The sequence below is a fragment of the Vigna angularis genome, chromosome 9 (genome assembly GCF_016808095.1).
Source record: "Vigna angularis cultivar LongXiaoDou No.4 chromosome 9, ASM1680809v1, whole genome shotgun sequence".
NCBI lineage: Eukaryota > Viridiplantae > Streptophyta > Magnoliopsida > Fabales > Fabaceae > Vigna > Vigna angularis.
This window is the reverse complement of record NC_068978.1, coordinates 1,599,914-1,738,567: the sequence shown is the minus strand read 5'-3', so window position 1 is coordinate 1,738,567 and position 138,654 is coordinate 1,599,914. Positions and strand designations below refer to the sequence as shown.

The 138,654-nt window shown below is 31.0% G+C and overlaps 13 protein-coding genes, 1 long non-coding RNA gene and 1 other non-coding gene across 22 annotated transcripts; 9 read left to right on the top strand and 6 right to left on the bottom strand.

Moving 5' to 3' along the window:
* The first annotated feature begins 8,249 nt into the window (after window positions 1–8,249).
* On the top strand, window positions 8,250–9,510 carry LOC108320513 (stem 28 kDa glycoprotein). Its single transcript, XM_017551954.2, has 3 exons — window positions 8,250–8,689; window positions 8,806–9,018; window positions 9,121–9,510. The coding sequence occupies exons 1-3, from the start codon at window positions 8,313–8,315 to the stop codon at window positions 9,293–9,295; spliced, it is 765 nt and encodes a 254-aa protein (XP_017407443.1). The 5' UTR covers window positions 8,250–8,312; the 3' UTR covers window positions 9,296–9,510.
* Window positions 9,511–17,346: 7,836 nt separating this feature from the next.
* Window positions 17,347–18,577, top strand: LOC108320552 (stem 28 kDa glycoprotein). The gene is made up of 3 exons (XM_017551999.2): window positions 17,347–17,770; window positions 17,887–18,099; window positions 18,202–18,577. Exons 1-3 carry the CDS (start codon window positions 17,394–17,396, stop codon window positions 18,374–18,376), a joined length of 765 nt encoding a protein of 254 aa, XP_017407488.1. The 5' UTR covers window positions 17,347–17,393; the 3' UTR covers window positions 18,377–18,577.
* An 11,227-nt stretch (window positions 18,578–29,804) lies between these two features.
* Window positions 29,805–32,161, top strand: LOC108320554 (stem 28 kDa glycoprotein). Its single transcript, XM_017552001.2, has 3 exons — window positions 29,805–30,239; window positions 30,862–31,071; window positions 31,859–32,161. Exons 1-3 carry the CDS (start codon window positions 29,839–29,841, stop codon window positions 32,037–32,039), a joined length of 792 nt encoding a protein of 263 aa, XP_017407490.1. The 5' UTR covers window positions 29,805–29,838; the 3' UTR covers window positions 32,040–32,161.
* Window positions 32,162–35,930: 3,769 nt separating this feature from the next.
* On the top strand, window positions 35,931–42,960 carry LOC108320516 (stem 28 kDa glycoprotein). Its single transcript, XM_017551956.2, has 4 exons — window positions 35,931–35,973; window positions 41,769–42,248; window positions 42,317–42,526; window positions 42,647–42,960. Exons 1-4 carry the CDS (start codon window positions 35,951–35,953, stop codon window positions 42,822–42,824), a joined length of 891 nt encoding a protein of 296 aa, XP_017407445.2. The 5' UTR covers window positions 35,931–35,950; the 3' UTR covers window positions 42,825–42,960.
* An 11,923-nt stretch (window positions 42,961–54,883) lies between these two features.
* Window positions 54,884–57,853, bottom strand: LOC108320491 (protein IQ-domain 26). Its single transcript, XM_017551914.2, has 5 exons — window positions 57,256–57,853; window positions 57,080–57,164; window positions 56,341–56,761; window positions 55,736–55,942; window positions 54,884–55,637 (listed from the first exon to the last, which is right to left on the bottom strand). The coding sequence occupies exons 3-5, from the start codon at window positions 56,725–56,727 to the stop codon at window positions 55,044–55,046; spliced, it is 1,188 nt and encodes a 395-aa protein (XP_017407403.1). The 5' UTR covers window positions 56,728–56,761; window positions 57,080–57,164; window positions 57,256–57,853; the 3' UTR covers window positions 54,884–55,043.
* Window positions 57,854–65,632: 7,779 nt separating this feature from the next.
* LOC108320639 (nuclear poly(A) polymerase 4) lies at window positions 65,633–70,592 on the top strand. 3 transcript variants are annotated; one of them, XM_052868507.1, is made up of 12 exons: window positions 65,633–66,140; window positions 66,231–66,308; window positions 66,721–66,828; window positions 67,075–67,137; window positions 67,221–67,382; window positions 67,511–67,624; window positions 67,734–67,796; window positions 67,914–68,243; window positions 68,358–68,522; window positions 68,641–69,399; window positions 69,826–69,902; window positions 69,999–70,592. In XM_052868507.1, exons 1-12 carry the CDS (start codon window positions 66,027–66,029, stop codon window positions 70,024–70,026), a joined length of 2,061 nt encoding a protein of 686 aa, XP_052724467.1. In that variant the 5' UTR covers window positions 65,633–66,026; the 3' UTR covers window positions 70,027–70,592. The 3 variants fall into 3 exon arrangements, with proteins under 3 accessions (XP_052724467.1, XP_017407614.1, XP_052724468.1); XM_017552125.2 differs by having other exon boundaries at window positions 65,642–66,140; window positions 68,641–69,411; XM_052868508.1 differs by lacking the exon at window positions 67,734–67,796 and having other exon boundaries at window positions 65,642–66,140; window positions 68,641–69,411.
* Window positions 70,593–71,427: 835 nt separating this feature from the next.
* LOC108320452 (hexokinase-1) lies at window positions 71,428–76,947 on the top strand. Its single transcript, XM_017551870.2, has 9 exons — window positions 71,428–71,715; window positions 72,216–72,366; window positions 72,506–72,688; window positions 73,171–73,245; window positions 73,402–73,557; window positions 73,682–73,780; window positions 73,859–73,989; window positions 75,782–75,863; window positions 76,398–76,947. Exons 1-9 carry the CDS (start codon window positions 71,444–71,446, stop codon window positions 76,725–76,727), a joined length of 1,479 nt encoding a protein of 492 aa, XP_017407359.2. The 5' UTR covers window positions 71,428–71,443; the 3' UTR covers window positions 76,728–76,947.
* Window positions 76,948–80,213: 3,266 nt separating this feature from the next.
* Window positions 80,214–83,655, top strand: LOC108320524 (auxin-responsive protein IAA2). Of its 5 annotated transcripts, XM_017551969.2 has the most exons (7): window positions 80,214–80,596; window positions 80,787–81,062; window positions 81,202–81,677; window positions 82,027–82,313; window positions 82,797–82,992; window positions 83,257–83,321; window positions 83,415–83,655. In XM_017551969.2, exons 3-7 carry the CDS (start codon window positions 81,310–81,312, stop codon window positions 83,438–83,440), a joined length of 942 nt encoding a protein of 313 aa, XP_017407458.1. In that variant the 5' UTR covers window positions 80,214–80,596; window positions 80,787–81,062; window positions 81,202–81,309; the 3' UTR covers window positions 83,441–83,655. The 5 variants fall into 5 exon arrangements, with proteins under 5 accessions (XP_017407458.1, XP_017407459.1, XP_052723999.1 ...); XM_017551970.2 differs by lacking the exon at window positions 80,787–81,062; XM_052868039.1 differs by having other exon boundaries at window positions 80,218–80,596; window positions 80,787–81,677; window positions 83,411–83,655.
* Window positions 83,656–84,758: 1,103 nt separating this feature from the next.
* Window positions 84,759–84,831, bottom strand: TRNAK-CUU (transfer RNA lysine (anticodon CUU)). Its single transcript has one exon. It is a non-coding gene; the product is annotated as a tRNA-Lys (tRNA).
* A 5,546-nt stretch (window positions 84,832–90,377) lies between these two features.
* On the top strand, window positions 90,378–97,474 carry LOC108320631 (lysM domain receptor-like kinase 3). 2 transcript variants are annotated; one of them, XM_017552109.2, is made up of 11 exons: window positions 90,378–91,535; window positions 93,111–93,188; window positions 93,313–93,618; window positions 93,986–94,131; window positions 94,222–94,311; window positions 94,423–94,522; window positions 95,342–95,493; window positions 95,590–95,687; window positions 95,772–95,919; window positions 96,721–96,828; window positions 97,009–97,474. In XM_017552109.2, the coding sequence occupies exons 1-11, from the start codon at window positions 90,938–90,940 to the stop codon at window positions 97,171–97,173; spliced, it is 1,989 nt and encodes a 662-aa protein (XP_017407598.1). In that variant the 5' UTR covers window positions 90,378–90,937; the 3' UTR covers window positions 97,174–97,474. The 2 variants fall into 2 exon arrangements, with proteins under 2 accessions (XP_017407598.1, XP_017407597.1); XM_017552108.2 differs by having other exon boundaries at window positions 90,380–91,535; window positions 94,423–94,528.
* Window positions 97,475–97,796: 322 nt separating this feature from the next.
* Window positions 97,797–100,051, top strand: LOC108320510 (uncharacterized). The gene is made up of 4 exons (XM_017551951.2): window positions 97,797–98,137; window positions 98,320–98,460; window positions 98,543–99,299; window positions 99,604–100,051. Exons 1-4 carry the CDS (start codon window positions 98,054–98,056, stop codon window positions 99,822–99,824), a joined length of 1,203 nt encoding a protein of 400 aa, XP_017407440.1. The 5' UTR covers window positions 97,797–98,053; the 3' UTR covers window positions 99,825–100,051.
* An 831-nt stretch (window positions 100,052–100,882) lies between these two features.
* On the bottom strand, window positions 100,883–105,047 carry LOC108320664 (protein PAF1 homolog). Its single transcript, XM_052868573.1, has 13 exons — window positions 104,832–105,047; window positions 103,890–104,754; window positions 103,640–103,708; window positions 103,443–103,550; window positions 103,178–103,358; window positions 103,029–103,105; window positions 102,810–102,929; window positions 102,522–102,627; window positions 102,088–102,174; window positions 101,919–101,987; window positions 101,696–101,767; window positions 101,447–101,590; window positions 100,883–101,371 (listed from the first exon to the last, which is right to left on the bottom strand). The coding sequence occupies exons 2-13, from the start codon at window positions 104,699–104,701 to the stop codon at window positions 101,234–101,236; spliced, it is 1,983 nt and encodes a 660-aa protein (XP_052724533.1). The 5' UTR covers window positions 104,702–104,754; window positions 104,832–105,047; the 3' UTR covers window positions 100,883–101,233.
* Window positions 105,048–108,530: 3,483 nt separating this feature from the next.
* Window positions 108,531–110,054, bottom strand: LOC108318724 (histidine-containing phosphotransfer protein 4). The gene is made up of 6 exons (XM_017556278.2): window positions 109,941–110,054; window positions 109,618–109,748; window positions 109,453–109,524; window positions 109,234–109,305; window positions 108,872–108,944; window positions 108,531–108,782 (listed from the first exon to the last, which is right to left on the bottom strand). The coding sequence occupies exons 1-6, from the start codon at window positions 109,998–110,000 to the stop codon at window positions 108,735–108,737; spliced, it is 456 nt and encodes a 151-aa protein (XP_017411767.1). The 5' UTR covers window positions 110,001–110,054; the 3' UTR covers window positions 108,531–108,734.
* Window positions 110,055–116,878: 6,824 nt separating this feature from the next.
* LOC108320572 (uncharacterized) lies at window positions 116,879–118,165 on the bottom strand. The gene is made up of 2 exons (XR_008245320.1): window positions 117,941–118,165; window positions 116,879–117,815 (listed from the first exon to the last, which is right to left on the bottom strand). It is a non-coding gene; the product is annotated as an uncharacterized LOC108320572 (long non-coding RNA).
* A 2,188-nt stretch (window positions 118,166–120,353) lies between these two features.
* On the bottom strand, window positions 120,354–125,662 carry LOC108320470 (NADP-dependent malic enzyme). The gene is made up of 20 exons (XM_017551886.2): window positions 125,436–125,662; window positions 124,949–125,217; window positions 124,728–124,848; window positions 124,224–124,298; window positions 123,907–124,058; window positions 123,676–123,781; window positions 123,536–123,601; window positions 123,183–123,278; window positions 123,003–123,074; window positions 122,808–122,891; window positions 122,635–122,733; window positions 122,462–122,509; window positions 122,338–122,391; window positions 122,153–122,251; window positions 121,982–122,071; window positions 121,817–121,894; window positions 121,646–121,720; window positions 121,463–121,553; window positions 121,245–121,373; window positions 120,354–120,683 (listed from the first exon to the last, which is right to left on the bottom strand). Exons 1-20 carry the CDS (start codon window positions 125,463–125,465, stop codon window positions 120,595–120,597), a joined length of 1,923 nt encoding a protein of 640 aa, XP_017407375.1. The 5' UTR covers window positions 125,466–125,662; the 3' UTR covers window positions 120,354–120,594.
* Between the last annotated feature and the right edge of the window lie 12,992 nt (window positions 125,663–138,654).

Sequence of the window (138,654 nt, the reverse complement as noted above, 5' to 3'; positions counted from 1 at the left end):
AACGTACGTTTCGTTCGTTTCTTAATATGATCACGTGTACACTGTCAAACTCTGAAAACCTTTTTGCTTTTTATTACATTTGTAGCAGTAATATTTATATAGAATAAACAAATAACAGGATAAGTAGCAAACTTTTATACGAATATAAATATATATGATGATATTATTTGCTGTATTTATTAAATAATTTTATCTTATTTTATTAAAACTATTACTTTTATAAAGTTTTTGAATTTATTTTTATTTGTTTTAGAGTTTGAAAGCACATTTTAAAACTCATATTTGATCTTATAATTATTTAATGTTTAAATGATGAATATGGAGGATACAATATCTTTTTACAACATTTTAATATTATTTACATGTCATTTTATGATTGGTCCAAAATTACTCCACAACCAATAATAATAATAATAATCATAAATACCAATATGGACTAATCACAAATGCACGTAGATAATATTAAGATGAAAAATGTTGTCAAAGTATCATTATTTTATATTAAAAATAATGACATGTTTTTAAAAAAAAAAAACCACGTAGTGAAAGAAATAAAAAATATATATGAAAAAGTAAGAAATATTAGTAAAGGAAAACAATGATATATTTTCTAATAATTTATATGGATGGAAAAACTTATTTACAATTATTATGAAAAATGAAAAAAACAATAAATTATCAAGTTGAATAAAAGTAATACTAAACGATGAAGTTAAATAAAGAAATAAAAAAAAACCTGTGAGCTTCGCATAAAAAGATAAAACATCACATGGGTGTAAATATTAATTTTAGTGGATCAAATTTAATCATAAAATTAAATTTAAATACATTTTTTTTATTTTTTCTATTTTTAAAGAAAAGATTCCCTATTTATCCTAAATATAATCGTACAACTGAAATATATATATATATATATATATATATATATATATATATATATATATATATATATTAAAAATGAAATGAAAAAGTGATAGGATAATGTTGTTGATAGGGTTGGTGTGAGAAAGTAAAGGCACCACACCTAAGAGATATTATTAGTTCAAATTGACACGTGATTTTTATGCCTTTCAAACTTTGCGGTCTAAAATTTTTCCTTACAATCTATTCTCCTCTTTACTCTTTAGTCCTTCTTATGATAAAGTGAAAATAATTAGTATACGAATAACTTTTATCTCTTTTATTTTCTTATACATAGGATGTAAAATATTATATAAGAATAAAATTAAATTTGAAAAAAAATCATAACGACCCAATTGAAATGAAAAAGAAAACACAAATAAGAAATTAAAAAAAAAAATAAAATCAGTTTAGTTTTTTCATAACCCTAACAATATTATTATTTCAAAAAAATTCTAGCAAATATTTATTTATAAATTTTTAAATTCATTATTATTGATGTAATTTTGTTATCTTGTAAAAGGTTAACAAAAATTTAAATTCAAATTTTACAAAATTAGTTTGATTTGTACTTGTATATACCGTAGTATATTAATATTTATAATTGATGATCTTCGACACATATTCTTTACAGACGAAATTAAAATAAATTATATTATACTTTAATATAATTTTAACTATAATTTAATTTTAAAAATTTAATTATATAAAGTGAAATTTTATATTGATTTATATATTACAATTTAATTATATTTTCTCATTAATGTCGTGTTTCCAATAAAATATTGTATAATATTTTTAAAACTTTTAAAATTATATATAAATTAAGTATAACATAAAGACATTCTTAATATTAAAAATTTGATGAATTATAAAGAAGAAAAAAAAGAGTAAAGAAAATGGGTTGAATTGTCAACCTAAATAATTGAATTATATGAACGGTGAAGAAAAGAAGAAATAATTGAATTATATGAACGGTGAAGAAAAGAAGAAAATGACGTAAAGCAAAAGCTCCTGAGAACGTCTAATTTCCGCTTCTCGACATTATTGTATAAACAAAAATTTGAGGTCTTGTTTGAACCACCTAGTTTCTCCAATGTTCTCCACCAAAGGACATGAACATGAAAACATAAGTGTCATGTGATTGTGGGACATTTCTTAAATACAAACTTTACCCTACTCTCAACTAAATGTCATGTCAATTTAATGTCTAAAATTTCAAATACAAAAACAAAACATTGAATTGTGTAAGATTTGTTTAGGTTTTGCATACAATATAAAGACAATTCACCTATGCTTTATGATCATATTTATTTTGCATTCAATATAAAGATAATGTTTAAAATATCCGAAAAGATAATTTAAAAATTAAAAAGAAAATGTACATTTTTCCATTACTAAAATAAATTCTTATAATATAAAGTAGGGTTAAATATGTTTTTCGTCCCTTAAGTATCATATGATTTTGGGTTTAATCTCTACTCGAAACTTTGATGACTTTTAGTCCTCATAGTTTAAAAACTCTTACTATTAGTTCTTAACATTGGACGACGTTAACTTTTACAGTGGAAACAGAATTTGAGTTATCCACTCTGTGAATAAAGCAAATAGCAAACAACTTTTTCACTCTACTCTTAGGCGGCGATTGACGGAGGAACGAGAGAGCTTTTCTCTCGTGTGGAGAGAAGGCAAGGAGGGAGAAATCGACGCCACGGCCGACAACGGTCCCAGTGACGATTGGTGTCGCCGACGACGCCTTGGAATGAGCGGAAGGTCCGGTACGACGGCTGGTTCGATGGAGGCTAGGCTCTGCGGGAGAAGACGAACGTGGTAGAGAGTGAAGATGCAAGCTGACATAAGACGTGGTTTCGTCGTTTGCCACATATACTAAAAATTAACGCCGTCCAATTTTAAGGACTAATAGAAAGAGTTTTAAAACTATGAAGACTAAAAACCATCAAAGTTTCGAGTAGGAACTAAACCCAAAATTGTGTGATACTTAAGGGACGAAAAACATATTTAATCCTATAAAATATATTATTACTTTTTGTATAGTATAACCACTTGATCAAACTAAATAAAACGAATTATTATTAATATTAGACAATTAAGAAAATAAATTGATCAATTTATTAATTAAAATAATTAATTTTAATATTGACTAACTTTGAAATAAAATATAATTATGTAAATAAGTTGATATTAATAAAAATTTATTCTAAAATCTATAAATTTATACTGGAGATAAAAAGGTAGATAATATGAATTCATTACCAACAGTTAACTTTGAATTGATTTTAGTATTACAAATATTCTTCGAATAGTTTAAACGAACAAATTTTAAGATCACTTAGATTTTATAATAACTTTTTGATCTTAGACAACTTATTTTATGTTGTATTATTGTACTATTGATCTTGAGTTTACGTCCTGAAATAACTTTTTTTATCACTTTTACTATTTGTTAATAATTTGAATAGTATTAAATTGGTTAATTTTTATCTCCATACAATTGATAATAAACAAGAAGTTCCACTGGGTTCACAAATTTCCAATCATTAAGAGAGGTATTTATAGATGCCAAGAAAAGATGCCGATGGTTAAGAAGATTACGGATATCTTCACAAATTTCTTTATAAATATTTCTATAAACCATAATACAAGTTAAAATTAACGTATATATTATTTACTATATCAAAATTTTCTTATATATTTTATCTAAATTATTATTTTATATTTTATTAAAAAAAGTTATATTTTATAAGATATATAGGCTCAAATTGATTTAGGTTTCCACGTGTTAAAATTGAAAACTGAACCTAGCTCAGTTTTTCTCTTTGGTTCAGGTTGATCAAATTATGACATACCTCTAATAATAATTCTTACTGTTTCAATCACTGCTTTCATATATATTTCATCTGGATTTTCCTTTTGTCTATAATAAGATATTTTTAGAGCAAATATAAATCTGGACAACTTTAGACATAGTAGGTGAAGGCGTGTATCACGTGTTTTAATATTCTCCGCATATATTAATATCATGGCACCTGAGTGGGGCCCAAAATATTGTATTTATTAATTTCAAACAATTATAATTATTCTGATATAATATAGATAGTATAATATACATATAACAATAAATTATATTTAATCTATAATTTAATACTAGATAAATTTTCAATTATATTTTTATGATGTAATTTGATATTTTTTGAAAATATATTATTAAATATGTTCTCTTATATATTAATATTTAATTTATCAGAAATATATTCTTGATAATTTAACGTCATCTTCTTCTGATAGTGATAGGATGTTTTCTTTTTTATTTTCTTAGATCTATTATATATAGTATGAATGGTAATCTATCTCATTTATAGTTTATTCTTTGACGAATTCATGTATTTCAGACCATAATGCTTTTAGTATAGATAGTATTATTTTATGTGTTAATCTGTTCTCAGTAACATCATATCCTTCACAATAAAGACTCTGCAAATCACCTGAACTTAATGCTATAAATATCATAATGAACTTAGTTTCCACTTCCATTTATATACAACAATTTAATACATTTTTTTTACTATTGAATAGACCAATAAAACCAGTGTTAGCATATAAAGCAATTGGTTCATTTTATCAACAAAAATACTGCAGATAAAAAAAATCAACAAAATTACTATTTTAAATTCATATAAATATTAATTAAACTCCACAATGTTCAATTCGATATTATAATTCTTCTGATTAAAATAATTTACCAGGTGTAAGTTGTTAACTCACTTTAACCGGATATTGTTTTGCAAGAAAAACTATTGAAATATTACTGAGATATTATATTATTGTTATTTATTTTATTTTCAATTAGAAGATATATTCTTAGTGTTTTTTTATGGATGTAATTATGAATATTATTTTATGGATGTAATTATAAATAATATTTGATATTTTAACATTTATTTAGTTAAATTAATGTATATGTATATCAGGAAAGAATTGTAACATCGGTTATTTTGGACATTAAATTTCGATTCTATAAAAAAAATGGTAATTTTTTTGGCTTCAATTATCAATTAAAGCATAGTCTTTATTATGCTTCCCTCACATCAAAATCGAAACATGAAATACCATTAATGAATAACAAAAAATATAAAATATAATATGGATTAGTTTTCGGTTCAAATAATAACGAAAATCTAACTTTTTATTGTTTAAAAAGTATATTTAATTTTAAGGATAGTTGGCTTTAGTTTTTATGAGAACCCTAACCAAATTCCCTTAAAATTAAATTAAATTTTAAATCAAAGAAGGTAATGGACTTTGATTTTTATTATAATTGAAACTTAAGGTAAGCATTTTTTTTAAATAGTTTTTTAGTTTTATTTTTTCTACGTATTAAACCTAGAGAAAAGACTACATAACCAACAGATTATATTTATCAAATAAGTCAGAATTTAGATATAAGAATGTGTTTACCATAAATAAATGTACTAAATACTAATACAATATATATTGTTTCGGTAGGGATTTTTAAGACTGAGAGACTAACATTTTCTGACGTGCGGTTTTATGAACTGTTTATCAAAGTTTAATATTTTAAGTCCTGATCGGACGTAAGTAGAATATAAGTGGAACGTAACTGGCTTTCTGCCTTGACCTTATATTTATAAGTGTTTCATGCATCCACAGATCCAATAAAATAAAAGCAAACTTACCTTTGGATTCGGTTGGTTACTGATAAACAACTTATCAATATCTTTAATCAGTTATCAATATCTTTAATTAGATATCTTTTCTGGACTATTGACTCAATAATAACTTAAACGTTGACCCAATTATGGACCAACATTTGTTGTAGCGGTTGGACCGAGCGAACAACTTTGAGTGGATGGATCCAACGGTAGGTATTATATATCATACATATATCAAACATGAAAAAAATACATTAAATACAAAAATACATACTTCAATATAAATATGAAAAAATATATAAAAGTACATATTAATAAAACTTACATTTTTTTAATGAACTTGGGAGCACAAAAAAGTTGCGTTAGCCATTTAAATAAAAAAAAGAAAAAATAAAATAAGCAGACCTCTCTCGTGGTTTCGAAACAGAAGCAAATTGGAAGTTGTGGAGTTGAGGGCATGGAAGGAAAAGTAAAAAAGGATAATGGAATAGTGATAGGAGGAGCGAAACAACGATGTGATAGCGTTTAACGAAGAAGATAGTGAAGGATGACGACAAAACTATTTTTGCATAAAACCAGAACAATAGAAGATAAAAAGTAATGATGCTTTCGTACGAATTTTGTTAAAAATAATCCTAAAGAATTCTTTAAACTTTAGTTACAATAAAAACCAAAGTCAAATCCTCTTATTCAAATAAAATAATTAAAGGAAACGAGTATTTCGAAAAATTCTATTTTTTTTTTCATGATCTCAATCATTAAGAAATCGAAATAGAAAAATATATGTATAATTTCAGCTTTTTTTACTATCAAAATCTATAAAGTCACAAAATTTTTAAAATTCACACTGCATCTTTATGTTTTATTCTCTTAAAAATCAAAACATATCATGCAACTTAAAAATCCGTTTTTCATATTAATAAAAGAAATAGAGTTTTCTAATTCTAAAACTTATAAAAACAATTCCACCAGTCACATACTGCTAATTAAAATAGACAGAACTCCAAAATTTCAATATATAATGAACATTTTTACTTGTTCCCATTATAAAAATGGAATAATGTACATATACACTTATATTTACTAATGTAGTTATTAAACAGTTATCTTTTCTTCTTTCATCACAATATATATTATAAAGTTAAAACATTAATCTTCTTTCAAAGTATATATCAAGTTGATGAATATTTAAAAATTATATGAATCATTTTCCTATAAAAAAATTTACATTTATCAGTTGATTCAAACATATAAAATATAAAACCGACACATATTTGAAAAAACGAAAAAAAAAGAAGATAATTACAATGGTAAGAAACTGACAAACTCACTTTATGTATTCTCATCTTTTGACAAACTGACAAAGAAGATATATAAAATAATAAACGATTGATAAGAGTATATAGAAAATTTGAAAAATAAAATTTTAAAAAAGTTGAAAAGTAATTTATTTTAAACCTACTTGTAAAATTTAAAAAACATCCATTTTATATTAACACTGCCTTATAAGCTAAAAAACAAAATAATGTTTTTTTGGATAACCTTTATTTGATATATAAATACTTGATAATTAAAATATTATAAATATCTAAATTAATACAATAATTTTTAAATATACAGTATTATACTTTTTTATTAGAACTATAAATGGTATGTAAAATAAATTTGTAGAAAATACAATTAGTAAGAAAACACAAACTTCAAATTTTGTCATTTAATCAGATAAATCTTATCCAATCACAAAATTTTTTGAATTATAATATATTAATAACTTTTTAACAACTGTAAATTATGTATCATTATTTTATTTTATTGGTCGTATATTTTAAACGGAGAGGTTATAAATAAAAACTGTTTTAAAAGCATTTTGCAAATATTTTAGTCTCCTTTGTCTCTTGACATCCGTACACTGCTATTGTAGGCTTCTCAGTGTTTTACAGTTACTTTGTTTCCTTATTGTTTGGCATGAATAAACCACTCTAGAGATAAAATGATATTAACAGTTAATTTTTGTATTTATAAAAAGAAAGAAAAAACTAAAAATAGTAAAAAGTAATATTAAATGAATGTAAAAATTGTTTTAGTGTCAAAGTATTATATATTGTCCTGTCCTTTTAGCAAAACATTTTGACGTTGCAATATAAAATTGAGGAAAATATAATGTTCATTAATTAATATCATATATATATATATATATATATATAATATAATATAATATAATATAAATTGCATTAAAATAACTAAAAGTAGTTTCTGTAGTAAATTTTTACATTTTTTAATGGAATTTTATTATTATCCACAAATTTATTCCAGTAACTTAAAATTTTATTCTACAATATTCTTCCTATGTTGTAATTCTTCTAATATTTAATGAAAAAGAAAGTAGTGCTATAGTCAAAGTCTTTATTACCATACCTCGAATATTCAAAAGTCCAGCAGATTTAAGTGATGTTATTTATTAGAGATTCGTTATTATCGTACACAGGCAAATATTCTCAGCTAGCAAATAAATAAGTTACTTTAATAATAAAAGATAACAGAGAATTACAGAATAGTTGTATTTATTATTTTGAAAAGTAAAGTAAAATAGGTTAAAGTTGAGAGAAAATTTGTGGTGGAGGTAGCGAGGTATGGTCTATATAAGGAAGCAAAGGCTGGAGGAAGAAGATGCAAGAGTTAGCTGAAAGATAAGAAGAGAAGCAGTGAGATACAGAGATCAGTATGAAGTTCGTGGTGTTCTTTGTTGCTACAGTTTTGGTGGCATCTCAATGCCATGGCGCTTCTTTCCGAAGCTTCCCTCTCCAAATGCCAACCGGTTATGGCGCTGGTGCGAGTTACGACGACGTAAGATGCGCCAGTTGGAGACTCGCTGTGGAAGCACAAAACATCTTTGGCTTTCAAACAATTCCCGAACGGTGCGTAGAGTCTACAGCAGCCTACATCGAAGGAGGACAATACCAATCAGACTCCAAAACCGTTAACCAACAAGTTTTCTTTTACGCCAGTGATCTCAAAATCCAAGACAACGATGTAGTTATCTTCAACGTCGATGGAACCGTACTCTCCAATGTCCCATACTATTCTCAGCATGGATATGGGTACACTCTTTTCCTTTCTTTTCATACCATGTTTTCCGTTTTCATTCATCGAGCTTCTGTTTGTTTTGTCATGCATGACTTGTAACTCTTTCACGATCTTCTTCTATGTGATATAGATCGGAGAAATTCAATTCTACACGTTATGACGAAGAGTTTGTTAACAAGGGTGATGCTCCAGCATTGCCTGAGACTCTTATCAATTACAACAAACTTCTGGGTCTTGGAGTCAAGATTGTCTTCTTGACTGGAAGACTGACTGATAAAAAGGCTGTAACTGAAGCCAACTTGAGGAAAGCTGGTTTCCACACATGGGAGAAGTTGATTCTCAAGTGAGTTTAAATCATTTTTATACGTTTAAACGGTTAAGTTTAACAGTGTCTTTTGATATAATCCAAGTGCATGAGATTTAAACGATTGGGTTTTGGTTGCAGGGAGCCATCAAACAATCAAAATTCAGTTGAATACAAATCAACAGAGAGAGGGAGGCTGGTGCAGCAGGGTTACAGAATCATTGCAAATGTTGCGGACCAGTGGAGCAGTTTGAAAGGAAGAAACCAAGGCCTCAGGAGCTTTAAGCTGCCTAATCCCATGTACTACATTCAGTAGTTGACCTTTCAGGGCTCTAGCTTGCTCCTATATATGAAATAAGATAGGTCATGCAGAGATGAAATGAGCTTGAAATAGGAGCGTTAATGGCTGTGTATGGGTTTTCTTTATGCTGTTTGTGATGTACGTGAACAAGTCACAGTAGAGACTCGACTACGTTGTTTTCTCTTTGTGGCTTTAATAATAATAATAAACTATGAATCTTTTTAACGTTACGAGTGGTCCCTTTCAAGCTACTGTTCGTACATTTTCTTTCTTTTTTTCAAGGTAAAGTATTATACAAAGTAATAATTAAAAGGAAATTGGCTAAGTTTTAAAAAATAACTATTGGAAAAAGAAAATATGTCTTGTGGAGGCATGCCGTACAATGAATCCATTTAAAAAAACATTTGTAAACTAAAACCAAAAAAATAGATTATCATTTGGATTGAAATTTAAAAATTCACTCAACACTATCTCCACTGCATACAAGAATTTAACTGGTGGAAAATGTAACATCATCATGACACGGAAATAAGATAAATTATACCTCACTTTACAAATCAGTCTGTAAAGTTGAGTTAAACATTTTATAGTTTATATATAAATTTGGTTTTGGTATTGTTTTAAATATATATTTATTAGTTGAATTTTAATGCAAAATTAAATTTTTTTTATTTAAAATTTTGATATATTTTAGTTTTTAAACTTTAAAAGTAATTGCATACAATTTTTTGATCAAATTAGGTTAAATTATTTTAGGTGTCATGTTTATAAGTTGACATTAAAGTGATAACATTTTAAACTAGTAAGATTTACTTATAATAAATAATAATAATAATAATAATAATAATAAAAGAATAAATAATAATCAATATGTAAAATTATTGAGATTTATTTATAATATATTAAATAATTTTTTATAGAATAAAATTATATTATTTTTTTATGACTTTTACTATTTGTTTAATATTTTCAATAGTATAAAATTGACTAATGGTCTCCACCATGATAATAAACAAGTGGTTCAACTAGGTTCACATATTTCCAATCATTAAGAAGAGGTAGTAATCAACTGAGAGTTATAGTGCCAGTAAGAAAGAAGGAGATGATTGCAGGCGATGAAGAAGATTATGGACATCTTCACAAATTTCTGTATAAATATTTCTATAAAATATAATAAAAGTTCAAATTAACTTTGTATATTATTTGCCTTATAAAATTCTTCTTATATATTTTATCTAAATTATTACTTTTAAATTAAATTTAAAATTATCTAAGATATATAAACTCAAATTGGTTTTGGTTCCACGTGTTAAAATTCAAACTGAACAGCTCACTTTTTCCTGGTTCAGGGATCAAATTATGACATGCCTTTTAATAATAAGGTCTTATTGTTTCATACACCGATCAATTATTTATCAATTCACATATTTGATGTAGATTTTTCTCTTTTATTTGAAATAAAATAAAATACTAGAAAGTGAAGTTTAAATAATATTTTAAAAACTTTTCATAAATAAAAATTATTCAAAGATAAAAATAGTAAAACGCTCTTTGTTTTTTTGTATTAGTTTATTTCAAACTAAACAATGTCTAATTCTATAGGATAACTAGAAGTTATGTTGCGTTTTGATAGCGAAACTGTGCTGTCTATAGATGAGATAAGAAGTTATGTTGCGTCCTGATAGCGAAACTGTATTATCTATAGATGAGATAAACAGAAAACATGTAGAAAATATTTCTTAAATATTTTTATGTTTTTAAACGTTTGTCTGATATAAGTATACTTTGAAATAAAATTAATAATTTATATAAAAAAATAAAAATAACACAACAAACAGTACTAGAATGTATCTGCATTAAAGCTTTAAATGACTTAAGTCTTTAAGCCAAATAAGTGTACTTTTTTTAGCCCTTGTCTTTTTTAACTAACTTAAAGTGTTGATGATATATAACGTTTAACAATGGTTACATATATCCTAGATGATTTAACTTTTTATCAGAGGTTGATGCAATTAAACGTCATGCTATATAAGCCTTATAACATTTATTACTTATAAACATAAGTTAAATATTCTTATAACATTAGACGTTCTTGTATGGTTTAGATACTTAAAAGAAGAATAAAGTTTAACCATTCTAACACATTGTACTAAACAATTAAGTATTATTTCATTTTAAATGTTATATTAAATTTCAAAATAAAGTTTTCTTAAACATTTTTTTAATAGTTTTTCTTTTTATGTATAATAAAAATATTTTTAGTACAAATACAGATAGAAATCTTGACAACTTTACACGTAGTAGATGAAAGCGTGTATCACGTATCTTAATATTCTCCGCATATAATAAGATTCATGGCACATGATATAAATATAATATTTTTAGTGTAAAATACTCTTGTCAATTTAACTTTGTCTCATTTGATAGACCGTTTTCTTTTTCCGTACATCTATTATATATAGTATGTACGGTAGTCTATTTCATTTATATTTTATTTCTTTGACGAAGTCATGGAGTTTATACCATAAAGAATCACAATAAAGAATGTACAAATCATCCAAACAATATATTTTGATGCATATAACAAGTCTTAAAATATCATAATGAACTTAGTTTCAACTTATATATATATATATATATATATATATTAATTTAATAGAACTTTTAGCTATTACATAGACCAATGTTAGCATATAAAGCAATTGGTTCATATAAATAATTTGAAATTCATATAAATATTAATTAAACTCCACAATGTTGAATACGATATTATAAGACTTCTGAATTAAAATAATTTATCATGTGCAAGTTTTTAACTCACTTTAACTGGAGTATACTTTGCAAGGAAAAACAACAACACCCATAAACTTTACCAGGGATTGGGAAACCCCATTATGCGTTATTCTTAATTACGAGAGTAATTATAACTCCGTTAAAAAAAATCCGTAAATCCCTGTTAAAATACACTCTTGTTTTTTAGTGTACATGAACATTTTTACGTGTTCAAATCACAAAAGGGAATAATGTACATATGGTCTTAATAATATATTTATTAAACAACCAGTTTTTCTTCTTATTTTTCTTCTTTTATCGCATCATATATATAATAAACTTTCGACATTTATCTTCTTTCATATTATATATCAAGTGTTGATGAATATTTTAAAAATATATGAATCCTTTTCCTATAAAAAACACTTTCACATTTATCAGTTGATTCAAACATTTAAAATATAAAACCGGCACATATTTAGAAAAAGGAAAAAAAAGTATAGTTACAATTGTAAGAAAGTAAACAAACTCACTTAAATCAAGATTTTGATTAATTTGTTTTTATATATTCTTATATTTTAAAGAAGTAGTTTAATTACGAAAATAATAGAAGATTACTACTATAGAAAGAGTATATAGAAAATTTGAAAAATAAAATTCATAAATAAATGAAAAATTTTATTTTAAACTATCTGTAAATTTTAAAAAACATCCATTTTGTATTAACGATATCTTATAAACTAAAATGCAATAATAAATCCACTATCACAAAAACAGACATGCATATCAAACAATATCATAACAACACAGATTCAACACAATAGTCAATATTTACATCACATAATGTAAAAAGTCTAATAACTATAAATCAACATGTTCTAATGTATTTTAAATCTAATAACTATGAACTATTATATAATCTAACTAAATGTTTTGCAATTGCCTTCCTCAAGAATGTAAGTGGCTTCTCAGGAATTGAAGTATGAGTCTTGAATCTCTGTACAAGACAATTGATATTAATTACTGTAAATGAATTCCAAATGTTGTAGAAAATCAAGATTCATTAAATTTAAATATTACCGTTTCCCAGCCTCTTGTCATATGGGCACGAATAATGTAGGTCATCCAATACATTACATAGTATTCGCACTCATATGACCCGCTCTGTCTGTTTCACTAGAATATATCATCAAAATTGTAAATAGTTAGTGAAAATCATTATAACAAAACAACTATAAGAAATTATGTCTTTATCATACGTCAAACATTGAGAGCAATCCATGCAAGCTTTCTACTGTTAGCAAATGATCTCCCAACCAACATCATACTTGCTGAAATAGAACTATATATATAAAAAAGGTTTTAGCATTCATTTATATAACAAAGAAAGTCCAAACATTGAGGTTCTTACCAATCAACTGCTTGTCTAAGATGTTTGGGAGGATAATTGTGCAATGAGCAGAACCACAAAGTATAGCTCTCTGGTATGGAAATAACAAGTAGTTGCCAATGGTGCCTGAAATTGATAATAACTTAATTCTTATATATTAAAATCACATATGGAACTTTATTAAGTTAACAAACTTTACTTAGCCAGATATATAAGGAATAAAATGTATGTCCTTCCCGCTTGCAAATCTACTTGTGAGATATGTTGTGATCTCATCAAAATCATTTGCTTCGTGAATGACTTGGGGATCAATGAACCCATAGATATCATTGTACCCCAAGTTGTTACTGACACCAAACATATACCTGAAATAAAACTTTACCTTTGATATAAGTATACTTGATATATAAATCAATTTTATATAAATAATTGCTCATAGACTTACATCATCCATAGCTGAACTAATGTAATATTCAACTCTTCTCTTCCCGACGCAAGCTCTCTTCTCTTCGATCCATACGTAAATATTTTGAAGTATTCTACAAAATTATAATACAATAATTAATTTTGTAGTGAACATTTAACGACAAATTAAGGTTAATTCAATTCAATCATATAATCATACAATTAATAAGCATTGATATAATCACATATTCAACATAACAAATTTTAAAATAACATTGTAAAATTAAAAAAATAAACTTTAAAATCATATCATCATATAAAATTATATGACCATACAAAATTTTTCAATTCTAAATATTATACACATATTATATGATCATCCAATCACATATTCAATCACACAATCATACAAAATTATATAATCTTATTACAAAGTAAACTTTAAAAATTAATATAAGAACTTGATAGTGTGAAAAGCCAATAACAAAGAACAACCTGCGATCCAAAAGGTAGAAAATTGAACTCTGCAAAATTCAAACATACAACAATATACAAAAAAATATTAGTTTTAGAAACAAAATCAAACATCAAAACGCAAAAAAAAAAAATCGAAAATTTACCTCTAAGGGGGAGAATCGAAAAAACCAAATCAAAACGACATTTAGAACGATTTTGATCGGTTAAAAAGCTTCCTAAACGTTGATGATGGCAACGACAACAACCAAAATCAAGATTAAAAGGTGAAAAACGCAAGAAAATGGCAAAGAAGGCGCGGAGCAGAGTGGTCTCGAGAGGGAACGCAGAGAAATTGTTTCTCGCGAGGAAGACGACATTGTTCGTCTCCTGTTTTCTTTATTTTAACCTACAAAAGGATATTACCTTGGTTACCAACACGACTGAGGCCTATTCTCTTAAAAAAATCAAAATCAATCTGAAATGACAATTTTAAAATTTTTTTAAATCTTTTTGTCACGGTTTCCCGCCAAACCGAGGTCAAATCCTCATTTAAAAATTAAATTTTACTTAAATGTTTAGATTTTGTTCAGATCAGGGTCTATGGCCGCATTTCGGAGGGGAACCGAGGCCATATCCTTGACGGTCTAACTACTATTAATTAATGTATGACTGCAAATGTCGAATGTCAGAATTTTGGCAAGGGTCTATGACCGCGGTTCTGGGGGGAACCGCGACCATATCTCCTGCACAGGGATTTTCAATAACCAGCAGACTGGACTGTCAAATTCTTGCAGGGGTTTATTGTCGCGGTTCTGCGGACAACCGCGGCCATATCTCCTGCACAAGGATTTTCAATAACCAGAAGACTGGACTGTCAGATTCTTGCAGGGGTATTTGGTCGCGGGTGTCTGCAGAACCGCGGCCGTATACCCTCTTTGGCATCCGTTCAATTGCAACCGAGGCCTATGCTGTCAAAAAAATTTCAAAAATGCCACCGCGCCATTTTATGCTTCGGTTTTTTGTGAACCGATGCATAACGTGTGCGGTAATATCCTATTTTTTTACTAATGAATATTACTGAGAAAACAAAAACTTTCCAATTTTCTTATTCAATCAGACAACTGTTATATCCAAATACAACCACAAAACATTTTAGTCTCCTTTTTTTCCCTTGACACCCGTACACTACCACTATAGGCTTATGAATGTTTGACACGAATAATCCACTGTAGACAAAATGATGTAAAAAGTAAATATTTTGTAGTTGTAAACAAAAATAGAAAGTGAAAGATGGATATAAAAATTGTTTCAGTATTATTATTGTCCTGTCCTTTTAGCAAAACAGTTTTTTACGTTGCAATATAAAAGTCGAGGAAAATATGATGTTTCATAGTATATATATATTTAAGAACTATTACAGCTTATAATAATTAATTTACATTACTACCAATAGGGTCAGATCATTAGGAAGGAAGCCTGTTTCAAAATATATAAATATAGGTTTGGAATAAAAAAAAGTAAGTAATTATATTTATATATTAAATTATTATCAAGTTTGTCAATTAAATATTTTCTGCAAATAATCTCTCAATTTGACCAAACAGGATTAAAGTCGAACAGTAACGAAAACATGCACCCGAACACTCAAGACATAGTGAATAGATAACCTTAACCCATAAATGAACCGTGAGATTAAGGAATCAGAATACAATCTAATGGTGACTACAAAAACATGAGCACAACTACACTAAGAGAGTTTGGCATTCAACAAGATCTTATGGTGCTTATTAGGGAGATGCATGGAGGAGATGCAGAAGAGACACGAGGAAGAGTTAGCTTGACGACCAAGAACGCACTCACTCGCCAAGAATAAACAACCTAGCATTTCGTCGGGTCGAGGGAATGATCATGATGGGTGTTGGTTGGGGGATAGCAGGAGTAGAAGGTTGAGTTGTTGTTGGTCATGTTGCACAGGAGCCCTTTCATTTGCCTTCTCCGTAGCAGGAAGACGCCTGGACATTGGGCCTGTTTGGAGGATAGACGAGCACCATATGTACCCTCCCCAAAAGTTGTGCCTACAATCGTGCATCGGGAGGTAGTCTTCGCGAAGGCATCGATTTTTGGATTCAAGGATGACATTATTTATAAAATCCTCCGTAGATTTAACCAAGGTCACCCTAACAACAAAATCCTCCAGAAAGCGTCCGATATTGAAATAGAATATGTACTCCTAATTTCATGACAAGTCCAACTCTACCTTGGAACGGTGGCATAGGCACACACAACCCATCCCACTTCCCAATGGTATCCACTTCTATCCTAATTGTAGATTTCACATTATCTCGAACCACGACCTTATTCCTATTGACATAAGTCACCTCATCTTGACTCTATATCTCGCTTAATTGATCCTAAAATGGAGAATCAACCGACGACACTAACGATGATGACGATGCATCATTCAGATACCTTTAGTTATGACTTAAAAAATAACCTTAATCACATTATTATAAGAATATATATATATATATATATATATATATATATATATATATATATATATATATATATATATATATATATATATATATATATATTAAAATTCTTCATTTTTTTTAATGGTCTTCTTTATTATCGAGAAATTTGTGCAAGTAACTTAATATATTATTCTACATTGTTCATTTCATGTGATAATACTTAAGTAGATATCCCTATATTCACTGAAAAAAAAAGTAGTACTATGGCTTAAAGTCTTTAATACCATACCTACAATATTCAAAAGTCAAGATTATTTATTAGAGATTCGTTATTATCGTACACACCAGCAAATTTTCTATGCTAGCAAATAAATAACTTATTTAAACTATAAAAAATAATAAAGAGAATTCAAGAATAGATGTATTTATTATTTTGAAAGGATTTTGAAAATTACAGTAAATTATCGGAGGTAAAAACTAGGTTAAAGTTGAGAGAAAATTTGTGGTTGAGGTAGCGAGGTATGGTCTATTTAAGGAAGCAAAGGCCGGAGGAGGAAGATGCAGCAAGAGTTAGTTGAGAGATAAGAAGAAGCAGTGAGATACAGATATCAGTATGAAGTTCGTGGTGTTCTTCGTTGCTACATTTTTGGTGGCATCTCAATGCTATGGCGCTTCTTTCCGAAGCTTCCCTCTCCAAATGCCAACCGGCTATGGCGATGGTGCTAGTCACGACGACGTAAGATGCGCCAGTTGGAGACTCGCTGTGGAATCATTAAACATCCAAAGCTTTGAAACAATTCCTGAAGAGTGCGTGGCGTATATAGCCAACTACATCGAAGGAGGACAGTACCAATCAGACTCCAAAACCGCTAACCAACAAGTTTTCTTTTACGCTAGAGAACTCCAAGTCCAAGACAACGATGTAGTTATCTTCAACGTCGATGGAACCGCACTCTCCAATATCCCATACTATTCTCAGCATGGATATGGGTACACTCTTTTCCTTTCCTTTCATACCATGTTTTCCGTTTTCATTCATCGAGCTTCTGTTTGTTTTGTCATGCATGACGTGTAACTCTTTCACCATCTTCTTCTGTCTGATATAGATCGGAGAAATTCAATTCCACACGTTATGACGAAGAGTTTGTTAACAAGAGTGATGCACCGGCATTGCCTGAGACTCTTAAGAATTACAACAAACTTCTGGATCTTGGATTCAAGATTATCTTCTTGACTGGAAGACTGACTGACAAAAAGGCTGTAACCGAAGCCAACTTGAGGAAAGCTGGTTTCCACACATGGGAGAAGTTGATTCTCAAGTGAGTTTAAATCATTTTTGTACGTTTAAATGGTTAAGTTTAACAGTGTCTTTTGATATAATCCAAATGCATGAGATTTAAACGATTGGGTTTCGGTTGCAGGGACCCATCAAACAATCAAAAAGCACAAGAATACAAAGTAGCTGAGAGAAAGAAGCTGATGCAGCAGGGTTACAGAATCGTTGCAAATGTTGCAGACCAGTGGACCAGTTTGAGGGGAGCCAACAAAGCCATCAGAACCTTTAAGCTGCCTAATCCCATGTACTCCATTCAGTAGTTGACCTTTCATTGCTATAGCTTGCTCCTATATATGAAATAAGATAGGTCATGCAGAAATGGAATGAGCTTGAAATAGGAGCGTTAATGGCTGTGTATGGGTTTGCTTTATGCTTATGATGTACGTGAACAAGTCACAGCAGAGACTCCACTACGTTGTTTTCTCTGTGGCTTTAATAAACTATGAATCTTTTTAACGTTACGAATGCTCTCCACTCAAGCTACTGTACGTACATTTTCTTTCTTTTTTTTTCAACGTATATAATTATATAAAGTAATAAATGTAAAAAGATATACAAGTTATAAATAGCCAAGTTTTAAAAAAAACTTTGGAGAAAGAAAATCCTGATGTCTAGAATATTTAATATAATATATATATATATATATATATATATATATATTACTCTTGTAGAATATTTTATTTATTTATTTATTATTATAAAAAAACATATTTAATATCTTACAATTTGAAATGTATTTTTAAATAAAATAATATATTGAAGGGTAGTTTTAACATTTCTGGAAGCTTATAGTAATGGAGGACGAAACTCTGGAAGCTTATAGTTCAAATACGATCTTTGGTACATATATTTTTCAAAACAAATAATTATATATTTTACAATATGCCGTTATAAGTATGTGTATATATATTATCTAAAGTTAAATCACCACATGTAATGCTTCTTTTAATGGATTCCATAAATTCGATTTCTTCATGCATTATTATCTGCCTACATGTCAACAAATAGATCATCTCAATTTAAATAAAACATGCAAGAGTAAACCAATATTGATCGAACCTATAAATTGTCAATTGTATACATTCTATATTTCAATAAGCTGTCTAATATCATAATTTAAGTCTCACCAATTATTATTACATCTCTAAACTCATTTTTATTATACCCATCTTATGAAATAAATTCTAAATCTAATAAGATATTGAAGTATTTGAAGACAAACATTAAATTAAGAGTATATGTCAGAACCATTAAAACGCACCCAAAACCCCTCTGAACGGACGCTAGGTGTCAAGCTGAGAGGAGTCAGAAGTCAGATAGTGGAATGCAGATGTCAACAGAAGAGCGGACGTTCGTTTTAAGCAAAATTAAGTTTTTAGAAAATCACGTCTCACTCTCTGCATGCATCTTCTTCTCCAAAAACTCTGAGTTTCTCAAATTCTCCTACTTCTCTCTAAAAAGCTCTCCCTTCTCTCTACAGAAACTCACTCTTTCTCTTCTCCGATCACTGTTCAGGCACCGTAGAAACACTACCGGCGTCCAGAGCTTCAGATTGAACCGAACAGTTTCGGATTTTGAACTGGTAAGTTTCCTGGTCTTTAGCCGTTCGTTCTCTGGTACATGCAAATCAAGTTCTGGTTGCATGTGGTCATCTTGTCTGAACCATTTTTGGTTTTCAGTGGTTTGATTTAGTTCGAAGAGTTGTTAAGCGTTGAGAGTAGAAATAATTGTAGACAGACGAACCATACTTCTGCCTCAAGGACGATCGTTCACGCTAGAGGTAAGGGAAACTTATTTAATTTAAGTTGTATGTTGTTGTACTGTATGAACATTTGTTAGTTGACTGAATGACTTTGATGCATGATGGTTGATATGATTGGATTGCATGAACGTTCGTTTATTTAATGAGTGGAAATGAAATATGGCTGAGTTATGTTATGATGTATGAAATATATGAAATCTCTATGTTTGGATGGTATGAAATATGAAAGCGATTATAATATGAATGTATAAAGTTATGAACTATATGTTAAGAAATGAGTTGGAATATAAATGACCCTGATATGAAATTCTCCTAAGAAAGAGTACGTTCATTACTGAACGGTCCTTGACCGTTCGATAATTCTAGTAAACTCGGTCAGAAGTGGATTCTTTCATTTGGGAAGAATCCTAATTGAGGACGAGCGTCTGCATTTCGAATCACTATGCTTGAGCGTTCGGCCAAGTATAGCTGTGTCTTGGTGTCTCGTTATAAATTTAAGTATCTATATATATATATATATATATATATATATATATATATATATATATATATATATATATATATATATATTGGTATATATATATTGGTATATTGTAGTTATTCTTAAACACTATTCCCAATAGTCTCTAGGTGTAATTATCAAGCCTTTTTCTTTTAAGTTTAGTAGCATTTGGTCTCATACCAAGTATTCGTCTTGAACAAGTGTTTGGTCTTACACCAAACACTCGTTCTATCTTCTTAAGTTAAACTTCCTAATACGAGCGTCCGTTCAAGCCCTCTAGGGTTCGCTCATTATAATGTTCAGTCTTTGACTGACAATTGGATTTCTTGGTACTAAACTCAATTAAACTAAATATTCACAAGTGTTAGGTTTCTTCATGTGAATCATTCTAAGTATTTGTTTTGAATGCCTTGAAATATCCTTATTCATTTATTTCATTCTGGAGTCTTCGTTCTTAGTCTGGTCTTTTTGATGATCAATTGGAGTTCTCAAGAGTCAGTTCATTTAATTGGCTCAATGTTGTAACTGACGTTCGTTCCATTTGTTTCTGGTGTTATAAGATTGTACTCGTTATCTTTCTTAAACCCGATATCAACCCCTTGGTCTTAATCTATTCTCAAATTTGAGGTCTCTCGGTCTCGCTCTACGTGTTCGGTCTAGTTCTGAGTTCGGGTTGAACGTTCGTTATTTGGAATCCTCATGAATCTTTGTACGAGGTGATTATATGAGATGTTTATTAATGAAAGATGAAGAAAATGTGATATGGAAATGTTGTGGATTATGGATGAGCGTTCCGGGGAGGAATGACTCATGTATGAATATTGGAATTTGTAAAGTATGATTGTGGGCAATGCTAAGCTGGCTGTTCATCCTGATGTTCCGTGAGTACTCGTCTTCACGTAGAGAAGGGTAGGTCATGTGTGGGAACGACAGGAGGTCCTAGTCCTTAGGGGTACTTTGGACAGATAGGGCTAACCTCGGGTGGCAGCTGTTGAGGGCATCCCAGTTACTACATCACCCGGGTGCACGAACGCCTGTAGCTACACAGATTTCATACAGTCCGGACAGTCAGTCTAGTATTAAGTTTTGTATGAAACGTATAATGAATTATCTTGTTTGATTGATTGTATGAAATTCATGTTTATACACGAATTAAATTACATAAGCTTACCTTGTGTTTTCCTGTTCAATCTTGTTTTGTATGTTCGTCTTGTCGTTGCAATGATCATCCGTGTGGATGTGAGCAGAAGGGGACGCGATGTTGGAAGATACGCTGGAAGAAGAAAATTTGTCGAGGTCGAAGTTAAGACCGAACAGTAGAATGTTCGGTTAGTAGATTAGTTTTTGTAGTGAGGTGGTCGTTCGATCACCTTCCTGCTTGGATTAGTAGAACCGATCGGTATTTGGTTTTTGGTAAACCGTTCGGTCATACTTGTACTGCTGTATAGTCTAAATTTGTAACTCTTTCTGTAAGGCCGTTCGACTATAAGCATACGTTTTCTTATTGTAAGACTGAACTGAAATATTATTAAATGTAATTATTCTATTATATAGTTTATTGCTGTATTTTTGGGATGTTACAGTATAAGATTAAAGTTTAACAATATTTTTTATTTTTATATTTGTAACTTGGATTAAATGTATTTTTTCTCTGTTTATTTTTTATTCAATATAATTCATATATTTTTTAAAACAATTCAATAGTTTTTTTTTGGTTAAATCAACAATAATATTTTTTTAAGAAATATCATTATTATAAAAGAGACTTTTTTTTGTATAATGATTTTTTATGTTTATTAATAGTCCGATGTATATGCAAATAACATAAATTTATTTATGACAAATTTTTTAATATAAATTTATCGACCTTTACAAAAATAATAAACTTTGTTTTAAAATATGAAATAAAATATATATCAAATTTCGTGTGAAAACTTAGAGAAAGTTCTTTCAAAGTGTTGCTTTTAATAAATTTGTTAAATAAAACAGTGCCTCTTGTTTTTTAAAATTCTTATGACCTCCAATTATTCTAAAATTATATCGTATAAATTTTATATTTCCCAAAAAAATTTTCATTTCCTTAACCAAAACGTTAAAAACTCCCTCAGGATACAACATAAACTTCTCATAAATTTTTAAGAATCTCAAAAATAGTAAATATCTCTAAAAAAATATAAAATAAATCCATAATACTTCTAGAAAAGAAAAAGAGAAAAATATGAAAATTAAGAAAAAAGGAGAATGAGAAAAAATTAATTTTGATGTGTTTTCACAATGGAAAAATACCTTTATTTATAGAGTTAGAACCCAAGAATAAAATAATAAAAATTTTGAACGTTACAAGCATTTAATGAAATTTTTGAACATTGTAGTGAACCTTAAAAAATTAAAGTTCTTTTGCAATAAAAAAAATTGATATTTTACAACAATATTTTAATGTGTTACTAAAAATAAGAAAGCTATTGTGTATAATTTACAAAATCTATAGATGATGAGGTTTTTACGTGTTCTAGTGTTAGTAACTTTATAAATACTTTATTCACAATTTAAAAAAACAAATTTGGAAAATTATATTATAAATTAACTTTTAAATAAATTGTTTTATATATAAACTAGTTTTAATTTCCAGATACGTTAATTATATGTATATACTTCTTAAATGTATATTTTGAAACATATTTTCAAATATTAAAATATGCTTTATAATGTATATTTCATAATGCATGCAAAAAATTGTGACATTTCTCTTTTATTATTTTCTTTACTATAATTTTAATAAAAAACAAATTGATATTTATAGATTTTATAAGAGTACAGACAGAAAGAGGAGATGTTCAAAAAGGTGAAAACCTCAATTTACTTGACCCAAATAAATAAACACATCCCAAATTAAGAATTATATATAGGCCTTTAGGCCAATATAAACACATCCCAAACAAACATGTGGGTGTACAGAAAGAAGAAATTTTCTTGGTTGATCCCTTTTAATGAAACACTCGTTCGTTCCGATGACTCACTTCCAAAGTATTAAGCGAACGTCTTCCATGTTGCATATTATGTGTGACCGATCGGCATGTCTTGTCGAAATAATAACAGAAAGACGAACAAAATACGAAAAAATGTTAACCACCACCTTTCAATTTAAGACATGGAAAAATTAAATATATAAAAGTAATGTAATTTTTTTAAATGTGTATATTCTAGAAAAATAATAATAATAAGAGGAAATTATTAGAAAAAACAAAAACATCATTTTAAAAATTTTAGCCTCACAAAAATCGACCTGGCAATAAAAAATTAGATATGATTACAATATTTTTTAAATTAGACTTCTTTTTAACTTGTTCTTAATGGTAGCATTAGATGGTTAACTACGATAACAATTATTATTTAGTCTTAATTTTCTTTGTAAAATTATAATTTTGTACTGTCCTAATGTTTTAATTTATATGCAGAGTTATCAATACTGATTAGGACTCTTGCAAATTAACCTGTAACTTTTTGTATTGTACATTAAAATTGTTAAAGTCTCCTACAGAAAATAAAATGATAACATTTGAAATGCGGAACCCAGAAAATCATAAGAAAACACTATCTTTTGAAAGGGTAAAGACCTAACTTTGATAATTACTTTCGATCATTCAAAACCAAAACTACCAAATATTAATTTCTTTTTTTGTTTGAGTATTATTGTATAATTGCAAATTTATAATATTTTTTTTCTCATAATAAAAGAAGTTTCTCTCACCTAAATTCACTAGGAATATCTTTTTTAAGTAGTCATAAACAGCTGTATTACAAATTCCTATTGATAATAATTTTTCTGTTTTTAGAAAAAATTATAATCATAAATCAAAAACATTAATTGTGCCATAAAATATGCAACAGAAGTCATCTTCAAAAGTCAGAGTGGTGGAAAACATACAACAGCTCATTGAAGTGACATCTTTTTGTTTTGGATTATAAAATGTGACTTTTGTTTCTTTGTTAGGTCATCTGTTCATTCTGTAATCTCTTTTGTTATTATTGCTCATGAAACTAAAACGAGAAGCATCCCAATACTGGTGTGCTTTTTAAACATAAGCTTGAAGCGACAACAAGTTAAAAAAAAAAACCTAATAAAACTGAGAGGTCCCTTCACAAAAATTTTGACAGAACCAGCTTGAGGTTTGAATCATCTTATAAACTATGAATTGTCGGGAACTTCCAACACATCAGATTTTACACTTTTATTGTGCCACCGAACAAGGATAACCTGGTTCAAGGAACTGAAGTGCAGTAATCGGTAACCTGCAACGTTTCACAACAGAGGACATTCATTCAATCACAAAACACATTCAGACAAACAGATATATATGAACATATCTATCTATCTCACCTTTCTCTTTTTCCCAATTCACTTTCCATTCAGTTCCATTTGGTAAGCCACCTCCATATTTCGCAGTGAATGCATTTGGTATTTTCTACAAAAGTAAATCGGTGGTAAGTGTGAAATAATGCTCATAAATGTCTATTAGTTACACATATAGATATAAGCCATAAAAATGCTTACCGTGCTTTGAAGGTTGCTTTTGAGAATAATTTTGAAGAAACTGATGGGCAAGTTAGCATCTCCTTCCATGCGTGTAGTTGGAATAAAACAGTATAAACTAATAACGTATTGAAAAGAACAAAACCTATGATTTATTCTTCTCACATTAAATAAAGATTTATTCTTCTCACATTAAAATGGTACCACCAAATTAAAAAAAACAGTATATATGTTAGTCGCAAGAGTATGTAACACTGCTATTTATGATCACCTAAAAAAGTTACTCGTGCATAAATGAATAAATGAATGTTTATGAGAGAAACTTCTTTTATTATGAAAATAAAAAATATTATAAATCTTGCAATTATACAAGAATACTCAAGTAAAAAAAATAATAATCACACTATATTACTTAAAAAATATCATGATCTATACATTAATGTGTTATTATAAATTAAAAAGATTATTGTGTACAGTTTATAAAATCTACGTAGAGGATGACTTTTTTACATGTTCTAGTGTTAGTAACTTTATTACAATAATTACAGTAGAAACTAATAGAGTATTAAAAAGAACAAAACGTATGAATGAGGAAGGAGAATGTATTGCATAGAACTTATATAAAAGAAAAAATGGAGAAATCTTACTTGAGAAACTGAAACAGAATCATCCTTTCTCCTCCTCTCAGCAGCTGTGGTGTGGTTGTGTTCTTATGTTCTCCTTTAGCTTCTTTTATAAGAAGAAAAAACCAGTAGGCTGATATTTGAAAATTACTTCTCCTCCCTCTTTAATGTTACAATTAATATTCTTGGTATATGAGTATGACTTTTTAAAAATACTTCTACTATTTTCATGAATAATTATGATTTTTTCCAAACATAGTAAAAATACTAGCAGCCTAAAAAAAAGGTACTGGTGCTTTTATCCGTGTGAGAGAAACTTCTAACATTTTTAATTAATAAGTGCTTGGAAAACTCCTAACATTCTTCAAAGCAGCACTATGATTTTTTTCCAAACATAGTAAAAATAGAATAAGTTACTTGTACTGATTAATTTTATAATAAAATAGAAATAAAAAGTTATTCGAATTGATTGTTCATGCTTTTTTTTTATCTTAAACATAATTAATGAAAAAAAAAATTAAAACACGAAAACAAGTCCTTAATTTAAAATTAATATGAAAATAATAGTTGAAAAATTAAAATTTTGTCGTGAGCATTTTACAATAATTTATTGATTTGAGTCTAAATAAAAATAAAAATAAAAATGTAAAATATATGCAATGTCTAAATTTAATTTAGTGTAATTTTAAAAGTAAATATAGTTTAAGTAGACAACTTATAAGTTATGAAGTATAAAATATTTAACTAGGCGTTCTAAAATTAACATGTCCAAATTTATACTATAAAGATATACTATAAAGAGTAATTCATCCCTTTGTAGACTAGTCCCATGTCCAAAAGTAATAAAAGAAAAAGGTATAAATGACTAATTATAATTCATTTTACTGCTACTAGCATCTTCACTCTTTTTAGAAAAAATCACAATTATGGACCAAAAACATTAATTATATCATAAGATGTGCAGCAGAAAACAAAATATCATAATAATACACCAAGAGCATTAATTAATATAAAATCAATTTAAGATCAAGTTTATAACTTATATATTTTAAATTAGTTTTATTTATAATTAACGTGACACTTAAAAAAAAAGTCATTGATTAATTAGGACAAGATAGAAGACGAACTTCAAGATAAAAGCAGAACATAAAGGAAGACAAAAATAAATTACACGCATATAAAGTATTCAAAAAATTAGAAAAGGAAAACATCCATAATTGCTTGAAGGATGAAAAGTAGTTTGTTTACATTTGAAAATTTAACACCAACTGAAACCATTTTGTTTCATGCACATTTTATTTATATAAATAAATCAGCAAGCAATATAATGCATATGTGAACGTTTAAAAAAATAATAAAATATGTGTTTTAGTAGTAAAAATAAGAATGAAGCAAAGAAGTGCAAAAGTTGCAGAGTAAGCATTAAAAGTGTCATAATTACTACATTAGTATTTATAGAAAATTGGTTCCGAACTTGCACGATGAGCACAGGAGCCCAAACAAGATTCATTCTTTGTTTCCTTATTATATTTATATTTAGGATAATGATATTTTGAAAACATATTTTTTACAATATTTTAACATCATATACGTATCATTCTGTGATTGATTTATGTTGGTGTTTATGATTATTATTATTGATTGTGGAGTAATTTTGGACCAATCACAAAATGACACGTAAATGAAATTAAAATATTATCAAAAAAATATTGTCAAAATATCATTATCCTTATACTTATGTTAATGATGTATGCTAGCGAGACCAAGCATGTCATCTCATAGATTTCAAGAACATGTTGTTGACCGGTTTAGGTTTTGAATTGCATTCCACATGTCAAAGAACTTCATCTTTTAATGAAATATAGCTTTCCATTACATGATTTATGATCAGTGTTATTTAAAATATTTTAAGAAATAATTAAGGTAAGAATATGTTTAGGGTGTGTTCTCCATTTATCATCACCCTGTACAAAAGATGGCATGAACGTGAAGGTGAGCTTGAGCTAGAGCAATTGATTGATGAATGGTTGCGTAGCTGTTGTCATTATCATCATTCAAACTCTGACTTGCTGCCATGGTTGATGTGAAGGTGGCTAGGTTTACCAAATCCATTGGTTTTGCAAGTCTTTTCAATAGAGAAATTATTGCATCTGTTATACCATTATTCAAAGAAAGTTACATGAGAGGGGTGAAAAAGTTTATCCAAAGTTTAAAAAAAAAATGATTGATAGGATAAAAAAACTTAAACTAATAAGATAATATAATATAATACATTATAAAAGTACTTTTAAAAAATTGATTGTAGTAAAACAAGTACAAATTCAAATTCAAATATAATTAATTATTAAATAACTAGTTTATAAAATTAAAAATTAATATTTAAATTCTTTGTTAGTAATATTTCACAAAATTATAAAATTTTAAAATAATTAAAATTAAAGTAAAATATAATTATTTCCGTTCAATCAATGTCTTTTACTCTGTGTTCGCTTGCGCTGAATTTACTGTTTATGCAAATTGGCGAGCAATATTTTAAAAATTTATGTGTTCACTTGAAGCGAATTGTGCGGATAGAATTGAAGAGAATTGCGGGATTCGTTTACTGTTCACTCACCCACATATGTGAGACGATTTGGAAGAATGAAATACACTTTCTCTGAAATGCCTCTGTTGTTAAAAATAATTTCCAGATGAATTCACGTGCTTAAAATAAGTATCCAATTATACTGCATATTTAAAATATACAACGTTCATTGTTGTGTTTATTGAGCCAGAAGGAGACAATTTTGTTCTGTGCATGCGTTAAGTGCGGAAGAGGAGAAAGAAGAGAAGGAATGTCTTTTTCATAAAAGAAACTTTTTATTTATAAGTTTTTTCTAAAAAATTTTATGTCTATTAATAATCCAATATATATTACAAATAACATAAATTTACGTATGAAAAATAATTAACATAAATTTACGTTGAATCTTATAATATTTGATATAAAGTTAGCTATCCTTATAATATCTAACATAAATTTCTATTTTTTTTATAAAGTAATTGACTTTGTTTTAAAATCTGAAATAAAAAAATCCGTGAAAACTCAGATAATAAAACTCTTACAAAATTTCGCTTTTAATAAATTTCTTAAATAAAACATAACTACTTTCAAGAGTGGCTTTGCGTTTTTTAAAATTCTTATACCCTCCAATTATTATAAAATCAAATCATATAAATTTTAAATTTCCCAAAACTTTTTTCATTTCCATAAACAAAACGTTAAAAAGCGGGTCACATACAACTATCATCCATACCCACTCCCACTTAAAAAGTATATTAATTAATGTAATAATTGAAATCTAATAACGATGACAACCATCCCTGGCTTCAAAATCGAAACGAATTAGTTACAGTGAATTATGCCACTTGCGATTTTTATATTACATTCAATATATTGAAATTTTAATCTAAACTTTTATATTATGTCAATGAAAGATACGGGTTTTTTAAAATATTTTAATTAAAAAAAAAACTATAGACGATACGTTACATATACATACGACATATAAAAAGATTTTATATGAATTAAAAAAAAATGGAAAGGTTAAACTCTTCCACGTTTAAAACGAAGATATAATTTTAAAACATGGAGACGTATCTTTTGAGGATGAAAAGAACAATGTAATTAAAAAATTCAAACCATTGGGTTATCCTAAATTAGTATTTAAGTTTTGTTTGAGTTCAAAGTAAAATAAAAAAACAAAGGACATCAAATAAATACACAATTAATGCATGTATTTTTCAAATAAATAGTATAAAAAATGAATTTTAAATCTAACATAATTCTATAAAATTAATTTATAAGATAAGGTTTTGATTTATATATATATATATCATATGATTGATATCAAGTTGAAAATCATGTCAATCATAATTCCTTTAGCAATAAAATATTTGCTATCACAAAGCACGATGTTAAGGAGAATATAGAATTAATAACATTTGAACTTTTTCACTTATCAAGAACTTTTGAGTAAATAAAGTATGAATGGGGCATACTGAACTAATAAAAAAATCATCCATGATATATAACTTTCAATATAGTATAATGAAAACGGAAAGTTTATCAGGTTTTATAATTAAAAAATGTAAAACATGATATTCATTTCGTTCACTGTTTATTTAATTACTGAAAATAATAAATCACGTGGATCATAAAAAAATAACTCTAGTATATTCACAAATATTTTAGGCAGCAAAAGGTTTTATATATAAAGAAGAAAACCCTAAGCCATGAAGCTACAACTGTAAGGTGTGATAGAATGAATAACGAGAGAATGAAGGTGTTTGGTTTTGTTGTTGCTATAGCTGTAGCAGCATGGCAGTGTGATGGTTCAGAGCATGGTGCAAGCTACGAAATTTTCCCTCTGAGAATGAAAACTGGGCATGGTGGCCGATACATTCCAGAGGTTTCGTGCCAAAGTTGGAGGGTTGGTGTGGAAGCACACAACGTGATTGACTGGAAAACTGTTCCTTTGGATTGTGAGGGTTACATTGGAAACTATATGCTTGCTGACCAATATAGATCAGACTCCAAAACTGTCTGTCGTGAAGCTTACTTTTATGCAAAAACCCTAAATTTCACTGCCAAAGACATATGGGTCTTTGATGTAGACGAGACCACACTATCTAATCTCCCTTATTATGCTCAACATGGATTTGGGTATGTTTTGTTTTCTTTTTTTTTTTCTGTTACTAATCATAATTCATTTCTTCTTATATATAGATTTTTTAAATTATACATAATAATCTTCTTATTTTATAGTACACACATGATGATGATAATTTTAAGTAATATAATGTGATTATTTTTTTTTATTTTGTTTAAATATTCTTGAATAGTTACAAGATTCATAATATTTTTGGTTTTTCTTAGTAAAGGAAGTTCTTTCTCACACACACTCATTTATATAAGAGTAACTTTTTTAAGTGTTTACTGTTTTTTTTTAATTTGGTGGTACCATTTTAATGTGAGAAGAATAAATTTTTATTAGATAATGATATAAATGATAAGATATTTAATGCTATGTCACCATCTAAGACATTAGATATTTCATTCGGATAAACCAAAGATTTGATCGAAACTAAAAGAAATAATAATAATTACATCCATTTAGAGAACAGTTAGGTTTTGAATTAAACAACCTAATATCTCACTAATTGATTGATTTTAGGATGGAATGAAACGCTTTCATATAATTAATATATGTGTAAATTGATATTATTTATGATTATGTGATTTTTGATTTTTTGTACCTGGTGTAATTTGAACTGGTGATGCATAGGGTGGAACCATATAATTCGACATTGTTTAATGAATGGGTTGATATCGGTGAGGCACCAGCACTGCCTGAGAGTCTCAAACTGTACAAGAAATTGTTGTCGCTTGGCATCAAGATTGTGTTCTTGACAGGAAGACCACTGGAACAGAAGGCTGTCACAGTTACCAACTTAAAGATTGCAGGATACCACAAATGGGAGAAGATTATCGTAAAGTGTGCTTCTTTTCACAATAAAATTTCCATAACCATGCATCCATATTTCACTCCAAATAATTTTCTTCTAATTTTTATGTCTTAAAAATTTTACATTCAACAAAGATAACATGACTTTCCAACTTATAAGCCATTATAAAATTATTATAAATTTAAAATCCATCTCTTCACAGTATCGAATTTTTATTTTTTGAAACTTATTGATGTTTAGTCCGTGAAATATATGTTTATTGATTTGATGACTCTTTGATGTCATGAATTTTCATTATTATTATATAACTAAAAGATCAACCGGCATGTGTTCTGAAATAAAAATGTATGGCGTGAATAGATAAGCAACAATTAGTGACGTGTAGAAAACATTAAGTACGTTTTAAATATATTTGTAGTATTTGTTGTGCATCAAAGAAAGAACATGCTGAGTATCTTTCATTTTAAACATATTAATTAATACTAACTTCTTTGTATAATATTTTCTTAAAAATCGTTTGAGAAATAATGTTACAAAAGGCCATAGTGATAAGTCTGGTAATTATTGATGATGGCGTTGGCAAGCAAAAGGAGTAGAGGACAAAGTTAGGGTAGGGTAGGGTGGTGGTAAAGGAAGTTGGTAGGGCAAGGAAAACAACGAATCTTGAAAAGAAACACATACATAGGTCAGTTAAGATTTTTTTCATCATCTTGTTTGTCCACAACTTGGCATGTTTCGGCATCAGAATTTGCAGACTTTTGTGCAGAAGAATAATTAGAAAAGAACGTGATATAACTGTCTTTTTTTTTGTTATAGGGATACATCTATATACGATGGTAAAACAGCAGTTACATACAAATCAAGTGAGAGAAAAAAGCTGGAGGAACAGGGATATAACATCATCGGAAACATTGGAGATCAATGGAGTGATATTTTGGGAACCAACACCGGCGACAGGACCTTTAAGCTTCCCGATCCTATGTACTATATTAGTTGACACTCTAACTAGCAACTGCCTTGCTCCTATGAACGGAATAAGATGCATACATGTAACAGTAATTGCTGTGTATGTGACCTTGTCTCTTTTCTATCAACTAAACGCACCAATTGCTGAAGTCACGAATTTCTATGAGTATTTATTTTTAACCAATAATATAAATATATATATATATATATATATATATATATATATATATATATATATATATATATATATATATATATATATGATGAGAGATAAAACAAACAATGCAAATATCAATTTACAAAAGATAATTTTTTTAAAATTGAATTAAACTTAAAATTCAAATCATAGTTATGAATTTAAATCTATCCTAAAAATATTTTGTTATTTGGTCGGTCTATTATATTATTAATTATCGAAAGATTTGTTATTTTTTGAATTTATAGTTCAATAGCTAAATGACTATCAATTGAATTAAAATTATCTTAACAAATTTACTTTTTTCTTTAGCTCGATATATTTCATTCTTTTGAAAGTTTATTTGTATTTATAAAAAAGTTTAATTTATTTTTATATTTTATTCTCTCTTTTCTATATGTAAGTATATATATGTCTTGTTGCAACTCATTCTTGAGCTACAGAGGATATTAAGAATATTTTGAGAGTTGAGATATTATACTTTTTTAGTGAGAGAAAATGGGAGGAGATAAATGAGAGAAAGCATTGAGGTGAAGAGCACACTGCTCTTGTCGTCATCGCACCATTTTGCTATTAGTTTTAGGTTGTTTAGCTGGAATATTTAAAATTAAGTACAAAGATATCTATGTTTTATAAGTTCTAATTATTTATTATATTATCAGAATTTTAATTAATACTATTTACTTTTTAAAGTTTTATTTTCTTCGATTAATTTCAAGTAAGTAAATATTTTTATCAAAAAAATTTGAAGTTTTAATTGAATACCAGGCTGACTACTCATATAAGTGATCTAGACCACCAATAGTTGTATCCAAGGACCACCCTAATAACTAGTAAAATTACACTTAGCCAAACGTGATCTTTTAGCATTGATCATAAAATAATTTAGATATAACTATATACTCAATATTACAACTTTCTTTTTATTTATGTTTTCATTGTTATATGTTCTTGTTCTTGATTATAATAATTTGATAAATATGAGTAGAGAGTGATGAGATTTCAGTCAAACAAGTTTTGGAAAAAGAATCAACATAGGTGTAATTTTCCTTATTGTTAATAAATGTGTATAGTTTTTGTTTCGGATGTGAGGGGCTGCGTCGTCCAATGTCTCCACGTCCTTCTCTGCTCGTACTCCGTATGTCCGGCTCTCCGTCCTCGCTCCTCAATTTCCTTCTCTGCGCGCGGGTGCGAGACCTGCGAAAGATTCTCCGATGCCAAAGTCAGTTTGAGAGCAGTGGTTTTTTCTATCGAACAGTAATAAATGTGCAGTAAATGCAACCTATCTACCACTCACCTTTGATCTGTATTTATAGTTTTCGCTATGGGCTTGGGATTAGTGAAAAGTTAATCACGGCCCAAATTCAGCCAATAGCTTTTAATTACTACTTACCTTAAACTTAGTTAATTAGCGATATGACCGGCCGGTCTCGCGAGGCTTGGCCTTATGACCGGCCGGCCCATACAGGCAACCTGGCTGGTTAGCGGTACGATCGGCCGGCTTCATATGAGTTGCTTTTCCCACAGGTGGCAAGCGGTAAGGTTGCGTGATCGTGGACGTACGTGCGTCTGGCCTGCCATACCCAACCCTTCCTGATGGTAAGCAGAAGGGTAGTTTCTTGGGTCCAATGTGGTTATGTGGACGTTCGTGTTGGAAGTCCCACATCGACTAGAGATAAGGCCAAATGATAATATATAATTGAGGTGCAAACCTCACCTTAAAAGCCGGTTTTGTGGGGATGAGTTAGGCATAAACTCACTTTCTAATATGGTATCAGAGCCATGGTTAGAGCCTATCCTAGCGAGTTCTAAGTGGGCATTCTATTCTTCTCTTCCACCCGCAATCGGGCCGCTATCGGACCACCCAATTTCTACTATCACGCACGAGATGTCTATACCTCGGCGTGAAGGGGGTGTGTTGGAAGTCCCACATCGACTAGAGATAAGGCCAAATGATAATATATAATTGAGGTGCAAACCTCACCTTAAAAGCCGGTTTTGTGGGGATGAGTTAGGCATAAACTCACTTTCTAATAGTTCGGCCTGTTTGGCGTCCGGTCTCTACTGGTACAGTTTTGTTTAGTTGATTTGTATATAAAATTTCTTTTATAATTACTGTAAATAATTTAATATTTCTGTTTATCTATATTATATTGTAGAATATTATAGTGAAAATCTAAATCATTGCATAGTGTTAATCAATGACTAAATTCGGATGCGATCCTCCATCACATCTGATATTTTATTTAGAAACTTTGGTTGTTAAAATTAGTTTGAAACACGGGTTATTTATATGTTTTTATATTGGTTAAGCTAAAAAACCTATTTAAGTTATATTCAATAGGTATTGAAAATTGAGATTAAAATTAATTTAGATAATTTTTTAAAAATTTTGAAAAAAAAGTGATAAAATTATGAAATCTTATGTCAATAATATCTTAAATCAAAACAATATTTTTCATATTTGTATGAATTTATTGTCCCAGAAATATGCCACCGAATGAAAAAGAGTGGTGCCAATTGTTTTTTCATAAAAGTATATGTATAATCAACTTTCGGAAATCGTGGTTGCCAGTTATTTATGATCAATTATAGCATAAAAAAATAAGTTAAATCTAAAATATATATTTCTCCAATAATTATATGCATATAACTTAAGCAGATCAATTTTATTTTATATATATTTATTTGTTTATTAGTTTCAAATTTTAAAAAGATATCAGTTTTAAATTTAATGGCTGATTTAAAATTTTCAATCCCTTACAATTTTCATTTAAATTGAAATAAGTTAACTTTAATTGAACGTTAACATAGTATTGTTTACTTTTTCATTGTAAAATAAATATTAATAAAATAAATTAAAAATTTATAAAGTATGAATTTACATTAAAATTTAATTATACAAAAATTTTATAATTTTGTGAAATATTATTGACAAAGAATTCAAATATTAATTTTATATTTTATAAACTGGTTATTTAATAATATATTATATTTGAATTTTAATTTGTATTCGTTTTACTAAAATCAAATTTTTAAAAATACGTATTATATTGTATTATCTTTTAATTTTCTTTGATTAGAAAAATCTTTCCGAAATTTATATCTCCTTTTACTCTCTTTTTGTATTATATTGTATTATATTGTTTTTTCTTCTCATATCCTACTCCAAGAAGAAGAGTACATATTTGTGACATTTGAAAATTTCTACTGTGTGACATTTGAAAATTTCTGCTCCATCATTTATGACACAATTAATAATCTTGGTGTATCATTATGATTTTTTTTGTTTTCGATTACACATTTTATGGTATAATTAATGTTTTTGTCTATGATTATGATTTTTACTGAAAGAAGTGAAGATGCTAGTAGCAGGAAGATGAATTATAATTAGTCATTTATACCTTCTCTTTTAATTACTTTTGAATATGGGATTAGTCTACAAAGGATGAATTACTCTTTATACTCTTTATAGTATATATTCGGACATGATAATTTTAGAATGCCCATTTAAATATTTTATACTTCAAAATTTATAAGTTTTCTACTATGTACTTTTAAAATTACACTAAATTAAATTTAAACATTGCATTTTTTATTCTTAAAAATTTTAATTTTAAATTTTATTTAGACTCAAATGAATATAATATTATAAAATGCGCACGGATGAATATAATATTATAAAAGAAGCTAAAGGAGAACATAAGAACACAACCACACCACAGCTGCTGAGAGGAGGAGAAAGGATGATTCTGTTTCAGTTTCTCAAGTAAGATTTCTCTATTTTTTCTTTCATATAAGTTCTATGCAATACATTCTCCTTCCTCATTCATACGTTTTGTTCTTTTTAATACTCTATTAGTTTCTACTGTAATTATTGTAATAAAGTTACTAACACTAGAACATGTAAAAAAGTCATCCTCTACGTAGATTTTATAAACTGTACACAATAATCTTTTTAATTTATAATAACACATTAATGTATAGATCATGATATTTTTTAAGTAATATAGTGTGATTATTATTTTTTTTACTTGAGTATTCTTGTATAATTGCAAGATTTATAATATTTTTTATTTTCATAATAAAAGAAGTTTCTCTCATAAACATTCATTTATTCATTTATGCACGAGTAACTTTTTTAGGTGATCATAAATAGCAGTGTTACATACTCTTGCGACTAACATATATACTGTTTTTTTTTAATTTGGTGGTACCATTTTAATGTGAGAAGAATAAATCTTTATTTAATAATGATATATATAATGATAAAATATATATTTAATGCTATGTAACCATTTAAGACATTAGATATTTCATTTGGATAAACCAAAGATTTGATCAAAACCAAAAGAAATAATAATAATTTAACCTTAAGTTCTTAATTACATCCATTTAGAGAAACAACTTTATAATATTAGTATGAAAGAGTGTGTTCATGCCGATAAACAAGTTTATAATTTATAAATAATAATACAATTATCATCCTATAATCAATATGTTAACAAATTTAATTTTGTCTTTAGCTCGATGTCTTTCATTCTTTTCAAAGTTTATTTTTATTTATGAAAATTTTAATTTATTTTTTTCTTTTTGGTCTCTCTTTTCTATCTGTAAGTACAATATTATATATTCTTTTGAAGTTTTAATTGAAGATCTACTAATCGAGTTTCTGTGATTTTTTGATGGCATATGCCCTAGCCATGGTAAAATTGTGTGTATTTTAGACCTTGTATTAAGGGTCAAATAGTATAGTATTTAATTTTAGGCCTTGTATTAAGGGCTAAGTATTGTATGGTTTGTAATCTTATTTTTAAAGAGTGTGTCCCACCATGGGACATGATGGCCACATGGCAAGCTCTTAGTGAAGACACTTCTTAAAAAGGAAGTGGCCATGTGTCACTTTCCAAGTGGAGAAACTCTTCCTAAAGTGGATTGCCACATGTCACTCTAAGAGTGGAAAGCTCTTGCAAAAGTGGATTGTCACATGGCACTTTAAGAGTGGAGGAACTTTGCAAAAGTGGATTACCACATGAGTGGAGAAGACTTTACAAAAGTGGATTGCCACATGGCACTCTAAGAGTGGAGAAACTTTGTAAAAGAGGATTGCCACATGTCTCTTTAAGAGTGGATAGTTTTTAGGGTTTCTTGTCTACTTAGGAGACACCTTTCTCTATAAATAGAAGGGTCTCCTTCCTTGTAAAATCACTTGATGAATTTGAATGTTATTATGCCAAAATGTGTGCAAACATATCTTGTCTCAAGTCAAGGCTAGAGCATCCCATGAGGTCCCTCTAACCACCCTTCTCTAGAGTTGGCCCAACCTCTCCGGAGATCCATCAAACACCTCCATCCTACCACAAATACTCACCAAAAACATCACCAAAATTGTGAGCCCACCACCATATCCATCGCTTCCGCACAAATTCCACCTCCATAGCTTCATCTTCGTGCTTTGGCCCAACCTAGCTCGAGGAGGACGCTATCATTTTTCTCTCCACAAAATTCTTATATCGATTACTTTGGTTCCACTTTATATACAGTGATCTTTAACTTTTTTACATTTGTCGATAGCTAAAATGTGCTCTATCTAAATCACTAATGCGCATGAACAGATTTTACTATTCAGATGGATTTACGAGCGATAAATCTAAACTACAGTGTTGTTCATTTTTGCGGATTTGTGACGATGGAATTAAGGAGATTTGCGGGATATCTCCTTTTTGTATCACTCGCTGTGCCGAGAAAATTTGCGATGAATTGAAGGCAAATGACTTTTTTACCCTTAACACATATGATAATACTAGCTGAGAACATGCAACCAATTCGATTCCGTAACTGGATAATCGATTCCAGGAATGGATAATAAATATTAATGCAGAAGCTATTTGCGTATAGCAAGAAGAGGCGTTGAAGATGGAGAAGCAAAGCATGAAGGGTTGTGTATTCGGTTCCAAAAGTTGAGATGTGGAAGGTGTATTCGGTTATGGGGTGTGCGTATTCGGATACGTTGCAGAGTGAGAGGAAAGCTAGGTGATGTATTCGATTTCGCTTGCTTGTATTCGATTCGCGTTGGTTCAGCGGGTGTATTCGATTCCAGGTGCTGCTTTATTCGGTTCCAGCACGCTTCGAAGCAGGGTGGGTGGTGGCTTCTGATGGTGGAATGATTTCAACTCTGTCATTCTATACTTCACTGTAGGTTAAGGGAGAGAGCATCATCCGGGTCGAGTTTTGCAAGGGTTTCGGCTTTGGGCCATGAGAGGGGGGGTGGGTGGGGGAGAGAGTGGAGAGTAAGGTTTGGGTTTGGAGTTGGAATGGAAGGGTTGCGGCGGCTGAGAGAGAGAGGCCGAGGGCGGGCGAGAGACACGAAAAGAAGGTCATTTGTGGTTTTCTTTTTACTTTTTAAAAATTTATTTTAATAATTATTTTAATATATAATTAAAGTACATATATAATTTTTTTACTTTTTATTTTAATAATTACAGTACATATATAATTTTTTTACTTTTTAAAATTTTATTTTAATAATTATTTTAAATTTTTTACTCTTTATAAACATTTTTCAATTAAATATAATATTAACAAATATCATTTTATATTACTTTAATAACTAGGAGTATTTTGGTAATTTTAATTTCTATCCATTAAACAAATTTTTTAAATATATCACATCAATCAAATCTTACACTAATTCTTACAGACTTTATTTCTAAATCCACTTCCAATTACTTCCAAATCCACTCAAACAAACAACAAAAATTTTACTCTCAAATCCATTCATCACTCTCTCCAAATCATTTCCCACAAATCATCTAATATGAACAAAGCATAATAGTTATATCGAAAGACCACTCCTGATAACTAGTAAAATGACATTTAGCCAAACGTGATCTTTTAGCATTGATCATAAAATAATTTATCTCATTAGATATGATTATATATTCAAAATTACAACTTTATTTTTTTATTAGGGGTTTTGTATTGAAAATGAATATTATTTTAATAAAATAGGTTGCTTTCATAAGAATTTAATTAGCGTAAAAAAATTTAAGAGGAAAAGTGCAGCAAGTATAGGTAAAATGCAATACGCAAGTTTCTAATAAAAAAATAGTTATAATTGATTACGGTGTCTCTTTTTTCTATCTTTTTCTTTTTTCTTTTTTATTTTTATAATAACTATCACTATAACAAAAGAATAAATATCTCCAGTAAATAAATGATAAAATAATATTTCACTTCTTTCCAATCATTTACTTTTCTTTTCTTCAACTTCGTTTATTTATTTTCTGGAATTTGAATTTTATTTTAGGTGTTCTCTTTAAATATACTGATTTTAATATCTTAAAATATATAAAAAATTATAATATATTAATATTAATGTATTTCTTAAAGTTTAACATTGAGAACTAAAAAAAAAATCCAATAAAAAAATCTGGACTCCATTTCGTCTTATCCAAAGTATGGAAAAATCTTACTGAATTTTGCTATCATATAACTTGTGGGGACGTAAATGTGTTCCAGTTTCCGGACGCTTTTAATACTTCAAGAAACAAAAATAATAACAAAAAAAAATAATAATAATAAGTAATAATAATAATAATAATAATAATAATAATAATAATAATAATAATAATAATAGTAGTAGTAGTTTATAACTTATTATCTTATTAAAGTAGACTTCAAATTCTACCATTTTATTAGTGTGAACTAAACTTTTTTACACGATTTTTATTCATATTATTGAATTTTATTAATCCAAAAATTCGCCAACATTGCTTAATTGATTTTTTTCCCAAATAGTAACTGGATTTGGATAATATTGTTTTTTTAGAAAACGTGGTTCGTGAGTTGTTTAAATATTATTTTAGGTTAAAAAAAAGTATCTGTGTGATTTTTGAGACATTTGCAGAGGAAGGACTGGTCCACGTTTGATACTGAAAAGTCTGACATTTGAAAGTGACTACTGCATGCTAAACGTACAAAATAAAAAAAAAAGTGAAAAATTGAAAAACAGAGCATCATTCTTTGAAAATAAATTAAAATTTATTTTTCTCAATTTTCTTTTCTTAAATTCATGAAATATATCTAGTCTAACATTGTTAATTTAGTACGTAGCAGTTAAGGATTAATTTTTGGTAAGTCAGCGAATTCCAAGAAAGTTTTCTACGTTCTTTTTGTTTTTCAAAAAAGAGAGTTAATTTCAAAAATAAAAAATAAAATATAAAAATTGAAAATAGGCAAAAATCATTTAAAATAATTAGAATTTAAATTTCAATTGTTTTAAGAGAAGAAATAAAATAAATAATAATTTCAAGAAGCTAAATTCATGCAAGTTTTCTAGGTTATTTTGTTTGAGAACGAATTTCAAAAATAAAAAAAATATTAAAATTGAAATTAGATAAAAATAATGTATTCAAATTTTAATTGTTTCAAGAGAAGCAATAAAATCAATAATAATTTAAGGGAGAGTAATTTTGATTTATGATTAATTTGAAATTAATCTTGTTATTATTAGTTTTTTTAAAAATTAAAAAACTATAACATAAAGCATAATTTCAATATTAAATTTTGAGTTAAAAAATAAATATAATTAATTAAATAAAATAAATATTATTATATATTGTAAAAAATGTGAAATAAATGTTTATTAATTTGAAAAATGTTATCCTCACCTGTGTGATCAAATGATGACGATATTCTTAATGTTAAAAAAATGAATTTTTTAAAAATATGTTTAACACTGAGAAGCTAAAACTATTTGAAATGATGATTACATCTTATCATAAAGTACATATAATTCCTTTACTCATAATTATTTTCATTTGTGGAAAAAAAAAATAGTAACCAGAATAAAGTTAAAATCATTAGTCTATTCTCCAATACGACTTTTTCAAAGTGCAATATATAGTCATTGTAGAAGTTAAAGCAACTTACACATAACAGTGACTAGATCGAGTGTAGAATATCTGTACGACTAAATATTATCTTATGATTTTTCGATTGCAGAATTCCGGGAAAAAAATATTAAAAATAGGTTACGTGATGAAAATATAAAAAGCTTATTTATTTATAAATTATTATATGTAGTGAATTTATTAACTTTTATAAAATTTCATATGAATCAAATTTTTATCCATTCAATATTAATTTTACCAAGGACAAAAAACCACCATACTCAATTATTTATCACTGGAACAAATTTTTAGGTGAGAATGATATGTCTGAATTTTTGTACAAGTGGGAAAAAGACATCAAACTCGTCTAAGCCTCATTTTCTTAAAAAAAATTGAACATTGCATGAGAAAAAAAAAGGAAAATTTATAAAAATGAATAAAAAAAATAGTTAAATTAATAAAGAGAATAAAAAATGATATCTACATATGGTAGAAAACAAAAATATAACACTTCTATTTATTCAACTATCATCACGATCATTCTGTTTTTCCTTTAAAAAGCAACATAAACACTATCATAGGATTATAATTAATACATAAACATGTTTTTAACATAAGTTGTTCTTAATTCCCATTTATCATGTTTCTGACAAGAAAACGTTGTCCACAGATATTTTATCCTCTATGGAGCTAGCAAAGTAGAAGTTACTCTATATAAGGAAGAAAAACAGGAGGAAGCAGCAAAAGTTACAGTAGTGAGGAAAATGAAGGTGTTTGTTTTATTTGTTGCCATAGCTGTAGCAGCATGGCAATGCCAAGGTGATGACCATGGCGTCAACTTCCAAGTTTTCCCACTCCGAATGAAATCCGGGCTCGGTGGCCACTACATTCCGGAGATCTCATGCCAAAGTTGGATGCTTGGTGTGGAAGCACATAACATCATCGGATTCTCGAGTGTTCCTAAAGATTGCGTAGGATACATAGGGAACTACCTCGTAGGTGACCAGTATAGATCAGACTCCAAAACCGTGTGTCGGGAAGCTTATTTCTACGTCAAAACCTTAAACATCAGTAGCAAAGACGCGTGGGTGTTTGATATAGACGAGACCACGCTCTGTAATCTCCCATATTATGCCGATCATGGATTTGGGTATGTTCTTTTTCTTTTTCACATGGTATTCTGATTATTATTTAATGTATGACTTTGAAACATGATAGAGCGGAACCATATAACTCTACGGCGTTTGATGAGTGGGTGTTTCGTGGGGTGGCGCCGCCGCTGCCTGAGAGTCTGAAACTGTACAGAAAACTGGTGTCTCTTGGCATAAAGATTGTGTTCATAACAGGCAGACCACTGTCTCAACTCGACGTAACAGCTTCAAACTTGAAGAAAGCTGGATATTACAAATGGGATAAGCTAATTACCAAGTGAGTTTTCACCTTCACATTATACTGTATATTCACAACATAACATTATTTGTTTTTTCCTTTTAATGTTATAAATTTATGTAAAATGTAAAATTCAAACAAAAGTGGATTTTGTTGCAGGGATCCGTCTTACAATGGTAAGACAGCAGTTACATACAAATCAAACGAGAGGAGGAAGATAGAGGAACAGGGATACAACATCATCGGAAACATCGGAGACCAGTGGAGTGATATTTTGGGAACCAATGTTGGGGGTAGGACCTTTAAACTTCCTGATCCCATGTACTATATTAGTTGAGACTGTACTGGCTTGCTTCTACCAAGAAAATAAGATATGTAAGAATAATGGAGCCACATGGTTAACCTAGGGCACATGTATATGTGACTTTATCTGAGACACAAATCATCTAAGAGATTCCACATGTGCCATATTATTTTCTCTTCCCTCTCAATTTATTTTAACCACTTCTTTACAACAAAACATATCATTTTATTGGTCGGTTTGAATTTAATTTATATAAATATTCGTAACAGATCAATCATAAACTATTATCAAAAAATTATTAAAAGAATTATTAAAAAAGCTTTTTCCTAATTATATATGTCCTTTTTTAACTTTACAAATTCATCCGTTATTAATTGGATAATGATAAGTTAATATATTTTTTTTACAATATTTAAGATAGTAAATTTATTATTTTTTTATTAAGTTTAAAATATGATAATATAATAAATCAGTAAAAAAATACACGCATATTGTATTAAAATTTTATTAATTATGTCAAAATATTTTTTTTATTTATTATTAAGAGTTGTTTCTTTTCTTTTTTTTTATTGTGATGAATGTTTATGATGATTCGGCTCAGAAGATATACGGTTTGTTTGGAAAGAAAGAAAATTTAACAAAGGAACATGTTACGTATAAGACGACAATAAAAAAAACGCATGTAATTACACGTATTTAAAAAGTTACTGCTTATATGTATATCAAAAGTTATGATTAGTTTTTATGTATTTCAAAAGTTATAATTAGTTTTTATGTATTTCAAAAGTTATTTCTTATATGTATAAATTAACTTTAATTCTTGTGAAAAATATGTCCAAATAAATCTCTTATCTTAATTATTTTTAATCTGTATAGATGAATATTTGTAAACTCCTGCTCTTTTGAAAGGTCAAAATTTATCTTATATAATAAATTAACTTTTGCTTTAAATCATGAAAAAAAAAATATGTTACGTAGATATTAAAGTAGATTAATGTTTTAGCTATAGAAACAAAACCAATAATGAATTCTTCGTTGCTTTCCAGACACAGCTGAATAAGCAACGTGGTTTATTTTGTGCTGTTTTTTCTTCTCTTCCCTGAGTGTGACGACGGATTCGATTTGACGTGCAGAAATTAAGTGTTTCTAAAAGATATAGAGACCAAATGAAGTTAAAATATTATAGAAAAGAAAAATATATAATTATTATTATAGATATAGAAAAAAACAAAAGAAGGTTAATTGTTAACAGAGAGAAACGATGAAACCAATAAAGAAGATAATCGATTTGATTGATACATGAATTTGAAAATTTGAAGTCGTTTTCATTAGATAATGAAACAAGATAATTGATTTGGAACAAGATCCGCGGATAAATAGATAGAGACAACAAAGATGTTTTTTTTCGAAAGGAAACAAAATGTAAAATGACAGCACAAGAAGACACCACAAATCACACCCAATCAGCTTTCGCCAATCCCTCACATAAAAAGTAAAGAGAACAAAAAAACAAAAGAGAAATGAATTTGAGATAAATTAAATTTTTATATTTATTTAATATATTTTTTATTTTTTTTCTCGAAAATATAAAAATATGTTTTTTTATAATTATTTTATTCCTATGTGTCAAATGAAAATGAATGTAAAAATGAATAATGAAACCATTATTAAAAAAACAAAATGCACTGTTCATGACACTGTTAGACATTCATGCCTCAAAATCACCTCTGCCTAAACCCTATGTATGGGCTAAATGTTGACCCAAAGATGAGGTTACTCCTTACACCACCTCCCACATTGCTCCATGCACTATAATATTTTTTTAAAATTTTAAAACTATCATTTATATTTTAACATATCCTACACTCCCACCTCTTTTCTTAAATGGATGTCGACATTCGTTGAAGAAAAAATTCTTCAACAGATGTACTTCATCCGTTGAGATTTTTTTTTTAGTTTTTAATTTATTGTATTTTAAATTAATATATAAATATTATTTAATTTTTTAAAAATTATTACTTAATTATTTATAAATTAATTTTATTTTATTTAATAAAATAATTCTTATTAACTTAATTTATATATTATTATTTAAATAATAATTTAAATATTTTTTATAAATTTATTAAAATGGATGTGCCACATCAGTTAACGGATATGGCGATATCCGTTAAAGTTTTTTTTTTTTTAGTTTTTAGTTTTTTAATTTATTGTATTTTAAATTAATATATAAATATTATTTAATTTTTTGAAAATTATTACTTAATTATTTATAAATTTATTTTATTTTATTTAATAAAATAATTATTATTAATTTAATTTATGTATTATTATTTAAATAATAATTAAAATATTTTTTAAAAATTTATTAAACGGATGTGCCGTGAAGTTTTTTTTTTTTTTTAAATAAAAATAATAAAATAAAATATAAAATATGTAAACGGATGTCAACATCTGTTTACGGATGTCAACATCCTTGAAGGCGAAACGGATGTTGACATCCGTTTTATAGCAGGGGCAAATTAGGTATGGTTGATGCAGGGAGTATTTGGTGGTGGTGGAGGGAGCAACACTCCCCAAAAATAAGCTATAACCAAACCTAGCTGCTGGGCCGTACGGACAGAGAAAATGGGCTCTTGCATGGATGAGCCCATTGGATTGGACCAATACCATATGTTCATGTCAAAAAGACTCATCAATGACAAACTCGTAGAGGATCTGTGTGTAGGGAGTTGCTCCCTCCACCCCCACACATCTCTTCCTCCACCTCCCCTTTACTTTTTTGCCCCTTCCTCCACCTTTCCTTTACTATTTTGCCCCTCAATAAAATTTTATTTTTAAAATTATTGTTTTTTAATTTTATTCATTTATAACATATTTCACTGATAACCTACGTAGTTCCTTGTATGAGTAAAATATTTTTCTGCAAAGCTTGGTGATCGTGAAAAGAATTATCAAGCAATCTTCCTCTTGTTCTCGGTGCAATACGTGGTGCAGTGCGTTTATGGTGTAGTGTCCTTGTCGTGGTTCCTCTCCAGGTACGTAGTCATAATCCTTCCTATAATTCTAAACCCTAAACCCTTCCCATACTTCCAATAATCCTTTGAATATCCAAGCCTATAATCCTTGCATGAGCCGCAAAACGTAGTAAAATAAAAACGAAACCTAAAAGGAACACTGCCTCTGGACGGATGACATCCTTCAACGGATGTCAACATCCGTTTAAGGCGAAACGGATGTCGACATCCGTTTAAGGCGAAACGGATGTCGACATCCGTTTTGCCTTAAACGGATGTTGACATCCGTTGAAGGATGTCATCCGTCCAGAGGCAGTGTTCCTTTTACGTTTCGTTTTTATTTTATTTGTTTATTTTATTTACAGTAATTTATATTTAAATTTATAATTTTAAATGTTATATGGTAAGAAGAAAGAAATGGAGAAATAGAAGTGAAAGGTTGATGAGGCTTGAAGAGAAAATGATAAACGAAAATGGAGAAATGGAGAAGAAGCTTGACGGAAGAGAGAAAGGTAAACGGAAATGGAAGAGAAGAAGAGGTGCAGAGGGAAGTAAATCAGAAGTTTTAAATAAATTAAAATATTAAAATAATAAAAATAAAAAATTTTAACTTTTGAGGATATAATTGTCATTTTAGAAGGATATAATTGGCATTTTAGAAAATTGGGGAGGTGGAGGAAGAACCGTGTGGGGGTGGAGGGAGCAACTCCCCTGTGTGTAGGGCACATCGCTACAGACAAGGCCTACTGAAGGCCCATACTATATATATACTTTTCGGGAAATTTTCAATTTTGAAAAGAATTTGAAGTACTCGGTAACATATTTTTCGCGAAATTTACTCTGATAGTTCACAAAATAAGTAAGTTAAGACATATTATCTCTATAAGTAAAAAATAACTCCATAGATATTAATATGTCAATTAACTAAGTAAATTTTATTATTTTATTATTTTCCATTAAAAAAAACATTATGATGGTGAACAAATTGTCAAATATCAGTGAAAGATAAGATATTTTGTAGAAAAAATCACTGAACAAACTAAAAGTAATTGAAATGAACATCTGTATTTAATAAATGTAATTATTTTGTGTAAGCGATAACCTATCTATTAGTATTAAGAGGAATTAATATATATATAAAGTTGTAGAAGTGCTTTATATATAGTGTGTTAACCTTGTTTAAAAAGTTTGATTGATAAACTTTAAATATAAGCTTTATTATATCAGATTGTGTTTGATAAAATTACATGTAGAAAAGTAACTTAACATTATTCAATAAGACAAACACTAAATAATATTACGTTAACTTAGTTTAAGAGGAGTGACCTTGTTGTTTTTTTTCAAATAAAATCTTATATTAAATGTAACATCCCAATATTAGAGTATAATACTATATTAAAAAGTCATCACATATATGATATGATAGAATATTTATCCAACTAAAGTATAAAGTATAAACTTATCGTCATCCAAAAATAATCATAAATTTTAAACTTTATGTACAACTTGTCTATTACAAAACTATATACAATACTATTCTAACTAAACTATGTTGTCGCATCGCCACCATCCAAAGTCTGCTCCAGAGACACCTCATCTCCCTCTGCTCGCACTCATAGGATGATCATTGCAAAGGAAAGAACACCAATACATACAAACACAAGCACACACAACATGGTAAGCTAGTTTATATACAGGAACAATCAATATAATTATCATATACAGTACATACAATCACACGTAGTCCTTCTTCAACACAACAAAACTTTATGCATGACACCAAAATGAAATGATCATCCGAACTTAGAATGATTGTCGAGCTATGGCAGGTTGTGCACTCGTTGTGGTCTACTGCTTTGAAAAACCATTGACAATGGGTTTCACCCTACCACACTCACGAGGTTAGTTTGTTCCGGGCCTTGGAGCATACTAGAAGCCTCCAAGACTAAGACATCCTGCTACTCCTCACGACATGGATCAATCCTCTCTACGTGAGAATGAAAGACCATTGGAGTTTCAAGATAACCCCAAGACCGAGTTCCAGAATTCATTCTAAACATACTTGAATCTCACCAAGAGGATTCACTTTAGAACTTACTTTCACCACTTTGAAACCATACTTTCACTTTGAAACATAACTCATGACATGATCAATCATATAATTTATTACACATTCATACATACTTCACAATGAACTCAAAACTTCATTTTAATCAAACTAGAACAAGAAAAATAAAGAAGAAACTAACACATGAAACAATCGCTCAGCGCATACACTCGCTTAGCGACCACAGACTTCTTTCGCACAGCGACTCAGGTCGCTATGTGAATCCATTGACAGTACCCCCAACCTCCAAACCACTCGCTCAGCGACCCAACTCGTTGAGCGAATTAAACTACTAGTGGTACCAGACCTCAACCTCTCGCTTAGCGCCCCAACTCGCTATGCAAGAGTTCAAACATTGGTCCATACCTCCCAAACACTCACTGAGCGCACCCATTCGCTATTTGAATAAAACTCACAGTGCTCTCAGACCTCAACCAGTCGCTCAGCGCAGCTTTTCGTTGTGTGAATCATCAAACAGTGAGCCAGCCTCCACAACCACTCGCTGAGCGAGTGGAGTCGCTCAACAAGTCTGCATAATCTACAGCACCAAATCTGCATAATTAGGCATCATATACCACGTTTACCAATTTCAACTATTTTTCCCAACTTCTAACCCTCCTAGATTGTGTTATATACCTAAATATACTTAACCAATGTTGTCTAAACACTTCTAACCTCAATCTAAACACTTCTAACCTCAATCTAAACAAGTAAACTCAAAATCTCACCCAAAAACTTACAAACACTCAACTTAGAGACTCAAATTGAATTCTAGCAGTTGTGACACAATTCCAAGCAACTTAGGGACTCTAACAAGTCCCAATTGACTTACCAAGACTCTCCACATTGACCAATTGCACACAAAACACCAAAATCAAGTTTTCGCTACTACATTTCCTATAATTTTAGTTTTAAACCAAGTAAAACTCTACTTCATTACCACCACACCCTCCTAACTCAATTTTATAACATTCCAAATGTTAAACAAAACCCAAACCAGTTCATCAACAACCTCAACTTCACCAAAATCAGTTTAACTACCCATCACACCATTCTACTACCTTAAGCTCCCATTTTAGACCAACAAATCCATACTCAAGATGTTCTTTACTTTTAACAGCCCCATTTATATAGTTTAAATTCATCAACATCAATTCCAACATCACAAACATACATACAAATAGATTTTACACATTAACAACATCCATTAACATACAAAGTGTACATTTTATCCAATTACTCAAATGATTATTAACATAAAACCACATTTTCTAACTCAAGCATTTTAATCATCATAAAACATCAAATTCACACCATATATTTCTATTAAAAGTAGTTTACTAGCTTCCCTTACCTCTATAAATCTGCACAGCTTTACAAAATACCCCGACTACGACTTACAGAGCAAGGAACTTCTAAAAAGACCTACAAATCACCAAATGGTGATAAAAGATGAACCTTATAACTTAAATTGAGTCAAGAATTGAAGAAGAGAGACTCTTGATCCATGCAAACAGAATTCCTTCACAGGATCAAGAACCTTAAACGCTAAAGAAAGGGGTTAACCACTTACCCGCTCGATTCGATTAATTGATGGTTTAAACCTTCATTTGGTCCTCGTATTTGTGTGTCAATCTCAAGTGGGTCATCGTTTTTTTTTCGGTCTTAATCGGGTTCATAAACTTGTAAAAATGAGCCAATTAAGCCCTCTCCGTTAAGTTTTCATTGACGTCGTCTGCAGATGCTGAACTGTAAATTTTTTTAGTTGACGTGGCAATGTGTATTAAATTTAATGAGTGTTATGTTGTATAATCAACCATTCCTTCTCCTTCTTCTCTTCACGCATGAGAGAGGAGCTCTCTCGTTCCTCCATCAATCGATTCTTGAGCGAGGCCGGCCGCCGCGAGTCACGAGCCAGGGCACCACCAGCGCCACCGGTCGCTGTCAAGCTCGCCGCCGGTCACAACAAAACTGTATCGTTTTGAAGCAGTGGGAGAAGAGGTTCGAAAGTAAAGATGGAGCGAGATTTTGGGGATTTTCCCTTTTCTTTTTTTGCTTGGTGTATTTGCTTGGTCTACCAACAAGGAATCAACACTTGAGAATCCTGAACTGACCCCATCTTTTCTTCTTCCTAGTTGATCAATTTAATCATACATTCTAATCAAAATTGGGCTGATGGGTACATCCAGCCATTGATAGAAGCTGCATAACAGAAATACTGCAAGTGCAAAAGCATATGTACATGGAGATTTCAGAAGCCAAAACTAGTCAAAATTCCTTGCCACTTTAAGGGATATACTGCAAGTACAATTAATTTGAATTCACAGTTTGTTGTGTTAATTGCAATTATGTTGGGCATATATTGGTTTCTTTAAGTTGTAATTTGAATAATTCTGATCGTATATATTGTTCATAAAAAAAAATACTGATATACCAGTTACCACATTCCTTTAATTTGGCAGATATGCCTCATTTTTATTTGGCATAAATTAATAAGCAGATCATGATTAAAATTAAATGAGATGGTTTCTTTGGATTTAAATACTGAATGAAATCTAGACACTATGAAAACAAAACCACATCAAAACAAAATCTTTTCTGCGAATTGTATAAATACAATTATGATATCAGAAATGCGGAATGTCACGTGATGCAGAAACTGATATTACAATTAAGTATTGACAGTAAGGTATGAACTGGGTTGATAAATTGATAATACAAAATTACAATCATGGACTGACATAAGTTTAACTGTCAAATTAAACTTGTGGTTTAGATACTGGACTTGTGTTGTGTTTAACAGTTGGAAAACTTTATCCAAGTTTTGTCCATACCAATTGTAGTTTGTTAGAGAACAAGCATTATAGATCTTCAACACTTTTTTATTTTCTGATATTGGGTCATCTTCAATACTGTTTCGTCTATCGCTAGGTTGAGGCAAAGAAAGTTGTTCCCAGGGAGGAATTGCCACTTTTCTTGTACACCCAAAAGCCACATGCAGATAAGAATTTGAATATTAATGTTGAGTTATTGATATTAATGTTGAATTATTGATATTAATGTTCAGTTATGGGAGCTTTTAATGTTGGAATTTTCATCCTCAGAGTTTGGGGAAGTCCTCCCAAATATTGGTAAAGAATCCATTGAAACCCTTCTCCTGCTCCAGCGCTACCAACAATTATCTTTCCTCCACGCACAAGCCTTCAACCTGCAAGAGAAATACAGAGATCTAAAAACCCAATTGGAGTAGAAGTCGTCGCTGTAGAGACCACCCTACTCGCGATCTCCACCATGCCTGAACACCATCTTCGCACATTACCATAAACACGCATCTACAGAGAGAACCAGACCGCGAACATCTTCTCAATCGCGACCTCCATCATCAATCTCATGCAACCATGGTAGCTTGCACCTCCATTCGAAACCTGCATACAGATTCGAAACCCCAATAACAAATAGGAAACCCTATAATTTTAACATTAACCAATTAAATTTTTCCATTTCATAATCTTTTAATTTAAATAAAAATTCTACGTAATCAACCAGTACACATCAACATATTAAGTGGGCACCAAGTCAGCAACTGTAAACAACGTCAACGAAAACTTAACGGAGAGGGCTTAATTGGCTCATTTTTACAAGTTTATGGACCCGATTAAGACCGAAAAAAAAACGATGACTCACTTGAGATTGACACACAAATACGAGGACCAAATGAGGGTTTAAACTAGGGATGGCAAAAAAATCCACGTCCGCGGATATCTGCGGATATTTACTACTTGCGGGTAACAGGTAGCGGGTATTTTAATACCGGCTTCTAAACGGGTCGGATGCGGGTATTATACTATCCAACCCACGGATACCCGTTACCCGAAAAAAAAATTTAATTAATATTTTTTAAAATTAATTTTTTTAATTACTCTTTAAAAAGGGGAATTTTAATAACAATGACTTAGGATTCCTTTCAATTACCTTTTTTTAAAAGAAAAAAGAAAAAAGGGGTTACATTACTTTTGACCTAAAATTCTAATAGAGATATCAAACATATACATAGAATCCCATTAGAAAATTCTCTCTTAACGGAGGACTCTTTTCTTCTTCCTTCTAGTTCAGCTCGCGCAGGGAGTAGGCTCCATTCCCTCTTCCTCTCTCTCTTGGTTCTGATTGGGGTTTTGTTCCGATTTGGGATTTGAAATTAGGGTTTTATTTGTTCTCTGATTTTGGGGGTTTCTTTTGTACGTTTTGATTCGTGTTTTGAGAGTTCGTTTCTTGATTTCTTCCCTATTGATTGGTGATGCAATATTGGGGTTATGATTCGAATGAGTGTTTTGAGTTTTTTTGGATTTTAGTTCATTGATGCAAATTGGATTTTTTAAGTTTGGAGATTTATGTGATTGCGTTCGTTTTCAGAATTTGGGTTTAGGGTTCCTGTTTGTGTTTACTTGGAAATTCTTTATCTCTCTGTTCCATACATTAATAGGTATTTGTGGGTTAATTTGGTGACTAAATTGAGACTTCAGTTAAGTAGTGTTTCTTCTTCATATCTTTTTTTTTCAAAAGTTGTTCAGTATTTATTTTCTTTAACTTGTTTAAAAATTAATTATGTCTTTTTAATATGTAACAAATATATTAAATTGTCCTCTTTAACTTGTAATTTAATTTAAAAATAGTTTGTACCTTCTAACATAGGTTTTTTTTTTACAAAATTAGTAATCCACATGCAGCACATAGTTTGTTCCTTCAACATGATAAGAAAATCAGTAAAATTAAAAAAACGAAGTATTTGAATATTTTTTGATATGATATTGTTGAAGTGACGAAAGCAGTAGCATAATTAAGATCCTGGACCAAGCAAATTCAACATCCATCTTCTTGAACTAAGTGCTTCAGCAGAACACTGTATAAAATAATGTTTGGTAATGGTGGAATCAAAATTTCACAGTGGGTATAATCTTTGTTTAAGAATGCACTTAATATATTAATCCCTTTTGGCCATTTCTCAACGTCTCTTTCTGTCTATTCAAACAATACAATTAAATACAGATTCAAGATATTCAAAAGATTCTTAATATTTTAATTATAATTAATGCGAGAACATAGTTAAAAAAATAAAAATAAGCATTTTCTATTATTTATTAAATATGTCATCTATAATTATTAATACGGTTATCAAAACATCATAATCCTCAATTAGTTCTATGTTGAAATTTTTGAATTATCTTTTGTATATTTTTAAAAATATTGATTTTAATATAATAAAAATATCCCCTCTTTCGAACTTAAAAACTCTTCATATTAACTATTTATTTGAAACAATATTAATATATATATATATATATATATAAAAAAAAAAGCTATATTTGGTTAAATATTATGCTTTTATAAATTTTCAAATCATTGTTTGATATCTTCACTCTGCACGAAAATATTGACGATGATGTATGGATGAGGGCATAATCATTCTCTAACATGGGTGAATTACCTATATTACCCCTACAGTAACATTTTTTTTTCAGTCGCAACCAATCACGTGGAACATCATAAGATGCGAATGTGATGCAATGCATGAACAATATACTATAGAAAAGCCCGTTTCAAATCAAACCCTAATCATTGCTGATATGAAATTTAAGATTCAAACACTGCCTTCTGATTAGACTATCTCTTTATCCAACTTCACGCGCTTCTTCAACGGGTGTGTTCACATTCTATAATTATTATTTATTCTTTATTCATTTTGTCACATATCTTCAAGCTTTAATTACTCTATGGTTGCGTAAATTGTAATTTTACTTTTCAAAAATGCTATGATATCATTGTATTGTACTTATGATTACCACCACCCAAATACTGAATTAATGCTATCTAATGCATGATTATACATAGTGGAAGAGAGCTAAGATTATAATCACATAAAATAATCAGAATATTAAAATATGTATATAATTTAAATTAATTTTATCTCCAGTATAAAAATTTTATCACAAAATATGACATTTTATGTGAAGATTAGAATAGACAAAATATTTATTAAATAAAAAATTTAAAAAATAAGAAAATATAATATCAAATGGATGTTAAATAAATATAAACAAAAAGTATGGTAATATATTTTTATATTTATTTGAGATACATTCATTTAACACGGTGGATGGTACAATTATGAGAAAAAAAGAATAAAAATTAAGAAAAAATAGTATTGAAAAAATTTGTGTTAAAATATCATTTTTTCAAAAAAAAAAGTTATACTATTTTTCCTTTCTCTGAAAAATCTTGGTTGTTGATTAAGAGCACCCTTTAAACTCCACTAAAATCTAAATTTAATGATATTGAAAATTGCGTGGGAATAAATTGCCAACTGTGATGAGAACAGACAAAAGAAGGGAACATATGTAGTAGTGTCACTGTCATTACCATTGTCGATGTTCTTCCCACTTGATCCACACTAATTAGCTGCAAATTTCAGTAGCAGCATTGAACATTATTAATAAAATTAGTGCCAAACATACATTGGCTTCCTAATTTATTTATGACTCATAGTTTTTCTGAACACCCAACCAACGTTCTTCCACTGTTTATTGCCTAACACATGAAACACTATCAATAGCAAACACATTTTTCAGTGTGACACAGACATTTCAACCATAACTTCTCATTGAAACTAGTCCCAGTCAGCAATGCAATGCCCCACATAAACAAGATCCCACCTTTTTCACTGGACTTTGAATGCCACCGTTAAGTTTCCCTCACCAAGCTTTCCTTTTATGGCCACTAACACAGAGTGGTTTTTTAAGTTTTCTATTCATTGCTCTTTTACTGCATTCCAAAGGCAATGCAGCAAAGGAGAAACTGTTGGAACTACAATCCAAACCAGCAATTAGTTAGTATACACCAGAAGAAAACCACGTTCTTAAAAGTTACCAAGCCAAATTCTTTACTAGATGTAAATCATTTGGTGCACAACATGATTGAAAAAAGAAACTCTTTAATTAAAAGAATGTACACAAGCAGAATTGAGAATTTGGTCTCTGAATTTATAAGCTGTAAGCACAAATTCTAGATATTAGTAACATCATTTAGTGTCCAATTGCCTCTCAAATTTTCCTTGTGATTGTCCAGCTGTGACTGTCAAAAATTCCAGGAGTCTTGAGTCTGGAAGAAATTGGATGATGGCCTTTGCATTCTAACACTACTTATGCTGTTTCTTGCTGCCATCACTTCATTGAGTGAGAGCCTTTTCTTGGGTTCTGGTCTTTGTTTTGGAGCACTGTGAGACCTTAGTTTTGCCTTGAATGACTGAGTATTGGCCATGTAGTTGGGGAAATTTGAACAAGGTCTGAAGAAGGTGTCTCCACAAACACTCTTGGCTGGTGTGGCTGGAGCATTGGGACGAGCATAGTTTGTGAAACGTGGTGTGCTATGAGCAGTGGGGAATCTACACTCATCAACGTTGAAGTACCAATCAAAATCTTGAAGGTGTCTGCAATCAGGAACCGAGATTCGACCAGGGACATGACAAGGTAGAGGGGATGACATTGCCTGACAGGACATGTCTTCTCCACACTCAGACATTGTAGAGGTAAAGCGCCTAGACCTTGATCGAGTCTTGTATGTGTCAATTTCAACAATCTTCGGGCTCTCATCAAAACCATTCAAGGATGTTTCGTAGGATGTAGGTAGCCTTTTACTGTGTGATTCACTCCTTGTTTCATCAAATCGTTCCTATAAGAAGGACACAAGCACATAATAAGACATGGTTTGTTGATAGATAAACGAATGAGATGTTGGTATTCATTCAGGAGTAGAAAACCAGGTTTTACCACAGATTTTCTTGCAAGAACTTCAGGTAGAAATCTGCTTTCTTTGCTCAAGGAACGACGAGCTCGCTGTGATCTGACAGCAGTTTGAGCTCTTATTAGAGCTTGCATACTGTGAAGAGTTGCAGCAGCCCTCTTTCTAACCAAGTACCCTCTAACAAGAGCCTGTATCTTAACCAATCCTTTCAGTGCTCTAAGAGCCTTCCGTGCCTGAAAGGAAACAACATCAAGTTAGGTGACAAAATTGTCAGCCATGCTCAAATTTGTCCAACATTCAAATTTATCAGATATTGAATATGGTTTAAAAGGCTTAGAACAGAGGGGGAAAAAAAGGTTTAATATTTGAATGGAATATAATGGGAGAGGCACTGTTTCATTAAGAATCTAAAATAATATATGAGAGGAGACAAAGGAGTAGGAATAGCAAAGCACTTCACTTGCACCAACCAAATATCTTTGTCCGAGACAGAACCACCGAAATCACAAATCAATGCAATTTATCAAACAGCATTTTCAAAAACAAAGGAAGCAGACATACTCACACACATTCATACCCACATGACCAACACCAATTTGATTTGAACCATCACAAGAAAGAAGGCACATACCAAGTAGCCTCTAAAAAAAGTTTGGATCTTCACGGCAGCCCACTTCTCCCTGCTTCCACTGAACAATGCACCTCTACCCTGACTTGTCAGCCTCACAACCGCCACGGCAGCCTGAGCGGCAGCCACGGCAGCATCGGCGGCGGCGGCAGTGGCAGCGGCAACGGCAATTGCATGTTTATTCTGCTCATTCTCTGTATCAGCAATGTAGGATCTGAGCCAGGTGTTATCAGTGGCAGGAACCGAAGATGGCACATCCTTCCCTTGCTTGGCAAAACTCCACCTTTTCTTCTCCTTCTTGTCAGGAGCCAGCGAGCCTGAATTGTCGCTGTGATCCTTCTCCTTCTTCATCCCCAACAAACCCTTGAACCACCTGCTAGCTTTTCCCATAATAATAACTTGACAACTTTTGTTGAGTCACGATCTGGAATGAGAAGCGGTGGCAAAGGTTAACTGAAAGTTTGCCTCTTGTGGCTAAAGATAAGAGGGGTTTGCGTGGAAGTGAGCAAATGTAGCAACCGAGTGAAGCCAGATGTTGTTTGAATATACCAGAGACAGGGTGAAAAACGAAAACTAAAATGAAAATGGAAAATCTTGGTTTTAAAAATGGAGGGACAAAGAAAGAGGTGGAGTTTAGTGCAAAGGAGAGAGTGTAAAGTTTAAAGCGTGTAAAGTGTAAAGAATCTAACAGAAGAGAAGTGATGAGAGTGTGTATGGCTGAAAAGATTAATAAAGAACAAACCTTAAAATTAGAGTGAGTGAGTGGAAGAACGGATAAAGATGGAACGTTTTATGAAAATAAACCTCTGACAGGACCTCGTGAAGAACTGCATTAGAGGACAAAAAGCGGTCACAGAAAGTTAGCAGTGGCTAAAACGAAAAACATTAAAATAGTTGTTAAAAACTTTAAAACCTCACCCTTGGGTAAAGAGACAAGAATTACAGACAAAGCACAATGGTGAAATCCTATGAAAAAAGTGACAATAATCATAGGAAAAAGCCTCCAAAACCCAAGACAACACCTTCTTATCTGATCTTGAATTCAAAAAAGAGAAAGACCGCCGAATTCCCTTCACTCCAACAACTATCTCTCTCTCTCTTTCTATGTTCTATATTGATAGTATTATCCTACAAAAATAAACTGCAATATTATTATCATTACTTTGCTGCTTTCTCTCTCTAACTTTCTGGAGCAACGTGTAGTACATATGAAAGATACCCACTGACAACAATCCCGTGAGCTTGGTTCAAAGGGGGCATTGAGTCCCTCTCCCACCCTTTCACTATCTTGCTTTATTTGAGAGAAAAAACTGGACTGTGAGTTAAGTTCTGCAACCGAATAACACCACTTTTAAAGGCTAAAAATAAAAACTTGCTACCATTGATAGTACACTGTGCTGTGTACCATTCATTAATAGCTATACCAACCAAAGGGTTGCTTTATATCATCTTTTTTTGTCCTGATAACACCCCATTTTTCCCCTCAAACACTTCCTCCCTCACCATCATCATTCCATTGCTTACCTTCTCTGCCACACTTTCTTCCCCCCCAAAAAATCTGCCTTTCCAAACCCCTCAATCCCCAAACCAAATCAACTCCTTCAATGCTGTTACTTTGTTTTGTTATGTTACCCCTTCTACCCCCCTCTCTCTCTCTTTGGGGTGCACCCTAACAGCAAACACTATCTTCATCTGATTTCGATAATTAATTATATTTATCTGTCAAGATTCAAATTTGAATTTAAATATTTTTTAATCAGTCCTTTTTTTAATGAACAATGTCCTGTGGGATTGAGGGTGTTGTTATTGGCTTGTTTAAGAGGGAATAATACTAAAAGGACAGAATAAAATTCTAGTGTTAGGAACCATTGAGTGGGTTATATTAAGGTGACATGACAGAACAGTGTGAGATAAGAAACATTTTCTCCGAAGATTTTGCCAGACAGTCGGAATCCTAATAAATTTAATTCAATGCGCTCTGCTGTGTTTATCAGTATGCAAGACCAAATTGAAATTCATCTAATTATCATTATTGTAATTCGCTACAGTTTCGTTCCATTACTTGATTGGATGAATTAACACCAGTTGAATTTCTTTCACTCCCTAAGCAAACTGTAATGGGTCAATCCATTCCCAAAGACGCATTCAAACAAATCATTTCATTTCATATGATTATAACTTCCATACGAAACAATGCTGTCTGTGTTTCTATTTTCGGCTTCAACTTCAACCTTCTAAATCATCATAAACTATGCTTATAACACTATATATCCTTACTTGTTATGATGCAATCTTTTTAAATACACTGGACAATTTATATATTGTAATCTCATCTTATAACAATATTAAATTATCAGCTAAAATCTAATTCAATTTTATAAAATTGATTTATAAAATGAGGTTTATATCTATTTATATATTTATAGTATACAATAGTTTTATCGAAGTGGAATTTTAGTCTAATTTATTTTTACAAAAACAACTTATAAAGTAATGATTGCACACATTTAAATAAAATAAAGTTTACACACATTTATATACTTTAAATTGATGTTATCTGTATGCTACGAGAAACTTCCAAGACCATATGCATTACCATTTGTAAACATTAGACCCTTTTGATTTTAGACTTGCGAATGCATGATAACTATACAGGAAAGATTGGAAAAGGAAAAAGGTTAGAAATATGGTTTGATTGTATTGTGCATGGAGTGTACCGTGGAGTGTGTACTGTAGAAAATGGTCCAAAATGATTGCAACGAGCAGTGGAGTTTGGTATGTGTACGCAATACATGGTGAAATTCAGTGAAAGAGTAGGGGACCCACCAAGAGACTTCCATATCTAACCAGAGAGAGTAGGTGGTGTTGGACCACCATTAATTTCTTTTACGGCATTTGCCTTAGGTTGCAACTTGCTTCTCACAGCCTCAACTCTATCTTTGACTTTGCTCTTTTTGTCATGGGCTCGTAACCATTCTTCAGCCCAAATAGGCCTATCCAAAGCCCAATTTGTTTCTCAGTGACTGTTGATATGAAGGAATATAAAAGTAGGCGATTAGTTGTGATGAATCTTAACATAAAAGGGGATGAACTAATTGTGAAACCATTAATGAAAGATGGTCAGCAGCACAGAGAAGAAAATGATTGCATTACGGCAATGGATGAGAGAGACAGAAGTGATCCAGCTAATATATGTAGTAAGAAGAGATTATGTCTTTAACTGAATTTAATATGTTAGATGCAACAACTACGATACAATTTTAATATAGCCTTTTTAGTATGGGCTCACGTTAGGGTGGCTACTTCCCTCATCTACATGCAAAATTTTGCTTTTAAGTATTCTGCCTTCTGGTCCCTAAAACATTTTCTCAATAAGTTTTTCTTTTTCTCTAAAAACTGGATTTTTTTTTATGTTATGAAATAAGTAAATTGAAGTTTTTTCGTCCCTAAAATATATTAAAAATACTATAGTTTGGACAGTTACCAACTCAATAAATAGACATTAAATTCAACCAGTCAGTCATTAAACAGGTCGATCGATCATGTACTAGTGTAGATGAATTAAGTATTGTTCGGATAGCTGACTGTCGAGGCTGAATGATACCAAACAAATCGTCTAATCTTGAATTGGATAGATCGAGATAAACAAAATAAAAATATTGAACTATCAAATATCTTATACCGATACCATTGGACTGATTTGAACATACATGAGACAATATTTAAATTTCGAATAACATAGTTTAGTTCAAACGGTTGACCTTAACTCACATTTTTCTATATTTTAAAATTTAATTAACTATTTTTTTTATATATAATGTTCATCTTGGGATGGATTAATAAGCTTTTTATTATTTCCACTAAATTCTAGTGTCATTTGTTGGCATGATCTGAGTCTTTTTGTTAGACAGAAATAATTAATCAATGCCGAGTATATAATAATCAGACTAATTTTTATTTTTTTTATATAGGATAAAAAAAAGTTATGGAGATATTAAACTAGGTCATGGGAATCAATCAATTATGACCCAGTTTTCCTTTTTTCTAACTAAAACAAGTTGATATTTTCAACTAATTAAAATTTTATGTAATTTATTTAAATTTTCAATAAATAATGATGATTTGATATTACTTCGTGATGTTAGTTTTCTTTAGATTTGACACCCATCAAAACCAAAATTTCAGCCAAAACATATTTAATCATTAGTTGGATGCTAACAAAGATGAATGTGATATATGTTTTGATTATTACAATTGATCAAACAGTAAGTTACATAAACACTTCACATTAATTGCTCAGACTAAAATTAAAACTGCGTGAATTAATATGAATATTGATTATATTTTTTCCATCATATAAATAAAATAATACCACAATAGGAATATCAATCAAATTAGAAACATATATATATATATATATATATATATATATATATATATATATATATATATATATATATATATATATATATATATATATATATATATGTACTTGCAGATGAGTAATGGGATGAGGTTTTGTCAAGTTTTTAATGTCTTCTAATTCTATATGAGGTATTTTTAGATGGAGATAGATACTTACACAATATATATACATTATATACTCAAATTGGTTATATATATTTTTATAATAAGATTAATAAATATAAAGACAAATATTATATATATTTATCTCAAAATTTTAATATATATATATATATATATATATATATAATAAGGTATAAAAGTACAAGCATCTAAACTTTGAATTTTGGAAATATTAATTAATGAGGGGTCAATCATTTAAAAAAAAGCATTATAGTTAAAACGTAAAAACATAATTGCCATGAAATGAAATTTGCACCCATCCTTAATATTATCTCAATGGAAAACATTACCATGCAAATTTGTACGTGTTGTTAGGTAGTTTTTTTTTTCAAAAATAACATTTTGCAAGATTCACATTGGTGAAACCTAAGGTTTATGATTGGATTTTATTTCGAAAAAAAAAAGTAGTGGAAAATTTTATGATAATTTTCATTTAACAGACAAGCAAATTGTATGTTTAGATATCAAAATCAAATTTAGATCTATGAGGTTAAATATGTGAGCATCCAAGTTTTGTTTAATTAATAAAGAAATTATAAAAAATAAATTCAATTTCAGATTAACTTGTGTATTTAGTTTTTTAATAGAGGTTTTTTTATGTAATTTAGTAGAGGTTTAAAAGCATTAATTTGCTATAATTTATTGATTTTTATTTATTTATTTTAATTATCTTAAACATTTTTTTAAGAGTATCTTGAGCAGGACATTAAAATCACGTTAACTCTTGCTTTAATAAAACAATAAACTCGTAGTTTAAAAATAATTTTATTTTAAAATCATGTTACTTAATATTTGAGTACATGACAAATACTACTGAGAGTCAGACCATGGCTCTTAACGGCCCATTTCTGACGTCCTTTTTTTTCTCACTTACTTTAAATAATATCACAAATGGGCTTAAGGCCCAATGTCTCTCTTTTTTTCTTTTTTCTTTTATTTTGATTACATTAATAAAAATAAAAAGTTTTGCATGTTCTCTTTTTTCTCTCCCTCTCTTTCTCTTTCTTTCTCTCTTTAATTTTTTTCTCTACGATCTTTTTTATCTTCGTAATTTTTTATAACTTGAGAATTTGATTTTTTTTAACGAGTCTCTAAATTTATTTTTAGTTGGTACTTTGGTTGTTTTTGGAATTAAAAGTTCGTAAGTAGTGTTGTTTTTGGAGTTTTAGTAGCATGTTTTTTTTCTTTTTTAGATTTCAAGCACACCCTAGGCAGTTAGAGTTTATTTATTTACTCCTTATTTCAATTGCTATTGAATTGAAAACTTTGATATGAGTTGTGAATTTCCGTTCTTAATGTATTGGTGACTTTATTAATATTTGTACTCAACAAATTTGTGAGTAATTGTGGGATACAATTATGAGAGGTTAAAAAATGTAATTTAGCCAATTTGATATGAGAAATGTGAAAACTAATTTAAGATATTGTTTTAAAATATGCATTGTTTTGTTTTTGTTTTAACGTAGGTTGAGTAATGGAGGAAATTCTTTTTGAATTATAATTATATGGATATGGATGTAATAACTTGAAAAATAAATACACATTATTATTTAAATTAAACTTGTCCAATTTGTAACAATCATGTGGACTTACATGTCTAACTCGTAATAGTTATGGAATTTGCTCAAATGTATATGAGCACTTATAGATACATGGATACTCACATTTGTTTAATCATACTCGTATGTATAAGAACATTGATGAAGACATGTTCACGCTTATATAATCACACTCGTCTAATCACACTCAAACATCTAGAAACATTTATAGAGACATAATCTACTTGTCTAATCACACTCAAACGTCTATGAACATTCATGAAAACATGTTCACACCTCTCTCATCATACCCAAACATTTAAGAACACTCACGATGATGTACTCGCATCTTAGAGCATTATTGTGGACATGCTCATCACACATCATTAGGTCATAGACACAAAACATGATAATGCATATAGATATTCATCATAATATCATACAAAATTTTAAATTTCTCTCACTTAGTTTTAGTAACACTTCAAAAGTTTCTTTATACGTTCTTACTTGTTCCTTCATATCTATTTAGCCATGGTCTTTCTTATTGAGTATACACTCACTCACTCTCTTAGTATGTATATTTATACATAACTCTAGATACTTTTAAGAGATTTTATGTAATATTTCTAATAATCACGACATGATATATTTTCCTACATTTATGTTTTTGTTTCTCAAGAAAAAATTTATTATATATCTCAAATAAAATATCAAACCTTAACAATAATCCTTGTAAGATCCTTCAAAATAAAATAAGGAAATTACTTTAAAGATATTTCTCATACATTATATGATCTTTTAAAAAATATTGGTGTATCATCAAATCTTTTATCTTTTGACAAAGATATAAATAAATTCAAATTATACATTAAAATTCACCGATCTTTCTCCAATTGCCAAATCTTTCTTATAATAACAATTTTCGTAGTAAACATATTTCTAACGTTTTCCTTGATAATTATTTAAAATATAATCTTTTTAAATCTATTGTATATAAAGCTGTTAAAATAGATTAAAAGTCATGATCCAACCTAATCCACCGTGAGTTTGAGTCGGGTTGAGTTTAAAATAAATTACAAATTTTGACACTGGCCAAAAATGAATTCAATCCACTAAGAACCCAACTCACTCGAGTTGAACCCATGGTGAGTCGGGTTTGCTTACTAATCTACCTATAAATTCTAAATATTAAATTATATTAAAAAAACAAAAATCCTAATCCGTTTAAGTGAGATAACCCATTTAAGCCACCAATTCGTGGTAAACCAAGTCAGATTCAAATTTTTTGGACTTACTGGTAAATGGGTTAGGTTAGACTAACTCACTAACTAGTTAATCCGTGGTAGACCAGGTCGGATTACTCTTTTTAACCATTCTAATTGTATATAACAATAATCATACACTTAATAAATCTTGTTTTAATAGTTTTGTTTAAGGAATAACCAAGACATATAACATGCTTATATTTTAATAATCACTTTATATATATTTGAAGAAATTTATTTAATTTCCTTTTAATAGTGACTTACCAAATATTTTATTTCTTAAAAATAATTAATCAATAAATCATTATATCTCTTAACAAAAAATTTTAAAATAAATATAATAAGCCATTATACTTTCTATCATAATCTTTGAAATATAATAAACAATAAACCATTATATCTCTTATAATAACTTTTATATATATCTTTTTTAAAATATTTAATTACCACTTATTAATATCTAACAATATATAAAAGTTTTATTAATATCCAAGAATATTTCACAATATTAAATAATACCAGTTAAAAATATCTCACAATATCTAACAATATATAATATACTTTTAATTAAATAATTATTAAATTTTTTTATCTTTCATTTAAAATTTAAATTATGTATTTAGCCTTTTTTTAAAATGTTATAATTTTTCAAGATATTATATTCTCTTATTCACAGACAAAAAGTATCTCAAGACAACTCAAACATGCATATTCGTAATTTTTTAAAAATAACATTAGTAAAACTTATAAAACTCTTTTTTATATCGAAATAAAAATTGAAAATCCTAATATAATACATTCATTTGATTAAAAAACGATTCCCAACAGTGAAGAAGTCGAAGCTCACTTATATTGGGAACAAAAGTGTAGTTATATACATTTAATAAGTTGCTTCTTCAAGTTTCTAACGTATAGTTACACAAGATTAAAAGAAACAAGAATTGAATGAAATAATAGAAAATTAGTTATACTTAAAAGATAATTACTATAAAATGCAAAAATTTACTGATTGTACAAGAGCTAACGAGTATAAATAGAACTTAATCTTTACCAAAAACACTTCAAAACAATAAACTAAAATTTAGTTGGATTTTTACATTTTTTTCTTGATAGTCAATATTAATCTTTAGATTTGTTTGTTTCATCAATTTATTGCACACCCGAATTAATCATATTATGATTAATGCTAATTTAACACAACAACTTTCTTAATTTTCTGTGCCTATAAAAGAATAAAGAAAGAATCATATTTTAAATAAATATTAGCTCCTTAATACTCTTATTCTATTTTCTGTTTTTGTTTATATCTTCAAAAACGCCTATAATCTTAAATAATAAATGTAATATCCTTATCACTAATCCAAAATAAAAAATATAATATCCATCTCATTAATCCAACTTTAAAATTTGAATATATTACGTGTTTATTTATTGATATTGTAAGATTTTATGTATAAACAAACAATCACTAATCTAAAATTAAGAATATAATAATCCAATTTTCAAAAATTAAAATATTACATTTATTGAAATTGGTATGATAAGGCTTTTATCTATCTAGTGACATAATATCTAAACTAAAAAGTAAAATTTACAGATTATAATATAACTGAATTAAATATATTGATAATGTCACTTTCTGCTCATACAATATAACATTTTCAAATTACTAATATTAATATTAATATTCAGTACGATTTTAAACTAACTAATTAACAGATCGGTTGAAATATTTAATCCTGCAAAAATCATGAAGAAATGTTGTATTTTTTTTTTGAAATGATAAATAATGCAGAAAAGATATTAAAATCGAATAAAATATTTTGAAGCAGTAATAAAATAAAATAAATAAGCATGAATGGATAAAAAAAAATCTTAAATGTGCGATTCTATAAATAAATATCTGAGGGAAAAAAAAAATCACAAAATTGCAAACCCCACCATTGCATTCATCGCGCTTTCTCTTCGCCGCTCCCTTCCAAAGCTCTCTTTCTTCCAACCTTCCTCTGCAATCCCTTCCAAACCTTTCAGATCTCCCCTTTCTTTTCATCCTTTTTGGTTTTACGATCCAGGGCTTTTAATTTTTTCCAATTCCTTGCACTTTTTCCTTTTTTTTTCTCCTTTCTTCTTATAGGGATTGATTTCTCGTTAGATTTTCAATCGTGGGTTCCGTCTGAACGTTCGATACGATCCTTTTCTTTTTAAATTGTTTTCCGGGTATCAGTTTTTTCTCAGGAAAAGAATAGGAAGAATATATAAATATTTCATTTTTTCTTGCGGGTATTTTGGTGTTGAGATCATGGGGAGTTCTGAAGGGGTGGGAACATCGTCGAAGCAATATGGTATCACGAAACCCATTTCGATGGCTGGACCAACGGTTTATGATTTGCACAGAACTCTTGAGTTAGAAAAGGTTGGTTTTTTATTTTTTGTAATACGATATTGTTTCTTTTGAGTGATTGTTGATGTGCTTATCTGAGAAATTCTTTGCAATGTGTACAAGTTTCTCGCTATTTCGGGACTTTATGAGAACAATGAGGAAGCTGCTAAGAGAGAGGAGGTTCTTTACCGACTTGGACAGGTAACGGGATATATATAGATGTGAGATACTTATACGTATTAATGCTGATGCTAAAGTAGCAGTTGTAGGGGAAAGTGAGGAACTTTTTGTTTGATAATGGGGGTTTATTTCTTTTATCTGGAGTTTAGTCTAATTGAGTAGTTGATTTATGCTTATTATTGTTTATTAGAATTGTTCTGGGAGTTTATTTAGTGATTGATGAGAGAGCATTTTTAATAATTTATTATGCTGATATTAATCATTATAGTTTGGATTGCGGTTGATAATAATAACAATGATAATAAAGAAGAAGAATAATAATATAATAGTATCTTATTGTCCGTTACTATCACTTTGTACAGAACTATTTAATGCAGGATGCAAAACCTTCAGAGTTAACCATTTATGTTTTAATTTGTTTTCTTTATTTCAGATAGTAAAACATTGGGTGAAGCAACTCACTCGCCTAAAGGGATACACTGATCAAATGGTGGAAGATGCAAATGCTATCATTATGACTTTTGGTTCTTATCGCCTTGGTGTGAGTATCTTACCTCCTTGCTTGACATGCACACCTTCATGACTTGGTTATTGTTGTAGAATCAGGCAAACATGTTTTGGATCTGTTTACTCTGCTTGGGAATGTTATAATTTTACAGTTACTAGATTGTATTGATTTTTGCTTTTGAAAAATGTTTTATTTTGTCAAGCTTTGCATGCAATTTGCTGCACCTATTTTGCATTTGTGGATTAGTTGATCCCGATTTCATCGAGTTTAATGATGCAGGTTCATGGTCCTGGGGCTGACTTAGACACAATATGCATTGGACCTTCCTACGTGAATCGCGAGGTAGAAATGTGAATGCAAATATTTTTTGTTTGTGTGCTCCATCAAAATTATTTTTGTCTGATTTTTCATGTTTTCATCATCAGGAGGATTTTTTCTACACATTGCATGATATCCTAGCCAACATGGAGGAGGTCTCTGAATTGCAACCAATTCCGGATGCTCATGTACCAGTTATGAAATTCAAGTTTGATGGAATATCAATTGATCTCCTTTATGCCAGTATTTCTCGCTTGATTGTACCTGAAGTAAGACAAATAATTTTATTTTGTACTAATTTCTCAAACAAAAGCAAATGTTTATTTTTCCAGATCTAGTTCTGTATCATTTGATTTTTGTCATTTTTGAACTTTGTCTTTTATTAATAAATCAACAGGACTTGGTTATATCTGATATCACTCTTCTACACAATGTTGACGAGCCTACTGTGCGAAGTTTAAATGGCTGCAGAGTTGCAGATCAAATTCTAAAGCTTGTTCCGAATGTTGAGGTGTTTCTTTAGACTGTTGTTTGTCTTACACTTTGCTACGTCTTCCATTTAATATTATTTATTGAGTCCCTAATACTTTTAATATATTTACAATTTGTATGTCTTATAGCACTTTCGTACAACACTTCGTTGCTTGAAATTTTGGGCCAAAAGACGAGGCATTTATTCCAATGTGAGAGATATTTTAAAATTTCCCCTTCTTGACTATTCATGCGAATGTTTGTTTTTTGTGAGTGGCCACTTACATAGTTATTGGCTAATTTATATGTGCTTTTTAATGTTTTTTCAGGTGACAGGTTTTCTTGGTGGTGTTAACTTGGCACTTCTTGTAGCTCGAGTGTGCCAGTTGTATCCAAATGCTGTTCCAAGTATGCTTGTTTCTCGATTCTTTAGGGTATATACACAGTGGGGGTGGCCAACTCCTGTCATGTTATGTCCAATAGAGGAAAATCAACTTGGTTTTTCCTTTTGGCATCCTCGTAAAAATCCTCGTGATCGATCCCATCTCATGCCAATTATTACTCCTGCCTATCCCTGTATGAATTCTAGTTATAATGTTTCTACAAGCACACTTCGTGTTATGATGGAACAATTCCAATTTGGCAACAAGATATGTGGGGTAATCACTATTCTTCTTTGTTAAGTTTGATAGAAATAATTTGGACATAGATATTTATTTGTTGTTGGTAATTGGTAATTGATTCCTTTGTTTTTGTCAAAAAATAAAAATCAGGATGTAGAATTAAACAAAGGTTGTTGGGAGGATCTGTTTGAACCATACAGTTTTTTTGAAAGTTATACAAACTACTTGCAAGTTGACGTAGTTGCTGCTGATGTTGATGACTTACGCAATTGGAAAGGTTGGGTGGGATCACGCCTTCGGCAGTTGACCTTGATGGTATTTTCATTTGTTTTATCTTTGTGAAACCAAGACATTTAAATTGACACATTAGAATTAATGTAGTTCACACATTTACTTAAGTGTGTCATTTGATTAATTTGATTCCTGTTTGCAGATTGAGCGTGACACTTTTGGGAAGTTGCAGTGCCATCCCTATCATCATGAGTATATGGACACCTCAAGGCAGAGTGCACATTGTGCTTTCTTTGTGGGTTTACAGAGGAAGAAGGGAGAAGTAGTTCAAGAAGGCCAGCAATTTGATATACGAGGAACAATTGATGAATTTTTGCATGCAGTCAATATGTACATGTTCTGGAAACCAGAGATGGAGATTTTTGTTTCTCATGTTCGGAGAAGGCAAATTCCGTGCTATGTGTTTCCTGATGGTTACAAAAGATTGCGATCATCAAGGCCAACCTCAACACGTGAGAATCATAAATCATTTCCTAAAAATGAGGTTTCTGGGACTGAACATGTTGAGAGAATTCGTAAGAGGAAGAACAATGATGGGTTGGGTGTGAGGGAGGATGCAACACTGAAAAAGCAATGTAGTAGTATTCCTGAAGGTAGAGGGGCAAGTAGCAGTGCGTCTGATAGTCAACTGTTGTCAAGCAGTGAGCAAGAGTTGGGTAGAACGGAGTCTCCTGAACCTGCCTCTAATTCTAGTGGGTTTACTTCCGTTACAAGTGATAGTGGTTCTTCTGAAGATATTGGAGCCGTATCTATGGCAGGTTGTGCTGAAGATAACACCAGGGGTGTTGATATGATGACCAACAATGGCAGGTTTGAGAGTAGTACTTACGAGAACGGTTCTGGCACACTGGTGAAGAACAGATTGACAAGTTCTGAGGGAGTATTTCCACACGAGCTACAGGTGCAGTTGCAGGTTTTGACTTTCAATTCCTTCCCGCACATTTCCTTACTCTGTAACTCTTTTTTATTACCATCTTGATATAATCTCTTGTCTGGCTAGTAGTGAAGTACTTTTAGCCATATTTAATCATTTTTTCTTTCCTTATCATACTGTAACTGTGTAGAGATTGTAATGCGAAGTGCACTGTTGTGCAAGACCTTCCCTGAATCTGTAAGGCCAAAATGATTACATGGCTTATGGGTGATGCATAATTTGGATTGAAACGTTAGATAGGATGGATAATAGGGGGTGCAAACGTGTGCACATTTGCAAAATTTTGCATATCTACCATTATATTTTTTCAATTAAAACTTTCTTTTTAGATTATTCTGAACAATGACGTATACTGACCAATTAACCATTTTTCTTTGCGGGGTTTTTATGTAGCAAAATGCAATGTTAGGGATGGTTCTTGATTCTACAGGAAACGTTCATTCAGAGGTGGTGCAAGAACCAGTAATAAGGCATGCTCTCATGTTTAATAATAACTGTTTTTAGAGCTTGACTACTTGTGTTTTGTCTTTATGTTGTCTTTTTTGCTTCTTTGGTGTATATAACAGGAGACTGGGTGTGGCATCTGCAGTGTGAAGGATGAGTAACAATGTGTAAGATTGGACACTTATGCAGTGGAGAAATCAAGGGGAGCCAGTAGTTTGGGTAAGTAGTAATTTAAATGGCTGGCTTTCATTTCTCTAATTTTTTCAGGCTTGCTTGGCCATTCAAGCTTGCAAATTTGCAACTGATCACATCAAGCCGAAGAGCTGGAGCTGGGATTTGTCAGCCGCCACTTGTACAGTTGCATTTTTTGTGCCGTTTGACTCGGCTAACCTACACTATATCTTGTTTAGGATCCTCCTAAACTTTTAGGGCATATTCAAAATGTGCTGTACTAGGCCTTTGTTGACCCTTTTGGGTTTTCTTTTTCTTTTTGATCTGGTTTTCATAGAGGTAGGGAGAGAGCAAGGGCGAGGGTGGGAATTTTGGGTTATCTAGTGTTTTCTAGCAGAGGCTACTTTATTATACTGATATTCTTGGTTACTATCTTCCAGAGTTTTAGTATATAAACTTAACACTGTACGGCAACTGCCATCTCAATCTTTCTGCTTTAGTGTTTCCTCCTCCTGTAACAATCATTATTAATATTCATTCTACCAATGTCGTGATTTGATATCGAGAAACAAATTAATTATTAAGAATTAATAACTAAGTAATGAATTTGTAATTTATTGAACACGATTATTTGTTAATAAGCTTTTTGTGGTTTCCCGTACTTGACAATTTTAGATATTTTTTAAGATTATTTTTATAGTAACTAAATTTAATCTATTCTTAACAGGGCAGTTAATATCTACTTTGGGACTCAATTCACCAGAAAATCATCGTTAATGAATGGAAAAACCCTGCGGAGTTATAAATACTATTCGTCTCTATTATTAATTTTTTAAAACTACTACAATCGGAAAAATGATTATGGAGCTTCGGTGAAGCAGTGTTCGAGGAAAAGATCAACTGGTACCACGAGGGATATATCAATTTTTTTTAGTATATTTGTAAAAAGTTTGTGAACAATTCTGTGAATTTTACCAAAGTTTAAATATAAATACGATGAAATTTCATTTTCAGCGTTATTGTAATTGGCACAGCGTTATTTGTTTGTGGAGAAGTTGGTTGGATTTTGTCGCTTTGTTGTTCCAATTTTGCGTATCTTTGCTTTCGCCATCATCCTCGTACACACGTCACGATAACGCAATTTTTTTTTCAGTTACGGAAAACAAAAATCTGAGTTGAGCATTACACAGAAACAACTATTCAGTCACTCTGTTTATTTATTTCCAATTAAAGAGTGACTTAAGCTTTAACTAAAATTGATTAAATTCGTTATTCGTTTTCCTAATTAGCCGCACTGGTCAATAGTATATGTATATTTCCGCTTTCTATTTATATGCAAGAGCATGATACCAAGGGAAACACTTGGTTGCGCGTCAGAGCCCATCGTCAAAGCAAAATGAGGAAGGTGGTGCTGTGTGCCACGGTGATCGGAGCCGCCACGGCGTGCGTCGTGGGTGCGGTGGCGGTGCAGAGGTACGTCAGGAAATGCCGACGGTGGGGAAGAGCCATGGAAATATTGCAGGAATTAGAGGAGAAGTGTGCGACGCCGACGTGGAAGCTGAAGCGCATTGCGGATGCCATGAATGTGGAGATGCACGCCGGCCTTGCTTCCGAAGGTGGTAGCAAGCTCAAGATGCTCATCACCTACGTTGATAAGCTCCCAACTGGGTATTATTCCATTATTTTCTTCATCCAATCTGCGATCTTATTCAATCTCTTTATCATCCTCCTTTCGATCAGTCTAAACCAGTTTCCTTCTTCACGTTTCTTCGCTTTAGTTACCTCCATACACGAATCTACTGGTACGAAAATGTTTATAGTAATATTATCTAGATGTTGTTGAAATGGTAGATTTGTTATTGTAATGTCTACAAAAGGAAGTTGTGCATTACATCGCCAATGATGTGCATTAAATGAGTGCTAGGAAGCAATGAGCATACTGACTCTGACCTTTCTTTGCTGTAACACGACTGAAAAATGCAGTGAATTGTGAAGTGACAATGACGCTGGTGAATAAGGTGTAATTGGTTTTCCATAGCCATGTTTAATATCCGTGAATTCATATTTATGAGATTCTTGCGAAAGAGAAGTTAGTGACTGTACATACTTCTACTGCTAAAGTGTTATCATGCTGTTGGTTTGTTCTTATGCATCCCTTCCCTTTCTAGGAATGAGGAAGGACTATATTATGCCGTGGATCTTGGAGGGACTAATTTTCGGGTGCTACGTGTGCAATTGGGAGGCAAGGAAGGAGGTATCGTTAGTCAAGAATTTACTGAGGTGTCAATTCCTCCTGATTTGATGGTTGGAACATCGACTGTAAGTTCTTTTTTTCTCCCGTCAATTTGAAAATCTTCTTCTTTGCCTACCACCTGTTTTGTTTTATTTTCGCAACAGTTGCTGCTCTTTGTGCAAATCATATATGAAACAAGACCAATCTAAATAAATTGTGATCCAGGCACTCTTTGACTATATTGCAGCAGAAGTTGGAAAATTTGTTGCCCAAGAGAGTGAAGATTTTAAAGTTCCTCCAGGTAGACAGAGAGAGATAGGTTTTACCTTTTCCTTTCCTGTCATGCAAACGTTAATTGCTTCTGGGAACCTTATCAAGTGGACAAAAGGCTTCAACATAGAGGACGCTGTAAATCCCGTTTCCTGATTGCTTTGATGCCTTCTCCATTCTTTCAGATTGAATATCTCCTTGTCTGTTGATTATAGCACTTCAGAGATATAACTTTTTCATGATTTATTCGTACGTATAATTGAATCACAATGTATATTATAATAGACAGTGTTATCTCATCTTACTGCATTAAACAACATAATGAGGGCAAGTTCATTGTTCATATTGTTCATTGTATATTTTAGATGTTCTATCAAAACTTGTTAACAGGATTCCCTATATATCTTCTGGTGTTTTCAGACAGTGTACAAGAATTTCCCTAAATTCGTTAATGTGGAAGTAGTTTAAAGTTCGGAAAGTCATTAAGAGTTTTAAGTTTTATCTATTAACCAGTTAATACTGCTGAAACTAACAACTCTGGAGAATGAAGGGTTTTAAACTCCAGAAACTTACTACTTCTTTCACCTTTTTTGTACTTAGTTTGGTTGTTCTTTGAATAGGTTGGTAAAGATGTGGTGGAAGAACTAATGAAAGGCATTCGGAAACGAGGTCTTGATATGCGTGTAAATGCTCTGGTAATTGATGGTTTTACCTCTTGCAATCTGCATAACAATAGTTAAATCACAAGACTTTAATTTAAATATATTTGGTCTTTTATTGATCTTAAGGAAAATGGTTTTTCAAGGTACTACTATCTCCGTACTTACGTATGAAGTATATATCTATGCTAGGTCAATGATACAGTTGGAACATTAGCAGGAGGTCGATATACACACAAAAATGTCATTGCTGCTATTATTTTAGGAACTGGAACAAATGCTGCATATGTAGAGCGTGTTCAAGCAATACCAAAATGGCATGGTCCTTTGCCAGATTCTGGAGAGATGGTGAGCAGTTCCTGTCATTGTTTCATTTGGTAGAATGTATATATAGTCTTAACAATGGTTGCATATGATTTGATGTGAATGAGATTAATATGGAATCTTGTCTGGCATGTGAGATGACTCTTAGGTTATCAACATGGAGTGGGGAAACTTTAGGTCATCATACCTTCCATTAACTGAGTATGATCATGCCTTAGATGCTGAGAGTTTAAACCCTGGTGAACAGGTTAGTTTGTGCTACTTCTAAGTTCAATCTTTCTCTTAGAAAACGAGGTTATATAATTTTTTTTCAATCACACCTCAGATTTTTGAGAAGATAATTTCTGGCATGTACTTGGGAGAAATTGTTCGTAAAGTACTATGCAAAATGGCCGAAGAAGCTTTACTTTTTGGTGACAATGTTCCCCCAAAACTAAAAGATCCGTTCATATTCAGGTATAATGTCAGGTTTCTGTTTGGCCAATCTATCAATGTTATTTTGTCTCTATCATGTTATCAACCTGATTTTATGATTAAGATAACGTTGGTGTTTGAATTTTGTGTTACACTTAATTAAACTGTTATATACATTAAAGGTTTAATGAAGAGTAAGTTTGTGTTGCAATAGTTTAAGGAGTTCCTTTCCATAATACATATGTTGTGTTAGAATAATTTTTAAAGAAATGAAAGGTTTAGAGCTGTTAGAAGCTGAGTGGATGTGAGATCATAAATATGGTTATTACCACAACAATCAATTAGCGAGTTAATCGGAAAGTCATGCAATGGCCATAGATTATTATTCCCTTATTATAAATAAAGTATATGAATGAATCTTTTGTAAAAAAACAACGCATGGAATTGGATTCAATCAATTCTACGTTTAGTTCTCAAATTTCATTTCTTGAAAAATTGTTTCCACTAAAAATGTTTGTATAAAACAAGACAACAATTATAAACAACACAAACTAATCAACTTTTGATTTACTCAGGAGGATATCACAAATAAGAGGATATAAAGCTTTTATCCATTCTTGATCAAGAGAATATATATTTTATATTGCAAATATATAATGAAATAACACTAATCAAAATCAACAATAAAAAAGAAAGGATTTATCAATCACAATAGAAATACATAATTAAACATTCAGTTTTGAAACCACTTTAGAAAACTTATAATTTTCTTTGATGACAAAAGTTATTTTAAAGATTGAGAATGAATCTTTATGTATAGAGTTTTGAAAATATTGATTTAAAACAATTTATAACACATTTAATCAATTAAATCAAAATGCCAATAAAATATCTTAACAAAAGTTAAAAAATAGTTACGAACCTCTTTATATTATAATCGATTATCACGTGTTAATCGATTAAACATATTCTTCATTAATTCCAATTATAAAATATTCTAATCAATTATAATTATGAGAGTTTAAAAACACTTAAAAAAATTTCTAATTTAATCGATTCCAATAATTTATTATCATATTTTGAATCCTCTCAAACAATTTAATCAAATAGATCGATTAAAAATTCTGTAAAACATTTTATGTTTGAATTTAATTATGTAAAACCATTTTCTTTTTAATTTCTTTTAAGGAAAAACATTCTATGTTTGAATTTAACTATGTAAAATCATTTTCTTTTAAGAAAAAACATTCGAGGTTCGAATTTAACTTTGTAAAACCATTTTCTTTTAATTTGTTTTAAGGAACGTTGTGTACTAAATCATAAAGTCTTTATGAATATCTTGTGTAAAGAACACAAACAAAATTCAAAGAAAGGAAAACTCTAAGACACTTTTTTACCTTCAACCTCTTCAATTATCATCAAAACATCTTCATCTTTTGAAACTCTTCTTCAAGTTCAACAAGGTATTGTTACAACAAGATATCTCTCTTTTCCTTTTATTGGTTAAATTGCTACGATATTCTAACCATGCTTGCCCTTTAAGTTAACTGGTAGACAAGATAGAAGATTATGAAAACTTTGGAGCATTCACCAAATCGTCCATCAGAGATACTTAGGAGTAGTTGGATTTTACTTTGTTTTTCTTTTTCAGTAGTTTATGAAACAACAGTGAAAAAGACTTTATATTTTCTGCTTTCACTATTTTCTACTTCAAAAAAAAAGTATGTTTAAGTAAAATAATGAATGTTTTTTCATGACCTCCTTGTGTTGTGCTGCTTATAATTACTGGTATTGTGCAAAAATTGTCTCATGAACTTCAACACTGAATGTGCAGGACACCTGACATGTCTGCAATGCATCATGATTCCTCTGCTGATCTCAACGTGGTTGGAAGCAAACTAAAGAACATTTTCGAGGTATATAAAATCCTGTTCTGTTTGGATTAAGATTTTCCAGCAAGCTTTTCACAGCTTCTTTATGTACTTAAAAGTTATAATAGTTATAACGTATCTGATACAACGATACATTATTTTATAGATTCAATATGTGTAAGATACATACCAGTATATATAAATTCATAAGACATGATAGATATATGATTACAAGTCTGCTATTTCAAGAACATACTTTATTCTTATTCATTAAAGACAATTCACCTATGTTTTTACCATCCACATGCTTCTATGCTATCACCTAGATTTTTTAAAAATCAAAGTTATGCGATAAGAAATAGACTTTAAGTTTAACTCAACTCCACAGAATCAGTTTGTAAGATGATATTTACATTTAGTTGTATACTCTAAATTGACTTTATTTTTAATCGATGTAAGACTTTTAACTGACTGGATTTATTTCTCAAAGGCATATAAGTATTACACAATGCAGCTATGATTCATGTTCAGATTTGGTACTTTTTTTAGCTTAACTTTGTTGTCTGACTTGTAAATCAGATATCTGATAGCTCCCTAGAAGTGAGGAAGGTGGTTGTGGAGATCTGCAATATTGTTGGTACCCGTGGTGCTCGTCTTGCTGCTGCTGGGATCTTAGGTATCTTGAAGAAGATGGGAAAAGACAGTAGTATGAGTGATGTTAAGGGTGAGAAGAATGTGATAGCCATGGATGGTGGATTGTATGAGCACTACACTGAGTATAGCAAGTGCCTAGAGAATACCCTTAAAGAATTGGTTGGTGAAGATGGCTCAGAAAGTCTCATCATTGAGCTTTCCAAAGATGGTTCAGGAATTGGTGCTGCCCTACTTGCAGCCTCACTGTCCCAGTAACTTGATGCTTTACAATAATGAACAGCATCATGATATTGGGGTTTTTATCATTTATCATCCATTTATGGCCACGGTAGCAGTTTTGGGAGTTGGGAGGGTTGACTTTCTCAGCCTCTAATTTAATCCAGTCTTTGCCACATTTACTCCTCACCATTGGTTTAAGCTTATGTGTTCAATTCTTTCAGCAGGATTCTGCATATTTTTCTCTTGCCTTGTTAACCCTCACCACCATATTTCATCTCTTTCTTTTCAAGTGTCAATGTTTTTTAATAGCTTTGTATTGTATCTGTTTACCAATAAGCTCCTTCTGCACCATTGTTTTAGAATACATATTTCAAAGTTTACTTCCATCTTTTTCTCTACAAAGTTGATGATAAGTAAGTAATAATCAATTTTATAGCAAATAATGTTCAAATAAATATGATTTCTGTATTAAGAATCAAGTCAAGTTATAATATTAAATATAACGTAATTAATACATATTATAAATCGATTTTATGATATTAAAATAAATATAAATAGATGTGATTCTATTAAACTCATTCAGAACTTATTTTAATAGAAAAAAATTGAAAGTTATTTTCACATTCAAAATATTCATTTATATGAAATAATACTTAATTTCATATTCACAAATTATAATATTTTATATAAAATAAAGTATATTTTTTTACATGATTAATACAAAATAAAATTTTCTATCTTTTATTTTGGTTTTAAGTTTCTTTTAGAAAATATTTTAACAGTTTAAAATTTATTTATCATGTCCTTTTACATATAAAATACCAACAAATAATTGCTAACAAGTAAATTTGAATAACTAGATTAATTAAATTTAGTTACTCTAGTTTTAAGACCATTTTATATACATAAAAAATGACCATTTTATATACATAAAAAATATATTTTGACACACACATTTTTTTATATTTATTTGATATTAATCTTTATTATTTTTTATTAATATAAAAGTTCACTCTTCAATGATCGTTTTATTCTTATAACTTATATCAAATTAACGTAAATATATGTTATCTTACCGATAATGCATTTTTAGATTCAATAGTATAGTCAACAAGAAACAAAAATATGTACAAACATTAATACTTTGTGATGGTGAAATCAATAAATAATACATGTGCATTTTTGAATTAAATACAATATAATAAATAAATAAATAATAGTGAGATATTTTTTTATTGTGTGGGAACATAAATTAAATTAGGTGTTTAAACAATAGAATAGTGATGTGTGTGGAGTGAGTGAAGTCCACAACAGAAGTACAACAACCCTCTAAATACGTTACATTACCCTAACCTTCATGCATTATCACGCCTAATTAGCATTGCCACAAATTAAAACCTATGTTAGGCATTTCCTATATGCTACCACATACCCCATTTTCTATTTATATTCTAAATATATTACAATATTTTAGTCTATATTAAAATGATAAATTTAGAAAATTATATCAAATTTGTATTTTTAACCATGAAATTAATTTTAACTTCAAATATTATGATGTGATATAAGAAGTATAATACATTTATACGTTTCAATGAAAGTAACATTATTTTTTTTAATATAATTATTACTTTATAAAATGGGTGGACTCGTAAATTTATAGGTTGGTTCAACCTAAAGTATATTTAAGTTGGAAGTTAAATATGTCGGTAAAAATATCCTAATTAAATTTAGGCCACAATTTATTTTTTGGTTTACTTTAATTTAATCTATTTTATTGATTTTTCGGACCATCTCATTATAATCTCATTTTGATAGTTTTAACAATGTATCACAGCATAACATTATGCTATATTGAAATTTTTGAGTAATCAATTACCAATTATTATTTTAATAAGTTTAACAATGGTAAAATATCTAATCAAATTTTTATATATTTATTTTTTATATCACTTCAAAAAGTATTTTACTAATTTACTAATGTATATATCTTATACGTTATTTATGTATATATCTTATACATATATAACGTATGTCTATTTTTTATTTTTATTTAATAAAAAACTTATATTATATATATGAATTTATGTTCGTTTTTTTATTTTTATTTAATATGAAACTTTTGTTTGTATAACAATTTTAAAAATAAAGTAATAAAAAATTGAGTTTCAAAGCTGAAAACAGAACATATATGTATAGAGTTATTAACTCTAACAATTTTACATTAAGATAAGTTAAAGTCAAATCAAAAGTAATTTATATATACTTGCCTAATCCACCTATATATATTTAAGAAACAAACCATGAGAAAAACATCTAACTTTAAGGTGAAAAATATGTCTAATATCATCATTAAACGTAACAGTATTACTTTAAAAGAGTTAAATTTGAACAAACATAAACAAATGCACTTGCTAGTATGGTAAATGGGGAAAAGAAGAAAGTCAAATATTTGATTGTTGCGTCTTTCTCAAAGTAAACAAACAGTACTAATAGGATTAGTCCTTGGTCCACACTATTTCTATACATTAAGCATCTCCATTCACCACAAAATATTTAATGTCACAAACATAAAAAGAAATGTCACAAAGGGACCATAGTATCGTGGGTTTCCGATTTACCATCAGACCAACATTTACGTGGGAAGTTTCAAGGATCTAAAGGACAAGAATTAGGTATGTTTTAAAGCAATGCTTTAAAGACAAAAGGATACATTTCTTTTCAAAATTTTATTGAAACTTTACATTCATTGTTTTATACATTAATTTATCTCTTTTTTTTACAATTATAAAAGTCAGCTTTTTTTAATAATCTAAATACCTTTAGAAAAGAAAGAAAAACTGCATTTTGCAGCTTTATAAATTGAAAGAAGCAAAACAATGAATAAATTGTGTGAAAATAATCCAAGAAAATTTATCTTTAACTCCAAAATGTACATGTTTATGTACCAAAATTTCTAGTAAAAATGAAAAAAATGAAACATAATATAAAGGTAAAAATTTATTAACTCGTTAAATCTATTAACTAATTACATTAAGATTTTAAATTAAAAGTGATGTTAATCTTTGTATAATTAGGTTAATCCTTTGAAAAATGGTTCTTTGATACACAAATTTTTTACAATATTATTCTATCTTATTTTTTATTTTTAAAAAATTATAAAAGTTTATATTTTTATAATTATTTTATTCTTGTGTGTTTGTAAAAGTATACGATGATGATAGGATTGCTCTACTCCTTTGTATCATTAAGTTAAGATGTCATTGACGTTGTGACGTTCTGTCCCATTAAACCTAACACTCTATTGAAGAACACGACAGAAAAGGCTAGCACTTCATCAAAATGATCTTTAGTGTCGTCACCAACTAGTAATCCACTAATTTCTGCACAAAAGGTATCTATCTATTCAAAGAATGGTGCAGAACAGGCTTATGTAAATATTGAAAGCAATTCATAAACAGATGCAATTTAATGAAAACTGAGACTTGAAAAGAAACTGATCAAGCAAGATGTTGAGATTAACAAGGCAAGAGAAAAATGCAGAATGCTCCTGAAAGAATTAAATACATGAGCTTAGAGAAATGTTGAGAAGTAAATGGTGCAAAGACTGGGTTAAATTAAAGGGCTGTGCAAGTCAACCCTCCCAACTCCCAAGGCTACTGTGGCCATAAATGGATCATGGCCACCACAAAAAATAATTGATTCAAACCCCAATATCACCATGATGTTCATTATTATAAGCATCAAGTTACTGGGAGTGAGAGGCTGCAAGAAGGGCAGCACCAAATCCTGAACCATCATTGGAATGCTCAACGATGATACTTTCTGAGACATCTTCACCAACCAATTCTTTAACGCTATTCTCTAGGCACTTGCTATACTCAATGTAGTGCTCATATACAGTGGTATGTAATGTATCCTACATATATTGAATCTATATATGTTTAAAGTAATGTATTTTTATCAGATACATTATAACAACTATTATAGCTTGTAAGTACATAAAGAACTTTGACATCAGTATCAATTGGAATAAGCTTTCTAAAACAGCACTGTAATAAACTAGCTGTAAAAATCTTGTTGGAAAATTTTCAGTTTGCTTCCAACCACATTGAGATCAGCAGACGAATCATGATGCATTGCAGACATGTCAGTGTTGATGGTAATGAGACAATTTTCACACAACATCGGTATTATAAGAAGCACAACACTAGGAGGTCATGCAAGAACGTTTAGTGTTTTGCTTAAATAGACCTTTTCTTTTCAGAAGTTTAGAGAAAACAGTGAAAGCAGAAAATATGATGTTACTTTCACTGTTGTTTTCTGCACAAACTGTTGAAAAAAGATAAAGAACGTCAAATCAAACTACTCGTGAGTATATGGACGATTCAGTGAATGCTCCCAAGTTTTCATCATCTTCTATATTGTCTACCAGTGAATGGTGTGATGATATTTGTCTTGGATTTGGTCTCTTAATACGTGGCATGGTTCTCATGGATTCTTGTGACAGGTGCTTTTTCAGAAATCAAAGGTTCAAGTACTTGTGTTGTTTCAGTCCATAAGTAGAAGCTTGTTCATAAAAAGAGGCAAACAAAGGAAGAACACGATTGCAAGCAAGATGTGGCAAAGAAGCCACGGGTCTTCGGAGGAGAGGAAACTGGAGCTCAGGCTTGGTCCACCTAGTGAAGATTCTCTCAATGAAAGCATCAAAAAATGCATCACAGAAAGAAACGAATCACCACTTTCTCTTGGTTACTTCTCAACTCACGAAATTTCCGCTTCTGACAAACCAGGTCCAGGTGGGGCTATGGTGCCCACTGCATGGAGTTCCGCATCTTACCACCAACACCAAGCTAAACCATCATATTTTCAACTCCAATCAAGGCCACAAAACGTGTTAATGATGAGAAAGGAAGTGCCACAACTTTGTTGTGTAGAGAACAAGACATTCTCACCCTCTTCTGCAGAAGCAGCCGTGTCCACAAGGTACTCCTACTTTTCTCTTTTGTATTGCTTTTGTTGTTTTGTCACAATTTTTTATATTGTCGGAAAATGGGACAAATATGGCCTATGTAACCGTAATTGTGATAGCAGCGAGTAAAAAAACCTTAATATTTCAGGCAATATTGCAGTTGCAGAACCTTTTTGAAACTTAACTTGTATTCATGTATTTATTCAACTTTTTAAGACTCTCAGATCACCTTTGATATTGTTGTAATCCATGCCAACCTTTGTTTCTACAGCATTTTGGATTATAATTATATAAATCGCTTTTCGTTGAAAGATTTTTCACTGTTCATGTTGCTAAACCTTTTGCATATGGACCCACCAAAAGCAGAACTGCTTCGGGTGCAGTAGTGGGTTGGCCTCCAATTCGTTCCTTCAGGAAGAACATTGCAAGTGGAAGCTCTTCAAAGCTGCATACTGGGTCCCAACAATATCAACATTTTGTTCCAGACAACGTTGCTAGCCAAAAACCTACTCACAACTGTGGCAAAGGCTTGTTTGTAAAGATCAATATGGATGGTGTTCCTATAGGAAGAAAACTGAACATCAATGCTTATGACAGCTATGAAAAACTTTCCTCTGGTGTTGATGAGCTCTTTAGAGGCCTACTTGCAGGTATCACTGTTAGCCTTTTAGTGCTGTGGATTTACTCATGTTTGTTGTTGACACAATTGTTTTCAATGCAGAGAAATTTGTTTCTACAAGAATGAAAGTAATTCATTATCCTTGTGTCAGCTGCATATTTTCACCAACTAGTAAACATGTTATAGAATTTAAGGCAAAATGTGTCCTTCTGTTAATTGGCTATGATTATTCAATAATATAAATCCTAACATTGTCACAAGCTTTCTGATATGACACTTCCAGGAACACCTATAAATTTTATAAGGAGTCAAATTCCTATGTCAATCAAAAAGATGGCTAATCTAAAAGAAGCCTAAATCTCAACCTTCATAACCACAGTTGAATAGGCATTAGCTTATGTCAATCTTTTTGAACCTCAGAATTCTTTTAAAGTGAAATTTCTAAGCTATGTTTTATACCAATTAAGTTTCATTTTTCTTTTTCATTCTTTTCTGATAATGACTCTTGCTGCAGAGATGAAGTTGTCTCATATTGCCTCTTCCCACTGTTGTTCTGCACAAAGAGATTCCTGTGCTGGTGGAATTCAAAACAAGGGAGAGGAAGAGAAAGAGAAAGCCAATACAAGTTTTCTGGTTGGAAGTGGAGAATATACTCTTGTTTATGAGGATAATGAAGGAGACAAAATGCTTGTTGGAGATGTACCTTGGCAGTAAGCACCTTATCAATGATAAAGATCTGATGCATTTTTTTACATATTCTATTGCATGACTATACTTTGAAGCCAAGATAAACACAAACTACATTGCCATGCAATTGATGTAAACACTACACTTTAATTCTTGCAGTTGCCTTTTTCTCTTTGCTACAGTTTAATTCTCCTTTTGTGGTGTACTTATTGCTAGAAATCTATGATTCTTGGAAGCTGTCATTGCTATTATCATGTTATTCCTTTTATAATGTGTTTGTTTTGCAGCATGTTTGTGTCCACAGTGAAGAGGCTGAGGGTGTTGAAAAGTTCTGATCTTCCTGCATTTACACGTAAGTTGGACTCTTTTAACTTGATTGAGAAGAACTGGTTCTTCTGATTTTTCTCTGTGATCAATGATTAAACATTGTTTTTTGTTCAGTTAGTAGTAAGCAATAGTCACACTACTTGATTTGGCAATGAAGAAAGAAGCAGTTTGGAGCATTCTTCCATTCTGAAACTCGAAGGCTAAAGAGTGTTTTTATTTGAAATTTTAGTTTCTTTTTCAACGTTGAATATTAGGCAATGAAATGTTCAATTAATAAGCAATGTTTGTACGAAGGAATGTACCTTGTTTTTACTGAAGTTTTGATTTGTTTCTGCACTTTACAGTAGTGCAAGGATAAACTCACAGATGTGTGTACTCATGATTTTGCCCTTAACTTAGTTCTTATTTTGAAAATAAAGGATGATTTTTTATATATTTAAAAGAGTTATATAATTATTATAAAAATAAAAAAACTGAAACATTAAATTTATATTAATTTATTGTTTTACTTGTTTCATTTTGTAAAGTTGGTAAATGCAAATTTTCTTTCTTTCTCTTGTCATTAAAACATTGCTTTAAAACATACCTAAATGTTGTCCTTTAGAGCTTTGAAACTCCCCAAGTCCTTGTTCATCTCATGGTAAAGCACAAATCCACGACAATACGGTCCCTTTGTGATATTAATGTGAACAAGGAAGAATTGACATGCTTCATGTTCATCTATATCTTCAAACTGTCTTTCTATTATTTAGTAAATACTTAAATTTAATTTCTAAGTTTCAACTTTTTCATAAATCCACGGATTATTTTGATGAATTTACTTTCAAATCAATTGTCTGATGATATTTTGAGTTTATTTTATAAATTTAATTTCTCTAATATTAGTAAAAAAATTAAATGAAATTTTGACTAAACTATTGGTATGCTTTGGATTATTTGACCATATTATATTAATGTTATAGAATAAATTAAAAGAAAAAACTTTAAAAAATCTTTATTTTAAATTGTCCGCTAGTTAACTCACCTGTTTGTTTTGCGCTTGGTCTAAAACATTTTTTTTGTGTGTTGGTGGCAAACTGGGCCCAAATGGATCCTATTAGCCCATTTAGTCACTGTTTATTTTTTCATTGTAGTCCAAAAGAGGAAGAAAAATAAATATTTATTGGATGAAATTTGTATTAGAAATCAAACTAATTGTGCATTAACAAGGTTGGGGACAATTATATAAAATTTAGGGAAATTAAATTAATACAAAAGTGCATAAAAGAAATTTTTTCATAAGATTTGATTATTTAAATTCATATAATTTCCGAAATTCAAAAAATAGAATTAAATATCATTTATGCAAAGGCGTTATTGGACTAACAGTGATCCAGAAGTGAATAGGATGAAAAAGCCCAGCCCATTAAGAGAGTACAATAAATACAAAACAGTCATTAAAATTACAAAAACAAAAAAAAAACGCCCACCGTGGGGCTCGAACCCACGACCACAAGGTTAAGAGCCTTGCGCTCTACCAACTGAGCTAGACGGGCTTGCTGGTAACCTTTTGAAATATAATATATACTTTATTATAATAATACTAAATTTTACATTACTTATTACATTTTTTTTCACATCTTACTTTATTGTTATATTTGATTACAGTGAAATAATTTCTTAAATTTATGAAATAAGTTTCTTTTTATTTATTTATGTATACAACAAAGTTATTGTAAATACTTACCAGATTTTAAATTCAAGCGATAATTTCATGCTTTTATTTATATATTTTGCCAAATTCTTACACCTATTTTTTAATTAATATATATATATATATGGGTTTTAGTAGACAAAAATACCTTTATATATCATGGATTCTAAGTCTTAAGGTTAAGTGTATTTTAATAATTTTCATTCTCAAAACTAAAAAAAGAAAGAAACCCCCAAACCCTTACTCACATCTCTCATTCCTCTCAATCATTTCTCTTTCATCTCTCTCATTCCAATATTTTCTCTGTCACCCTAGTGTAGCCTCAAGTGAAAAAATGAGAAACATTCGTCCTTAAACAATTTGTCTTTGTAAAGAGTTGAGTCATTGGCATATTCGCCTTCAGGCAAACGTTCATTCAAGATCTTTCAATTTCATCATCTTCACTAACATCTCTAATTTCATCATCTGCAGATGTTGAATGATCACCTGCAGATGTTGAATCATCATCTCTAAAAAAAACAACCCTTTAGGCCAATTACCAATTCTTTCATATGTCATTATGTTTGTGAAAATTAGATAAGAAAAAAATTATAAAATGAAAACTCATTATAAAATCATTTATTTAAGAAATTTTTTAACCGCGAGTATTTCTGATTTTTTCAGGCTAATTACCAATTTCTTTAGATGTCATTATGCTTGTGAAAATTAGATAAGACAAAAATTATAAAATGAAAACACATTATAAAATCATTTTTTGTAAGAAATTGTTTAACAGCGAGTGTTTTTTATTTTTTCCAGGTCAATTACCAATTCGTCATTGTGCTTGTGAAAATTAGATAAAATTAGATAAGACAAAAATTATAAAATGAAAACTCATTATAAAATCATTTTTTGTAAGAAATTGTTTAACAGCGAATGTTTCTGATTTTTTTTTTCAGTTAGGACTACAATAGAGAAGATGGAAAATGTTGGAATAAGAGAGATGAAAGATAATGAGTTGAGAGGAATGAGAGAGCGATTTGGGGTTTTTCTTCTAGTTTTCAGAATGAAAATTATTAAAATACCCTTAACCTTAAAACTTAGAATGCATAATATATAAAGATACTTTTGTCTACTAAAACCTGGTACACATTTCTAAAATGTACCAACTGAAGAACAGACGTACTCGTTAGCAAACCCCATATATATATATAGATATATATATATATATATAGATATATATATATATAGATATATATATATATATATAGATATATATATATATATATATATAATACCATTACACTAAAATGAAAAGCGTAATTAGTTATATTTTTAATCGAGAAACATTTAAAAAACTAAATATCTTAAAATTATTTTTATTTCAAGTGATAAAATAGCACTGGATAATCTAGATATGATCATATAATATAATTAGTTATATTTTTAATCTAGATATGAATATTTACTATAAGGCATATTTGTAATTTTTTAAAACTAGTGTAGTATTTTATAAACATAGGCAGCTGTTAATTATTTTAAAAAAATTATTTTGATTTATTTTTAAAATTTAATTATACAGCTTTTAAGGTTTGAATTATTTATCATTGTTAACTTGAAAACTTGTAGGGGAAATTGTCTGTAGTTAAATTTGTTATTATTTAATTTTAAGTTCAATTGCATATTTTATATTTATAATGATTATTATTTATAACTATTATATGCTTAACACTTCGTCTAATATTTTATAAAATTTGCAAAAGCAAAATAATAATAATAATAATTATTATTATTATTATTATTGTTATAATAATAATAATAATTATTATTATTATTATTATTATTGTTATAATCATAATAATTATTATTATTTACCTAAAGCAATATTTGTTATCAAGTAATTTTTTTATAGATTTTTAATTAATTAATGTCACATGCTCTTTTCATGTTTTCTAATTTCAAGTCTTTTTAATTAATTGATGTCACAAAAAAATTTATATTTATTTAACACTATTTTTTTATTTTACTTTTTATTTTAAATATAAAAATTCATTTTTAATGATCATTTTATATTTACTTAAATGAATGTAAATGTATCTTGTACCCTATCATTCTTTAAACAGTGAAATTACAAGATGAATCACATTGTTTCAAATAAAAAAGAATAACTATAATGATTTTCTGTTAATTTATTAAGATGAAACGTAAACAATGATTTGGTGTATTATGTATGATTGATGATGGTTCAGATACACATGGTCTGGTTTGAAGTTGTCGACTACGGAAGAAAGGTTTCACATGCAAGTGACGTAGCTTATGGGGCCAACATATTTTGCTAATCTTTGATTTCGTATGTGTTCCACGGATTAGGTTGATTGGGTATTATTAACAATTCAAGGAAAAACCTAACCTAACTTTCTTTTTCATATCTTGAAAACATATCTTACAACGCTACTATTATTCATAGTTTTACGCATATTTATTTTTATAAGCGAATGAAAACTTCATCTTACAAGTCGGTTTTCTGAGGTTGAGTTAGGTTTAAAGTTCATTTCTAATATGGTATCAGAGTCAATTTATACTTTATAAGTAGGTGCAAACCTCATCTTATAAGCCGATTTTGCGAAGTTGAATTAGACTTTAAATTCACTTCTAACATAATTTTTAAATTAGTATTGATCTTGAAAATAAAATAAAATATTTTCAACTTTTTAGTACTACTTTTTTGTGTATAATTTTGTTGTGTGTAATTATACCACCATTCAAACACCCTTTCATTCACACATAACAAATTAGTTAATCTTTGAGTCAAATTATCATACTCCTCAATTCTTATGAATTCAAAGTTGAGCATAAGAATTAAAATCCATAAATCTAAAAGTTGATATGAATCATTTATTTATAAATTGGATTCATATTTTATTAGTATTAGTTTTGAGGAAGCTGAGCTCATGCACGTTTGAGGAGCTACAAACCTGCTTTTTGTAATACGTTATTGCATATTTAATTGTAATATACTCAACCATTTGTTGTTTTTTAGAGGAACCAAGTCGGAAAGTCGAAAATATTATTGAGAATAATTTTAAATTAAAACAATGACGGGAGAAGTGGCATTTTTCATATTTTTATTGTATATTAAGAAAAAATGGATTTAAATTATGTAAGGGTGATGATTATAAAACAAAGTATTTCTATATATGGGAAGTAAGATGTTTTTTAAGTAGATACGAAAAGGATCATAGTATAGTTTAGTGTAGAAGTTAGTAATAAAGTTATAAATCTAACACGAAAATTATTTCTTTCTTAAAAATGTAATTACATTTAATGTAATGTAAGCCCACGTAGAAAAATATTTTTGCAAGAGTAAGATAATAACAAAAAAAAAAAATCATCACCATATTTACAATCCTCTCCTTATCAGCTCAGCCAAATATATCATAATTTTTGTTTTTGTAATAAAAAGAAATATTCCATATTATATGTACCATTCATCACACTCTAAAGAAACAAGTTACACTAGAATAATAAAAGTCAAGTGTGTTTCGTGGTTTTGTTTTTGTCGTTGAGAATATGACATGTTTTTGTTCTTCAGAATATGACATAAGAGGCGGAGCTTCGCGGGTTGGCCATGCCCCTCCAAATTGTTTTCAAAATATTATATATATTTAGAATTTTTTTTTCTTTTAAAAGTTATTAAATAAGATATTTTTATTGTTTTCTTGTTATTATCTTTTTGAGTTTCTTACAAATTGTACTCATATTTTATTTTCGTTTGTTTTTTCTTTAAAAAAAATTGAATATAAACTCATTACTTTTGTTCTATCTTTTATTTGTTTTTCTGTAAGAAAAAAAACAATCCTCATCTCAACTTATGCTAAAATATTTTATTTAATAGTTAATATTATTTTTTATATCATGAATTTTATATTTATTTTTTTATGAATATTGAAGAAAAAGTAATGTATTATGTATTCTTTTATAATCAGCTTTTAACTATATCTTGATTATTATAGATTTTTTTAGTAACTTCCAATTCTTCTTTTAGATTGTGATAATTTGTTTTTTTTAAAAAGTAGATATATTAATGAAGAATAAAAAATATATTTATTTTTTAAAAATAATAAAAGAGAAACTATGTAAAAAAAAACACAAATTCAATTCTTTTTATATATTCTGAAATATGATATTAATCGCCAAATTGTTCAATTAAAAAAATCTTAAGATTTAAATAATTACAAAAATGGAAATTTTTATATTATTTCTTTAAAATTTGTTTACATTTTTATCAAAAAGGAAATAATTAAAAATTTAAGATTTAATTCATTAATTCTATCAATATCAGTGACAATACATAAAAATTTTAAGTAAATTATTTTAATTCTATATTAGTCAATAGTTACTATCTATAATCACTAAGTTGAATTGAAGGGGGTGATTATGGTGGTAGGGTATACTTACTGATGCAGAGCCCACCACTGTTTCATCTTCCACTAAATGCTGCCATGCTTTTTCTGGCATTCCCTCGTTAATGGAGACACCCACACTTTTTCTTCACTTCAATTGCACTTCAACACATTATAACTCCTGCATCATCTTTATTATAAATATTCCTCAATTTCAAATTATTTTTCTTTTTTCTAAAAAATATTAATATTATAAATTAATCTTCAAACTCAATTTCTAAAACAATTTAAATGTATAAATTTATGGTCAGAATCATACGATGTCCATGCTGCTGCCTCTGTTTGTGTCGGTTTTGGCGAGTCAAACAAGACAAGGTCAACGAGGAGTTGAGTCTCCGATGATTTGAGAATTCCTCCTCGGCGAGGTTTTGATTTGATCACATCGGACAACTCTTTTGGGTGGCCCCACTTCGTAAACTGTCCTTTTCCTTTTGCCTATTGCCAGCTATTTCCTCTATTGTGCCTTCACCTTTCCGTAACCATACTTTTTGTTTCCCATATTACCCTCAAGCATTAAAATATCATACCCTTTTACCAAACAAGACTTTTGTCTACGGGCCATGACTTCCAATTTTGTACAAATGTTTAGTTAACAATTTCTTAAAAAAACAATATAAATATATTTCAAATTAAATTCATAATATAGATATTGGGAGGTTTATTGTTTTTTTACAATAACTATTATTTTAAAAACTAGTTTTTAATTGATTGACATTGTTATTTTAAATGATTAAAAAATAAATTAATGTGGGCTTACCTAATTAGGTAAGAGAGATGTTGAAGTAATTGATGAGTATGATTGAAAAAAAGACATTAGTGAAAATATAAATGTACTTGCTTTCAATTTGGCAAATCCATATAAGGGAGGGGTGAAAATGTCAAAAGAGAAATGTGTGTTGAAGACAATGGAGTCTGCCAGGTGAGGTGGGTGGGTCTGAAAGTTCTCTCTTTGCAGGTCGCTTTCTCTTTTACAGTGTTAAGTAAGAGATTTACCAGTTACCACAACCAAGCAATGCAGCATTAGCCATTCCGATTCCAATCACATACGAACACATTGCAATTACAAAAATGCTCTCTTTAGACTCTCTTCATTCACTTTTTCTTCTTCCCTTCAGCTTCAAACCCCCCTAACTACTACCATTTCCACCTTTTTCTTTCACGCACTTAACCCATCTTCCATTCACTAATCTCTCTTAACTACTATTCCTCAACACGGATATTTTTCCTATTTATATTTTGTCATCTTTCATCAAATTGTTAGAAAGGACCAAAAACAAGTTCTTCTGTCATCTAAGCTGGAGCATCAAAATCCCATCACTTTGCTTTCTTGTTTCTGCACAGTCTGGATTTTCCTTTCCTTTTTCCCAACTGAATTTGTACTTGGTTGTACTATTCTCCTTCAAACTCAGATCAAGTTGCTTTCTTTCTCTGGATCAAGCTCGCCATTTGCTTCATTTTCATTGACCCTTTTGCTCTAAATACCCGTCACTTAAATATTACCAGTCAATGATGATTCTCGTGAGAAAACCCCATTTGGGGTTGCTTCTCTTTCTTATCCACCTTCACTTCAGCTCCTGTTACTCCACAGAACCTATGAACTGTACGGACACAGGTCGCGTTTGCACTTCTTTCATTGCCTTAAAGCCTGAGCCAAACCAAACGCTTGCTCTGATTCAGAGCATGTTTGATGTGTTGCCTGGTGACATCACAGTTGAAGGCAATGCGTGGGGTTACGTGTTCATAAGGAAGAATTGTTCTTGTGCTGCGGGTATCAAGAAATACTTGTCCAATACCACGTTCACTGTGAAATCCAATGAGGGATTAGTGTATGACGTGGTGACGAGTGCCTATGATGGCCTTGCTGTCCTTCCCAACACAACCAGGAGGGCCAGGAATGGTGCTGTTGTCTCTCTGAGGTTGTTTTGTGGCTGCTCCAGTGGACTCTGGAACTATTTGGTCAGTTATGTGATGAGAGACGGGGATAGTATTGAGTCCTTGGCAAGCAGGTTTGGGGTTAGCATGGATAGCATTGAGAGTGTGAATGGCATTAGTAATCTGGATAATGTCACAGTTGGTTCGCTTTATTACATACCACTTGATTCTGGTTAGTCTTTCCTTGCAATCTTCCTCAATCATTGTCTTGTAATCTTTTGGAACCAGTTTCTTCCCAAGTGTTTTAGAAAAAAACGAATCTGACTTTCCAATAAGCTAATGAGTAAGTTAAAATAAAATAAAAAACAATTAGAAAAACTATACGAAAGATGTTCTACAAATTAGCTCATGTATAAGCTAATTTTAGACAAGTTAATTTCATTTTTTTTCTTATTTTTCTTTTTGAAAGGAACTTACGAAAATTTTTGTCCAAATATACCTTATGTATTAATATTAAAGTGTGTGTTTATAGCTTGAGAGGGCCTTATTTTTGTTATCTTCAGTTTCGGTTGAGGATGTTTTAGACTTAGGTGTTATGTCGCTCTGTGCATCTGCTTACTGTTCATTTCTGAAAGTCTGGATAGGATGTCTGAGGTGGGGCTGTTGAGGGTTTTGTAGTTGGGATTTGGGAAAAGGATAATGATACTTTAACAACATTTTTTTGACAACATTTTAACATCATCTACGTGTCATTTTATGATTGGTCCAAAATTACTCTACAATCAATAATAATAATCATAAACACCAACATAGACCAATCACAGAATAACACGTAGATGATGTTAAAATGTTGTCAAAAAAATGTTGTCAAAGTATCATTGTTCTTGGGAAAAAAGTGGTTGGATATGACAGCGATTTTGAGAATTGTAATGTTAAGGTCTTCTTAAGTCACTTAAATAGAAAAATATACTTTATCAAAATAAAATAGAATTTCAGGATAGGTTATAATTTACAAAGCAGCTGGCAAATGAAAGATGATATGTACATTCAATGAGCTGATTATGAATTGATAGTGATTTCATTGACGTAGTTGGGAATTGGTAAAATTCTTGGTTTGGCATGACTGGTGGCTGGTGGCATTTAATGTGTTAAGAAAATCGTGCGTGTGCGGGAAATACCTACTACTATCAATTGCTTAAATGTTGGAAGAATTGTTTATTTTTCATGCATTGGTTACTTTGACTGTTTGAGGAAATAGGTTGGAGGGGTTACGGAGTACATTTAAACAGATTTTTCTTTGCATCTTCTCTTTTACCTGAACACAGTTGCATTCTGTTTCCAAACGAGATTGATTTAATATTAAATCAAGTTGTAAAGTGTTTGTTATCTTGGTAGCAGATTGTTGATAAAGAGTGTTTATGGTAGTTTCTTCATGCAGAGTGAATGTTGAAGAATATCATATTTTCTATGCTGCTAATGTCAATCTGTCTGAGATCTTGAGCTTAAGTCAAGGAATGTTATCTCTGGATATATATTAGTTTCCTTTGGTTTAGGATAAATATGGTCGGTTTCTTTGAGGTGGTGGAAGTTGCATTTCTGTAATACAGTTTAGTTGGGAGAATAATATGCACGGGATGACCTTTTTTATTGAATGGCCAAGCTGAAATTGATCATTCAAATATTTGCCTATATTCACTGCTTCAATGTTTTACGTGCAATGGATTTGTGTATATTCCCTTACCAATTGTATTAGTGAAGTGCTATAGTATTAGGCAGTATTGAATACTTACCATTTCAATGGTTGCAGTTCCTGGTGATCCTTATCCCCTGAATAATACTGCTCCACCAGTTCCTGTTCCTGCTCCATCCTTTGATAATTTTTCAGGTATTAATCAACATATGTTGTAGAAAGGAAAATATCTTTCTCTTGAGCTTGTAGTTTGTCCGTCATGTCCCCTACCAAATACTACGCACTTAATTTATTTAATTAATTTAATTTTTGGTTACAGCTGATCAAGTTGACCACAAGGCTCGTGTACCCTACGTATGGATCATTGGGGGCTTAGGAGTTGGTCTAATTCTAATTGTATTAACTGTGATTCTCTGTGTTTGTATGAGATCATCAAATTGTTTTGCTGATGATGCCAGAACTAATGAGAAAGATGCCGAGGGCAAAATTTCTCATAAATTCCATATTCTAAGGAACCCAAGTTTTTTTTGTGGTTCTGGAAGGTACATATGTGGCAAGCATGTTGAACAGAAGCAAACAGATGCTGAATCCAGCAATCACACGATTACCATTCCAAAAGCCTCAAGTAACTACCTACGTACTGATTTCTCAAGTGTTTATTGTTCCTATTGATATCTGAAAACTTTGCTTATATAACCTGCATTCATTTTCATTCTGGCTGGCAAGTTGATTTTAAATTGCATTGTGGTTTTCTGACATTATGATGAAAAGTAAGAAGCATTATTAACAACTTGTGTGAGTTAACTCTCCCTTGGTTTTAAATTTTGAATATTATTCATTTATATGTTCTTGGATGGCATGAATACATGCAATTCTTTCAACTTAGATGTATACCTGTTGGGTTCTATCATACATCTGTGTACTGCCAATATTAATGATTTGTCCGTTCAAATTGGAATGAATGGATAATGATATGCTCATGACTATTGCAGCTCTTGGGCCTGATGTATTTGAAATGGACAAGCCTGTTGTCTTTACATATGAAGAGATTTTCTCCACATCTGATGGTTTCTCTGACTCAAATCTACTTGGACATGGAACATACGGTTCTGTTTATTATAGCCTCCTTCGTGATCAGGTTTGGGGTCATATACTTCAAGAGTTGAAGTTTATGATATACAGTGGGTATTTTTTTTTTCTCAGACCAATTTTACTTGAATCCTTGCAGGAAGTTGCTATTAAAAGAATGACTGCTACTAAAACAAAAGAATTTTTGTCAGAGATGAAAGTTTTGTGCAAGGTTCATCATGCTAATCTGGTAATTTCCTTTCTAACTATCCAATCAAAATAAATTATATGATTTGACTTTGGATTCAATTGCATAGCACATTTCAAAAGCCTGAGTTGTACTTTTGATTGTATTGTCAAGGTAGAATTGATTGGCTATGCAGCTAGTCACGAGGAGCTTTTCTTAGTTTATGAATATGCTCAGAAGGGTTCACTTAGAAGCCATTTGCATGATCCTCAAAGTAAGGGTAAGATTATGCATCTATGCTCTGGTCTGTAGAATATTAATCACCACTGTCTGTATGGACTCGTGCTTTTACATTTAGATTTTAAGTTTCTGAAAATTTAATGGAATGCTTTCCTCAGTACTATTGGAAATTAACTGCTTGCAGCATTTTGCCTGGTTATTGTGATGAGACGTGCAATAATAAAGTAACATGAGATTTTCTTTTTCCTAATTGGTTTAAGGGGTTTAATCTCATTCCAGCATTAACTTTGAAACCTAAATAGTTTTTTAGACTGGATTTGTCTTATTTTCATCTTTTCCATTGTGTACCTAACTGTTATTTGATATTTTGTTGTAACAATTCAGAAAGTTGATAGCGAAAGAATGGCATTTGTGCTTAACCACCACCTTATGACCAATTTTAAACTCAAGGAACGCCATTCTTTTTTCAATCTGATGCCTTTATCCGACTTTTCCACTATATAGAGATTGTGTTCAGGGTTTGTCCAACTCAGTCAGCGGACTACCATTTTTAACTATTAGCAATTGATTATTTTCAATATCTTTTGTTTGGAGACGTTGCAGCCTTTTAAGCAGATTCAGATACTAAGTTGATACTTCAAGTGGCAGCTAGCTGCTGTTTCTCTATGATGCAATTTTTTGTGTGTTGAAATACATGAATGAAAACAGTAGAGTGAGTTCTTACAAAATTCTTATGTTATTCAAAGAAGGGGCTTGAATTGGTGTCAAGACTGCCAAATTTCCATGTATTATTGTATGAACAAGTTTAAGCTATGCTTTTATGGTTTATTTTCATTTTTTATGTTGCTTACAGGTCATTCCCCACTTTCTTGGATCATGAGGGTGCAAATTGCGCTTGATGCTGCCAGGGCCCTTGAATACATACACGAGCACACAAAAGCTCATTATGTACACCGTGATATCAAGACCAGTAACATATTACTTGATGCTTCTTTTAGAGCAAAGGTAATAAAAATGTATACACTGCTGCACTATTTTAATTTCAAAATGTTTCACATTTCTTGGTTGTCGTTTGTCTTAGATCTCTTTTGTCTTCTCTAGATTTCAGATTTTGGGTTAGCAAAACTTGTTGGGAAAGCAAATGAGGGAGAAATTTCAACTACCAAAGTTGTTGGTACATATGGATATCTTGCCCCAGAGTAAGTAATGTCACTACAAACTTTTTTTTTTTCACTCATTCTTCCTGCATAAAACAATATTTTTTTATTTCTTATATTTTGCAGATATTTGAGTGAGGGTCTTGCGACAACTAAAAGTGATGTCTATGCATTTGGTGTTGTCCTTTTTGAGATTATATCAGGAAAGGAGGCCATCATTCGATCTGAAGGCACAACAACAAAAAATCCTGAAAGGCGTTCATTGGCATCTATAGTAAGTTCTACTGAAAGTAGTTCTGCCTGGCTTTACCTTAGATTTTTAAGGTGTAATGTAAGTAACTTTAGCAGTAATGATATCATCTTATCTCCAATAATATTTAATGTTCAGAATGTCAGTAGGACTTGATATAACTAGATTGTATTCCCCAGCACCTTGCCCCCAAAAATAAATAAAAAAGTCCTGAGCAATATATGCAATATAATATTTGAAATTTATAAATTATAAGAAAAGTGATTCATGTTATTAACTAATCTGCAATTACTTACTATGTCAACCTACTGAGATGGTTGAGTTGTTCTCTAATGAAAACATATATATAGAACACATAGATTTGTTGTGTGAGCACATACATATAGGAACACATACATATAGAGCACCGAGATTTATGTTCAAAATGTTACACTATTGAATAATTTTCTGGCTTCTCGGAACTTGGCTGCTGCATGTGTTTCTTTTCTTTGATCGACAAATGTTACTTGTTAGTTTTTTGTTAGTGGAAGGAGTTGAATCCACAATCTCTCTTACTGTCTCTTCCAAATCCTTCAAACCAAACTTATATCCTGAAATGTTAGTGGGAGAAGTTGAACCCATAACCTCACCCATCTTTCCTTTCAATTTTTACTACCAAGCCAACCTTATAGCTCCGACTGCTGGATACATGTTTTTCTCAGCAATGCCACTTGTTGGTTATGTTATGCATGTTCTAACCTCTTTATTTCTTCTTATTAGAAGTTCTTGTATTTTACCATTGCAACTGTGTTCTGGGGTATACCCTTGATGTTTGTTAAATTGCAGATGCTGGGTGTTCTCAGGAATTCACCTGACTCCATGAGCATGTCAAGCTTGAGAGATTATATTGATCCAAATATGATGGATTTGTATCCCCATGATTGTGTATTTAAGGTTAGTTTCTTCTTTTCTCATTTTGGATATCTTGGATCTATTAACCCGGAAAATTGAAGACTCTGCAGCTAAAACCTCAAAAGAATAGATATTTTCATATCTGAATTAAGGTAATATTAATAACATTGCTTGAAGTTTAACTTTTGTACTCATTTGTTTTTTTGGTGTATGTTATATTAGCTGGCCACACTGGCAAAGCAATGTGTGGATGAGGACCCCATCTTACGACCTGATATGAGACAAGTAGTGATTTCCCTCTCACAGATTCTTCTGTCTTCTGTTGAATGGGAAGCAACTCTTGCTGGAAATAGCCAGGTTTTCAGTGGCCTTGTTCAGGGAAGATAGTTTACACAACCAGATTCATTCTTTTTCATTTTTTTTCTCTGTATCCAGCTCTATACCTTTTTGGGTGGTTGATGATAGTGATGGATCCATAGGAACAGGAACATGTCGGTCAATATCCATTTTTGGCCATTTATTTTGCTTAATGTCTTATGGTCCATACCTTGATTTTTGTGTAGAAAATTTTGGATGTATTTTAGAGTGTGATAACGAAGCTAAGGAAGGATCTGATAATTTATTGTTCTGTGATTTGTAATGATATAAGTTGTAATTCGACATTGAACTATGTTATATTCTTTGATTCCTTCCATGTCTTCTGTTCGTATAACATTGTCTTAGGTTTCATGGAGAGGCGTGTAATGTTTACTACTTTCATGGCGCGTTGTATAAATAATTGTGTAAACAAAATTTACAGTATTGGGAAAGAGAAAAAAAAAACAGCAATATATTTTTGTAATACATTTTATGTTGGTTATTGATTAAAATTTATTCAAAATTCTAAAAATTAGGAGTAAAATTCATTAAATAAGTTGTGGTATTTACAATAGTATAGTGGTATGTTTAACTGATTGTTCATGCCTACACCCATTTAACTTAAAAATAAAGAAATTTATTTGAAATCTTGGTTAATAAATTTCTAACGTGCAAATTATTTTATATAAATAATGTATAACCATAAAAAAAATACAATCATTTTAATGTATTTAGTATGGATTTAAAATTATTTAATTTATCGAAGGAGTCGTGATCCAAACAAATTTATGGGCCGAAAAGTCCAATAGAAAACCCAAGAAAACGACGTAGTTTGGTGCAATCCCGCGTTGGCGAAAAATTCAAATAAGCACAGAGAGATTGTATAGAATAGAACGAAGAACAAGAAGAAATGAAGAAGATGGGTTTGGGTAGTGAGGTTGAAGACGGTGATCTTCATCGTCTTCGCTCCGATCTTTCTTCTCTTCTCCATCAGGTGCGTCTTACTCTAACCTTTCTTTTTTTTCAATTCAATCCTTTTACACTAACAAAATTTCATTCTTCAATCTGTTCAAATACCAGAGAACCAATGCAACTATTCATTATTTATTAACCTAACGCCCAATTTTTGGGAACGTTTGATTATCAAAATCCATACTTTAATTATTGGATTCGCAGATTGATGAGCTTGTCGTGCGTGCCATTGAAGTCAATAATAATAATGTGAAGAAGAAGAAGAAGAATGACATAAGCAAAGATGACAAAACGCAAATTGAATCTTTCTCCCGAATGCTCTCTGACATGCTCTCTTCTTTGAAGGTGAAACCTTAGTCCATCCTGTTCTTTGTTTTTTTAATTTTAGTGTTTTTTTTTTTTCTAATTTGCTTTGCTCTAATTGTAGTCGTGGGTCCCCAAATTTCAAATTGCACTACACACGGAAGAAGAGACAGAATCATACGATGATGAAAGCAGAGCGTCTGATAGTCCTGAAGAGACAACCTTAAGTTTGGTGTCTCCTTCACCGCTTGTGTCCTGGCGTGCCAATTGCACTGTGAAGAGAGGTAGACAAATGTTCATGCTTACACCTCTTCCGTTATCATCCAAACACCACAAACAACCTAATCCTCAGTTCCCTCCTTCCACATTAGCCACTGCTTTCATGGACAATGTAGTAGTCAAACCAACCCCAATTAAGCACCAACTGTCAAACAACCAAGACAAGGGATCCATGCTTCTTGTCATGACTCCCTGCCTGAAAATGTCCCCTCCCAAATCCTGCCTTTTGCTCGAACCTATTTCCGAAATGAAGCATTTGGGTGATCACCAGTTTCGCAAGGGCACTCCCTATCCTGTTGGGACGCGTTACAGTGACTCTGAATCTTCTGGTGTTGATGATTCTGCGCCGGATTTATCCTTGAAGTATCCGGAGCTCCTTGGGATATGCCGCGATTCTAAGGCAGGAATTGGAAACAAAACAGTGGAAGCATCGCCGGATTGGTTTACCTCACCTCCTAAAACATGCGTTTTGATGGAGCCACCTGATGATAATATTGATGATCGCTTGTGTGTACACGTAGCTGCCAACCTTCTTAATCAACAAGTCGACAAGTGTAAAGATGGTGATGGTGGTGATGTTTGCAAAGATCATAGTAACCGAGGTAATGCTTATTGGAATTGCTCGTGTTGTTTGGATACGTTTATCAATGAGAACATAGAAAATAAAAATATCCATCTCAATTTTCAAAAAGTTAAACAGAGCATCTTTTATGAAATTTGAATTGTATCTGTTGATTTTAGATTATGGCTTATGAGAGGAACTTCAAATCATCTTACTTCTTATCTTCCACTCCTGTAAATGTTTATTGAGAATTTTACCCTAATATGGCTTTATTGCAGTCGTTGGTTAACACTGGATATGGATTTCATGCATGAAAATAGCTGTTATTTTTCTCTTCTGTGCAGGTCATTTTGTTGGGAGCTTAGAACACGTAGAGAACACTCCCATGCCTGAAAGCTCATTTCAAACTGGAAAACGACCTGGTGAAAATACTCTGAAAAGGGAATTATGGACTAAGTTTGAGGCAGCGTCCACTTGGGGGTGTCAACCTAAGTTACCCACAGATCAAAAGAGTGCCCACAAAGGGTTTCTTGACCTACTGGAAGAAGCTTCCTGTGATGAATAAATTAAAGATATGAAGGTGTCAAGATATGAGCAAAAATATAATCTCATTAGAAAATTTTGACTTGTAATTGCTCCTTTATGTTGTGTAAGATTTGTAGCAAAGAATTCGTTCATCATGTACTTACGGGCAATGCGTGCCAAATGAGCATTGTTATTTTCTCTATGATGAAGCTTCTCTGTATCACTATTCTATGTAATTTTATTTAGTATAAAAGAATCGTTACAAATTAATTTATGGAAAAGTTTATTTTGTATTACTTTTTAAAACCTTTTCTATTATTATATATTGTTTGACATGGTAGTGGTGAACCTTCATAAAAGTCTTCTAAAACTAGGGTTGTTAGTCTAGGGTTTATTAATTAGAGTGTTTCTCAATAATTCCTTATCCGAAATAAATTCTGTGGTTTGTTAATTCTATAGACCATTGATCTTTTCAAATTAAGTTAGGGTTTATAAAAACTACAGAAATAATATTTCAATCCATGTTCAGAAATTTAGTTAGGGTCTTGTGACTGCAAGTTTCTAGAAACATAAATTTGGCTCTGCTTACTAAAGTTGGATTAGTGAGCATATGTAGTTTAACTTGGAAGCAAATTTTTAGGGCTGTTTCTAAATTGCTTACTTGGCCTCTCCCATTCACAATGTAGTTTGTTTCGATATTACAGCTTAAAACGTCCAAAATCAACTTCATTTCGTCCTTGTGATTTTGCATCGTCAGGTCACAAATTTTGAAGTTCCTTTCTGAATTTTACTTTTGCTAATTATATTCTCACCTTCACGATACCCAAGCCACTTATCAACTATTCATTTGTGTTTTAAATAATGAATAGCTGTCTAAAACTATTGAAGTTAATTCCCATTCGACAATTATTGGAGGCGGTCTTCACTTGCCAATAGTATAGAATGATCTCCACACCAGAAACCCGCCTTCAACTCATGGCACGACCAGTACTTTTTACTGGCAATCCATCATCGAACTCAGTCATTGCTTGACCTCACTCAAATTTCACCATTTGATAAAACTATCACATCAATCATGTGCACAAAAGCAAACATGTCTGAATCAGAATGCCACAACATTATATAGGCTGTGATTTCATTGGCAAGCAGGTCACGATTAACACTGAGCAATAACGGGATTCTATTTGGTCTGACATGCTTTTTACACTTCATTATTTTTCAATCTTTTCTAATATAATGGTATTGAAAAGAAAATCTATATTAATTCAACAGCTGCCTACACTCTGAATGTATGTGCATCAAGTTAAAAATGGTCATACAAAAATGAGATTTGTCGTTGGTATTCTTCATTGAAGCACAAAGGCGCCACGAAAAATTCTGCAGCCACTCATCCAACAACCATTTCGTTGGACCAATTTGCTTTCCGGCGGCAGCATTTGCATCAAATAATCACTCAGACATGTAATCTTCAGCTCCACTAGACTGATAGTTGTCCTGGTGTGAAGCACCTCTATGTTGGTGTTCTAGACCATCGTCCATGTCTAGACGAGCTCTCTTTGAGGAATTGCCCTTTGAACTTGTATAAACCTTTAAAGCATTATAAATATATGAAATTATATTTATGCATTCAAACAAACTTAATAGATAAATTCAGTGCAATACCCCAGTATCCTTCCGCTCAATCGCAGCGACACTAGACCTCCGTCTTACAGTCACTCTTGAAGGTACTGGACATTGCTCAAACTCTTCTCCTGATCTTCCCTCTTTAGCCCTCTTTTTTCTTAAAACAAGTTTAGTCGGAAGAGGCTGCATATCAAATTTACAATAAAATTAAAAGATCGACATTGTGTAACCAAGAAACTATGTTCCAATCCTTAAGTTAAAAAGACAGATAAAGGCTCCAGGAAATACCAAGTAACGTGCTTCTGAATCATCAAATGCAACCAAGAATGTTGTAGGATCGTCTGCATCATCACCCCGAACCTATTAAGATGATACAAAATTGTCAGAATAGGGTTAAAAGGGGAATTTATTTAACATTGAAAGGGTTAACGACTTATATTAGTTATGCAAATTTAAAGCCAATCATTATGTAATTTTATGGTCTTTGAACTACTAAAATGATTCTACGTACATCCCAATGATACTCGCGAATCCAAGAGTACGAGACATCTTCATTTTCATCATATATATCCTTTGACAACTGCCATCACAAATTTTAGACATTTCCAGAAGTTAATACATAATTATGTACAATAACTAATGCTTCAAATTCGAAATCCATATATAGATTTAATGCTTACCTCTCCTGGTGCTGGGGCCATATATGCCAAAAACTTTTCAGGATTAGCAGGATCTGAACTCGTTGCAACATAACTCTTCATAACTGCCTGCAAGCCACAAAATGGATAGGAATCAATCTAACAACATTCAGCAATTGGCACCATTAGTCACAGGAGCCAAAATATTATTTACTTGATATCTCTCATCAGTAGCTACTTTCAAACGCATACAGAACCAAAAGACCAACAATCAGGTAGCTTAGAAACTGGTAATTTAGGCAGTACTATCGTATTGAAAAACAAAGGAAAATTGAATTTTCAATGCTAGATAGCTCCACCACATATTGAATCAAAACTACTAGAGAAAATACAACAAATGATGTATGAAACCCTGCAGACAATTTGTGACAGTGTTTCTTTTTTTACATTAATACATTCATCTTTGCAAAGCTTACCTTTGATTCAAAGGCGTCACGAACAGATTTGTCCAACTTAGCATACATTTCTGAATCGACCGTGGGAGCATTATCAAATGCAGCAACAACAAACTGATCATCATACCTGCAAAGAGGTCAGTAGATAGAAGGAAGCTTTAGTTATTATGAAATATGAATGCTGTCTTACAGTTTGCATCGTCTATAATCAAAAGATTAGGCTTTAATATCACAAATATAAAAGACCGATCAATAGAACACCAGGGTGAGCAATAATGTTACTTATGGAAGTTATATATGGTGTCGTACCTATCAAAATCGGGTAGTAATGGCATAACCTCAACAGGATACAAATCTTTGTTCGTTGCATGAACAGGATCAGACTTAGCTGCTTCAAACGATGCTTCAATTTCCCTAATTTGTCTTTCCCTAAAATAGAGATTTCAATTTTAGTTAGAAGATACAAATTACTTTCACATAGTAATCCACATGCCGACAATTGACGTTGTAATGGTGGAATATACTTACCTACTGTTTAGATTGTCCAAAATGCCACGGCCTCCCTTCATCTCTCTCAGCTCCTTAGCTTGTTTTTCAGTTAAAGACTACAGAAACGTTCATAAGTTTATTGCTTGTAGAGTGTAACGCATCATCATGTCAATATATAAGCGTAATACCTGTTTTGTGGACTCCATGCTTAGAGGAGATATATATTGTGTTTTGACAAGCCACGCTACACCTTTATCAGTAGGCCTCTCTTTTCTTTTTATGCCATCTTTTTTAATAGGTGTAGCAGCTTCATCATCCCGCAACAATTCTTCATCTTCTGGAGCAAGAGGTTGTCTGACACTGGGAGGACTGTATAAAAAGGTTCACCATACCTTCTCAGTCCGCATAATTCATTCAAGTATTAAAATTTACAAAAGGATCAGAGGACAGTACTTGTAAACACTGAGATCAAGCAGGTCCAGAGGTATCCCTAGATCTGGCTCCACAAAAAGCTTGGGTTTGTACATTTTCTCCAGGGATGTGATTGTATATTTTGCATATCTGCCAACAATCATAAAATCACCATTAGATTACGTACTGATTTGTATCTTTCCTAGCTACAGATGTTAAATGCCAGTAAGATTACATACTGATCTTTATCTTTCTTGAAAGCCATAAGCTTGGGTTGAGCACTTGGATCTGGAAGTTCATTTCGAAATCTTAAATGAGAATACACAAAGAAAAAGCGTCAGTATTAGAAATAAGCATGACAGACTAGATGGCATCATCCAAAAAATAAACATAACATTTGCACGCCTTATGGATCATTACCAACACCAATACAGTGTAAATTGAATTGAAAAAACACTCTAAAACATAAAATGATATCGACATACTCACTTGAGCTTACACAAAAATGTTGTGGGCTTCTTCAACCTATTTTCCACCCTCTCGGCACTCAACAACGGAGTGGATCTCCTTTCTCCCAATCGAGACCCTGCAATCATGCCATGCCCCTTCCCAGACGACAACAGGTGAGTTTTCTGCAGAACAGTGTTCTGGGACTCCTTTAGCTGCTGCCTATGCTTTTCCTCCTGCCTCTGCTTTTCAAACTCCCTCTTCTTCCTCAACCTCTTTTCTTCCTCCGTCTCAGTTCTGCCAGGAGGCCCGTTCACCTTTTTTGCTGGCACGGGAGGCTGGTGCTTGTGCTGCTTGTGAGCAATGCCATGATTGGAAGGATCATATTCGCGGCGGCCGGACGTGGAAGGGTCCTTGAAGCGCCGCTCTTCATTGTTCTGAGTTGCCGGGGGAGGAGGAGGGGGTGAAACAGGAGGGGGTGGTGGGGGTGGCGACGACGGCGGCGGTGGCGGAGGTGGCTGGTTGCTATACTGGCTATTAGAGGGATAGTAGACGGGAGGAGGTGGCGGCGGCGGAGGCTGGTATGAAGCCTCCGGTGGCGGTGGAGGTGGTGGCGGATATGGATAGCGAGGGTGATGGGGATTCGGAGGTGCATACGGAGCATGATGTTGATTTTGATGTTGTTGTTGCTGATGGTGATAATTGGAATTTGGAGGGATTTGGGGAAATGAAGCATTAGAGGGATCTCCGTAAGCACCCCAATTTTGATTATTATTAGTATACTGATGATTCCCACTTGGAATAGGGTTTTGAATTTGACTCGATTGCGGAGGGAAGGGCCTGTATGAGGCCATTCCTTTGAACCACGAATCGCAGGCTAGGGTTTGAACTTCAACACAGCTGAACCCTAGAACAAACAACGGCAATATTAATAATGATCAAAACCAAAGTAGGTTCCCATTACTGAAAATCATTGTCCTGTACCTCAAACTCGCAGAAAAGGAAATCGCAGCACACCGGCGATGTAGAAGCGGAAGGTGGTGATGCAGATGAACACAGAGCAAAGCAAATTGACGCACTCAGATGAAATTTGTTTTGCTTATGAACACAGCTTCTGCTACAATCTTTCTCCCTTTTCCTCTTTCAGTAATCATTCCTGCGACTCGAGGGTTTCCTTTCAAATTGGGGAAAAAATCAGTTAATATAATAGGATTTATTATCAAATTGATTCTTTATTTTATATAGGTTTTATAGATTAGATTGAATTTACCTTTTTGTCTTTTTAAAGAATTAATGCAATTGTTTACGTAAAAAAATAATTTAACCTTTTATATTTGAAAAAAAAAAGTCAAAAAAATTCTTTTCCGTTATCAATATAAATATGATGAAAATTAAAACAAAAAACATTACAGAAAAAATATTACATAATATAGTACCGATTTTAACTGTTATACTAATTATTAATAAAATTATTTTTAAGTATCATATTAGTAAATAGGATAAATGCTTTTTAAATTGTATTTCATGTCTGTTTTACTCTAAATATGTTTAAATTATTAACGGAATCGTGATTTTAATTTTTCTTAACTATAAGGAATTAAATAACAAAAGTTAGTGGTCAAATTGAATTTAGTATATAAGACAAATGGTAGATTTGATAATTTAGGCTAATTGAAATGTATTCTTACATGTTTAAATATTGTAAGATGGAGATTTTGGTGTGAATATTATTTTTAACATAAATTTATAGTAATTTTATATTTGAACAGAGACTTTTAATTTCTAATATAAGTTATTTGTTTTGAAATTATTTTATTTGAACCGTGTTATTTTGACACTTAGATAAAATTTATATTTTATTTGACATTTATTTTGTTTATCTTTTAATTTTTTTTTCTTTTTAAATATAAAATTTAATTATTTAGTTAGTATTTTATTTCTAAAAATGAGTTGCCTAGTGACTATTCTAAATATTTTATCAGTGGTCAATTAAAATATTTAGATGAAATATTTTATAAACGAACTATTATGAGACTGAATAATGATATAGTAATTATCTATAAGGAAGTGTTATATTGAGTTTGAGTATAAAATATAATAGGATATGATATGATGATATTGTTATGATTATGTTAGTATCAAATTCAAATAGGAGAAATATTTGGTGGTGAGACTCGATAGAGATTCCTACAATCTGATGTTTTGATATAAAATAAGATCAAACCTTATATATAAGGAATTTATCCTGTCATGGTTGATGAAAGACTTTGGTCTTAGTTTATTGTTTAACGAGAAGATACTCGTAAAAGTGTAAGATAGTATGTGAAGTACAAAATCTTTGAGTGTGTTCAATATACATGTCTTCCACAAGTAAAATCAAATATCTAAGAACATTGTAAGTTGAATCATTAGACTACGATCTTATATGTATGTAACTCAAGAGAAGTTTAATGTAGACATTTGATTTTTTAATAATATAATGAATAGTTTAAATTTTTAAGATTCTCTTTATCTAACATAATTGTACATCTTATTAATTTATTATTATTGCATTAGTTTATTGTGTTTTTTTGTTGAGTAATGATATATTAACACACTTTTTCATTTCTTTGATACATAGTACAGTGATAAAATGATAAGAATAAATTTTTATATTTTTTTAAGAAATAAAAGAGTAGAAAATAAAAAGGAGCAGTATAAAAAATGAAAATAAAAAAATTATGTGTCAAAATATTAATTTTTATTTTATTTGTTTATATGTTTATGTTATACGATAAGAGAAAAGTGCGAAGTAGAAATTGTGTGAATAGAATTTGCACTTTTTATTTTAATTATATTTTATTCTTCTATCATTTGCTAAAAGAGTATTAAATATTGAAAATATTATATTTTGATTTGGATATATATATATATATATATATATATATATATATATATATATTTTTATTGGTGTTACACGTTTTTAGTACGTAAATTAAAATAGGGTTAAATATGTTTTTCGTCCCTTAAGTATCATACGATTGGATGGTTTTTAGTCCTCATAGTTTTGAAACTCTTACTATTAGTTCTTAAGGACGGCGTTAACTTTTAGTAGATGTGGCTAACGGCCAGCCCACGTGTGATGTCATCTTCCCTGACTACTTTTAATTGACGTGGCAGTAAAGGTGTGGTGGTCGGTTGGTCTGATGGGTGGTCGACCATAATGTCTGTTGTTGGGGAAAGACCGAACGGTGTTGGGCAAAGACCGAACGATTATGGTGACGGGTGGAGTTCAATATATGAAAGACCGAACGGTGTTGGGCAAAGACCGAACAATTATGGTGACGGGTGGAGTGTAATATATGAAAAACCGAACGATGTTGGAAAAATACCGAACGGTTATGGACAAAGACCACCATGCCAACCACCACACCTTTACTGCCACATCAATTAAAAGTAGTCAGGTGTCATAACACGTGGACAGACCGTTAGCCACGTAAAACAAAAGTTAACGCTATCCAATTTTAAGGACTAACAGTAAGAGTTTCAAAACTATAAGAACTAAACCATCCAAGTTTTGAGTAGAGACTAAAACAAAAATCGTGTGATACTTCAGGGACGAAAAACATATTTAATCTATTAAAATAAAACAAATGATTGATTTTTGTCACAATTTGAGTTTTTTATTTTATTTTATTTAGAGAAATTTGTTACATTGTAAATAAATTTCAATTTACGAATTTGTAAGATCTTTTTAATAAATTATCCTAGCATCGCAAAATTTCTCTAGTGAGAAATTTACTAAATTTCTTAATCTTTTTTTATTACTAGAATTTCATCCAACAAATTTTTCAAAAACCTAAAATATGTTTTTTTTTCCTATTTAATATACTCTTATGATATATTTATATTATAATGTTTATATTTCATGACACACACATGTATATAATATATATATAAAATTAAAAATTCAAAAGTCATGTCCCTGTCACTAGTGATCGTTCTACCTCTGATCATTACTATTATTTAGAGAAAGAAAAAATCACAATCAACTTCTACTTTTAAAGGATTTTCTTTTTGCGGTTAAAACGTGATTAATGATCTTATGAGAATTCAATTTATTAAAAAATTTATAAGCTATTTTAAAATAATATATCTATTTACGTATTAAAAACATGTGCAACACAAGATTATAAAATATGTTATAGTGAGAACATCATCATCTGTTAAGTTGCTCCGGTGGGGTTTCAACCAAACAGAGGATTAATTAGTTACACATAACTTTATAAGCAAAAGAAATTGTACATTTGATATTTGTAACATACATTATAAATATTCAACCAATTTTTTATCGACCATTTATTTGTCATAACTTCTATTATTTTATGAGTAATAGTATATATTTGATAGTTTATTATAATAATATGAATGCGAAAATTGACAAGATAATTTAAATGTTAATTTTATATTATTTTAATAAGATTACCAAGTAGTTATATTGGAAATAAAAATTCTCAAATTTTTTCTGTTTCTGTTGAGCCTGATGTTCCAAGATTCTGATACTTTAGTAATGCCTAGAGAAAGACAATCACAATTTGTCTGTTGGTAAGTTTTGACAAAGCCTAAAAAAGCCTTCTTTTAACCAAATATTATAATGAAAATAAACTTTGAAACATTTGAAATAGGAACATGTTATTGATCAGAGTTACATTACATGTATATATAATATAAATAGTAAGTATAAAGTACATTAGTAATATTCCTGTAACATCTGGAAAAAAAATGATATTTTGAAACAAAATATCTCAAAAGGGAGAACATCAGTTCTCTGTGGTGAATATATATTTTTCTATGCTACAAAATTCACCAATTACATTTGCCTTATTTTGCAGCTCTCATCAGCTCTCTTTATTTGGAGCGACATGCAGTTTCCTGGGGTCCAGCTTGCCTTGCCAACTGCACCAAACAAACAACACTGCTTTAACAACACATTGCCAAACACAACAATTTTACAACACAATTTCACTGTTCTATACTCTTCTCACCTGGAAATAAGCTTCAAGTTTCTTTCTAAGTGCAGCATATTCTTTCTTCAACTGCTGGAAGCTCCTCATGCATCTGCATATCCAAGCAAATACAATAGCATCATTGCTTAGGAAAATTCACAATTGGATCATGTTAAGTTTACGGAGAAAGAGAAAGATATAACACTGATAACATCTAAGTCTGGATTGATACCACTCTCTCTGGATTAACGAGTCTTCATTTACTGTTTCATTTTTTCATTTCTACTTGTGATTAGATTCTCAACTATTCATCTTCTGCACTAACTAAAATGCATTAAGTCTTCAGTTTTTGGCCCTGGTGTGGCAGCTTGTGTGAAAAGATCAAAAGAAAGATATATTACCCTTCAGCATTTCCTGCTCTGCAATATTCCCTAAACAGATTGCACTCTGCTTTCACCTTTTTGGCTCCTATGCTGCAATCCATGTAGACCAAACAAAAGAATTGAAATATTAATCAAGATTCTTTTTTGTGATAAAGTCAACACAGTATGTTCAAGATGATACTTTTAAATAACATTTCACCAAACTTGTTACTTTTTTTTGGACTATTTTATATTTACCTTGAGCTGCTTCCTTTGAACTGATGCATGAGAGTGTCCAGCTTGTTGAAATCCAGAGGGTTCCTCTCTTTCCTACAAGCACAAAAATGAAGAAATCCATTAATTTATGAACTTGCTGTCAAGAAAAAGGAAAACACAAGAGAATGGTGAAATCAATTAGCTTACAGAGCTTGCTCTATGCTTGAGATTAGCCGTGACGAATCACGATAGTGAAGAGTGACAATTTCCTCAACGAAGTTGGGATTTGCATCATCCTGCAATTCCTCCAGTTGGATAAACTGTTCATCCAGTAACCCCTGTAGAGAACCAATGTTAAAATCCATCATTCAACTGCTATCTATGGAGGCAGCAACAGAACACAAGATAAGGTTTGATTTTTCCGACATCATGAAAATCAGTGTCATGATGAGTGTATTTTGAGAATTCATTAAAAGACAATGAAGAATTGAAAATCATGAACTGCAGAAGAATAGGGATGAGGGAAGAACCTGATCAAAGAGGGACTGTTTCATTGCTGCAACCTGCCTGCGGGATTGGTTTCTGTCCATTGGAAGAGAATGTTTGAGAGAATAAGTTAAGAGTGAGAAGGTTGAAGGGAGTGCATGAAATGAAGGTGGGAAGAGAAAGGGTTTTATAGGAGAGAAAAGATGTCAGGTGTCTAGGATCTAAGAAGTGAGAAGCACAAGACAAAAAGCTTCACCTTTTGTTTTCGATCATTGATGAAAAATTTGGAATGTTGCATTGCATGCATTCTCATTCTCTTTCACACATTTACTTCATAAGCAAGCACTAGGAAAAAGAGTATCTTCTTGAATGGTATTTGCACATTTCAATCATATTTTCTTTCTTCTCCCTTCACATGACATGGATGATGGATCACGTACTTATTCTTGTAATTTTTTTTTTAAAATAGCATATTCTGCTAAAATCTTTAAAAAATTTCTGTTTTTTTATTTTTTTTCATGTAATATTTTTTTAGAGTCATTCCTAAAAGTTGAATTTGTTATAACCGTTTAGTTAATTAGAATTGAGCGATGAGCAGGCGACTATCTAGCAATGAAACAATCAGTAAATTGATCAGTCGGATCATAAATAAGACTAACTATCAAAGAGTAATTATGTTAACTCTTGATCAGGTAGCATATAGGCCGGTCGAACTTAATTAGAAATGCATCATGAAAATCTATAAATAGAAATTTGATATTCAAGTAATCAGTTACTTTTATGCATTTATTACCAAATTATTTAGATAAACACTGATTTAAATGTCAGAATGTTTTTTTGTATTTACCGAAAATTAAAGATCTAATTGTGAAGTTAAAAAATAATGTCTAAAAAAATTAACCTTAACTCCACCAACCGAATTATTATTGATAAAATAATTAATTTGAATTTAGAAAGGACTAATTTATCGAATAAAATAGAAAAAAATGAGAATTATTACGTCTGGAAAATAAATTGGTTGGAAAAGATGAAACTGTGGTGAGATGTAACAGATTATTTTACAATGGGAAAAAAGTGAGTGTACGGAAACGTTGCGCCAGCATCGAGCATCGCATTAACTCGATGTTGTTGATTGCGAACATTGCAACAGAACATTGAGATGACATTATATACATAGACGGATTTTCAGTCCAAATCCATTTCAATATTTTAACTCTTTTATTCTTAGTTTTTTTAAATTGGAAAAGATGACAAGTTCCAGAGTATTGTTGCTTTGTTTTCAGAAATTTACTTAGGAGAACATACTGACTATAGTAAATTATACTTAAATAAATTTTGAGTTATACCTCTTTTTACATAATATTTATTCTTACAAATACTTAATAAAAATGAATTAAAATACAAATTTTATAAATTTTCTTTCATCAAAGTAAAAATTTTAAAAAATTCTTAAAATATATTATAACTCTAAGGCTGTGTTCTTTTGGGTAGATTTGGGGGAGATGATTTGAATGGATTTGAGGGTAATTTTTTAGTTGTTTTTTTAAGTGAATTTGTGAGTAATTGAGAGTGGATTTAGAAGTAAAGTTTGTGAGAATTAGTGTAGGATTTGATTGATGTGATAGATTTTAAAAATTAGTTTAATTGGTAGAATTTAAAGATTACCAAAATGCCCCTAATTATAAAAGTAATATAAAATGTTATATTTAATTATAAAAATGTTTATAAAGAAAAAAAATTATGAATAATTTATAAAATTAATGTTTAAAAATTATAAAAATTAAATAATCAACTTATTTTTAATAAATTAGAAAATATAATATACTTAATTTTATTAAAATGTACATTTTTTAAATTATAATATTAAAATAATTATAAAAAAAATTGAAAAATATATATTGCGTAACCGGTTACGCGTTCGCGTCGCGTAACCGGTTACGCGTTCGCGTAACAGGTTACGCGGGTGCAAGCAAAATTCATTCTTCTCTGTAACCGGTTACACTCTGCTGTAACCGGTTATTTTTGGCTGATGTATGGAAGCAAAGATGGGTATATATGTCTTTTCGTCGTAAATCATCGCAAATCCTCTCACATTTGCGAGATGAGCTGAACAGTGGAATCCCGCAAATCAGCGAATATCCATCTTACCAAATCCGTGCACATCCATCAAAACGAACGACCTTGCTTTTGGAAATCCATCCGCGGTAATTCACGTGAATAGTGTTTTCCCTCCAAACGAACACAGCCTAAACGAGGTAAAACCTTAATAAATATGACATAATATCTAACTATTCCAAAAAGTTGGGTTGATTCTTATTTGACTAATAATAGAATAATATATTTACATTCACTTGATATAAGATTAAAATGTAAAAAAAAGTAAATTTTTATATTTTTAGAAAATAAAAAGGAAAATATTAAATAATATAAAAAAATTATGATTGTCAAAGTATTATTTCTCTTCTTATTTAGAGTTTATGTCAAATTATTTTTTTCTTTTCAATTTTTTTATCAATATATCTTGTTAGAAAATGTTATAAGAAATTGTACTAATTTTTTTTTGTATGAAAAAAATATAACAATATTAATAACAATAAGAAGAAAAGTAATGAAATCTTATATTTATAACAGGCAGAACAATTAAAACAGCATTATGGATGAGAAGTGAACATGAATATCAAAAGTTAACTCCATAGGATCTAACTTAAATATTATTCTCGTTTTTCAAAATACAACAAAGCTTCACGAACTTTTTTTAATAGTATGTTTATGAAAAAAAGGAAAAATTAAAATTATTTTTTCTATAAACATGTAATTGTTAATTTTTAACTTATACATAAACTAATCTTACAAACCAATTGCTTTACAATGTTATATAATTATAAATATGACAAGATTGTTAAATTTATGTGCTTTCTTTAAGTTATCTAATTTATTTTCATGTAGATTTTTTTTAACATAAAGGAATATAAAATACTTTAATTAACTCAATTTATATAAGTAGACAACATTGTCTCGTGTCATCATCATGTAGCACCACGTTGAAAAAAAAAGTAGGTTATGGAAATAGGATGTGAAAGAAGAAAGAATAACTGCAATCTTTTCTCTTCCCCTTTTTAATATCAGAAACGCACCAAATTGACATATACTATGTTCTATATATTAACTCATATCTGGATGATTTTTTTTCTTTCGATTTTTTAAATTGAAAAATAGTTTAATAATAAAAATGATCAAATATATTATTCGTATTTTAATCTTCATATTTACATGCTTCATGTTAATAATTTGTGGTTGGAGAAAAAGGAAACTACATTAAAAATTGAAATACCCCAAAATATGGGTATCGCATGAGACAAAGAATTTATCCTAAATAGCTCAAAAAATGATAATTGCCTTTGTTAATTGCTGTTTGTATCATCACCATGCTTTCATAACAGTATACTCACATTAATTAAATAAGATTTCTAGAAGGAATAACTGCCAGAAAGAAGAGTGGAGCAGACCGTTGATTCTATGAAAAGACATTGATAATATTTAAACCTGTTCTTTTCTGATCGTGACACATTATCCCATTCCTGAACAAAATTATATATGTTTTTCACATCAGATGTGATACAATTATAGTTAAGAGAGTAGAATAATCTAAATGTGAGAAAAGACAAATTATAATATATAAATGAGGTGCAATTCTCGTCTTACAAGTCGATTTTATAGGGTTGAAGTAGGCTTAAAAATCTACTTTCTAATATGGTATCAAAGCCTATCCTAACGATATTTCTTGTTTCTTGGACATTTCTATTCTATCCGCGGGCTGTTATTGGACCACCCAATTTCTACATCAACTAGAGATGAGTTAGGTTTAAGCTCACTTTCTAATATGAGTGTAGTATATGTTGGTTCATCTTAATGAAACTTGCTTATCTGAATACTCTTTCCTAAGAAGACTTTCAGTATAGGGATCGACACCACTTTTTACCAAAAATCTTAAAGCAAGGAGTTAACGGGTCTTTCATCTTTATATAATGTTCTACTTTCTTATTTCTATCCAACTTGGGACTTAGACTCACTCTTGGATTCCTAACGGTATAGGGAAATTGATGTGTAGGTTTTACGATGGTAAGATATTGTCTGTTCTAAACTAAATTTTTACAGATTTCTTAGTAATGGAAGTATAGAATGTCTATGTAAACTTACGTTCATCTTTTAGTTTTATCCAAAATGGAACTTTTGTTTGTGTGTAACATGTTAGATCTTCTGCGATGCTGATAATGAGAAACCAATATTAGTTCAGTGCTTCACATTCATTTTTGTAAACATCAGTATGATATTGAAAATTCTTATGCTTTCAAATGCTCTGTGGATAGAAATCACAAAGACCATTGTTTGAAAAAACAGAAACCATATGACACTCGTATCTGCCTTTATACTCGTATATACAATAATTTGTATATATTTCTGTTGACAGAAAAGGTGAAGGGACATGAAAAAAGTCAACTGCTTTCACTCTACCAAGGATTTTTCTAGGACACGTGCCCTGCTGCTTGTTGCTTCCATTAGAATATTATTGAAACACGTTGCACTTTAACCATGTTGAATGTGATTGCAGCAGTGAAATGCAACTCCAAATTTAACAGTGAGCTGTTTATTTTGTTTTTTGTTGCTTCTTCCGTAATCCTTCTTTTTTTGCCTTATTAGTGCATCTTTTTTATGAGATGCAATCACGATCATGAAACAAACATCAAGGGCCATATCTTACACCACTTACTCTCTCTTCTCCACTGTTTTAGAGGCTTATTGAGAATGCAGTATCAATTAAACATGAGTCCAACTACGTAAGAAAGAAATTGACACCACTCTCGATCTAAAATATAGAAATAATGAATTAACGGATCTTCACCTTTATATGGTATTCGAGTTTCTCATACGTTTACACTCACACTTGGATTCTTAACCGTGTATCTAAACATGTAAAATTAGGAGAAGTTGGACAGAACAAAACCATGTTACTGTGAGAAAGGATGGTGCAGAGAGAATAAGGAAGAGGGGAATCAGCAAGTGACTCTAAAAGAGGGAAACAAAAATAAGAGAGAAAAATTCCCAATGATTGACATGAGAATTTTGGCATGCAGCTGAGTGGTCCATGATGTCCTTCTCAACAATTTCTGGAAAGGGAAAGGTTTAAAAGGAGAAATAAGTGTTGGAGAAGAGATACTTTGTTTATTCTTCGGCCACACTGAAATGAAAGGACTAATTCAACCCTCTTCACCTTCTTGCTGCTCCTTTTCTCCAATAGCATATTAATTGTTTGTTGTTTCTCCTCCATGTGTGAGTGAGTGGTCACATCTGTTTCTTTGTAAAGAGTTAAAAAGCTTAATGTTTTGAGTGAGTGGTGGAAGGAAAGGGATCAGAATCTGGTTTCTTAGTCATTTTCAAGTTTGGCAGATTGTGGCTTATTTTTTCCTTTCTCTCATTACTATCTCCTATCTCCTATCTTGATAAGGATCCACCCTGGACAATCATCATTCCTACCTATACTTGCATCACCATTCTAACACCAACTACCAGTAAAATATCTTTTCTGGTTAACCAATTGTAGAAATTCTTGTCCAAACCATTTAAAGCGTATATAATATCAAATGCAGCATATGCTGATGTAAATGTTTCTGCTACGAACCATGCAGAATCACTGTCAAAGAATTCAAAAAATATCACAAGTGATGTTATTTTTTCATGTCCTTATTTAAACAATCTAACTAAAGTTTTGGGTAAATAGTAGTGTAAATTCTTTATATAGTTGAACTTAAATTTCATTGGTATTATGTCTCTGATAAACCTCCTCTTCGATAGACTTAACACTGAGCAATAGCAGCATATGAGATTACATACACTATTAGTAGTTTGTTAGCAGCACAGTATCTTAATCTTTTGAAGTTAAGAAAAATGATTGTGGTATGAAGAAGATTAAGAAAAAGTGATAAAAAAATTGTGGAATATTCTGTGAGAAAAGGGAGATGGAGGCATTGTATTCTACGACATATGGGGTGCCACGTCAAAGAATTAGCTTCTGAAATGGGATGCCACGTTGAAGCATAAACAGGAGAAGGACCTGAAAAAAGGGTATGCCTATTCTTTGCTTTCCTCATCAAGAATGTTGTGACACATGGAAATGGAGAGAGAGAGGTTAGAGGTTAGCTGAAGTTGCTTTCTTAGTGATAGTGAGTGTGTATTGTATTGTATTCTCTTCTGGCAGCATAAATTCTGCTCATCTTCTTCACAGCAGAATCCATTGCTACCAAGACACATTGATTGTTGAAAGCAGCTAGCATGCCACTAAAGACAACTTTTGATCTGTTCTCCAAAAAAATTATCCAATAAAAGATAAGATGAACGAGACATGTTCCTCGTAGTAAAACAACATCAAATGCCAATGTTGGACGATAGATAACTGGCCAAACACAGCCCCTCAAGCAATCAGGTACACTTACTACTATCACTCACGAATGCAGTTGTCAGCATGTCCAATAGACACACAAGCATGGTTTCATATGCTCTCTACTATGTTGTCATAAAGTTCTTATTCTTCTGCACAACAATGCTAGGCAAAATGAACCACCCTTCACTTAATCTAGCTTTCCCACCAAGGCTCAATAATTGTCTATACGTTATACATATTCTTCTAAACTAGATTATGATCTGCCACAATACCAAATCACACCAAGTGTAAAAGATCCAACAAATTATCTCCATATCACGTGCCAGATTGATGCTTAGATCCTTTTGAATCTATTTCTTAGTGAGTTGTAATCGTTTTAGAACGATTAGGGAAAGAAGAAAATTTACAACTTCTAACATTATATTAGATTGGACCGAATTCGACATAATTTCCATTTCGATTCATTTTAATATATTATTTGATTTAATTTGTCTCAATTCAGTTGTTGAAGAATTGTAACATCCCGATTATATAGAAAACATATATAATAAAAACGTCATCATGCATAATATAGGAAAACAATCAAGAGTAATTAGGATTACAGTCATCCTCAAAAGGGTCTTCAGAATTTAAAACTTGACATACTAGAGTGTTTTGAAAGATAAGGAAACACTTAAATTCCTAATGAACTAAGCAGCAACATTGTCTTCCTCCAAAGCCTGCTCTAGAGGCACCTCATCCGTCTCTGCTCACATCCAAGTGGATGATCATTGCAAAAGAAAGCATACCCAAGCAAACACAAACACACAAGCAAGGGTGAGCTAGATATACAAAAATCATGTTATACCAATCACACACAATATGCAATTAAAGGCAGATATATTAGACCACGCAACATAACTTCTTACACTTTACACTTGACTCATCCGAACTAGAATGATTGCCGAGCTATGGCGGGTTATGCACTCGTGGTGGCCTCTACTGCTTTGCAAAGCCATTGCCAATGGGTTTCACCCTACCACACTCACGAGGTTAGTCCGTTATCACTTACCTTGGGCCATACTGGAAGCACCCAAGACTAGGACCTCCTGCTACTCCTCACCACATGGATCAATCCTCTCTACTTAAGAATGAAAGACCATTGGAGCGTCAGGAAAACCCCCAAAACTTAACTACCATGCATTCATTCCAAACACTGAGGGCACCACCATGAATCCTCACCTTGAGGCCATGGAATTACATCCATTACACATAGGGCACCACTATGTGACCTCCCTTGAGATCCATGGAATTACGTCAATTACACATATTTGTTACATTCAACCACCAAACATGTCTCATACATTCACATACTTTCAGTATAATAACATTACCACGATCATACTGTATTCTAGCTCCCCTTACCTTGAAACTTCTTTGTTCAACTCAAAGACCCGCAACTACAGTACCTCACACGCGAATAATCTAGACAGCACCCTACAACCTGCAATGCAGTGATTAAGAACAACTCTTAGAGCTAGAATGAACGGAAGAAAACGTAAAGATACACTAGGCACCTGCAACTTGCCCTAGGTCCCAAACAGCGGAGAACAGTGAAGAGCTACTTACCCGCTGAAGAATGAAAATCTATTCGGATGGTTGCGAAGGTCTCTATGCCGTGGTCACTTGAGCACCACCTAATCCAACATGCAACCACTAAATGTGAGGGAATGGTAGAGAGAAGGCAGAGAGAAATGGAAGATCAAACTTTTTAGAGAGAGAATGAGAAGCTGAGATAATGAACTCAGATTTTGAAAGGTTCCTTCCTAAGGTCATAGTGCCCTTAACCTTATGGGCCTGACTGCCTCAACCTAAGGCCCAAGTGTCATATATTTTCAGGCCCTTACAAGAATTATTTTTTGATTCAATATAATTTTTAACTATATAAAGTATAATTAATTTTTAAGTTAGAATTATTTTTTAGTTCAATGCAAATTTTAACTATTAAATACAGTACAATTAATTTTGCTTATCTCTTCTTACTAAAAGAAGGAACAAATTCAGTAATTTTAATTAATTTTTGTGTTAAATGATCAATTTTAATATTTTTAAAAAAATGTAAAAAAAATCAATTAAAAATGAACGAAGTGACTTTTTTCCACTAATTCGTTAGTGTTAGAATATTAGCAAAACATAATTGATGCAGAGAGGACAAGATTTTTTAGGATTTTTACATAATGAGATAGGTGTTAAAAGCAGGATAAAAATAGGGATACTTGTTAGTTTTAAATGGTAACTAATGCTGTCATGTTCAAAAGTTGTTTATACTCACTTCCTTGCAAGTAAAATCCATTTTTTAGAGTGAAACTCTGTATTTAGATTTATTAATTTAATCACTAATCTTTCTATATATTAAATTTGAAACTTCAATTCAATAAAGGCTTATCATAAAATTTGCTTCTATTATTATTACAACTATTATTTTTTATTATTCTATTTTTTCCTCCACACATAAAAGTTATTATAATTTATTACCAAAAACACGTGTTTTTACCTTATGATAATTTTTTTTATTATAATTATTATTAAAATAATTTTTTTTATTAAATTTCAAAAGAAATATTCTTAGAAAATAATTATAAAAATAAAACAGATTTTAAAGAGCAAACTAATTTATATTAATAAGAGTAAGATGAGTAATGAAATCTTTATAGTAAAAAACAGTTACTTACCAAAATTATTCCTCTTTATACATACTTATAAATTTACTGTAACATTATTATTTGACTTACCTAATTATCCTTATTATGATATAAGCACCATAGAGTGTGTGTATATATATAATTGTTTGTTTCATTTCTATTTTATCATAAAATAGATATATTTACATTCGTTTTCTTACTATTTTAAATATAAATTAAATAATACTTAAAAAAATAAAAATTATTACTTTTTAAATATGAATTAATTCTTAAAAAAACTCATTCATGATGTTATCATTAATCAAGTAGATATATATAAATATCAAATCAAAATATCAACTAATAATTAAACAAGTTACATAATTGTAAAAAAATATATTAAAGGTGGTGTGTCAAATCAGTTACAAACCTAGTAACACAAATAAGTTAATAAAAATTTATAACTTAACTAATAAAATAGAATTAGTTTAGCAATTTAAAATTAAAATAGGAATGAAGAGATAAAGATACATTTCTATTATAATATTGTTTTCAATCTAAAAAATAAAATATTACACATTCACATACAATTAATAAATTTTTTTTTTTTAAATTGAAACGAATTCGATCAATGTCCACAAAACAAGTTTTGTTTGTTATCCTACTTCTTAATTATTACATGAAGGAATAAAAAGAAATTATATATATATATATATATATATATATATATATATTATTTTACATTCTAGATTAATCTAGAATATAAAACTTGTGTTATAAATTATATATTTCAAAAACATTTTTGGATTGTGTTCTAAAGCTCAAAATAAAGAAAAAGGTAAAATTAGAATTTTTAAAAGTATGAAGGTGCAATAAGAAATCATGAAGGTGGAGGAAGAAGCTGCCTTCGTTTAAAAAGAAATTGGACATAGGGCAAAGCCCGTCTAATAAAGATTGAACCATATTTACCTTATTCGGTTCAACTCAAGGAAATTATTTTCTACAATCTAAAAATTTAGTTGTACCATTTTTTCATAAGAATATAATTTATCACTAACAATTAAAATCCTCAGTATATTATTTTTTTAATCATATTCTTTTAATCGTGTAGAAAAAATACCGAAAAGAATAATTAAAATATTAAAAATCAAAATGGAGTGCAAATGGTCAATCTCTCTATGTCCAATAATGATATAGCATAGAACATTATTAGTCATCTGACCTTTTTTGAAAGATTTCTATGCTTATTTTTTTAGTATGTAGCAATTAAGGTGCACAGAAGTTTGATTATTTTAATTTTTTAATGAATAAAGGAAAAGAGGTATGCAAAAATGATATACCATAATCTAAACTATTGTATGTGGATGCTTACAAATGCTTCATTTTCTAATTTAAATTATTGTCAAATAAAATTTAAATCCAAATACAAAATATTTCAAGCTGTACTTAAGTCTATCTACCTACATTAACAACAACATAAACTCTATTTCACCAAATACAATAGCATAAAAGAGCAGGAAAAGGATAAAGAAAACACTCTATAATAGTAACAAAATAAAAAAAATAAAAACCCAAGAAAATGAGAAATGAACTATTGTGACTTCACAGGTAGTTTCTATAGGCTGGTGTATACATAGAGTTCTCAGCAAACTTCACCAAATCTTTTGGTTGAGGAAGGTTAGTGGCCAAGCCTGATCAAGGAGAAAAAGTATTAGAAACATGAAACAAAGTGTGCATGTTTTGATTACAGAAATGATACTTTAACATACATAAATTTTTTTACATTCATTTGACATTATTCATTTTTACTTTTTACTTTTTTTTCTTCTTAAAGATACAAAAGTTTACTCTTTTATGACCATTTTATCTTTGTAATGTGTGTCAGATGAAAGTAAATGTTTCACCCTACCATTACTCTTTGGATTAACATTGGAAAAGTTAAGAAATTCTTTTACTCTCAAAACAACTTTTTTCCTTCTTCATTTGGTGCATTGAATTTGCAAAAACACTTTCCAGAATTTAATCCAAACATAGCCAAAGTATTCAGATACAAAAATGATACTTTGATACATATAAACTTTTTATATTCATTTGACACTACCTTCTTTACTTTTTATTCTCTTTTTTCTCTAAAAATATGTAAATTCACTCTTTTATGACTATTTTATCTTTGTAACGTGTGTTAAATGAATGTAAATGTATGTCGGTGTATCATTATTCTTTTAGATATGAAAAGAAAAAGTAAAGTGTACCAAGCTCATAGGCCTTAGCAGCCACCTTGGCTGCAATGTGTGCTGAAATCTTTCTGATGTTTCTGAATGGAGGGTATATGAGCCCCTTATTATAGTCCTCTTGAGTCACCTGTGAAGCCAAAGCTTCAGCTGTTCCAAGAAATAGGATTTTCATTTAAATTATATAAGTATCCCAACCTTAACATTTTAAGTAAATGTTTGAATTTCTTCTGCATTACCAGCTGCCAGAAGAAGGTCATCATGCACACGAATGGTTCCAGACATTATTAAACCAAGACCAAATCCAGGAAAAATGTATGCATTATTGGCCTGAGTAACAAAGAACACATCTTATATTAAAAAAAATCATTTCATAGGATAGAGAAATTTTTAACATCTGTACAAACAAACTCCTTTGAGACCTGGCCAGGCACAAAAACTTTTCCACCATATTCAACAGGATCAAAAGGGCTCCCACTAGCAAAAATGGCACGTCCCTGATTGAGATAAAGAATAAATGAAAAATGATACCAGTTCTTACTCATCCATTCCAACCAAATAAGCAGAAAATAGCTTTGTCTTCTTCATATTACCTCGCTCCAAGTGTAAGCTTCTTCAGCAGTGCATTCTGACTGTGATGTTGGGTTGGAAAGGGAAAGAATAATAGGTTTCTACAAGGATTACAAATGATGGATAGATTAGCTTCTGTGGCATCAAAATGCACAGTAGGTTGGCAAGTGGATTGATTAACATGTTACCTCATTGATGGAAGCCATAGCTTCAATCACTTCCTTGGTAAAAGCTCTCCCTTGTCCTGATGTTCCGATTAAAACCGTTGGTTTAATTTTCTGAGAAGAAAACATTGAAATGTAAGAAGTTTGAAACTACTTCTATGTGGGTGAGAGAGAAAGAGAGATGGAGAGCCATACGTTAATAGCATCGACAAGTTTCTTAACAGGTTCATGTTCATGAGCCCAGGGTCTCTTGAAATGTTGAAGTGAGTCTTTGCGGGATTTCACAATCAAACCCTGCAAAAGTAAGAATGAAAGATTGATACAATGGTAAAAAAACAATTGCTTTCCACAGGAAAGAGCTAAATTGGCTTTTGTAAAACCTGTGAGTCCACCAACCAAATGTTCTTGCGCAATTCTTCTACTGGGACATTTGTCTGCCAAGACAATGGTTAGTTTCTGGAAAAATCTAACTCGTTCGTTTAATGATCATGTAAAAAATCTAACCCGTTTTGAAGTTTCAAGTGCTAGGAGTTCTGCTATTCCAGTGCCAGCCTGCAACCGCAAACCATGCAATTCAAGTGAACAACAATTCAAAGTAATCTGAATGATTAGGCTTTCTTATATGTAGGAAACAATGAAGAAGGAAAAAACATGATCCCAGAAGGGTAATGACTTACCTCTCCAGCACCAAGGAATAAGAACCTGTGATCAGTCAAGTTTCCCCCAACCAATTTCAGAGCTGAAACTACTCCTGCAAGAACAACTGATGCTGTTCCCTGAAACCAAGTGTTGCCTAAGTTATCGGTTACCGAAGTATCTAACTATATAATTTGAGAAAGGAATTTCTCACCTGAATATCATCATTGAAGACAAGATGTGTTGACCTATATTTTTCAAGTAGAGCAAAAGCATTGTGGTTTGCAAAGTCTTCAAACTAAAATATATCAAGGCAGATGCAGAAAACAGGAAAAGTTGAAATTAGCAAGTATTGCATACTTCATGTCCAATTACTCAAGAAATAATGTCTTTGTATACTTCTTAGTACCTGAACAAGGACTTTTTCACCATAAATCTGCTTGACTGCATTCATAAACTCATGCAGAAGTTCAGCATATTCCTGGAAGACGAAAAGGTAAAAAGAAATTTATTATTGCAGAACATTAGATGACAGAATGCCTGATGTTAAAACTGAGGCCAAGTAAATAAAGACAAATTATGAACCAACCTGCCCAGTTGCTCGTTTATGCTTGAGCCCTATATATAATTCTTCATTCAACAACTTCTCATTGTTTGTACCAACATCGATGGTAATAGGTAAGCACTGAAACAGTTTGACAATATAGTATACAGCTTTAATATAGCGAAAGTGGAAGACTGGACACTTTTTTATAAACAAATGCAGAGATCATAGAAGGCAAGCAAACTTTGAAATAGAAAATTGTAACACTATTTCAACAGTATAAAAGTATAAATTGCTACTACAAGTGTATTTACTATTCTGCAGAAAAATTATTGCAAATTGTCCAAAGTAACATATCACAAGAAGTTTGTAAGGTATGGTAGACCAAAAATACTTACTGCAGAAGGACGAACTCCACCAAGTGCTGAATATAGAGAAAGTTTTCCTACCGGTATTCCCATTCCCTGGTAATACAGTATTAGTTACCAAAAGAGAGATTACAAAACATCACAAATTTTATTCATGGTGAGTATACTACCTGACAGCCAAGATCCCCAAGACCCAGAATTCTCTCTCCATCAGTTACAACAATGACTTGAATGTTCTTCTCAGGCCAATTCCTTAGAACTTCAAGAATCCTCCCTCTTTAAAACCCATCCAATAGAAATGTAATAATTTCTTTTAGACAATTAATAGACACAGTACATTTAACTAAAAGGTAAGGACAGGAGATTGAGGAGGATGAAAGTGCAACTGAGCTCAAACTTACTTCTCCTTCAAACTTATATAAACTCCCTGAGGATGCATGAAGATACTCCCATATTTTTGGCATGCTTCACCAACTGTTGGAGTATAGACAACTGGTAGTAACTCCTCAACATGATCAAGCAGAAGCTTGTAGAACAATCTTTCATTTCTCCCCTGCAACCCAGCAAATAATTAATGAACATTCAATCCACATTATCCAATGTTTCTAGAAACTTTTGTGCCAAAGTAAAATTGAAACGGAGAGACAGACTAAAAGCAGTTTTCTTTTTTTATAAAAATATGCCAGAAAGTAAGAAAAGGAAGTGCTCTCAAGGCCACCTGAAGATCCATCATTGCCACGTACTTCTGCAATGGAACTTGATACTGGCGTATGTGTTGGATCATTTTTTTTACCTGAACAAAAGAAGCATTGATGACTATCACACATAATTTCAACATTTTATTTATTAAGATGAAACTATTCACTCAGTCACTATAGTTAGTTGTCTTCATTTTAAATTTCAGTTCCTACACAAGAAAATGATAAGCTGTAATCCATGCAAACTCTTTTTCTTGCAGCAGTTAATCATCTATGGGAATTCTTTGCAGAAGTTTTTTCTCTGATAATACTGATAGAGATCAAAAGAGAGCAGATCAATATTTTAACCTTCTCCACAATCCAATAAATTAATTCATCCAGTTCACACTCACTATTATGCCATTCTTTCTCTTTTCTGTCAAAAGATCCTACTGGTTATATTAATTTATTGGGTTTTCAATATATCATATTACCCTTATTAAAAAAAGATTATTAGGAAAACGTGATGTGATAAGATGATTAACCTGAGTTTCTTGAGAAATAACAGAAGGGGGAAGAAGGCCACGCAAGAAGTGTGCGTCCCTCTCTTCTTCAGTGAAGGCGAGACCCTTGTTGAAGTGTGGATCTCTCATCAAAGTATACCCACTAAAAGCCAATCAACAATGTCCCATTCATTCATTCATTCAACCACAAACAAGAAAAATTGAAGATCATCAAAACAAGTCTCACTCATTCACTCACTTACCTGGAAACAGAGACACTCCATGGAGTCACACACTGATCCTCCGTGGCCTTATCCTCGCCGTACACATCCCGGACGCCACCGCCAGCGATTGGGGTTTCGCCGACCGCCGTGGGAGTCCCATTTGCCTCTTTAGCCATCACGAAGCCGCCGTGAGTTTTGCCGCTGCTCGAAGTTGGAGCGCAACACGTCACTATCGATGGAGCAGAACGCCTCCTCTGTGAAGCAGAGAAGTTACTGCACGAAGACCACCCACCTACGCCCGACTTGCACTGCGCGTAAAGTTCACACGAAAACGGGAAAAGGGAGATTTTATCAATGCCCAGCCATAGAAATCAAACGATCTCGAGAAAATGACAAGAAAAATTGCTTTTTTTACGTTGCTGCTATACCAATTTTTTGCTAAAATTAAAGAATATAGTTTGTTAGTTTTACTGGGTTATGGAATAGTGAGTGTGTGGAATGTGGACTGAGAAGTGCTTTAATGTACCATGATGGAGCATGCATTGGAGGAGAACATGATGATGCTGAAACAAGTGTATGACAGAGAGAAAGTTGCGGTTTGATCACTGAGTCAATTGAAACAAAGGAGAGAGAAATGAAGAGAGAGAGAGTCTCGAGGAGAAGGAAAGGACAATAGCTGAATCTTTCCTCGTTTTTCTCTTCTCTCTGTCTCTCTCTCACTCTTTGCTCTTTTGCCTCTGTAAGATACATATAGCCTCCATGGAAGAGAAGGAAGGTACGTCATCACCATCATAGTATCTATGTTATTTGTATGAGTTTTTATTTGGTAATTCCCTATATAAAAGTATAAACAAAAATTATATTATTAGTCAATTAAATATTATTAAGAATATGATTTTCATAAAAAAAAGGAATTAATTCCATCTTGTATGTATGTAATGTATGATTGCCCATAGCCCTTCGAATTACCATTTTGAATTTAGTTTTAAGAGAAGTGAAAGTCTTACTATTTAATTAAACTTTGATAGCAGTTTGACTTATTGTTTTATGAAAAATTAAGAAATAAAAAGTTTCCTTGTTTAAAAGTATACTATATTTTTTTGAAACCTGTCAATTATTTTAATACTTAAAAATATGCTATTTATGTATTTATATTGATTATATACTTAATATTTATCGGGAGTTGAAAATAGAAGAAAACTAATGTTGATTAATTGTGAAATAAAAAAATAAAAAACTTGGTAAGTATTTTACAAGAATTCCGGCGAAAAACATAATGGTTTGCGTGTTCTTTGAGATTTACATAGAATAGTGTCTTTTTGGGTGCAAGAATGAATGAAGAGATTGTGATGGTATGAGTGAGAACAAAAAATTATGTTAAATTTTGGGATTGTCGTGCATCTGAACGTTGTCGTTTAGCGTTGTTGCTGTATATAACGAGAGTGTGTAGATTTAAGAGCAACACCGTCCAAAATTAGGATTAGTGATAGGAGGAACTTCCAAGGACTATGAATTGAATTTTCTATACTTAATTTTAGATTCAATTTATTTCATAATGTCCTTGTGTTAATGGAAGACAAATAAAATTCATCAATAGAAAAAGGTTAAATATGTTTTTAGTTCCTCAACTATCAAACGATTTTGTTTTTCGTTCCTTTTTCAAATTTTGTACGCTTTGATCCTTCTCTTTAACGAAACCATAGTTTTTGGTCTTCCAAATCAAATGGCGTTAAAAATCAGGTGAGGTGGCTAATGGTGAAGTGTCACGTCATTTTTTTTCTGACACTGAGTCAATCTGTTCCTCATCGTTCGGTCACCATCACCATTCAGTCACCATCACTGTTCGGTTACCATCACCATTCAGTCGTCATAACCGTTCGGCCATTACCGATACCGTTCGGCCATTACCAATACCGTTCGACCACCATCAACATTCAGTCATCATAACCGTTCGACCATTAACAATATTGTTCGGTCATTACTGTACGGTGAGGGACAGATTGACTTAGTGTCAGAAAAAAAAAATAATGACGTGGCAATTCGTTAGCCAACTCAGCCTAATTCTAACGGCGTTAGTTTTGGAGGACGAAAAATTATGGTTTCCTTAAGGAGAGGGATCAAAGCGTACAAAGTTTGAAAGAAGGACGAAAAACAAAATCGCTTGATAGTTGAGGGATTAAAAACATATTTAATCCATAAAAAAACAAAGTTAAAATTAAACTATTTCATAAAAAAAATAAAAATAATGACAGACGTAACTTTCATTTTATTTATATTTCTTTATATCTATATATATATTATGTGACTTTTTAATACTAACCAAAAATAAAAAGTGTGTGTATTATGTAAAGCCCTAGAATCTCAAGAACTTACCAAGTGGTAAAAAGTTCAAGTTATAATGTAAAATAGAATGCTGTTAGAGTTTGACATGGTTTACTATTTTAATTATAACTTTTTGTATAAAATATGAATTGACTTTGATTCTTTTTTCATAGGATAGTAGACTCAAAGAGCTTCGATTTAAGTACTCATACGCGTATTTTCGACTTCGGGAAGGGGGTCAACCGCACTGTCAAAGTTGCGACAGTTGTACTGCTGGGGGACTTGCGCCCAGCGCCCTATTCCCAGGGGCGCCTTAGCGCGAGCGTGGTCAGTTTTCACGTTTTCAGATCTGAAATAAGTGGGGACTGCGTGGAAAGTTGGAGAATATGCTCTAGACCTATAATGTTGGTCCCTTGGGCCAGAGAGGAGTGTGGGCAGACCTCCTTTCCAATTACTAAGTGCTTCTTAGTGGATTAAGGGGCCATGGTGTCTCTTGGACGAATCTACAAGTGTGGGAAAAGGAGAAATGGGTTCTGCACTTGTGGGAGTGAAGTCCTTGCTGCAAAATTCGTGAGAGAGGTGAAGTTGAGAGTTTCTGGAGTTGCAAGGAGGCCAAGGTGCTGCAAGTCTTGTGAAGATTGATTCAAGGTTTACAAAGGAAGTCTTCAAGAGGTAAGGGGAGCTAGAGTTTGGTTAAAATTTGTTGTATGCTATGCATGATGTTTTGTAGGAATTAAGCTTGTTGATGTATGTTGTAAACTGGTTTGAGGGTTTTAAAGGATAGAAATGAAATTGGGCAACTTGTAGAAGTGAATTTGGATTTTTAAAGTGTCAAAAGTGGTTTGATAAACCTAGTGTTGGATCTAGTGATCAAATGGATGTTTATTTTAACTTATAAACGTGTCTTTCCATCAATACAAATGTGTAGAGAACCCCTTTAGTCATTAAAACAGATTCCAAGTGCATCAAAAGTCAAATTTCATGGTTGTTGTCAACTGGTATGGGGCTGGACGCCCTCTGGTTCGCGCCCAGCGCCCCCCGAGCGTAACATCCCAATATCTCACACTTGATAATTCATAATTTATATATTGTAACATTACATTTACAGTAACATCCCGTAATCTCACACTTAAAAATTCATAGTTGATATATGTCTATACATGTTTTAAACTCAGATTTCAACTACAAAATCATAATTATAACTTGAGTTCTTCTAATTTATTCTTCTATCTTTCTCTTCATTGGCACTGAATCAGACGAAATTCCTTCATCTGCTCCCGTATAACGAATTATACGATCATCGCACATACCCAAACACAAACACAGACAAGTAGGGTGAGCTAACATGCAACCAATCATTTATAAAACATGCATATTTACTTTGATGCACTCAACAAACCTCATATAATAATTATGTGAGACACATTCATACCATCATACAACAATTGCATCATATATACTCATACCATCATACAACAATCGCATCATAGATACTCATCCCACAATACCACAATTACTAATCAACACTCATCCCACAATACTTAATAGACACTCGTTCCACAATACCCAATGGACACTCATTCCATAATACCCAATGAACACTCATTCCACAATACCCAATAAACACTCATCCGGATGATACATTGATGAGCGGTCAACGGGAGGTTCCGCACTTGTGACGTCATTCTTAGTCCCCTCACTATGTCCAAAACCGGCACATAGACCAGGACATCCTGCCCTTCATACCATTCACAAGGTTAGTCCCCTCACTATGTCCAAAACCGGCACATAGACCAGGACCTCCAACCCTCTCACCACATAATTCATCCTTCTCTACTTGAGACTGGATGATTATTAGAGTATCAGGATAACCTCCAACAACAGGACCCTCAACATCAACATATACACAAATACCATATCATTACAGAATCTCTCCACGAGACTCATACCATGCTCACATTCCTCAACTCATATTATAACATTACGAAATCTCCCCATAATACTCATATCATGTTCAGACGCATAAATTCAAATCCAATATAATAAATTACAATCATCACAATTAAAATTCATAATTTCGTATCTACCACAATAACATGAATTCATTCCAACGAGATATATTGCACAATAGTTTAACAGTACATAATCTGTTCAAAAAGATTTAAGTTAAAAGCTTGTCGAGTAGACTTCCAGGAAAGAGAGGTGCGTCACAATGGACAACTTAAGTACCAAGTCTTTCCTTAGCCAAAGTGTTCCTCAACTAGTTTTAACAAATTTCTTATTTACAGATTCAAAATAACAGCATATAATATTAACACAGAAATTCAATATAAATAAATATACAGTAAGCATTAACAGTATTCACACAGAATTTCAAGACATGAATAGTAATAAAACAATATTAAATCAGAATATAAAAGCTTAGAAAGGTTAGCTCCCCTACCTCTTCTCCAAAATGATTTTCCTACTAGAAGTTGTTCCCCGAAAACTCTTCAGAATCTCTACTCTTCTTACAATCAAAATTTCTTACTAACTCTTTCTTCTCTAAATTTCAAGATTTCTCTCTTGATTCTTCTTCTCTTTGTGCAGAATACCCTTCCCTTCCATGGCTATTTATAGGTAAAAAAATTTACTATTCATTAATTTTTTAATATTATTTATTATTTTAATATTATTTTAAAAATAATATTTTAATCATCCACTTGATCAAATCTGATCCTAACTCCTTCCATGCTACGTAGGAATTCTTATCATTTCAATTTTATTTTTATTTTTATTTTTTTACTATTCAATTTTTACTCTTCACTATTCACTTTTGACTATTCAATATTCACTTTTTACTATTCAATTTTCTTAAAAAAAATCCTAAATAAGTTATCAAAAATTTGAATCTCTCCTTTTAGGATTACTATGATTTTATATCAAAAATTTTAATTTTTCTACCATAATTTTCTATTTTATTATATTTTTGATCCATTAAAATTATTATTACTAATAAAATGCTAAAATTTACTACTATAGATATTTTTCATGGGTCTTACATTCTCCCCAACAACAAAAATTTTCGTCCTCGAAAATTCAGTTATCAGATAGAAGGAACAACCTACTTTCATCGCATTCTCTAATACAACCTCCTATTTGACAAAGATGCTACACCCCAACAATCTTATGAAAACCTTGCCTCTGTGCTAAAATACTCTAGTGTTCAATAGTGTAGATTGGTCTAGTCATTACTCTAAAAAAAATCTAAATCCCTTAACCTTAGTTCTCAAGAACTTTTCCTTCACATAACCTACCGTATTGTGTCTGCCATACTGCCAATCCTCAACTATCCTCCGCTACTTCTTGTAATTCTCTTCTAAAACCTCTATTAGTCTTGACTTCAATCAACCATTGACTGATACCCTTTTTCCTCCTCTTGTGTCTTCTAAGAACCATTATACCACTGACTTGATCATTACCACTTCTGATTTATCTACCAACTATTATGCTCTTGACCATCTTCCACCCCACTCATTCTTAGAACTTCCCCTTACTTTACTAACCTCTACTCTTGAGTAGCATAGTTTCCAACTATACCATCTCATTACCAAAGTAAAACTTCTTCTCCCTTGCAATGACAAAACCAATTTAAGCACTCCATCTTCACTACGTTATCTCACTGACCTGAACCATATACAATTCTTGATCCATTATCCTGCAATCATACTTCGATATGTAACCTTTTCGACTAGAGATCACTAGTTTGATTAGTATCAAGCCAACTTATGATACATCTCAAACTAGAATTGTCCAATATGCGCTTCCTCAACCATTTTGAGAAACCCACTAGTTATAGTATTTCAACTGTACTAATGAGATCACTTTATAGCTTCACTAGAGACTCTGATCTTCATATTCTTCAACCAACTCTTACTCAATCCTTATTAAACCAAGAACTTGAGTCTTCTCTGCTTGATACTTGTAAAATCCTGATAACTCTCTCTTCCATGATAACCTTGTCATTCCATTTCCTCAACATTGTTTTTCTACTCCACAAAACGAACATGCCCGAAATCACTCCTAATTGTTAAAACTTATACCAGACTGTTCCAACTTGTCCTCTATTTCTCTTCTGAGATTCCTCATCCTTGTAGCTCCCCCTATGATTACACTGAGTCCAAACACTACTGCTCTAACCCAACTTCCATCTTCCTCTTGCATTACACAACTTCAACAGACACCACTCATAAAGAGATTACTGACACTGATTCTGTTTAGACACCACTCCAATGTGAACACGACTTCTCCAAGATATAAAAATCCCATACTCGTTGCAGAACCTTAACCAAAACTCTTACACCATAAAGATTCATCTTGTCTTCTCTACTTATCCTTGTTAAACTCTTCTGACTTTCATAATCCCTTTGACTTCACCTTATAACTTGATCCAATTCTGATGCATAACCATTGGTTCTCCTTCTTAAAACACAACACCTCTTTTGAAGACCACAACCCCCAGAAACGACTTGAAAACAAACCAACCACCCTTGATAATCACACCTCAAATTTATGAAAGAACAACATCAATTATTCTTCACTTGTGTTTATCAGACGTCCTGGATTCCCATGACACTTGCTATCCTATTACGCTCAACTACACTTGATGCACTACCTTCTCTTTCCTTCCCTACCAAGAAACCACTCCATATAAACTTCAAATCTGAGCCCTTAGATTAACTCCACAAACACCACATCACTTAAAATTCTTCATGCACTCATCCCGGCCAAATTAACGTAAAATCTTATTCTTCAAGAATTTCCCTCTTCAACACATAATCTTCAAAAATACTAACCATATCTTTAATCCACTAAACCTCAAAATACCCTTAACCAGTAACATCAAACCTTTGACCTTATCTAAACATACCAATCCACTACCTTTTGCAACCCATCATTCAACATCCACTCCTATGACATTAAAATATAGTTTAATGGTTATACTAATTAATCCTCTAATACTTGAAATGACTCCCATAGATATAAAGAATTTATGGGTCATCAAAACATGTCATAGCACAAAACCATTGTGCCAAGTATCCCTTCCCACCACTCTATTCAAGAGCTTTTTCAGGCAAGTACACCCTCCCAACCATTTAACCACCATGGTACTTCCTACCACTCGTCTAGAGAGATTATCAGGGCAATTCCCACCACTTAAAGAGGTTATTAGAGCAATTAACCACAATGCAACCTCAATTATAACGTGCTTCCCGAGATCAAAATCCTATCCCAAGGATATTTAGTGTTAACCAAATCTCAAATTTTTATCTTATGCGAACTAAAAGTAAGTATAAACAAGTTCACTCACACACGCATCACTGGTCAAAGATCAAGGTGAGACATACAAATCTTTACCCATCCTTTACATCACCATTGAGGTTTGAATATTACCATATAACTATACCTGATGAAAATTGCTCCAACACAACCTATAACTTCTTAATTATTCCAAATTCCCTAATCACATTAGTATTGTAACCCTCCTTTTTATCTATTTCCAAACTCTTCTTCTTCCTTATCTTGCCATGTTCATAATAATATTAATTCAACCTACACTACCTCTACTAACTTTAATATTCCAAAATCAATAAGATTTACAACCATAAATCATGACCCTTTAATCCTCTCATAAAAATACCAAAAATTTGCATAAGCCGAAAGCCAAAATTTTCGTACCTGGATTTTCTCCACTGCTCATCATACCAAAATCACATACTCTCAAATCTTATCTCCAATATATTTACTGAAAAAAAAATCTAACCATCTCCTTTTAATCATCCATTTAGCTTAGAATCCTTTCAATACTTCATTCTTCTCTAAAGACCTCGTGTTCTCTTAACTTATAAATTTCTCCTCTACTCTTCTCCGTCTAATATTTGATTTATCCTTAATCTACTTCAGTATTCCTATCCTTTCTTAACTTAAACTTTAAACCTTCTGCCACCTTTCTTCTTCAACTTCCAAACATCATCAATATATCAAATCATGTTGTCAATCTCACCCAATGCTACTTCGTTGTTCACCAACACTTTCCTTTCTTCTGACTTCTCACGTTACTAATACACAGAACCAAACTAATTTCTCAAACCTTGCTACATCCATGCTTATCCAAAGTTCCTCTTAATCTAGCCTTCGAACCCAACTCTTCTTGTGGAATGTACGGTATTTGATCTTCTGACTCTGTTCTTGAAAACTTCTTCACCCAAAACATTACTTACAAATTTTCAATATCTCTGTACGTCACTTGAAACCCAAACTCTGGTCTTTTAACTCCTTATCTTCGAGGCAAGAATTTGTCTCAAAGGCTTAAACCAATTCTAATGAAGGATACAGATCAAGTTGTCCTTGAATCTGAATTCCTCTACCACTATAGAACACAATACACTACCATAAAGGCAAGAACAAGACAAGAATTACTAAAGACAACAACACTGAAACCCCAACTCTTTTTTTTTCTCCAAACCTTCAGAATTAAGAAAGGAAAATTATCTCTAGTAAAAGTCATGAGTGTGCATCCTCATTCCTTATATAGAGACATTTTCTATTCCCAAATCTTCCAATTAGATACACAATTTCACCAACTACACTTGGAGGAAATGGTAGAACATACCATTCAGACTCAACTTTCCATAGGAAAGGCACGACAAACCCACAACTCACAGGTCATCCTAAGGACGAACTGCTCTGATACCATTAATGTAACATCCCAATATCTCACACTTGATAATTCATAATTTATATATTGTAACATTACATTTACAGTAACATCCCGTAATCTCACACTTAAAAATTCATAGTTGATATATGTCTATACATGTTTTAAACTCAGATTTCAACTACAAAATCATAATTATAACTTGAGTTCTTCTAATTTATTCTTCTATCTTTCTCTTCATTGGCATTGAATCAGACGAAATTCCTTCATCTGCTCCCGTATAACGAATTATACGATCATCGCACATACCCAAACACAAACACAGACAAGTAGGGTGAGCTAACATGCAACCAATCATTTATAAAACATGCATATTTACTTTGATGCACTCAACAAACCTCATATAATAATTATGTGAGACACACTCATACCATCATACAACAATTGCATCATATATACTCATACCATCATACAACAATCGCATCATAGATACTCATCCCACAATACCACAATTACTAATCGACACTCATCCCACAATACTTAATAGACACCCGTTCCACAATACCCAATGGACACTCATTCCATAATACCCAATGAACACTCATTCCACAATACCCAATAAACACTCATCCGGATGATACGTTGATGAGCGGTCAACGGGAGGTTCCGCACTTGAGATGTCATTCTTAGTCCCCTCACTATGTCCAAAATCGGCACATAGACCAGGACATCTTGCCCTTCATACCATTCACAAGGTTAGTCTCCTCACTATATCCAAAACCGACACATAGACCAGGACCTCCAACCCTTTCACCACATAATTCATCCTTCTCTACTTGAGACTGGATGATTATTAGAGTATCAGGATAACCTCCAACAACAGGACCCTCAACATTAACATATACACAAATATCATATCATTACAGAATCTCTCCACGAGACTCATACCATGCTCACATTCCTCAACTCATATTATATCATTACGAAATCTCCCCATAATACTCATATCATGTTCAGACACATAAATTCAAATCCAATATAATAAATTACAATCATCACAATTAAAATTCATAATTTCGTATCTACCACAATAACATGAATTCATTGCAACGAGATATATTGCACAATAGTTTAACAGTACATAATCTGTTCAACAAGATTTAAGTTAAAAGCTTGTCGAGTAGACTTCCAGGAAAGAGAGGTGCGTCACAATGGACAACTTAAGTACCAAGTCTTTCCTTAGCCAAAGTGTTCCTCAACTAGTTTTAACAAATTTCTTATTTACAGATTCAAAATAACAGCATATAATATTAACACAGAAATTCACTATAAATAAATATACAGTAAGCATTAACAGTATTCACACAGAATTTCAAGACATGAATAGTAATAAAATAATACTAAATCAGAATATAAAAGCTTAGAAAGGTTAGCTCCCCTACCTCTTCTCCAGAATGATTTTCCTACTAGAAGTTGTTCCCCGAAAACTCTTCAGAATCTCTACTCTTCTTACAATCAAAATTTCTTCCTAACTCTTTCTTCTCTAAATTTCAAGATTTCTCTCTTGATTCTTCTTCTCTTTGTGCAGAATACCCTTCCCTCCCCTGGCTATTTATAGGTAAAAATATTTATTATTCATTAATTTTTTAATATTATTTTAAAAATAATATTTTAATCATCCACTTGATCAAATCTGATCCTAACTCCTTCCATGCTACGTAGGAATTCTTATCCTTTCAATTTTATTTTTATTTTTATTTTTTTACTATTCACTTTTTACTATTCACTATTCACTTTTGACTATTCAATATTCACTTTTTACTATTCAATTTTCTTAAAAAAAATCCTAAATAAGTTATCAAAAATTTGAACCTCTCCTTCTAGGATTACTATGATTTTATATCAAAATTTTTAATTTTTCTACCATAACTTTCTATTTTATTATATTTTTGATCCATTAAAATTATTATTACTAATAAAATGCTAAAATTTACTACTATAGATATTTTTTATGGGTTTTACACCGAGCGCCCCTGAATGCGAGACGGTTCGCGCCCAGCGCCCCCCAAACGCCCTAAAATGTGAGGCGATTCGCGCCCAGCGCCCCCCGAGCGCCCCTGGGCGTATCAGCATGTTGTTGTCTTTGTTTTTGATAGTTTTTGGGGTTCCGGATGTCCGTTTTGGACATTCCTTAGGTCGTTTTGGAGTTGAACAAGTTTGGAACTGTTGGTGATGGTTTCAAAGCCATTTCCTTTCTCTAAGTATGAGTTACGGGGTTTTGTGTTGTTTAGTGGTTCTCTTGGGACTGTTATTGTCTCGTAATGTGTATTGGATTGATTAATGTTGTTTGCTTAACAGATTGTCATGTACGGTTATGTATGAGACTTAGGTGATTGGAAAGAACATGGTTGTGAAATATAATGATGTATTTGAGTATGAATTGGACATCTCAGGGTGAGATGATTGGAAGTGGTTGTGGGGGTTTGTTGTTGTTCTGTATAACTGTATGGAGCTTTGAACTGGTATGTCTATCCCTACACTCAAAGCATTGTTCATGCTCAAATAGAGAAGAACAATGTGAGTGGTGAGAGTAGAGGGAGGTCCTCGTCTATAGTCTTAGAGTTTAGACATAGACAGATTGGGGGATTTACCTTGCATAGTGTTAGGGAGGGTCAGCTGAACTATGCAAGTGCAAAGACGACCAATAGTTCGACAGTTATACCAATCCGAATGAGTTGTGTTGAGTGTTTGAGTCATGGTTTAAAGGGTATGCTTTAATTGTTCTTTTATATGTAACTAAGCATGATGACATCGATTGATTGTACTATATGTTTATTTCTTGTTTATCTAGCTCACCCTTGCTTCTGTGTTGTGTGCTGCTTGTGTATGTTTTCCTTGCGATGATCATCCACTTGGATGAGAGCAGATGTTGTTGAAGAGGTTCCCTTGGAGCAAGAGTTGGAGGATGCTGATGCTGCAGTATAGTCTTTTTAGGATTTCTAAATTTAAGTTGGTGTTATTTTGAAACACTCTAAACTGTTTAAGTTTTAAATTCCATTCTTTATGTGGATGACTGTAATGTCAACTACTGAACTACTATTCTACTCTGACTGTTCTCTTTATTGGAATGGTGACGTCTTTATTATATAAGTTGTTATATATTCGAGAATGTCACATATTAAGTGATATAACCAAAAATAATAAGTGATATAAAACAACACTTAAATGTGTTTGTATTAAGTGATTTTTTTTAGTTCTTAAATGTTTGTATACCTTCTTATGTTTGTATTAAATAATATAAAACAACGCTTAAATGTGATTTTTTTTAGTTCTTATTGGAAAACAATTATGTATTTTTGTCTGATAAATTTTGAAATATTAATATAACAATATTAACATAACATTTCTGTATCTTATAACTTTTAATATAACAATATTAGTTTTTATATATTAAACAATATTTTAGTTAAAACATATTAAACAATATAAATAATTCAAAATAAAAAAATTTAAAAGTATTTAACGTAATTAAATTATAAAAAATATTTATTCAATTTTAAAATTTACGACCAACTAAAAATAACATAGAGAAACAAATTTTAATTTTTCTTATTTAACTTAAAATTATATTAAATTGTAGGATATAATAAGAGTAACTTCCGTCTAAATTAGAAAAAACGAACACCACACAAAGTTGTTGATTGGGAAGACCGAGCTTGTTCCCCCTTACGTGGTGAGAAGGAGTAGTGACCCCATGCTACCTTGAAAATTATTAATATTCTAAATCACTATTATACACATAAATTATGAATTCATTAAAATATTTTTTTTATTTCTATTAAGGACCACATAAATATTATACTATAACTAGATATTTAAGTAAAAGTGGATAGGGAAGTAATGATTCATTTGTATTATTGAGATAGACAACGATACTTTGATAACTGATAATATTTTAACACCATTTATGTGTCATTTTGTGATATTTAAGTAAAAGTGTATAAGGGAATAATGATTCATTTGTATTATTGAGATAGATAACGATCCTTTGACAACTGATAACATTTTAACACTATTTATGTGTCATTCTGTGATTGGTCTATGTTGTTATTTATGATTATTATTATTGATTATAAAGTAATTTTAAACCAATAACAGAATGACAATGATATTAAAATGTTATAAAAAAAGTATTGTGAAAGTATGATTATCCTATTGAGATATCGACTATTAACTATGATATCTATCCATAACTAGTCAATTTATAGAAGCGTTCAGAGAAAATATCATTACTGATTGAACCACAGAACTTAACTTTACGTTAGATGGAAAAAAAATAAAATTTCAAGGACGCAACTAATTAGTGTGATGAATCTGTCAAAAGCTAGGGCATGCCTTAAAATAATTGTTGATGCAAGGTGCACAGATTAGGGGAACAAGAGCTGCGAAAGCGACCAATACCGCTGTTGTTAGCCACATAAAAATTAGGTCATTCGCTATTTGGTTTTCCATTTGGTACTTTATGTTTCGATTTGACACCATTTATCATTCATTTTTGTCTTCAACCTTAACAAACTCAGACCTGATAAGTACAATAATTTTAAACCTTACAAAGTTGTACCAGAATAATTTTACACCATTTAATCATTTTCTAAATTACTATTTACTTTTCTTTTATTATTAACAAACTCAGTTTAGTCCTTCATTCTTTAAATCACTTTACTTG

What these genes read in the sequence shown, in the direction of transcription:
- LOC108320552 (XM_017551999.2), top strand. Translation starts at nt 17,394, where the DNA reads ATGAAGTTCGTGGTGTTCTTCGTTGCTACATTTTTGGTGGCATCTCAA. An exon ending in TATTCTCAGCATGGATATGG is followed by an intron (nt 17,771 to 17,886) that starts GTACACTCTTTT and finishes TGTCTGATATAG; the next exon opens with ATCGGAGAAATTCAATTCCA. An exon ending in TGGGAGAAGTTGATTCTCAA is followed by an intron (nt 18,100 to 18,201) that starts GTGAGTTTAAAT and finishes TTTCGGTTGCAG; the next exon opens with GGACCCATCAAACAATCAAA.
- LOC108320631 (XM_017552108.2), top strand. Translation starts at nt 90,938, where the DNA reads ATGATGATTCTCGTGAGAAAACCCCATTTGGGGTTGCTTCTCTTTCTT. An exon ending in TTACATACCACTTGATTCTG is followed by an intron (nt 91,536 to 93,110) that starts GTTAGTCTTTCC and finishes CAATGGTTGCAG; the next exon opens with TTCCTGGTGATCCTTATCCC. An exon ending in AGGTTCATCATGCTAATCTG is followed by an intron (nt 94,312 to 94,422) that starts GTAATTTCCTTT and finishes TGTATTGTCAAG; the next exon opens with GTAGAATTGATTGGCTATGC.
- LOC108320510 (XM_017551951.2), top strand. Translation starts at nt 98,054, where the DNA reads ATGAAGAAGATGGGTTTGGGTAGTGAGGTTGAAGACGGTGATCTTCAT. An exon ending in TTTCTTCTCTTCTCCATCAG is followed by an intron (nt 98,138 to 98,319) that starts GTGCGTCTTACT and finishes TTGGATTCGCAG; the next exon opens with ATTGATGAGCTTGTCGTGCG. An exon ending in CAAAGATCATAGTAACCGAG is followed by an intron (nt 99,300 to 99,603) that starts GTAATGCTTATT and finishes TCTTCTGTGCAG; the next exon opens with GTCATTTTGTTGGGAGCTTA.
- LOC108320513 (XM_017551954.2), top strand. Translation starts at nt 8,313, where the DNA reads ATGAAGTTCGTGGTGTTCTTTGTTGCTACAGTTTTGGTGGCATCTCAA. An exon ending in TATTCTCAGCATGGATATGG is followed by an intron (nt 8,690 to 8,805) that starts GTACACTCTTTT and finishes TATGTGATATAG; the next exon opens with ATCGGAGAAATTCAATTCTA. An exon ending in TGGGAGAAGTTGATTCTCAA is followed by an intron (nt 9,019 to 9,120) that starts GTGAGTTTAAAT and finishes TTTTGGTTGCAG; the next exon opens with GGAGCCATCAAACAATCAAA.
- LOC108320452 (XM_017551870.2), top strand. Translation starts at nt 71,444, where the DNA reads ATGAGGAAGGTGGTGCTGTGTGCCACGGTGATCGGAGCCGCCACGGCG. An exon ending in GTTGATAAGCTCCCAACTGG is followed by an intron (nt 71,716 to 72,215) that starts GTATTATTCCAT and finishes TTCCCTTTCTAG; the next exon opens with GAATGAGGAAGGACTATATT. An exon ending in AAAGATCCGTTCATATTCAG is followed by an intron (nt 73,990 to 75,781) that starts GTATAATGTCAG and finishes CTGAATGTGCAG; the next exon opens with GACACCTGACATGTCTGCAA.
- LOC108320491 (XM_017551914.2), bottom strand. Translation starts at nt 56,727, where the DNA reads ATGGGAAAAGCTAGCAGGTGGTTCAAGGGTTTGTTGGGGATGAAGAAG. An exon ending in CTTTTTTTAGAGGCTACTTG is followed by an intron (nt 55,943 to 56,340) that starts GTATGTGCCTTC and finishes GTTTCCTTTCAG; the next exon opens with GCACGGAAGGCTCTTAGAGC. An exon ending in TTCTTGCAAGAAAATCTGTG is followed by an intron (nt 55,638 to 55,735) that starts GTAAAACCTGGT and finishes TCCTTCTTATAG; the next exon opens with GAACGATTTGATGAAACAAG.
- LOC108320639 (XM_017552125.2), top strand. Translation starts at nt 66,027, where the DNA reads ATGGGGAGTTCTGAAGGGGTGGGAACATCGTCGAAGCAATATGGTATC. An exon ending in AGCTTGTTCCGAATGTTGAG is followed by an intron (nt 67,625 to 67,733) that starts GTGTTTCTTTAG and finishes TATGTCTTATAG; the next exon opens with CACTTTCGTACAACACTTCG. An exon ending in GTGCAAGAACCAGTAATAAG is followed by an intron (nt 69,903 to 69,998) that starts GCATGCTCTCAT and finishes TGTATATAACAG; the next exon opens with GAGACTGGGTGTGGCATCTG.
- LOC108320524 (XM_017551970.2), top strand. Translation starts at nt 81,310, where the DNA reads ATGTGGCAAAGAAGCCACGGGTCTTCGGAGGAGAGGAAACTGGAGCTC. An exon ending in CTTTAGAGGCCTACTTGCAG is followed by an intron (nt 82,314 to 82,796) that starts GTATCACTGTTA and finishes CTCTTGCTGCAG; the next exon opens with AGATGAAGTTGTCTCATATT. An exon ending in GTTGGAGATGTACCTTGGCA is followed by an intron (nt 82,993 to 83,256) that starts GTAAGCACCTTA and finishes TTTGTTTTGCAG; the next exon opens with CATGTTTGTGTCCACAGTGA.
- LOC108320554 (XM_017552001.2), top strand. Translation starts at nt 29,839, where the DNA reads ATGAATAACGAGAGAATGAAGGTGTTTGGTTTTGTTGTTGCTATAGCT. An exon ending in TATGCTCAACATGGATTTGG is followed by an intron (nt 30,240 to 30,861) that starts GTATGTTTTGTT and finishes GGTGATGCATAG; the next exon opens with GGTGGAACCATATAATTCGA. An exon ending in TGGGAGAAGATTATCGTAAA is followed by an intron (nt 31,072 to 31,858) that starts GTGTGCTTCTTT and finishes TTTTTGTTATAG; the next exon opens with GGATACATCTATATACGATG.
- LOC108320470 (XM_017551886.2), bottom strand. Translation starts at nt 125,465, where the DNA reads ATGTTCTCCTCCAATGCATGCTCCATCATG. An exon ending in TGGCAATGATGGATCTTCAG is followed by an intron (nt 124,059 to 124,223) that starts GTGGCCTTGAGA and finishes GCTGGGTTGCAG; the next exon opens with GGGAGAAATGAAAGATTGTT. An exon ending in ATAAACGAGCAACTGGGCAG is followed by an intron (nt 123,075 to 123,182) that starts GTTGGTTCATAA and finishes TTCGTCTTCCAG; the next exon opens with GAATATGCTGAACTTCTGCA.
- LOC108320664 (XM_052868573.1), bottom strand. Translation starts at nt 104,701, where the DNA reads ATGGCCTCATACAGGCCCTTCCCTCCGCAATCGAGTCAAATTCAAAAC. An exon ending in GCATGGAGTCCACAAAACAG is followed by an intron (nt 103,106 to 103,177) that starts GTATTACGCTTA and finishes ACGTTTCTGTAG; the next exon opens with TCTTTAACTGAAAAACAAGC. An exon ending in TTCGCGAGTATCATTGGGAT is followed by an intron (nt 101,768 to 101,918) that starts GTACGTAGAATC and finishes TCATCTTAATAG; the next exon opens with GTTCGGGGTGATGATGCAGA.
- LOC108318724 (XM_017556278.2), bottom strand. Translation starts at nt 110,000, where the DNA reads ATGGACAGAAACCAATCCCGCAGGCAGGTTGCAGCAATGAAACAGTCC. An exon ending in TCAAGCATAGAGCAAGCTCT is followed by an intron (nt 109,525 to 109,617) that starts GTAAGCTAATTG and finishes TTGTGCTTGTAG; the next exon opens with GAAAGAGAGGAACCCTCTGG. An exon ending in AGAGCAGGAAATGCTGAAGG is followed by an intron (nt 108,945 to 109,233) that starts GTAATATATCTT and finishes TTGGATATGCAG; the next exon opens with ATGCATGAGGAGCTTCCAGC.
- LOC108320516 (XM_017551956.2), top strand. Translation starts at nt 35,951, where the DNA reads ATGATTCTGTTTCAGTTTCTCAA. An exon ending in TATGCCGATCATGGATTTGG is followed by an intron (nt 42,249 to 42,316) that starts GTATGTTCTTTT and finishes GAAACATGATAG; the next exon opens with AGCGGAACCATATAACTCTA. An exon ending in TGGGATAAGCTAATTACCAA is followed by an intron (nt 42,527 to 42,646) that starts GTGAGTTTTCAC and finishes ATTTTGTTGCAG; the next exon opens with GGATCCGTCTTACAATGGTA.